The sequence below is a fragment of the Gossypium arboreum genome, chromosome 1, assembly GCF_025698485.1.
Source record: "Gossypium arboreum isolate Shixiya-1 chromosome 1, ASM2569848v2, whole genome shotgun sequence".
NCBI classification, from domain to species: Eukaryota; Viridiplantae; Streptophyta; class Magnoliopsida; order Malvales; family Malvaceae; genus Gossypium; species Gossypium arboreum.
In genome coordinates this window covers 4,468,042-4,573,290 of record NC_069070.1, presented here as the reverse complement: position 1 = coordinate 4,573,290, position 105,249 = coordinate 4,468,042, and the positions used below count along the sequence as shown (strand labels likewise).

The 105,249-nt window shown below is 32.1% G+C and overlaps 9 protein-coding genes and 1 long non-coding RNA gene across 20 annotated transcripts; 1 reads left to right on the top strand and 9 right to left on the bottom strand.

Annotated features, from left to right (window-relative positions):
* Positions 1–8,806: 8,806 nt before the first annotated feature.
* LOC108482719 (uncharacterized) lies at positions 8,807–9,564 on the top strand. Its single transcript, XM_017785839.2, has one exon. It carries the CDS (start codon positions 8,898–8,900, stop codon positions 9,354–9,356), a length of 459 nt encoding a protein of 152 aa, XP_017641328.1. The 5' UTR covers positions 8,807–8,897; the 3' UTR covers positions 9,357–9,564.
* A 6,902-nt stretch (positions 9,565–16,466) lies between these two features.
* LOC108480157 (probable WRKY transcription factor 26) lies at positions 16,467–19,277 on the bottom strand. Its single transcript, XM_017783051.2, has 5 exons — positions 18,707–19,277; positions 18,469–18,624; positions 17,769–18,382; positions 17,504–17,665; positions 16,467–17,279 (listed from the first exon to the last, which is right to left on the bottom strand). Exons 1-5 carry the CDS (start codon positions 19,052–19,054, stop codon positions 16,841–16,843), a joined length of 1,719 nt encoding a protein of 572 aa, XP_017638540.1. The 5' UTR covers positions 19,055–19,277; the 3' UTR covers positions 16,467–16,840.
* A 7,084-nt stretch (positions 19,278–26,361) lies between these two features.
* LOC108483575 (F-box/LRR-repeat protein 3-like) lies at positions 26,362–31,367 on the bottom strand. Of its 4 annotated transcripts, none has more exons than XM_017787043.2 (8): positions 30,141–31,367; positions 29,197–29,322; positions 28,734–28,859; positions 28,273–28,666; positions 28,037–28,166; positions 27,466–27,760; positions 27,121–27,372; positions 26,362–26,688 (listed from the first exon to the last, which is right to left on the bottom strand). In XM_017787043.2, the coding sequence occupies exons 1-8, from the start codon at positions 30,801–30,803 to the stop codon at positions 26,623–26,625; spliced, it is 2,052 nt and encodes a 683-aa protein (XP_017642532.1). In that variant the 5' UTR covers positions 30,804–31,367; the 3' UTR covers positions 26,362–26,622. The 4 variants fall into 4 exon arrangements, with proteins under 4 accessions (XP_017642532.1, XP_017642535.1, XP_017642533.1 ...); XM_017787046.2 differs by having other exon boundaries at positions 28,755–28,859; XM_017787044.2 differs by having other exon boundaries at positions 26,362–26,675; positions 30,141–31,365.
* Positions 31,368–32,286: 919 nt separating this feature from the next.
* LOC108480575 (U2 small nuclear ribonucleoprotein B'' 2) lies at positions 32,287–34,925 on the bottom strand. Its single transcript, XM_017783612.2, has 5 exons — positions 34,718–34,925; positions 34,261–34,433; positions 33,693–33,786; positions 32,982–33,064; positions 32,287–32,781 (listed from the first exon to the last, which is right to left on the bottom strand). The coding sequence occupies exons 1-5, from the start codon at positions 34,788–34,790 to the stop codon at positions 32,506–32,508; spliced, it is 699 nt and encodes a 232-aa protein (XP_017639101.1). The 5' UTR covers positions 34,791–34,925; the 3' UTR covers positions 32,287–32,505.
* Positions 34,926–36,965: 2,040 nt separating this feature from the next.
* LOC108483115 (E3 ubiquitin-protein ligase listerin) lies at positions 36,966–48,374 on the bottom strand. Of its 3 annotated transcripts, XM_053026419.1 has the most exons (18): positions 48,261–48,371; positions 48,025–48,089; positions 47,785–47,908; positions 47,641–47,703; positions 47,312–47,389; positions 46,682–46,773; positions 46,086–46,188; positions 45,728–45,880; positions 44,512–45,170; positions 43,933–44,386; positions 42,775–43,301; positions 41,561–42,290; positions 40,427–41,135; positions 39,022–40,064; positions 38,466–38,924; positions 37,844–38,074; positions 37,334–37,759; positions 36,966–37,170 (listed from the first exon to the last, which is right to left on the bottom strand). In XM_053026419.1, the coding sequence occupies exons 2-17, from the start codon at positions 48,078–48,080 to the stop codon at positions 37,532–37,534; spliced, it is 5,709 nt and encodes a 1,902-aa protein (XP_052882379.1). In that variant the 5' UTR covers positions 48,081–48,089; positions 48,261–48,371; the 3' UTR covers positions 36,966–37,170; positions 37,334–37,531. The 3 variants fall into 3 exon arrangements, with proteins under 3 accessions (XP_052882379.1, XP_052882381.1, XP_017641826.1); XM_053026421.1 differs by having other exon boundaries at positions 37,273–37,759; positions 41,567–42,290; positions 48,025–48,374; XM_017786337.2 differs by having other exon boundaries at positions 41,567–42,290; positions 48,025–48,374.
* A 3,996-nt stretch (positions 48,375–52,370) lies between these two features.
* LOC108483794 (protein LURP-one-related 7) lies at positions 52,371–55,966 on the bottom strand. 5 transcript variants are annotated; one of them, XM_017787378.2, is made up of 4 exons: positions 55,550–55,904; positions 55,153–55,368; positions 53,685–53,789; positions 52,371–53,090 (listed from the first exon to the last, which is right to left on the bottom strand). In XM_017787378.2, exons 1-4 carry the CDS (start codon positions 55,901–55,903, stop codon positions 53,085–53,087), a joined length of 681 nt encoding a protein of 226 aa, XP_017642867.2. In that variant the 5' UTR covers position 55,904; the 3' UTR covers positions 52,371–53,084. The 5 variants fall into 5 exon arrangements, with proteins under 5 accessions (XP_017642867.2, XP_017642868.2, XP_052882378.1 ...); XM_053026418.1 differs by having other exon boundaries at positions 52,502–53,090; positions 53,352–53,789; positions 55,550–55,891; XM_017787379.2 differs by having other exon boundaries at positions 52,371–55,060.
* A 1,373-nt stretch (positions 55,967–57,339) lies between these two features.
* LOC128290249 (uncharacterized) lies at positions 57,340–58,830 on the bottom strand. Of its 2 annotated transcripts, none has more exons than XR_008279946.1 (3): positions 58,556–58,830; positions 58,342–58,466; positions 57,340–57,617 (listed from the first exon to the last, which is right to left on the bottom strand). It is a non-coding gene; the product is annotated as an uncharacterized LOC128290249 (long non-coding RNA). The 2 variants fall into 2 exon arrangements; XR_008279934.1 differs by having other exon boundaries at positions 58,342–58,458.
* Positions 58,831–70,402: 11,572 nt separating this feature from the next.
* On the bottom strand, positions 70,403–71,995 carry LOC108482355 (spermidine coumaroyl-CoA acyltransferase). Its single transcript, XM_017785481.2, has one exon. It carries the CDS (start codon positions 71,907–71,909, stop codon positions 70,527–70,529), a length of 1,383 nt encoding a protein of 460 aa, XP_017640970.1. The 5' UTR covers positions 71,910–71,995; the 3' UTR covers positions 70,403–70,526.
* A 1,303-nt stretch (positions 71,996–73,298) lies between these two features.
* Positions 73,299–76,734, bottom strand: LOC108480714 (RNA-directed DNA methylation 4). The gene is made up of 10 exons (XM_017783791.2): positions 76,398–76,734; positions 76,198–76,278; positions 76,009–76,097; positions 75,781–75,852; positions 75,619–75,657; positions 74,609–74,745; positions 74,408–74,526; positions 74,040–74,127; positions 73,888–73,958; positions 73,299–73,809 (listed from the first exon to the last, which is right to left on the bottom strand). The coding sequence occupies exons 1-10, from the start codon at positions 76,504–76,506 to the stop codon at positions 73,529–73,531; spliced, it is 1,086 nt and encodes a 361-aa protein (XP_017639280.1). The 5' UTR covers positions 76,507–76,734; the 3' UTR covers positions 73,299–73,528.
* Positions 76,735–78,868: 2,134 nt separating this feature from the next.
* LOC108480756 (putative tRNA pseudouridine synthase) lies at positions 78,869–82,311 on the bottom strand. The gene is made up of 7 exons (XM_017783849.2): positions 81,950–82,311; positions 81,837–81,872; positions 81,458–81,570; positions 81,228–81,376; positions 80,983–81,127; positions 80,267–80,698; positions 78,869–80,005 (listed from the first exon to the last, which is right to left on the bottom strand). The coding sequence occupies exons 1-7, from the start codon at positions 82,170–82,172 to the stop codon at positions 79,574–79,576; spliced, it is 1,530 nt and encodes a 509-aa protein (XP_017639338.1). The 5' UTR covers positions 82,173–82,311; the 3' UTR covers positions 78,869–79,573.
* Positions 82,312–105,249: the final 22,938 nt, after the last annotated feature.

Genomic DNA, 105,249 nt, shown 5'->3' with positions numbered 1-105,249 from the left:
ATTAATTATTTATAAAATTTAATTGAATAAATAAACTATATTTTAAATATTAAAATATAATCAATAAAATTTAAATATATAATATTATATATTTAAAATAAATTTCAATAGGAAGGTAATTACGTACTCAATATAAATATTATATAAAATAATTTATAAAGGTTAAAATTATCCTTTGTTCCTAATAGCGCTTTTGGCACAAAGTAGAAGTTAGAAAAAATTGCTTTTGCTTTTGGGTTAAAAAATGTTTTTCAAAAGTAATTTTGATTTTAAAAGTTGTCTGTTTAGTATTGCTTATAGCTCCAAAAACACTTTTGACCCTAAAAACATTTTTAAGAAGCAATGCTAAATTAAGCCTTAGTCTAAAACCTGCTTTGAAAAGGCTTATAAACATATTCAAAGGTCTTGGAGTACTCAAAAAAATCTTTTGAAAAGGCTTATAAACATATTGAAAGATTTTGGGATTACTCAAAAATTTTTATAAAGATTCAAGGCTGTTTAGAAATGTGTTTTTTTAAGTCTTATAACACTTGAAAATATTTTAAAGATGAACAATTGAATTTTTACAAATTTGATTAAGGGAACTTAAGAACAGTTTGATATATTCAAACATTTAAAAACTAGAACCAACAATATATATCGTTCACTGAATACAATTTTAGAGTTTTTATTCCTATGAAAATATTATAAACTGTTTATAGACATTAAAAAGGTTGAAGCTTACAATTTTATTTGTTTTTGCATATAAAAGAGGAGAAATTGTATGTTTTTTTATAATCGAATTCCAACATTCAACAAATTAATAGTCTCATAAATTATAGTAAGTATTGAGGTAAAATGAGCTAAGAGTTGTTGAACGACACTCAACAATGTCAACTACAGACTGCCACTGGGTGGTTAAAAACTTGTCTTATTTGGTTTGGTAATTTAATGAAGAAAATCTTTGAACTTCTTGATTTGATTTGTTTTTGAAGATACAATGGTTCATCTACGGAAACCAATCTTTGGCATTTGAAGATTGGTTTGGATTCAAATGGATCAATTAATTCCTCAGAATGTAAAGATTTGATCAAGATAGTGTAGTTGATTCTGGAGAGTATATCTTCAAGTGATTTTGTTTAGACTATTGTTGTTGTAATAGATATTTTCAATAAGCTACTTTGTATTCACTTAAACTCTATGTTAGCAAGCCAAAATTGATATATGCTTCGAGGTTTTTCTAGGTTATATAATGAGAGCTTATTGAGTGCATTCTAATTTGTTCATTGAGGAACTGTTTTTGTGAAAGAGTGCAAACTGTTATTGTAAACATTGTTGAAGTGTTTCCTACCCAAGTTCTCAAGGGGAAGGATTTATAGGTGAGTGTTCTAATATTTAGGTACAAAAGTGGGATCACTATACTTTGGGGAGTGATAGTGTGTGAATCGCTTGTTGTATTTGTGATAAAAGATAGTGGAATTACTCATTGAGTTAGGCTCTGTAGAAATAGGGAAATCGAATTGCCTAAACAAACATTAGTGTTATTTTTATTTTGTTTACATGGTTTTTCACAACGTCAAGCCATAATGGTCACTACACTCTAGCACTTCCATTTCCTTTTTCATTTTGAGTAAATAGGAAACTTAATGTAGTAATAATTAGTATCAGAGCAAACACTTAACGTATCTAGTGGTAAATCATAGTGTTGCTTTTTGTTAACAATGGAAGGTTCGTTGATTACTTGTCCCCCTATGCTTGAGAATGGTAACTATCCTTACTGGAAGGCTAGGATGAAAAGCTACATTAAGTTTGTTGATGAAAACGCATGGAGATCTATTCTCACTAGCTAGCAAGCTCTTATTCTTGATTCAAATGCTAAAAAGGCTCCTAAGCTTGTATTTGAGTGGACAAATGAAGAAGAAAGACTTGCAAATGCAGACTTTAAAAGTCATGTATGTCATATTATGTAGCATTGATATGCAATAGTTCAAACGAATTTCAAAGTGTACAGTTGCAAATGAAGCATGGGAAATACTCCAAACTACTTAAAAGCGAACTAATACAATCAAGCAATCTAAAATGTAGATGTTAACCATCAAATCTGAGACCTTGAGAATACAAGATTCCGAGATAAGTGATGATATCTATGCCAAGTTGTGTGACTTGTCAAATCAGGCTTTTGCTCTTGGAGAAAAGTATTCGAACTTTAAATTAGTAAGGAAGGTCTTAAGGTCACTGCCTAAAAGATTCTCTATCAAAGTGATTGCCATTAAAAAGGCCAAATATTTGGAGAGTTTGAAGATTGATGAGTTGATAAGATCTTACAAACTTTCAAGTTGAATTTGAAAAAGCCCAAAAAGGTTAAGTCTAAGAGGGAAAGGAATATTGCACTCTATGTTGCTGATCAAGTGCCAATTCTCAATGCCTCTGGTATAGATTAACTTCAAGAGCAAATTGCTCTACTTACTCAGAACTAGTATTAAATCTAGTGCCTTAAGTATAGTATTTTCGTCTTTGTACACTGGTATTTTTTTTGAACAAATTGGTTTAATAAAATCATTCACAAAGTACATTAATATCATTTGTATAATGTCTTAATGTGGTTTTTGCATGTAAAGCAAAATAAAAACAAGTATTAGCTTATTGATTGGCTAATGTCTAATTAATACTAAGAGGTATTATGTGATCAGATCGTAATACGAAAAGATAACTTATATTAGTAAACGAACCTAAACATATCCTTAGTCTAATAAAAAATGAGAAAACCAATTGAAAGACTAATATGTTGTCTATGAAGTCTAATTGGTGAGATGCTTTGTCTTGGACATCGGAGCGGATGACTCCTAGAAGATAGAGATATAGTTGTGGCTGACTGGACTGATAGTACATCAGATTGGACCCAAGTAAAATAGATCTTGAATCTGTTTATGGATTTATTCACTTATGACATTCATAGTGTGGCATACCTTAATCTTGAGTGGATGGTGGACTATGCGTGCGTGACTCGTATATTTTGATGTAAGTAAAAGCTTGAGTTCAAATAGACAAGGAACCGAAAGATGGTATGTTGGGTATACGACTTCTGTAGCATGTCCCATCATTCACAATAGTGGAAGTCATAGCCCAAGACATAGGAAAATGATATCCTCTCATTGGCATCACATGATAGTCGAAAAGAAAATGTGGTCACGAGTCGTTTGTCTTTGTGATGAATGACTTAATTACTATATGATAGTAATTGACTTTTCATGAAGGAAGATTAATGGATACCACAAGATAAAATAGGATTATATTGGGAGAGTGGATTTATCCCAAAGACATTAACAATATCATATGAGGGTAACACACTTATTATAAGGTCATTGGACGAACATTGATTGAGTAGTTTTCGTAATGGTATGTCATTAGGGAGAGTTTAGTCACCATACTATAGTGGAATGACTTCGCGACAAAATGAATTTATAATTAATAGGCGAAAAACTAGAACTTAATTATAAATAATTTGAGCCCTAATCACATATGTCAAATTGGTCCTTCCGCTAGTTCGTTGAAACCACCATGTTGAATCAAATAAACAAAATGGATAGAAATGATAAAGTTAGAGAAATAGGTAACACTCGAAATGAATGTGGTTTTCTCACTAAGTATGAAAATGACCTAAGAATTAATTTATAATTTTTGAATTATTTTTATTTAATTAAATAATTGAAGTTTGAAAATGAAATGAAATTAATTAGTTATTGTGAATTTGTTAAATGTAGAAAATTTAAATATATTTTCTTATAAATTCTTTTACGGTAAAGTTGTCATGATTTAAAAGTAATTAGAATCAAGTTGAGAAAATTATTTATTTGAAAAATTAATTAATTTAAATTAATTTAATAAATAATGTATATTTTGAGAAATAGAAAAACATGTATTGAGTTGTATTAAATTATAAAGTGCTATGTTAAAAGTTCAGGAAGCATATATAATTGGATTAAATACAAGATAAACCTAAATCCTATCATAATACATATGAGGGGAGACACACCCAATTAGTCACCCCTCTCTCCTAATTCAACTAGGAAATTGTTTTTTTTTTTATTATTAAATAACCATTAAATGCATTCTACTAATTCAACTAGGATTTCACTTCCTCTCCCTATAAATAGATGGCATTGGTAGGGCTAGAAATATAATAAGTTACACGCAGCTTTTGAGATATTGTTATTCTGCCCAAAATTAGTGAGAATTTATTTTTAAATATAAATTCTATTTTTCGGGAATAATAATTCTATCGATTTCCATAAAAGAAAGAGATTTATTTTCCTACTGAAAGTAAGAAAATTATTTCTGGTTTTATATTTTATTCGTAATTTTTAGAGCTCACACTCAAAGCAGTTCATGATACGAGAATAGTTGAAAATTTAGTTCCATTGACAGCCGAGAACGTCAAGGATTTGTCTCACTCAAAGAACAAGTATATTTTGGGAAAATTTTATTGCTATAAATATAAAAAATCGACTCGGCTTTCAAAATTTTATTTTTCTATTGTGCAAGAAAACCATTTCTGAACAATTTTTTTCCAATAGTTTGGAGGTTCAAGAAGTTTGAGATATCAAAAAACATTCGTAAGAACAAGAGTAAGGGTGTTACTGTTAAGGAGGAGAATGAGAAAGACAAGAAGAAAGACATCCAGTGTCATGAATGCCTTGGCTATGGACTTATATAGGCAATGTGTGTTAACACTCTTCAGAAGAAAAATGTGTCATGTCCATCATGGAATGATGAGGACGCTTTAAGCAATTTTGAATCTGATGAGGAACAAGTGAATAACTTTGCTGTCTTCACTTCGAGTGTGGTGTCTAGTTCTAATGCTAAGACAGACGATGATTCTGATGAAGGTTCTAATAGAGAGTTCCTAAATACATAAAAGACTATGCCGAGTATATAAGAATAAGTATATGAGTTGAACACGCAATGTCACATGAGTATGCTCAATTGACAGAGAAAAATAGGAAGTTGATAAAGCAAGTTAAGGCTAAATAGACTTTGTTGACTGAGGAACTTGAAAATCTTGTTAATATCAAGAATGAGTTTGTTGAAATGAAATTGCTACTTGAGAAGTTCAATGTTGAGAGTAGCAAGTTAGATTAAATTTTATCTTTTAGGAAAAAAGGAACTTGGAAGAGGTGGTCTAGGTTTTGTCAACAAAGGTTTTAACAATTGCCTCTATCACAATTCTCAATCATAACATATATGGAGTGATTGCAAGCATTTAATATGATAAAGAAATTATCTCCGGATGGTCCAAAGCAGCTGAAAAAAATCTACAAAAGAATCAAGCATCCACCAAACTGGAGAGAATAGTGACAAAATCATCCCTAAAATCACTTGCAAAAGTAATACTAAAAAATGGTGTAATAAGAGCATATAAAAACTTTTAAAAGTCAGACTTATTAAACAATGAAAAACAAACAAAAAAAAACACATAAAATTTAAGAAAACATAGGTCCAAATTGACTCGTGAAATTATTTATTATTCTAAAATATTTTCAAAACAAAAACAAATGAAGAAGCCAACGAAGAGCCACTCGCTTTCCAAAAGAAACTATCGGTGGTCAATGGAGTTTCAACGACGAAAGATATCGTAATTTATTCATCACTAACTTGTAAACATAATAAAAATACATATAAAGTACATTTACAAACTTTAAAAAGAAAAGACGAGGAAAGAGAGAGAAAGTTGGTGTGGGGGAGAAAAGGATGGACAATAACCAACTCGAAAATTGAGATACTTAGATAAAATAAAATAAAATAAAATTTAATTATCGGCTTTTCTTAAAGTTTATGTTTTGTACGTAACTTTTTTCCGCCGATGAAAAAGGAAACTAATGATTAAAAGTAGCTTCTTTAAATTTTGATATTTAGTGTATAATAAGAAACATCACCCCTACTTAATCTTTTCTGCATTCCCAAGAAGCCCTGTTGGTCAAACTTTTAACCATTTTGTTGTTTTTTTTAGTTCTAAATATTTTAGATATTTTTGTCCTCATGTGTTAGTGGTTGATAATTAAATATTATTTATTCATAAAAAATAATATTATTTAAATTAGATCGAAAATCAATTAAGGTATTAGTTTAGAGAAAGAGTTAGATTAGTTGACCCATGAATAATTTAGAATTAATTAAGTTAGGTTAAAATCGGTTTTTCTTTTTAGTATATTTTTTAAATGTTATGAATTTTTAATAACTTATTTAATTAAATTAATTGAATTAGTTGGACCGATCAAATTAAGAACTGATGATTTGATCAATTTGATAATTGATTTGGTTATGAAAATTTAATTCAAAAGTAGCACCTAATTAGGAAAGTAATTAAAACTCAAAAGCAAATACTATTATATAAACGTGTTCAAACTTCGATTAAAATCAAATTAACCAATCGAACTGCTCTAATTCGGTTAATTGATTTAGTTCGATCACAAGTCGATTAAAGTTTTTTTAGAATTTCGTTTAATGGTTAATTCAGTTCAAACTCAAGTAATTAATTGAATTAACTGAACTTAATAAATAATATTATATACTATATATTATATGTATTAGGCTATTACTAATTTGGTTAATACAGATAATTCGATAAAATGAACATTATCAATTTGTTTATTTTGATATGTTTTATACTTATTTTTACAGAAAAAACATATAAATTTTAATTAATTGAAATATTTCAATTCAGTTAAAATTTTTAAAATTTTTAATTTAATTAACGATTAAATAATTAAAATATTTTATTAATTTAATTAATATTAATTCGACTAGGTTAAACGATTTAACATCCTGCTACACTCCGGCTGTATTATTTAGAATGTTGGCGACGGCCCTACTTCCAAAAGCAAAGCAACATATTTAAAGTGATGAAGATAAAATAAATGGTTTGCCCTTGGAAACACAAAAGCTGTCCAACAGCCACTTTACTTGTTCTAATCACAATTACACCACAAAGGCGTCTTAAGTTAATTACACGTACAAGGCATTTAACATGCATATTGCCCACCCTTGGGACCACCAAATTAATTATTTCTTTGTATTTTAATTTAGTTATTTTTAATTTTAATATTTTTTAAATCTTAAAATTTTAATCTTCATAAACCATAATTGTTAACTTTTATTATTTCTAATGTTTGATGCACTAAATATATTATCATATGTATAATATTATGTCAGTTTTTATTTTCACATATTATAAATTAAAAATTCAGTTAATGGATTAACAACTGTCATTTGCGTCAATATTGAAATTTCAAACTTTGAAAAGTATAGAGACTTAGAATGACTCATTTGGAGAACATGGACCAAACATACAACTGTACACATAGTATACGATTAGTAATCAAAATTAACCAAACAAATTTATAATTGCTATTATTCAGGTTAGGATTAAAATTTCAAAATTCGAAAAGTACATTAAAATTGATCGATTCAAAAAGTACAGTGACTAAGATTGATCAAATTAAAATACAATGACTATATCCACAACTTTCTCAAAGTAAAAGGATTAATAGCAAAATTTAACCTTTAAATTTATTTGTGAACTTCAAAAACATTCTAATTTAATCCTCAAAATACCAGTATATTAAGCAATGTCCATTTAATTTAGCTATTAGCTTAGGTGTTAAATGCTAGTTTGGAGCTAACATTGAGCATATTTAGAACACGTGGATCAAATTGTAAACACATATACCTACTATAGGGATAGCTTGGATCTAATATATATGTTTAAAAAAAAAGTACCATCTCTTAAACTATAAGTCCTTCTGTTAACCTAGCCATCAATTTAGGCATTAAAATGTCAATTCAGATATGACGTTAAGCATATTTAAAACACGAGAATCAAATTGTAAACACGTACGTACTTACTGCATGAACAACTTAGATCTAACTATTAAAAATAAGAAATAGTCTTCTTAAATTTCATTAACACTATTTTTTTAACAACATGTCATATTTAAGCTATCCTTGTAGCATGTACACACGGATCTACAGTCTTATCAATGTATTTTAAATATGTTCAGCGTCAAATTTGAACCACCATTTAACACTTAAATTGATAACTAAGATAACGAAAGGGCCTGAATGATACAATACTAAAAATTTGAAGATTCAATTATATTATTTTAATGTTCATGAACCAATTCAATGTCTGGAAAACAATTTAATGACATATATAGGAATTAACTCTATCATATAGGTAAAGGTACATGTGAAATCCTCTATTATAAAATACCTAAATTTATCTCTATTATTAGAAGAATTAATTTAATATTTATACTATTAAAAAAATAAATTATGACTCAATTTCACTAGAAATAGTACATAAAATACATGAAAATTATTTTTTCATTCAACTTCATATAAAATATTTTATTTATAAAACCATAAAAATCTTTTAAAATGTAATCTTATTAAATAAAAAATTACATTTTTAAAAACAGTAAATATTAATTTATGAAAAAATATTTTGGGGTACATCAAAACCAATCAAACTTATGCAGAGAGAGCATTATTCGACAACAAAACCTCTTGACCTGATGAATGGAGTCTTCAAATAAAATTAAATTTAATGGACTATTAGACTCATACTTGACCATTCGATCAGCAACTACATTTTAACTTCTCGAAATATGATGAATCTATATTTTTCAATTCTGGTGATGAAGCTTGTGAATTAAACATAGCTCAACTAAGCTATTATTGATGATGCAGCCCACCATCAAATTAAACTATTTAATATTATATACTACTCATAATATATTATAAAGTAGTATTTTATGGTTGAGTCCATATGAGTACAGGTGGGTGGTGTGTGTATATATATAGAAGAGACTTGATAGAAAGGGATCGATCCAAGAAGAGTCGATATTGTATTGTATGAGATGGGGAATAGTATACGGTGTTGCTTGGCGTGTGTTCTTCCTTGCGGAGCTCTAGACCTCATCCGTATAGTCCATTTAAACGGCCACATTGAAGAAATCACACGTACGGTCACCGCCGGTGAGATCCTCCAGGCCAACCCTAATCACGTCTTAACCAAACCCACCTCTCGAGGTCATATTTTGATTATCTCCCCTCACTCCCAGCTCCAAAGAGGCGGCATTTACTTTTTGATCCCCGAATGTTCCTTACCGGCCGAGAATAGAAACAACAGTGTCCGCCGTAAAAGGTCTTTCAAGATGAGCAAAAAACGCAACAACAACAATGATGATGCTTTAGATTCCGGTCATCGATGCTTAGCAATTGACGATGTTTTAGAAATGAAACGTTGCTGCCGTAGAGATCGTCGGAAAGGTGGTGGAGTATGGCGGCCTCATCTCACAAGCATCTCCGAGGACTAACAAATTGTTCTGCGCCGGGATCTCATCGTATCTACGTGGACATAATTAAAGTTGTTTTCTCTTTTATAAGAATAGACATGATCACAGTTGTTAAGTCGTGTAATGGGAGAATCTTTTTCTTTTTTTTATATACTTTGGTGGGGTATTAATTTTGTGGATATAATTTTAAGCGGTGATATACCACATTAGTTAACCATCTTATATTAAACTTGAGACTCTTAAATGAATTGTTTTTAGGGCTCGGAGATTAATATCTATTTTTTAATGGTTCTATATAATTTAAAAATAAAAAAAATATTTTCAAAAAGAATAAAGTAGAATTTAGTTCTCGAATAGGATAATTTTACAATTTGATTTTTGATTTTTTATTTATATTAATTTTAAATTTTAGTAATTTTTTAATTTAGTTATTTAATTTGAATTTTATAAAAGTGTGATAATATGGTAAGTTTAAGAACTATAGAATTAACGTGGACAGAAAAAGTCTAAATCCCAATTTAAGAAAAATTAGTAAAATATTAAGCCTTTTCCCAATTGTGATTTTTAGAATTAGAGAAATTATCAATTCTCAATTTAATATGTTCAATCAATTTATCCAATTTAATTAAATAAATTATTAAAAATAAAAAAACACCAGTTCAAATTGACCTCGAACGATTCACGAGTCAATTAATATAACCTTTTTTTTAAACTAATTCCGAATTCGACCGATCAATTGGATAGGATTTAAAAACATTTGTTTGAATTTGATTGGCGAAAGGTTTAATAAATATTCGGTTGACTTTGCATCCTAACTAGCGTTAATAATGTATATTAGAGAGGAAGCTTAGTTTTCTATTTGTCTTCCTTTTCTTTATTGCAACAATCATTATGATGAGCTTAATTAGTTGGGAAAAATTTATTAAGCTTAGTCAATTTTTATTTTAAATATTATTTCTAATTTTGTAATAATTTTAATATAAATTATAAATATATTTATTCTTTTTAAGACAACATCTAAAACTAAATATAAAAGGATAATGTGTTTTAGTGCAATCGAACTTATATCTTCTATTGACAATTTTATATCTAACTTAAATTAAGCAGTTGACTCACTCGTTGATAGATCACAATTTTAAGATTATCTTATGATTATGTTATAATCAACCACTAACAATTAATAATAATAAAAGTAATTAGCTGTGATTAATGTTGAATAGTCCAATATGTTAATTATAGAATATTAAGTATTTTTTAAAAATAGCATATTAAGAAAATTATATTTAAAATCTATTGGATATTTGTCCCAAATGCTTAATCAAAACGCGTTCTATTAGCAAAAAAAAAAAAAAGCAATATATTAAAGGTTTTTTTAAAAAATAAACAATATATTTTTGAAGTTTAAGGTTAATGGTTGGGAGTTTATTTTGATAAGGTTATCATTCAATCTAATAATCTCGAGGTTGTTGAAGCTTTTTATGATAATTAGTAAATTGGATTGAGATCATCATTGATTAGGAGAATTCAACATATTTTGATACGTGAAAACAAGTGGTTTGTGAGGTATACACCTACAGAGAATAATCAGATAACGAATGCCTTAATAAAAATGGCTTTGATGAATGATGTATACTTGCATATATTTGACGATCTTCCCGTGGAGATTCAAGTAATTTAAAAAAAGGATAAAACTAGAGGCGTATTGAATATGAGAAATTCTTTGTAATCCTTTTGTTTTACCAAACAAAAAAAAAAATCTTGAGTCGAGTTGAATCAAATTTTAAAATGAGAGGTAAAATATCGATATCAGTCTATTTTATTGTACCGTTTTGAATTTATCACTATTTTTAAAAACATTTGATATATGCATATAAAAAGTATTTACAAATATCGAATAATAAAACTAAATAAATCTTAAAATAAAATACTCATAAAAATAAAGTTTTGGTTAAAATGACAAATAAATTTTTTAAAAATGTTCGTGACAATATTCAAATCTCATCATATTTACATTTTAAAATACTAAAAAATACTTATTAATTATATAAAATATTCTTTAATAAGCTTTACAAATATAATCAGTCATTAAATAAACTCGAAATTAAAAATATATATTTCATAAACATTTAAATTAAAATTTAAAAATATATAATTTTACACTTTAAAAACTCGTCAACTTGTTATCCTTAATTTACTAAAAATTTTGGTTTTGTATGGAAAACAAAGTTATCGAAAAATCCAAAAGAGGATTGAATAATTAAATAAGAGCATCTCCATTTCTATACGCTACATTTTATATAATACTAAGAATATAAGCTGGCGAATTATCACATGGAAACCGGAGACAGCCCTTTGTTTTAGTTCTTTTTATCCCGAATGTTGGCTTGATGATTGGGATATTTATTGTTTAAGGTGTCGTATTAGTCGTATTGTTATTAGAGTTAATATTTATGATTTAAGAAATATTATAAATTTAATATTTTAATTAAATTACAACTGAAGAAATATTTTTATGTTATTTTCTCCATGCATTTTTACTTTTTTACTTTTCAGTTTTTATAATTTTATTTTATTTAATAAAAAGGCTAAGCTATTTTAATTCCATAAATTTTTAATATTTAATATTTATAATTTTTTAAATATTTAAAATAATGACTAAATTGATATAAAAATATTAAGATAAATTATCTATATGGTCACTTAATTTTTTATCGAGTTCTGTTTTGATCACGAATTTTTAATATTTATAAAAAATGGTTGAGTTGTTTTATTTTTTAATATTATATTTAATTTTAATATTTTATAATTATAAATTTTGAATATTTAGAATAATGATCGAGGATAATGTGTAAATCTTTGAAGGCAAAATGTATTAAATTTTTAAAATTGAATTAACTTGATAGATGTGTAAAATATTAGGGCTAAATTTGTTATTATACCACTTAAAAGAGTATTACATTGATATTTTGTTTGGAAATTAACCTAACAAGAGTGCGACGAATTAACAAAAAAAAAATTTGATGACCAAAATAGGAAATCGCTAAAAACTCAAGTGACTATTTAGGTGGTTTATCCTAATATTTTTTTACCAATTTTACTAAAATTTATCAATTTGGTCATTATTTTCAATATTAAAAATTATAATTATAAAATATTATAAAATTATGAAATTAAAGTTACTTAGCTTTTTTATTAAATAAAATAAATTATAAAAACTATAAAATAAAATAAAATGCATGTGAAAAAGGGTTCTTGACCCCTTATTTGGCAACACCCATTTGAAATTAAAATATTTTTTATTACTAAAATGTTATTTTTGTTGATAATATCACCTGACATATTAACGATATTTTTTATGACTCAAAATGACTTATTTTAGTGAATAATTTAATTTTCATCTATTTTCGTAATAGATTTTTTTCGTAAAAACTCTAAAATCCTACCCAATTGAATAATGATAAGTGTTCATTTAATTGTACCGTTGGTTTAAAACTAGTGTCCACCATTGGAGTCAAGTTTTCTATTGACGGTGAGATGTTGAAAACAATGGATAGCAGGGGGGTAAAGTGGGAACCTGACGTGTACTTTTCTGTAGGAAAGCTTTTAGGCAGTAGGCTGTCCACGTTGCCTATGCGTGGATCATTATGATTTGTCACACTTATCTTTCTTCACTTCCCCCTCCCCCTCCCCTTTTTTTTCTCCCTGCAAATTTCATCTCTTTATTATGCTCATGTTCGGATTACAACTCTTCATGGTGGAGTCACTTGTCTATACTTAAAACTTTATTTGAAAATAAGAGAATTTGAGTAAAAATATAGACTTAAAAAATAAATTTACATAAAAAAATAAGATTTGTTTTTTAAATAGGTCGGGCTCGAGTAAATTTTTTTACTCAGTCCGGCTCGATCAACCTAAACTTTCCTTTTTCTACCATTTCACTACTATATTGTTATTATTATACTGTCATTGTTTATATATTGTATAATTCTTATTGTATTGTTAATTTTAATATTATTTTAGAAGCATTTACTTGCTAAATTACAATTATTTCAGTGTTATTTAAGTATAACAACTGTTTTTAATCTATTTTTAGTTTATTAGGAAACATTTATTTTAATATTTTTATTGTATTGGATGTATTATATTTTTTAAAACTATTTTTATATAAAAATAATCTAAACTTTTTCTAATGCGGGCGGCCCAAATTCGAGCTTGGATAGAATTTTAAGCTCATTTTTGGGTCAAACTGGGCCCAAACAAAAATAGCGGCAAAAAATTTTGCATTAGCCTAGTCCAACCCATTATCAGATTTATTTTGGATCACTCGTTAAAGACTATGTTATTTGAATCCAAACCAGTCAAATTGGTTGGATTGAGAATAGGTCGATATATTAATCTGAACAAAACAGGTAGAATCAACCTTAGAGCAAATCACTCGAAACAAATAAAAAAAATCAGAAACCAAAAAAAAATAAATCCAACAATTGAATCAATTTAACCGGTTTTTAAAGTTTTTAATATATTTTAAATTTTTATTATTTTTATGAAATTTTAAAAAATTATTTAATTATTATTAATCTGACAGTTGAAACGTTTGAATTAATTGAATCAGGGACTGGTTTTTTAATTTATTTTATTTGCAAATGTAAAATTAAGAATGAGAAGAAACATACATTTAGGGCCGAGTTTAGTTCGATTCAACCAAATTTTTTGAATTTATTGAATAGTTCATTATAATTTGGTTCGATCTAGTTCAATTTTTGGTTTTTTATACTAATTTTATGTTTTGAGTTTTTTATACCAATGTTTTGAGTTGGTGTCACTCTCAATTGGGTCACCAACTTGATTAGAAAAATTACGAAAGTGTCATTTTGTATTTAACATAAGTTATATTATTAGAGAGTATTTTAGTCTTTTATTTAAAAAAACAATAAAAATATACATATGATGTGATTTGAACCCAAACAAATTTCACTAGTAAACCCTTTAATTTACCACTAAATTAAAGCTTTATTTTAATATTTTTATACATTTTAATTTTATTATGTACACTTTATTACTTTCATTGATTGTATATGTTAAAATGTATTAATAATATATTTGATTGAGTTCTGTCACTAACTCAATCTTGATTCAAGGTAGATGACAACAACACAATGATGAACAATTTAATCTATTATTTAAAATTTTTAATATCATACAAATTTCATGTGTTATTATTAATCAATTTTAGACCATACGTTTCATTATTTATTATATGCTATTTTTAAACACACGTTAATATTCTATATTTATGATTTTCTCACACATATATATATATATGTGAGACCAATTTTAATTTTTATAAAATTGATTTTGCTTATGGTTATTGGATATTATTTAATACAGTTTCAAAATCATTTTTATAAATATTTCTAAAAATTACATTCTCAAGTAAGTAAAAATAATAATCAATAGCTCTTACATATATTATTTTGAAATCATTTTATATAATTATTTTATTTTAAAATATAAAATATTTAATTTTACAGTATAAAAATAAAATTAATTATAAATTAAATAAATAAAATAAAATTGTCTTGGTTTGATTTGATTTAATATAGTATTTTTATTCAGATTATAGTAAATTTAAGAAAGATCTTAGGATGCTATTTAATTAATAATAGTAATAATTTATTTGGGACACTTTTGTTTTTCCCTCAAGCATGAACATTCCAAAAGCATGGAAGCCAATGGGGAGTGAGCAAATGGGCATTGGTCATTACTTTTTCATAGTCTTCTTCTGCTTTCTTAAAGCTAAGCAAAGACTTGACCTAAAAAGTTTGGAAATGGTTAGGATCTCACTCTGCATTTACCCATTTCTCAATAATTATTATATATATTTTCATGAAAACTATGTTTAATATTTTATTTAAAGAACCAAACCTATTAAGTAGTGTTATGGTATTCACCTCTATCTAATTCTCATATTGACCCACAGCCTGATCGGCATATTCAACTTGTTAATATACAATTCGCTTGTATGGATTTGCATCATCGTATAGGCAAACCCCTACTCAATAAACACGTGTTCATCTTATAGTAGAATATGTGTTGACTTGCATTGAGTTTACCTAATACTAATACGTCAAATCATAAAAATGTGCTATAATATAGAATTTGACTCCTATGAGAGGCGACATATACACAAAAATACTCAACAAATAAAATGATATAAAAATTAATTTTTAAACAAAAATTTAAAGTCGAATCTAATAGATAAAGAATATTTGTTTAAAAATTCGATATAACTCAAATTTAAATTTAAGCAAAGTGAAGTGTAATTATTAAATATAATAAAGAATGGAAAAAAATTAAGTTGAAATCAAGATATTCACTGTGAATAACAGTAATTAATTATTTGTCGCAAATATTCTTTAAAAATTAAATGATTAATAATAAAATATATTCTATTTGCATGAATGAAAATCGAATATCCGAGATGAAGTAAATAATTTATGGGAAAAAAATATCTTAAGAAAGAGATTGAGGAAGGAGTGAATAAGATAGCCGCGTGGCTGTTGATATTAGGGTGGCGCCATGGTGCGAGTGAGGGAGGGGCCAATCACTTAACTTTGTCTTTAAATGCAGCGTGTGAGCCACGGAAATGTCCCACCACCCCCTTTGGGCAGTTCATACATTGCATACAAAAAGAGACAATCGTTTTTCTTTAAAAATAACGAAATTTGTGAATGTCCTAGTTTGCCCTTTTCTCACTTGTTCAGATTCATTGTGGATGGAGCCATCCATATATGGCTGCCTGTCTGTCTGTCTGTATGAATGAATGAAAATATTGAATTTGTAACGCGAGTTGACCTTTGACTAACTCCTCCAGCTACACATTTTTGACATTTCAAACCTCTCTATTCAGATTTTGATCATGTAACCAATGACGATTGCATTTCTAATTATCTATCATATCCTGACGTACCCCCATTTATTTTTTTATTACATCAAAACCCTGGATATCATGGCCATGGCCAAGTATTGTCTGGATTAAATTTGTCAGAAGTAAAAAGGATAAATGCATGAAAATGGACTTGTTTTTAGGGCTTGTTGAAGAGCTTACTAAGGAGGAAAGGAACTCAAAAATTCAACAAATTTTTCTTCAATAAAAAGGAAAATGGATCACTAACATGTGTGATACAAAAAAAAGGGAAATGATTTTGAGGCATTGTTGTTGATGTCGACTACCCCAAGGCAAGGAGAGAGTGGCCTCAAAACAATAAAAAAATAGTTTACTTTTACAGGCTCCTATAACATAAGATTACCTTACCCCCATTCTAAATTACATATACAAAACCAAATAATATTTTGGAGTGGAATATACAACAAACAAACAAACAAACTGAATGCAATTAATGAAATGAACCTCAAACTCCTTATTATTCTTATGGTTATGGTTTTTGTTTTTGTTTTTGACTCTCTTCTGTTCTATTTCTTCTTCCCTTTTGTAGATTTTAATTTCAATATAGCAAGGACTCAATGAAGGCTTCATCTCTTGGTTCTTCCTTGGTTCTTGAAAACATGTTGTTTACATCATGTTGATTCATAATTGACCCTCCCGAGTTCCCGAAACCCGAGAATCCCAAGTTTCCGTTGCCTTGAAACATTTCTAGCATGAAAGGGGATTCGCCTTCGGTTGTCGATTGCCTCAAACCCCGAAGAGCTTGGTTGTTGCTCATGGGATTGTTAAGTGGAGATGGCCTTATTGTCATTGCCCCATTGTTATTGTTGTTGTCGAGTAAAGGTCTGTTGACGGAATGGCTGCCACTGCCACGAGCTGCTGGGACGTCATGGTTGTGCTTCCCTTCGTAGGTTGTGATCACCGCCTTAAGATCGTGGGATGCTCTTTCGACGTGCTTTCTCACCGGACATCCCGGATGTGTACACTTGTAGTAGCTCCTGTAACCATTGCCAAATTACAACTTAAACACCAAAACCAATAAAGAAAGAAACAAAGGTACTCAAAAAAGCATTCACCATTAAAGACACTTTAAAGCTAACACCTCAGCATTTGAAGCATTCTCCCATTAAAAGACAGACAGAGAAACAGAATCCACTTTTTAAGGGGGCATAAAAACATCAACACATCCAACATAAACAGGTTAATGAAGGTGAAAATTTACCTTGGATTTGGGTTCCCTTTGACCACTTTTTGCCCATATTTTCTCCATCTATAACCATCATCCAAAATATCAATGTCACTGGTTGTTTGAACAACAACTCTTGGTTCCCTCACGGTTCTACTCCCAGGTGCTGAAATTCCTTCTGTTTCACTTTCTCCCCTCCTGGAAACAAGGTAATACTAATGTTAGTTCAGCAGGAACGGAAAAACAATATTAATGGTAGGTAGTTAGGTATTAGACAAGAATTTAGTTAAATAAAACATACCATCTTTTGGCGTCGGGCTCGTCTTCATCAAACTCATCTCCCCCTGATTTACTCTTCTGGGAACCACGATCGAAATCATCATCCCCAACTGATATAGAGGAGTTTTCCGGTGTTGCAGCTGAGTCCATGTGGCCACTGCCATGGCTTATAAACGAATGATCGGGGATCTCAGAGGTGGCAGCACTGGAAGCCTGAATAGCAATGGAAGAGGAAGAAGAAGATGATGATCTCCTAGTGGATTGAGGCTTAGGATGGTTATGGCTGCCCTTGTAAACTATCTCAGTTATCTGCCCGTCTAAAGATCTCTCAACTTTCTTCTTTGTTGGGCAGTTTGGGTACGTGCACTTGTAGTAACTTCTGGGGTTTTCACTGCCTTTCACTTGCTTTTGTCCATATTTCCTCCAATTGTATCCATCGTCGGATTTTCGGTTCACTCTTAAAGACTGAGATTGTTGATGCTGGTAATTGGTGTAATCCGATTGGCAGTTTTGGATGTTGGCTATCTCAGGGGAAAAGCTCTGCATCTGGTTGTATTCCGATTTCACCATGTTCTTCCCTGAGGAAAAATCGTCTTCCTTTACAGACTCTTTGAAGCTCCATGCTTGTTGTTGCGCCTGCAAATTGGGAAAAAAACTCCATAAAAATCCTTTCCTTTATATTTTCAAAGATCAAGGATAATCGTTTGAGTTGAAGTACACACAGTTTGATTTGCGTTGGTTGATGATTGGAAGGTTTGGAAAGAGAAATCAGTGTAGCTTTTGTCTTCTCGTTTGACGTTTTGCTGGTTATTACCAGAACTGGGTTTCCAATTGAAAGCTTGAGCTGGAAATGTTCCAGTTGTAGGAGATGGCAGAATCTGTACGTAAAAAAAAAACACCCATCAATCAAAAAAAGCTTCAAAATGAATTAAAAAAGCCGCCATAAAAACAGATACTTACGTTAGAAGCGTTCAACAGAACAGGAGAGTCCAAGAGCTCGGCGGGGCTGAGACCGGGGGGGATAGCAAAGTACGAAGAAGGAGAGACCGGAGGAGGAGATATAGGCAGTGAAGGCGGAGGAAGCGACTTAAACTTAGGGACACCAGAACCAGTCCTCTCCGCAATCCGATCGGACAACGACAACCCACCACCGCGTTTACCATGGTTAACGGCAGAAGAAGGGTTATCGTCGTCGGTGGTGCCGGAAGCGAGAAGATCGGAGAAAGATGTGGTCATGAAGGGATGGGTGGAGAAACCAAAAGCGTTTTGAGGGAAGGAATTGGCCGATGTATCGTAAGAAGAAGCCATTAAAAGAGAGAAGAAAATTTTATGAGAAAAGAGAGGCAAAGACTAATATATGGCGAGGAAGAAGAGAAGATGGTCACGGCTCACGTATCAGACAAGGCTTAGGGAGTTTCTGGGAAAGTGAAGGGGAAGTTTGACCGTTGAACAAAAAGACATAGTGGGATTCGCCATTGGAGGCCTTTTGTAATAGTAATTACATGTTTTTATTTTATTTTGGTCAAAGCTCGTGGATGGCGGCTGACTCTAAGACATATGTGATTAAAAATCAGTACCTAATCTGTTGTAGCTAAAAAGATCTGTTTTTCCTTTGAGTTGGTAACTAATTACTGCTTTAATTACCCATAAACCTTATCAATTTAATCTACAAAAATAGTTACTTTTGTTTATTTCAAGTAACATTTTAGTCACTTATGTTTAAAATATTATGTTTTAATCACTTATGTTATTATTTTATTACGAAGTGATCACTCTACGTTTAAGTTTCGTTATCTCTCTAACGGTAATCTTACGTGGCAGTCCAACTAGATTTTAAGTGCCAACTTAGATTTCTAAATGGGAGGAAAATAGATTTTTAATTAAAAAATTAATTAATTAAAATTTTTAAACCTAAACCTTAACTAAAAAAACTGTTCATCTCCTCTTTTTTATTTTTCTTTTGTCTCTTCTTTTTCTCAATGTTTTTTTTCATTTGATTGGAAAAACTATTATTAACATCAAAATAGTTGAAATGGAGGGTTCAAGCATGTTTTTTTGCATTCCTCTATCTCTTTTATTCAATACTGAAAAACAAAAGATTAAATTTTTATTGTTTAATGAAATCCCTAAATTAAAATTTTTGAAATTAAACAATAAAAAAATCTAATATTTTGCTTTTCAGTATTGAATAAAAGCGATAGATGAATGCAAAGAAAATATACCTAAACCTTCCATTGAATCAATCTTTATGAAGCAGTCAATTTGGTTTCAACTATTTTGAACTTAATAATAATTTTTCCAATTAAATGAAAAAGAAAACATTGAAAAAAGAAGAGATGAAAGAAAATAAAAAGAGGAGATAAAAGCTTTTTTTAGTTAATGTTTAGGTTTAAAATTTTAATTAATTAAATTTTCTTAATTAAAATATATTTTCATCCCATTTAGAAATTCAAGTTGGCACTTAAAATTTAGTTGGACTGCCACGAGGATTACCGTTAGAGAGATAATAAAACTTAACGGTAGAGTGATCACTTCGTAACAAAATAATAACATAAGTGACTAAAACATAACATTTCAAACATAAGTGACTAAAATGTAACCTAAAGCAAATAAAAGTAACTATTTTTATAGATTACCCTTTATTGAATCAAAGGACAATAACTATGGTTCAGTCTTATATTTTTGTTGTTCATTTTGTCTTATAATAGCAAATCATCTTTAAATTTGATTATTTATAGGATGAGAAAATTAAATTAGGCTAAACTTATCACCAGAATTTTCATTTTAGGCCCTTAAAATAAAAAAAATTATAATTTAATCATCCATATTATATAATTTGTTGAATTTGACAAACTGAGTTTAAAATATATAAAAAATATAAATATAAATATTTTCAAAAATATATTTAAAAATTGTTGACAAGGAATAATAATATATAAAATTTTAAAATATATAAAAATAAATATTTTCATAAAAATATAATAATAAATTTAAATGTTATATTAATATTAATATTAAATGAATATAATTATATTAATATTAAATAAAATAAACCCTCTCCCTCACCGGACCTCCCCACCCCCACCCCACCATCATCCCTTCCCTTTCCCTCACCCTCTCTGCTACTGCTGCAAATTAAGCAACATAAAATTAGGTATTAGATTATCCAATTTGACATCTAACCAGATTTGGGGGCATAATAGAAACAGAATCAAGGTCAATTGAAAATATTTCTATAGGTGGATCGGCTCCAATTTTAACCCAAAACTAGGATTAGATTAGATAAAATGAATTGACAGGCCTAGAATGCAGCAGCAGAGAGGGAGAGGGACAGCTGTGGGGATAGGGGGAGGGATGGTGGTAGGGGGATGGAGAGGATTTTTTTTTATATATATATAAATAATATTAATATAAATTTTAAATTTATTATTACGTTTTTAAAATATTTAACTATATTTATATATATATATATTTGAATTAGGATCAAATTGAGAAAATTTATAAATTTTGAGGGTTAATTTTTAAATTATGACTAAATCGATATAATTGTAAAAGTTGAGGCTAAATTTGATATTATATTAATTTTTTAACCACCACGTCAACTTGCCATTTGTGATTTTAACAGAAGTGACCAAAATGACCAAACTATATAACGTGTGTGTTTAAATTACAAACATTTTACTTTAGGTGCCTAAAATGATTTTTTTTTTAAAGTTAGATGACTATATGTGTAGTTTACCCATTAAATTACTTAATTTCTAAAGAGTAAATATTACATGTGTAAGCTCGTTCGAACCCATTTTAATTAAAATAAGCATAATATTTTATATGACCCTTCAACTTTATAAAAAATCATTTTAGCTCTCTATTTAATTTTTAACTTTTTTAATCTTTAAACTTGTGTTATTTGTCAAATCACCTCATAATTGATGAAAAATAACTTTTGTTAACTTTGTTCTTGTGGCATACACGTGGATGCTACGTCAGTGATTAATTATTTTTTAAAATTTAAAAAGTTAAAATTAATTAAAATTATTTAAAAATTATAAAAATATATTTTTAATTTTTTTAAAAAATTAATTAATTACTAAAGTGGCATATGCGTGACAATCCACGAGTATGCAAACTTTAACTTTTCTGTTAATTTTTGGGTGATTTGATAAACAATACAATTTAAATGACTAAAAGAGGTGAAAAATTAAATTGAAGGCTAAAATGACTTTTTTATAAACTTGAAGGGCCAGAAAATTTATTATACCATTAAATATTACACGCTTTTAGTTATCATGAGATTGCTTGTTGCATGAGCCCTTCGATGCGTTGGAGGTAGTATTTTGAAGGATAGTTTAATATTGCTTTTGAAAAGTTTCATTTTATATTTACGCGTTTTATTACTGTTGTTAAAAATGCTTTTTAGAAGATAAATTATTTATTTTAGATATGAAATTGTAAAATAAAAAATATATATTTAAATTATGAGAAATTATTTGGTACACTTTTAATAGAGTTTTTAGACTCCACAAGTAGAGTTATAGAGTTGACAAGTGTCCTATGCAAGTATAATAAAATATTAAAAAATAAAATTTACCATAATTTATGAAGCTTTATTTTTATACCCCTAAATTTTTACATTTTATTCAATTTAGTCCTTAAAACCAAAATTGCCATAACTTTCAATTTTAAGCTTCGTTTTTAAAATCGATTTCAGTTACATCCCTTAGGGACCTACTACTATCTATTATTACTAAAATCTCAGCTCAATTTCATAATTTATTCACTTTAGTCCTTAAGAACAAAACTAACAATTAAACTAATATAGAACAAAAGCATTAATCTGTATCATATTCCAAAAGATGTAAGAGCTCCTTAGAAACCTCCTCAAAGACCTGAACGTCATTTTCCTTGTCAGTTTCCATTTTAGCTAGCGAATCCGTAACTCTATTCTCCTCCCTTGGAACATGCCTAATTCTCCAATACCCAATAGACTATAGGAATTGAAGAATATTCTTAACCAAAGCTGAATTAAAACTTACTGAGTGGCTATCTTGAACTGCTTTGACCACTTCAAAATAGTCAAATTGGATCAACACTCTATCTCGACCTCGCTTTTGTAGGAGAGCCAAGCCATCCAAAATTTCCCAGAGCTCAACTTCAAACACCGAACAAACCCCAAATAATAATTTTTATTATGATTTTAGATGTAACAAATATGAAATTGTAACCAATAGAAAACTTAATAAACAAAACAAAATTAAAATTAGTTAATGAAGTGAAAAGAGGTTAGACTGAAAAGGAGGTCATGATAAGATAATGTGAGGGAGGCTCATTGAAGAAATAATATAGAGTTTTTCTTTTCCTGGAATAATGGTGTGAATGTAACATTATTACTATAACCACATTATTATTATACTTATTATTTTGGTTATTTCTTATTATATATATCATTTTCAATTATGTAAGATTTAGATATGTTAAACTTACGTGGAGGAGATGGTTTTGTTAAATAAAATAAATCATTAGCTCCACAAAAACTAGTATATTAAATAATTATCACGTTTGTCGAATGACTTTTAATTCGTTTAATATAAATATTGTTGTCAATGCAGAAGGATGTAAGTTTGAGTGTGTTGAAGTATATTATCTTCTTATTTATGAATTGAAAAAAGACTATAAATAACAATTAATTTATGACATTTTTATTACCACAATAACTAAACATGTTTCTTCATTACAAATAATCTAACGCATGGGAGTTAGGGCTGACGTGCAACACCAACTTTTGCCTTCGCCATATAATTCATGTTCTCTCCCATGTAACACATAAAAAAGGTGGTGCAAAGTACAACATTTTTTTTATTAACAAAAACTTGTCCTATAAGATATGTAGTGCACTCGTTTATATATTTAATGATTTTTTCTTTCTTTTTTAATCTAGAAATAGTGTGTTTTGTCATTTTATTTAGAGCGCTCGAAATAATATTCTCTTCCACTTAATCTTTTGACACTTTCGTCATGGGTTTCGTCATGGTTGGTCCCTTTGTCTAATCCACCGTTCAGTTGCCTGACACGAAATCAGGCAATTAAAGTACACTCACAATGCGAATGAAAAAAATTATGTAAAAATATATTTATTAAAAGTTTATGCAAAAATCAAATAAAATTTTGATTGAAATGATAAGATTAAAGATTATAATTTATCATGTTTTAGGTTTAAATTTCATTATGCATGTGTCTTTTATTGATTTTATATAAAAATATAAAAATAATATAATTTACGTTATAGAAAATAGATTTTAGTAATTTTCTAACTGAATTAATACTTAATTGACGGTTGATACTCAATATTATCTACACTTTTCTAGTTATTCTTGAATAAGAAATAACTTATTAATATTATCTACAATAGTCCTATATATTTTCTATTACTAATGAAAAAATATATTATTTTTTCCTTTTTCTATAAAATCTTACTATTATGAAATTAACATAAACATTTTAATCTCCATAATCTTAGTACTTAGCATATACTTCAATTAATTAATTGACAAATATTATTATATTTAAATGTATAACTAATTAATATTAAAAAACTATATTTTATAATTTTAACTAAACTATATTAAAATTTACACTTATTTTAAGATATCACATTTAAATTAAATTAAACTTTAACTAATACATATTAAAAACTATAATACTTTTTTAATTTTAAATAAATTAATTAAAATAAACCTAATTAAAATAAATAATAAATGTTAATATTATTTTAACAATGTTGTATCAAAATTTAATATTTACATAACCTTATTCAAAATTATACATTTATATAATATTTTAAAATAATGAATTTTTGTTTACGTTAAATTATGGTTTTGATCCTTTTATTAAAACACAATTTTAGAATTTAATTAATATAATTTAATCTTTATATTTTTATAATGTCACTAACTAACCCAAATAGTTACATTTGTCAACTATTTTAGTTAAAATAATATATTTTCTTAAAAACATCATTTATATCACATGCAAAAATTTCATGTCAGCATCAAAGGCAGGAAGGAGAGTTTTTTTTTTTATTTAATTCACACCATCATTTTGGCAAGAATATTTAAAAGTGCTAATTATTTGAACTAATTAAGCTATTATAAAAAAAATTAAATTATATCATATTAAAGTATAGGACCTAAACACTAAGTTTAAGCATACCAAAGGGACTAAAACCAGAAATTGACGTTTCTTTTTTTTAAAACATATAATCTAGATTCTAGAAGAAGCATCATTAACGTGTAGAAAGGGCAGCTCTATGTGCCTTTTGAACCCCCCAAAAAATTGAAGAAAGAAAAAAGGGGAGGAAAAGATTAAGAAAGTCCACATTCCTATCCAAACAGCTGTTGGAATCAATTTTATTAGGTGAGGCTGTTTTGTCCCTAGTTGGGGAGTTCCTATTCTAGAATAACTGCAAACAAATATTAACCGGAAGTAAAAGTTTTAGAAGATAGGGATCATGTAAAAATTTCTTTTAAAGAATGGATTAAGTTGGGTCATTTCTCAAGAACAATAATTAAAGGACTTGATATTACTATTTGAATCTAGAACCTGCATGCTGATGCTCACGAAAGTTTTCAACTAATCATGTATGAATTTATAACATTAAAATCATGTGGTGTACCAATGTCCAACCTGACCTTATGAAACCCAATTATGTAAAATACATTTCTCCTCGTATTTTCTTTTTTCTAAATAATCTCATTATAAATTCTGATTATATATGTTCTTTTTAACAAAATGTCTAGCCTCTCTTCAGCTCATAAATAGGAGAATAATACATACTTAAACTCACATCTTATCAAATTAACAATAATACCCATACCAATCGAATTAAAAACTCAATCAACCCTTTTTAATGACTTTCCAGCGCTAAATAATTATGTTAAACTTGGAGAGAATTTTTTTCGATGCTTTTTTGTTATATTTGCAGAACTCAATGATACTGGTAAAACTTTGAACACTCGACAAGTTGAGCCACAGGTATTGACGTTTTCCTAACCCTTCCGTTGCCTTGGATACTTTTTATTCTATTTTATCATTTATATGTCTCCTCATTTCCCTATTAACACCAACTCAATTCAGCTTAATTAATTTCTTTGGGTGGAAATAAATCAACATTTCAAGTTTCAACTCCATAACTTTTTCCAGTTTAATATTTAAAATTTCATAAGTCTTTTCTAATTTGATCCTTATGATAAGGTAGTAATTTTAGATTTGTGTTATATTATCACTTATTTTTTCTATGAATTATATAAAATCTAAAAATTAAAATTTAATATTTTTTTTAAATTAAGAGATTTTGTGACATAACTTTAAAATACATGGTAAAATCCAAATTTAGAAACTAAATTAAAAAAAAAAAGCTGTCAAGTTTCCAGGACAATTTCCAAAACCAAACTGAAAAAAAATTCAGGGCCATGATCCCTTTTAGATATTATAGAAAGCTTTCTTTAAATAGATGAAGACCGGGGAGAGGCGATTTGACTGAGCCAACACCAACACTAACTAACATCTCTGACACATCCCAGGCTGAGGGTCAGGTTCTGATCCAATACCAATAAAAAATATTTGTAATAAATACAATGATAAGATATGTTATTAGGAGATAGTGTGAGAGTGACCCCTGACAGTCAAACAAGTCAAGCAGAAACCTCTTCAAGTTCAACCAATTTCTGGCACTCCAAAGTTAAAATGCAAACAAAGATGCCAACTACATTCAGTGGAAATAATTACATCAAATCACCCTATTTTCCTTCAGGAAGGGAAGATTTCATAGACAATACAAGATGTTGATCAACACAAGAAACAAACTCTGCAACTATGGAACTTCACTGCTGCTCCTTCCAAAGTGCAGCTTCCATCCCTTGGGATCCATTTCCTTCTGTCAATCGTACCTCATAAATTTTACTTCCATCAATTCTCATGTTTGCAGTAATGTCGTTTAAGATAGACTACAAATTTCAAGGTGCAACTTTCGAGGGTTCTTCCTTGGCATTTGTCCAAAACATGCAGGGCAACTAATAGTTTTACAGGTCAAAATTTGATAACCCCAAGTTTTGAAAATAGGCATTATGGAACATGGAAACATAATTATATATATAGCAGAACTGCATGTGTCAAAATCAGAATACTTGGAAAGCACAGCATGACTCCCCCTAGCAATGCTGAATATTTGCCAAGAATCTAATGACAGAACATGGGAAGCATGCTTATCTATATACAAATTCACATAGCAAACTACATTTCCTCTTAAAGAAGTTCAAATCCCTGAAAAATCATGGTTTCGAAAAATCATGGTTTCCTTTTAGATGTGAATAATAACATACCTGAAATGCTTTGTCCCTCCAGTGAAAGACACACCCATGGGCTTCCATGTATCCAAGGATGGATTGAGGAAGTAATGGTCTAAAGGATGCATGGAGTTTCACTTTTGTTAATGCTCGACATGCCAACAGAGCTGCTGCCAGGCCATTTGGAGTCAAACCAGCCAAATGCAAGATTGTCATGTTCTGCAGGCGACTGATGCTAGCTAGTGCTACAAGCCCAACATCAGTAACCGAACAATATGACAAGTTTATCTGCAATGAAAGGAAGTGAACAACACTATTAGTTCCGATATTTCACTATAATGTACCAATCTACAAGAACATTAATTTAAGAATGTAGATTACCTGCTTCAGATTTTGAGAAAATTGAGCAAGTGGAAGCATTCCATTATCATTAATATTGAAGCACTTCTTTATGTCAAGAACTGTAAGTTGCTTACATCCCACAGCAATGGCTGATAGACCAATTGATGAGACACCAAGGCATCCACGAATCTCAAGTGCTTTTAACATCCGACATTTTGACAATGATACTAATGAATTATCAGTAATTTTATCATTATAAGCTATATTGATCATCTCAAGTGCAGGACAACCATCACCAATGGCAGCAATGCCCGCATCACTTATTGCCACGGATCTGAATAATAGAAAGACAACAAGATCAACACAGAAAAAGAGATAACATGTTCTTTGCATAAGGGCGCACCTAATGTCTTTTAGACCCTCAGAACCCTCAGCTTGACAATAGGAACATTTTGTGGTTTGAACTAACAGGATCTCTGTCATTATTAAAGTTGATGCTAAGGGAGTGTTGAATGGCCATAGAGATTAAGGTGCTCATTTAGATGCACATTCATACGGTTGTCATTTCTGGCTAGTATGAAAAGTGTAATGTTATAGGAAAGTTGCAAACCTGTACAAATCAACCTCCTTGAGCATTGAGCAAGAACTTCCAACTTTTGCAAGGCCTTCATCCGATATGTTAGAGCATATCCCTAACTTCAAAATAGATAGTTTTGAACATCTCGAGATGGACTTCAAACCTACATGAGAGAACATAAAACAGATTATGGTCAAATTTTGAACATCTCGAGATGGACTTCAAACCTGCATGAGAGAACATAAAACAGATTATGGTCAAGTTAAAACCTTCGTCATCGATTTCATTATCTGTGGCATCCAGCTCTTCCAAAAACGAGCAACGTGCTCCAATCAAAACAAAGGCTTCCTTTGGAACCAAGCTACAGGATTCCATCCTGAGAGAAGTAAGGGAGGTGCATGAATTTGTTATGATGTCTATAGAGGTATAAGTTATTTTACGACAGCAGGTGATGTCCAGTTTCCTCAGGTCTTTGTGTGACTGGACAAGGAAAGAGAGCCCATCATCTGTCAGTCCTAAGCATTTACTGAGGCTCAGTTCCTTGACTGGGGAATGCAAACTTGCCATGGCTTTGATCCCAGACCAAGTAACAGTACAACCATCTAATTTAATTGATTGCAGCTTTGAATAAGCATTCAAGCATTTGACTAGATCAGAAGTAACCTGAAACATCATCAGACATACATAAGCAATGAGCCAAAGGATTAATATAGAATTAACAGGGAATTACCTTAGGGAGTTTTGGACTTACTGAAGAGCCATATGCCAATATAATCTGCTGTAGTTGTTCAGTACCATTTATCAGAGATGACAAGCCCGTGTGAGTAACATTTTGACAGTTTGACAAATTAAGCATCTGTAAAATATCCAATTTGGAGAAACCATCACTTAATTTATTCTTTGTGGAACTGATTCAATGATCTGACAAAATGAATATAACTTCAAAAATCCTAGTATTAATTGGATTCCTACATTTCAACAAGGTAGGTATGCATATGATTATTGCTCAACGGAAATTCAATCTTGGAATAAGAATAAAGCACAATAAAAGAAACTATATTTTAGTAAAAGAAGATTTATTTCAAATGCCGGCAAGTCTCCTAGATGTTCTTAGGATAGTTGTATCTGCAGGTAATAATCCTAGGCAGCTTCAACAGCCTACCATTTGTAAAGTAACAAAAAGGAAAACATACCTTTAGTGACTTGCAACTTTGATCAAGTGTTGAAAGGCCGTCATCATCAATGCCATGGCATCCCTCTAAAACCAGATCTTCAAGATGTTGGAGTTGAAGAACAGAGTTGAGGCTCTTCTCTGTGATCTGTGGTACAAAAACATACGAGTTTTCATGAAAACTTCTCATCTAATTGTGCATTCTCTAACCAAGAACCAAGAAAAGAAAGAAAACAGCTATCATGCGTTAAAATCAAACAGAAGAGTAGACTCTAATAGCCATAACATACATGAGAAATTATGAATGACGTGCTAAAGAAATTACATCAAGCAAAATTACATATAGGCTTGCTACAGAAACTTTTGTCACTATCAGTGTCAAAAATCAATGTCTTCTCTTTCTTTTTTCTCCTTTAAATCATAGACGCAATTTATATCGAAACAGAGAACTAAGAAAACTTGTAGGACCATTGTCATCCCAGTAAAGGTGTTGGCTTATCCAAAAAGGTCTAATATTTATGACAGGTGATTGGTCAACAATCTCAAACATCATTTGCTCAACCAATGAATGATCATTGAAGAAACGATGAATTAGTTTAAGCAACTTAACACTCATGCATAACTACACATCAAAAAACAGATGCCATAGCTGGTCCATAGAAATTAACAGAAGCTGAAAAATTGACCAAGACTGGGCAGCATAACGGGGCCAATCAACAAAAAAATAACAACAAAAACTGCAAATTAACACATTAATCACTATTCAACCAAGCATTCACCTCTTAGTGGAAAAAAGAAAAAGGTATAACTGTGACAAGACATATTCCCTAGAAAGAGAAGCAAAACATGCCCCATTAAATTGAATAAAGCACATAGCAGGCCCAGCAGGTCAAAACAGGCTATTTCTCTAGTCATAAAATACACACATATTGACGGTGTTGATTATGATGGTTTCGTTGAACTTACTGGTAAATAAGAGAGATCCAAGCTCCTAATCTGTTTACACTTGAGAGCAATCAATTCCACACCCAAATCACCAACACGCAAGCACCATTTCAAGCAAAGGGACCTCAACTTTCTACACCCAACAGCTATACAGCCGATCCCCATATCAGTTATCGACTTGCACCTCGCCAAGCTCAACCTCTCCAAATTCTTCGCCTCTGCAATTGCTGATGCGGCCAAGTCAGTCAACTGCGTGGCGTTGCACAAATCAACCTCAACCAGACCCGAACAATTAACGAACAAGCTCGATAACCCGGCATTCGTGAAAAACCTTGATCTTGACAGATTAATAGATTGCAAAGTAGCTTTCCAAGTAGAGGATATGACGTTCAGCGTGGTGTCGTCAACTCGCGGACACATGGAGAGATCGAGATGGGAAACAAAAGGGTATCGATGAAAAATCCTGGGGAGGAGCTCGGGGCGTAGAGGCTTGAGAATCCTCCGGTGTCGAGACTCTATGAAGTAAAAGGCCTTGCATGTGAGGGAGAAGGCTTTTGTGGCAAAAGGGTCGTTGTGGAGGTGGTCAAGGATTTTGCATACAATCTCTTCTGTTAATATATCAAAGGGATTGGGTGAAGAATCAGGTGAAAGTGGTTGGCGTCGCCTTTTGCTCTGGGTTTTCATGGGAGTAAAAGAACAGCTCGTCAAAGGCTTGGGAAAGGAAAGAAGAAGACCACGAGAAGGGTCGGTATGGAGAACTGGTATAAATATAATGATTTTATGGGATAGAAAAGTGGAAAAGGGGATGGTGGATTTCCTGAGATTCTGAGGTAACTGTTAACAGAGAACAGTAGTGTCAGCTGGGGGCGGAGGGAACTTGGGTTGGCATCTAGATGCTCAAATTACCATATTAGGCTTCCAGGCTTTGTCAAATATCTATTGAGTGACTAAAACACCCTTGCTCTTTTTATTCAATGAATATGATTTTCTTATATAAAGCCTACAATTACCTTCTTGTTTAGTGTTATACTGTTATGCTACATCTATTCATTTATATTTTAAAATTACAAAAGAACAAATGATAGTTTCTTTAATTTAACATAATTCATTTTATACTTTTCTAATAATCTAAATAACTATCACCATTAATTATTTCAGTAAAATACTAAATTCATTTCTTCTTAAAAACTAATGTTGGAATATAATAAACTAGATCAAGGTCACAAATTGAATATTATAGGGACCAAAATCAGAATTTGCTTCGATTTCATTTTAAAATATTAAATTATATTAGTAAAAAAAGAAATTGGGTTTAATGAAAAAGAGGGAGGAGGGGCATTTTGGGAAAAAGGAAAGGGGGTGACGTTGCTAATAACAATGATAGAAGATAGAGAAGAGTCATCATCCTGGGAAGTTAACATATGAGGAAGGACAGATTGAATTCAAAGAGCTGGTGAGTGCACATGTTTTAGTACGGCTTTGTTTGAAAAGTCCGCCTCCCTCAACCAGACCCTAAAAATAATAATAAACGTACCACAATCATGTACGTTTTCATTTTTGGTTGATGATTATGCCACGTTTCAGTCTGTGTACAAAAATTGTACTCTAACCCCAACCCAAACCATGCCTTTCTTAGTGCAACCCACATCATCATCATCTTTCTTTTTCAAACCCTTTTTTTTTCTTTTCATATTGTAAAATTATAGAATATCTTTATCAAGACCCTCCCTAACCCAATCACATGATGCCTATCACTCTTCTTATAGGGTCCCCGCATTCCTAATGGGGAAAACAATTAGTTCCAAGTTGATGCCTTCCCTGGGTGGTAGTGGGACTAGAAACTCACCCCCCACAAATCCACCTTTCATCCCACTGTTCTTTTTGTATGTCCATAGGTATGCTTGAATGCACATGACTGCATGCATGTATCTATGTATGTATGACTAAGAATTTAAACCACTAATCCAGCTTCCATCCAACTGTGAATGAAGTCATGATTATGCATACATGCATGCATGTAAGTGGGAACTAGCACCACAAATCTAGCTTTCATCCCACCGTTGAGTTATTAACCATGAATGAAGTCATGATTATGTATGTACAAACCATAATGAAACTGCAGATTATATTAACTCTTAGACTGACATACTTGCAGGAATTCTAAAAGTTATCAGAAAATGCAGTCTCTGATCATATAATCATCTAACTCGGTTAACTATTTTGAAACATCACAAGAGAGAAGGTTGCCGGCATTAGTTTCTTTCAGATCTACATGACCATGGTAATATGGTATGCATTAATCTTTGCACTCACTACATATGATAAAACGTACCCAAACAAAGTTATACCAAGGCGAAAAATAAAGCATCACTAACACAAGGGTAGGTTACTTCTTAGCAAAAGTGATGGCCATGGGATATTGAGGAGCAATTTTGAAACCCTGAAGGTTCTGCATTGCTGTAGAAGACTGCTCTTCATCTTCGTACTCTACAAATGCAATACCTGGCTTTGCTTCAACCGTTCTAACTTCCCTGAACCCAGGGTACTGTTCAAAAAGCAGCTGCAGCATCATGCTTGTTGTCTCGTGAGGCAAATTCTGTATGAACAGAATATTGTTTGGTGCGGCCTGCTCAGCATTCAGGTTTCCATGATGGAGAGGAGCCTACACATAATAGGATAAGAGTTTTTATGATGAGGCATAGACAAATAGCATGTCAGCAAACTCAATCCCTTTTGGTGTAAAAGAGCACCCCAAAAAGAAGTAAAGGCATGACTAATATACTATCTAAGCACAGCAATTGAAACACAAGAGCTGCAAATCCCATAGGCAACAATCAAATAGGAAATAGTTCCACGAAGTACCTTTGGACCACCATTATTTTGAGAACCTGTGTCATTCGGCATTGCAGATTGCTGTGCTTCCTCTGCACGTCGCTTCCTTTCAGCTGAAAATTTAATTGCGTATCAGAGGATGTCACCAAATATTAAAGCAGTTAAACTAAACCAAAAGATAAGTAGTTTACATATTGGATGAACATTAGTTAGAAAACCAGAGGAAGATGCAAAATTTAAGTTCCCTGCCCCCCCCCCCCCAAAAAAAAAAAAAAAAGTTAACTCTATATAGACTGTCCTTTGTCTTCCTTTAAAGTTTTAGCAAATTTCTTTACAAACAGTAAATCCAAAAGTTAAAATATCTGGCCCCATAATAGCACCATTAAACAAGAACCCAATGTTTCAGTGAGGGCATTTATCCCCCACAGAAATTAACAAATTGGTAGTCATACAGAAATGTGTAACTAAAAAAAAAAGAAGAGAAAACTAAAACATCCAAGTTCTAATTTCTAACCAAAAAGGCACCATGCAATTAAAAACTATCTTCTATTACACCCCCTGTTTTTCTTATGGTCAAAAGGACAGCAGACTAATGATGAAAAATATAAACCCGTTAATTGCAATAATTACATTCACACGATAACAAACTGAAATACAGGAGAAACCATTTTCTTTAAGTCAATAAGGACTATGCATTATGCATATAGAAAAATTCAAAGAACTAAAAAGCAATGTTGTCACCTTTTTCTTCTTGCTTCTTCTTCTTTTCTCTGGGAACAAAGCTTCCATCATTTTTGGCGATACAATCTGACTTTGTCTTTGCATATTGTATCCGCTGCACCAAATTAATCATACAGTCAATCAAACCTAAGAATCATTACAACTAAAACTGCATATAAATTAAGCCCGGAAAAAGAAATTGATTGCAATAAAAAATTATGCCTAGAGTAAAGTAAGTTTGGTTGAAGCAACCACCCGCAGAATAAAGCAAGTTTGGTTCAAGCTGCAAATAGTGTTATTGATGAGTAGCAAAAGTCTTCCATGGTTGCAGAAGGAACAATAGTCCTAATTTATATAGTAAAAAATAAAATGGCTCCTAAAATTTCAGCAAAATGGGTTCTCAGTAAATAATAAAATAACTCCAACAACATTAGTACAAAAAAGATTTCAAACAGTGGGTATACAGTAACAGTGAAATCACAAAACAAATGCAACACAAACATCATTAAAAATCGAAATAAAAAAGACATTTTTGGCTTCGATTTTGATATTTAAAGCAATCAAAGTCACAACATATTAAGGTACTCACCATAGGTTTATCATAAAACGGGAAATTTTGCATCTGACGGAAGGCGTTACTAGCGGAAGTCAATTCATCAAACACAACCCATGCTTGTCCACGAAGCTTAGGCGTCTTCAAGGCAACGACATCCAAAATCCTTCCATATTGAGAAAATAAAGCATAAAGGGATCTCTTTAATTCTGAAAAAAAAGGAAGAAATGGGAAAATCAATCCTTGTCCAATGTTCTAGTAAAAAGGGCACCGTTAGGGTTAAACTTAAACCCTACAAAAAGGGGGATGTTGTTATACCCTAAAATAACAAAACTTATGCTTTCCATCTAAAAACTACAGCTACTTGAAGCAAGATAAAGTTGAGAGCTAAAATGGGTGGCTGTTGGTGTGATTTTCTCTCTTTTTTTTCTATTAATTCTCAGCAACCAAACAAAGAAGTTGAGAGAAATAAGAGAGGCAGAGGGTGGATTACCTTCTTTTTTGATCTTCTCGTTGAGGTTCTTGATGTAAATAGTTTGATTGGGAGGTATATCCGCTGTTAGCATTTTCGCTTGATTTGCCAAATCTCAAACTGAAGTTTTCAATTTGGTTGGGGCGAAGAAGAAGAAAGGGAGTTAGAGTTCAGAGACTTGGAGTGATAAGCCATTGATTGGGCTGCTTAAGGGTTAGGAAGCCCCTACACAGATTCTTAAACTTAATGGCGGCCTACATATATCCAATTTTCTTGGGCTTTGGAATTTGGATCTATTTCATGGACCTATAAATGCTTAATAATAATAATCAATAGCAGCAATTATTTTTTGCTGTTTAATTCACATATTACTCATAGCCCCTCCTTAACAGGGGCGAAATCAATGGGCTGGTAGGGATCCGGACCCTTAAAAAAAATATTTTTTTATCTAGGCTTTTTGAAATTTTTAAAAGTTTAAATTAGTAAAGGTAAAATTATACTTTGGTCTCCCTAAAAATGATAATAATTTGATTTAATTCTTTAAAAATTATAAAGATATAAACTATTAAAATAGTGAAATTACATTTTTACTATTGTAAAAATTACAATTTAATTTCGCTACCCTAAAAAAATTTTCTGACTTCACCCTTACTCGCCAACCATAAAATAAGAGAATAATGTGCTTCAACACACTCGAACTCACATCCTCCAGCATTGACAACAATACCCATGCTTATCGAGCTAATACTTAATCAGCACAAAAATGATCTCACATTCAAACAAAAAATTAAAATTTTGTAGCTTTTAGGGTTTATGCTAATAGTAGGCAATATAAGCTAGAAATATGTTGTATTAACCCTAGAATGTGTTATAGATTTAGTCAGTATAACCTAGTTATGTTGTAAGTAGTTTACCCTTCCCGTTTTAAAGAATATAATGTAATTCAAAGCTGGTTTTAGGTAAATTTATGGAAATAAGTTGTTTTTGCTTGCGTGACACCACAACAAAATCAGCCTCCCTCTTGCACCATGCAGTATAGGGTGATACTTGAAGGAGGCAAGGTTCTTACAAGCGTCTTTTATGCTTAGTGGGACTAAATTGGAATATGCACTTATCAATGCTTTTCTAAAGAGATGGAGACCCGAAAAACACTCATTCCATCTTCTGTGGAGTCAATGTACCATTATACTTGGGGGTGTAATATCACGATTTACTGATTTATGAAGCAATCGTTACGAGTGTGTCACACATTAAGGATTGGAGGCCAATTTAGCAATAACTATTGGGTAAGGTATCAAACAAGTTTAGTGGTTGTTTGTGTATAAATAAAATGGCTAAAAAATTATTCCTCGCATCTCAATAAATCTTCTAGTGAGTGAAGAGATAGCAATTTGCTCGAGCTTTTATCTTGAAGTTAATCAAAAGTATTTTAATATCAAATAATTCTCGAAAGGTACATTTAAGTGGACTCCTACAACTAATTGACCTAATCAATGTCAAGCGGCTTAGTCGATAATCATCTTGGCTACATTATACTGAGAAATGATGACAATTAGACTTGGCAACTCTCTGTTCTTTCAATCGTATTCCAATTTTCACCCGTAATAGAATTAACAAAATTAGATTCTAAAATAATGAGAAAGACATTTGGACATTTACTTTTCATGCATCATTGTTGTAAGGAATCTCGAGTTCTTAACAGTGATGATGGGTCTCTCAGATTTGGTCCCATAATTTTTTGATTGACTAAAGTTTATTATTGAGTTGATTTGATAATATGACAAAATTAAGATCGCTTCTAAACCTTTGCTGTAGTTATTTGTCAATTCATCTTTTTCCTCTATTGAATTTCTTTCATTTATCGTGCCATGTTTATGTAATACTATTTTATTATGGTTCCTAAATAGTATTATTCTCAAATATATATAATTGTTTTGCAGGTGAGGGGCTTTAGGTCCATGATGCATGATGACAAGCTCTGGCTCAACCGCTGTAGGAAAAAACAGCTTCGTCAAGAATGCCAAGTGTGAAATGTCCCTGTACATTTATTCCCGTTTTAATTTGCCCTCCTTGGTTACATATACAGTTTGGATAAGGCAGGCGGCAACTGTTGTGTTTGCCATTACTGCTTCCGGCTGAAGTTTCCTAGAAATAGTATCACCCATTCAAAACTTGTAGGATCCCTTCATATTTTTGCTTCCTCTCAGCTAAATCATGGACCTATAAAGTTACATTATCATCAACTGATGTACGACACGACATCACCTGATTTTCTTTTCCCTTGACAAGAAAATAAATGATAATATCCAATATCAAAACTTGTGATTTCCTACTTTCCTATTTATGATTTAATAGCAATTGATATACGGAGACTAAATCCTCATATATGTAACATGTATATGTTATATATCAGATGAAAATCACCAAAAATACTCGACAACAGAAGCCAGCTTGATTCAGCAAACCTACGAAACCTGCAAGTGAAATGCAACCAAGTAATGTACAAATGAAAACATACAAAGTGAAAAGAAAAAGGATCATCACTCCAATTGTGATCATCTTGGGCAGGAGATCACCTGCGTGCGCACGTGTGTGCCATGTGTATCTGAGAGAGGGGGAGTGTGAGAGAGAGCTTGCCTATCGTTCCATGTACACCCCCCTGAGCTCCAGTCTGAACTAACATCGACCATGTTCATCTTTGCACACCAGACCACATGATCTAAGGCCCTATGCCGTGAGCATAATTCACACCTTTTTTGCAAATGAAGTGCACATCACATATCCAGGGAGCAAAAATGCCACAAAAAACCATTAACTCAAAATTGACTTCCAAGGTTAGAACGGAGACTGGCATAAGGGGCATGAAGATTTGTGAGAAGTTGAGAACCACTTGTAGAGGCACGCTGCATGAAATTTGTGCTTGCAAGTCTTGCAAGCAAGACGAGGAAGGCTGTGGTTCACAGTGTGGATAACACTGTAACATATAGGGCACTCCTCAACACCTTCAAATTCCTTGTCAAAATTACGCTTCCACACTCGTATGGCTTCAGCTAAAGCTCCATTCTGCATCACAAATGAAGTGCATCTCAGGGAAAATAAGAAAAAAAAAAAGAATGCAATTAAAATATTAGATAGTAGCTAAGTTACCTGATTACGAACAAACATCATCATAGACATTAACCACTTCCTTTGCTTCACTTCACTTATCCCTAGGCTCCTCATACAGTCAACATCTACAGGCCGTAATGGGTAAGACGCAGGAAGACGAATAATGAGATCCATTCCTGTCTCATCTTTTGTATAGGTAGCAACAACCTCATTTGCTGATTTGCTCACACTTACTGAAAAGTTCTCATCAGCAAAATTCGCTGTTTTTATCTGCATAGCATAAGAAACTAGTCAAAACTACGTAATTCTGAACCTGATCAATTTTCTTTTCTAGCTCTTCCTCTTCAGGTTCAAGTCAAGTATTTGAAAAGTTCAAACAAAAGTGCTTCAGAGGGCAAGTTGGTCAGGAAAAAATAAACTTCATTTGTTACGGATAAGTGGTTGCCTACAAGTCAGTTTCCATCTAGTTTGAAGTAGAAGGATGCTAAAGCATGCATTTGTCATTTGAGGGCAATTGATCCAGTAATTCCAACATCACTCATTCTCCAAACAAGTCACCAAAAATATTTAAAATTCAATGAGTGGTGTAAGAAGGTTGCTAAATTTTTTAACAATTACTTTGCTCATTAGAAATAGAGACATTTTAGATAAAGATACACACCAGGGAGAGCTCGTTCGCAACCAAAGGAGGACTGCACCATGTTCTAGTAAAAGATTCAATCATTGATGAAGTAGAGCGATCACGTAAATCACTAAACCATCCCCACACATAAGCAGGAAGCAAACGAAGCATAAGGCCATATATCGCTCCAGCAAATGCAGCCATTTTCACAGGATCAATAGGCCAAAGTGATTCCACAGAAAACAATACTGACCCTGACGTGATGGAGCATTTGGCTGCAGTTGCAGCTTCTGATATAATATTAGGAAGCTCCCCATCTTTCTTCTTTAGAACGTGCATTAATGATAGGTCGGAAAGCAGATGCTGGAACAGGCAATTTAGTATCAGTGGATTAGCAGAATTTTGAATATATTGTACCAGTCTCTCCCTTGGATTTGATAATGAAGGTAATGATGACAAATGGGATAACAATAAAGACCAAGCAAGGAATAGATGTACCTGCAAAATATATATTAAAAAAAAAAGTAAATATCATTATATCAAAAGGAAAATGAACAATAGTTTCAGCAAATTTTTGTACATAAAGCAAATATACCCGCTGCTCTGCCACTAAATCCATATCAAGAACATCATAAGGTAATTTCTCAATTATGTAAGATAATTCTTTTGTCAAATGGATATCCTCTTCTAGCGAAAGATCAAGATTAATAGACTCCTGGTAGGTATTTGAATCAACTTCCGAGCAAGGTGCAATTCCTTCACCAAAGACAGCCAACTTAGAAACAGGTTCTGTTGACAAAACAGCAAAGGCAGCTAGCTGCAAAGATGGCATTGGCCTCGAAGAAAATAGGATGGCATACAAAGAGGAAATAGGCCCTTTGCTTAGTCCCCAGAGTTTGATTGATTTGGCTGCTTCATCTCTAGTATGTGGAGGAGATTTGAGGACACTTGATGCAACCGATTCCCAGAAAGACCTATGATAAAATCGAGAAGCTGATATAATAGATGCAGCCTCAAAAGAATAAGAACCAGCTATTGCCTCAGCAATGCCAGTGGAAAAGAACAAGCGGAGAATGCTTTCTAGAATCTGGTTTTTGATTGGATCCCATCTTTCTGTTCTTGAGGGGTTCAAATTATCCGTGTCTTCTGTTGGTTGGAGTTCCAAAAGCCCACAAAGGAAAGAAAATGAGAAGACGGAATTTTTACTGATATTTATAAGAGAATTGTCAGAAATCAACACACTCTCTTCAAGTTTTTTATGAATAAGATCAGCGTTATCAGAAGAAGAGTGTTCAGTGACTATTTCGTTCACATTTTCAGCAACTTCCTCCATCACCAACACTGCTGATTCAATCCAGCATCTTAGGTGGAAAAATAGAAACTCCCAATCTTCTTCATCAAATTCTCTCCAGCAATAGCCAAGACAAATAACCATTAGCTTTGACAGCAAGATTTGTACCATTGGCAACTGATTAGAAGCAATTGATCTACCACTTTCATTCTTCTGCTTCCGAAATAAATTCAGTAAGAGAACTCTCTCCTCATGATCAATGTCTCTATTCAGTTTCATTATTTCATTACCTCCTGTAGCCTTTAAAGGGTAACATGAAAAGACCAAGTGGAACCATTCTTCCATATCTATTGCAACACCCAAAAAGAAAACCAATGAATAAAAAAATCGAAGAGAGAGAAAAGAAAAGAAAAAGTGAGAGAGGACACAACTTAAAGTAGAAATAACCTATTTCAACCAAATCATGCAGATATAAAAAGTGAAGGGAATAAGTTCCACCAACAAGCATAAGCAACCAAATAAAAATTAACCTAAAAGCAAATTCTTAATGGAAACAAATTCTTACAAGAAGCTTGTCTTTGTGTAAGTTGCAATGCACATGCATCAAAAGTGAAACAAGATACTGAATCAGGTATCGTTATGACCTAAAAGCAATTGGTCTTATGCCGTAAAATTAACTGGATATAAATTATAAAAAGGGCATGCGTACCTTCTCCAGTTTGCCATGTGACCAAAGATGGAAATAGTAGAATCCTATGGATCCAGCTTTTGACAGCATCCTGCATCTGATTTTCATTGAGCGGATCAGGTTTACCATCCTTATTAGTACATTCACTGGACCTGATACTTCTTTGACATAAAGTTGGTACAAGAACACATAAAATTGAAGGAAGTATCCTCAAACAATTTGAGTTTACTGCTTCACCTATAAAGAGTTTATCTACTAGAAGCTGAAACAGAGCCATAGCCTTTTCTGGACCCCAAATATTTTCTTTTAACAATGTGAAAAGGAAAGATACAAGACCTCTCAAAAAGGGCTCTTCAATATCCTCCATATCTTCACCTAAAGTGGGCCATGCATGAAGCAAACTCTGTGAACAGTTTTCACCATAAATGAGAGCACCATCAAGTAAAATGCTGAAAATGGAATCCAAGATGCTTCCATAGGAAGAATAATTTCTACTCTTGGCAAACGAGACTAGTTGAGGTAAGAAAGAGGTTGCAGCACTTCCTTCTGGCCACTTCCATGTGCACAGTACTTCAGCAGCAACCCAAGCTCGAGAAGTAACCTTGGTATTTGCTGAATCCTTGGTTGATAAGGGTAAAATGTCCAGGTCATCACAAGCAATGACTTTATGCAACCCAAGTTTATAAATAAGTTTATCAATTAAAGAAACAAACTTGTAGTTACCATTTGCCTGCATCCAACAAACATTTGCAATTTTTTAGTTACCATATACTTGAGAAATTGCAAATTATATAAATTCAATAACCACTCATACAAACTGAAGCACACACTAAAAACATAAATTATATGAATATGAGATTCTTACGTGTCAGTATAGTTTCACTAAAAGCAGTGTACTAGTTTTCTACGGACCACTTAAGACAGTGGACCAACCAATAAAGACATCAAATAACAAACACAAGGCACTTTCAAACCATCCTACTACAGTTAAATTGTTGCTATAAATTTAAAAGAGATGCTTGCATCATAAAAGGGGCAATTAATGACATTTTAACATGTATCAGTGCATGTATATGTATGCCTTTTATATATATATATAGAGAGAGAGAGAGGAATTATGTCAGCAAGAACAGTTAGGGCTATAACACCACTCACACTCACATAGATTCTTTCAGTATCTGATTTAGACAGTCCTTCCATGGAATTCAAGTCAGGTGTGATCCACCAAGGCCACATATGACCCTTGCTTAGAAGAAGATCCAACAGGTTTTGTTCCTCATACTGATCCTGACAAAGACGCTCAAGCACATCTGTCATCATCATGCAGCACAAAGACGCAAAATTTTTGTTGTCTAGTTTATCTTCCCTGAAGATAGCAAGTCTAATAGTGCAAATCAAGATACTCCTTATTCCTTTTCTCACATCTCCGCTGAAGCTTTTCCACAAATTGCTGATATTGGATAGATAACCATGTGCTGATTCACAAATATCCATCCGTGCCTTAATCTTTTTCCTTGACTCATCATCTAGAGCATCCTCTACTGCTACACTCATCCTATACTCCCAGTCAATAATAAACACAGCTGCTGAAATATTTGAAACCAAGCCGCTTTCTTCATCAAGTGCCCTTAAGCAAAACAAACTACCCTCAACTATTTGAAGAGCAAAACGAGCCATATCGACCACATTTCCAGTATTCTTGCTGTCTAATCCAAGGCAATTCTCTTCAGAATCAAACAAAGCACTTGCCTGCTTAACAGAACTAAAAGATGAATCCAGAATAAAAGAAACTAGCTTTCTCAAAACTTCCCGGAATATCAGGGTCATTGACTTCCTAGAGACAAATGAATCTAGATTGCCTTCGGTTGCACCCCCAAGAACAGAACTACAGACAGTACAAACAACAAGGGTCAAAGCACAGAAATATAAATGAATAGGTCAGCTAAAACATAAATGGATTCAATATGAGAGACAATTCTTCACATTTAACAAATAATTAGCCTATTCTTTGTCATTGTATGAGCTAGAATTTAGGTCCCCTACATCCCCAAAATCATTATTGTGTTTCAAGGATATTCAAGAAAGCAAATGACAAACTGCTATGATTTTCCAAGAAATATAACAGGTCATGTCAATCATTGACAAATGTCATGATATGTAATGCTGTACTGTTGTATTATGAACAATAAAGCACATGGCTAGTTGTTAAGGCACAATTTTACTTGTAGTATTCTACTATGTTTTTTTTTTTTTTTGGGGGGTGGGGGGTTTAAAACATTAATAGTCTTCTGGGTAATATTGATACTTGCTCACTTCCTGTAATTTAAATTGCAGAGGGTAAAACAGATCATGCTTTTGCATTCACATACCACACAAACTGTGCATCAGAAGTTCCAAAAGGAGGAAGGGAAAAGGCAACAGAAACAGCAGTTGCTTCAAGAAGCTCATGATGCCAATGATGTGGGAGAGAACCCGGCGGATGAAAAGAATCTTCTCCAAATTTCCTTATCCTAATCTCATTTCTTGCTTTGTCAAAAAGCATTCCCAACACTGCTAAGTGATTTGAGTCCATGGAGCCCGAGTCAATCTTAGAATTTACCAAGTCAATGGCGTATGTAATAATAGCACGCCACTGCTCGGAGAAACACTCATCATCAAGCAATGCAAGCAACAGATCTAGTCGAGCACTGGTAGTACAATTATGTCCACGCAAACACCAAGGAACAAATGTTTCCTTGTAAACTTGAAGAAAATACTCCAGCTTCATTTCACTGTCCTTTTCACAGGTAGGACCACAAAAAGGTGCATTGTTGTTGGAAAAAATTGCTTGGAGTACCTTTCGGGCTCCAAATATTGAAACCGAAATGGATAGTAGCCTTGCACCATCTGCTGAATCCTGTTGCAGAGGAAAATCCAGATGTGAATGTTCAAATAAAAGCATGTTTAGATGACTTAGAATTATCAAGAAAGAGGTGCAGGACTGCTGCAGAGCAGGAAAAAGGAGACTCTGGACTGGTATCCCAGCTAAATTAAAATTTATCTGGTCATTTCAACTTCCTGATGAAACCTCACTTGTCATTTCCAATTTTGACATTTATATTCAGAAGTGAAAAGTAGAGATAACAGAAAAACAAGTGAAATGAAAGTCATAATAAAGGCACTATTTTATGAAGCCCAGGCTACCAGAGAACCAGAAACTAATTTCTTATCCAGCTCACAATGACATTTCTTTAAAACAACTAAAGATACTTCAGGGCCCAAAGATACAAGGAAGTAAACAAAAAGTCATTTAGTTTCCATTAACAAAGAACACGATTTCCCATACACAATTACCAGCAGCAGCAATAAGTTGGTAGTTTTTTCATAAACAACTAGTTAAGATGTATGTACAGCATGGAAGTAGTTACAATTTATAACCATCCATCCCATCCCACATGTATTCACATAGTTACATAAATAGCTGTGCAGCACATGTAAGCATAGAAAACGTATATCTGACAAATAGTGTTCATGCCATGGTAACTTACAAGTGATCTGACCAATGGGAAACACTTGACCAACATTGGCCCTACTAAATGCAACAAAGGCCAAGATTCACCGTTTTGCTTTGCATGTTGATCCACTAAGAACAGAAATTTTATAATTGGTTCAATATTCAGTGTTTGCTGTTCTGTCGTTGCTTTTTGCTGAAACAATTCCTCACAAGCTTCTTGAAACACCACACAAAACAAAGAGAGAAGGTCCTCTTCCAGTGAATAAATGCCAGAAAGAATTTCAACAATGCATTTTCCCAACTCCTGAAGATAACTTATCGGATACTTGATATTCTGCATTTCTGTTGCCTTTCCACTGAGAGGCTGATCACTATCCTGGTCTTTTGAGCTCACAGATGATAGGTAGTCTTGCCATAGAAGCTTTACAAGGATATCATTAATAAGGGTGGTCCGGAAATGAGAGACAGAATCAACAGTGTCACAAAATCTGGTAAGTTGAGAAAGCACGAGTTAGCATTCTAAGTAAAATAAAGGATACAAGTAGCAAGAATTGAGAACATCCTATCCGCTAAAAAACAAGGACTGCAAAGGAAAAACTTAAGTAACTCGTACCTAGAAGCATTACATAATCCCCAAAAAAAACACTCTTTAAATGCCCTGAAAAATGCTAGTCGATCCACATTTGGAGAATGAACTGGATTCCTTCCAGCCCATAGGTTATGGAAAAAATCAAGAAAAAATTTGTCTCCTGAGAAGGCCTTAGAAGGAATAGAATCTAAGAATAGAACCAGTGCTGGATAAGAAACTTGCTGAGATCCAAAGCATCCATTCCTTATAAAAGACCAAAACCGGTTAAATACAGATTTCTGAACATTTAAGGTAGTCCAACTGTCAGGAAATCTCTTTGAAAATAACAATATTGCATCCCACATTGAAGAATGACAAGCAGGATCTCTTTCCTGGAAAGCACCGAGAATTGCTGTAGCAAGAGTTTTCATATTTCCCCCATCAAAAGCCTGAGGAATGTGGTTAATGAAACTTTTTAAGACTGTGTATGTAGCTGACCGAACAGCAGGGCTTTGAGACTTCAAAAACTCTAGAAAATATTTATGAGCAGAGAAGAGCTTTTCTGCAAAAGAAATTGCAGTAGCCTTAGCCTTAGAAGCACGTTTTTGCTCAGCAGATAAATTTTCAAAACCAGGTCTTTCTATTTGCACGGAGACCAAAACATCAAGAAGTGTTGCCAAAGCCAGCAATGAAGAAGATATCACCTAATATTAAAGAGATAAGAGGAAAATTACAAAATATTTCATGAACACATACAAAGAAATCCAAGCAGCAATATAAGAGGCTGTTAATGCCTATGCTCTACAATAGTGATTTCAGCATATGTCAAACATGAACATATTTATGTTTGAGAAACACAGATGCATGAGCATGAACTGTACATATAATTTTGATACACTCATACAAGCATTTATGTAAAAATAAACATATAATGTGCATGTTTGGTCTGATATCTTCAAGGATTGGCGAGTGTTGGAAATGGTTAAGAAAAATTAAGCACCTTGTGTTTCCACTCGGTAGCCTCAAAAACATATATGGTTATGCTTCTTCACAAATAAGTGATGTCCCTCAACCAAGAAAAAGAAAACCAAAAAATAAAAAACAGGTGATATTTTACTTACCTGTGCAATGCCAAGGCAGTAAATTAACAGGAAAAATGAACAGGTTAGGGTGACATAACTATTGCAACTTAAAAGGTTAAGTAATATGGAGTAGAAAACTTGTCCCTAACAAAAGCACATCCAAACAGATCTATGCATACCTGCTGGTGCATCTCTTGCAGCTCATCCAAAGCAACAGATTTATCAGACAAATTTTGTGGAGTAAGCTTCAAATTTTCTTCCAAATACATAAAAATCTCAGTTGTGCATAAGATTAAAGCATCTAATCTCTTTTCCTGAGCAGGGAAGGCAGCCTGTTGTTTACAACCAAATGAATCGATGATTAAATAAATAAATAAAACTAACTGTCCAAACCCACCACATCCTACCATATTAACATGTTCAAAAAGTTACAACTACACCACATGCATGATGCATAGGCTACATTAAATTTCTGTTTAACAATTCATAGGATGCCAAGGAGATTGATCCTCCAGAAAACATGAATTTGATTCAAACCTGTAATGAACGCTTAGCAGCTTGTGAAACTTCAGAACTGGGATCAAATTGAGAGAACCACCATGGTCCCATCAAGGACTTCAAATGCGGTGCCAAATCTCTCCTGAGAAAAACATGCCAAGAGCCTAGTCTTTATTGCATGACAAAAAAAAGGCAAACGATTGTACTAAAGAGATGTGAAAGAAAATAACACTTCCATTTTCTTTGCTTCTCTTCATAAGGAAGTCATCTTCCTTACTTCACACCTCTTCTAACTTAATTTTTCAAAATAAATAACATGTGTATCACTGTATTGGGTTCTAATCTTCAATGAAAATCATTTTCAAAACATTACTGCTTGAGCTTTGTATTTGTTTCTAAATTATCAAACAGAAGACATTCATACAATTAAGCAACAAGAAGACCAAAATTTCTGTCTTTCAGCATTCATTGAGTCAAGCCTTAATGATTGATGTTATGATGATATCCTTCACTACTCCTTCACTACAATGTATCCATTGAAGTTGTCATACACAAGAAGGTAAGAAAATATCATTCACCGGCCATACAAAAAAAGGGGGGTGGGGAGGGGAGGGGAGAAGGACAGAAGTTCGAACCCGACAGCAGTGACAAGATTAGTCATTGTTTCATGAGTAGCTCGCCGAACTTCTCGATTATAGTCCAGCAAGAGCTTCTTGTATTCAAATGCCTGTATGAAGGAGAGAACAGCAATACTGAAATATATTTAAACCAAGTTTAAGGGTTGAAAATTTGAAGTTTACATGAAACCCATTGCAATCAGTGAGTATTATTTTGGTTTAAATGTTTTTCCTTTAACATCCAAAAGAAGCCAAACAAAGAATCGAGTCTAAGTTCAACAATACCAAAGTTTCAAGTTCCACAGTGTGATTAGTGAGATCACATTTTGGAGTAATTTGTTTTCAGTTCCAATATCTTAACTTTAGCATCTGCTGACCAAATTCAGAAACACTTTCATGCATTCCTCTTCTTTCTTTGTTTTTCCCCACAATGAAGGTAAAGTCGATCAAAGTTTTCATCATGTCAACACTAGAAAATTATAAACCCTAGCTTTTTAAATGATTTCTCTTTCCATGTCAATATCTTTCTCTAGGCACTGCTTTTCCCCACCTACCTTTTTAAAGTCTACTTCAGTGTTTAATTCATATAAAACTAACTCAGTTGATGCATCTGCAAAGACCAGTAAAGAGCAAAGAATTAAATCATACCCATTGTGGAATGATTGGTACTATTTCCTTTCCAGACTTTTGCTTGAGCAGAGTAGACAGAGATGCCAGAGCTTTAAGCTGTTAATGAACAAGAAGCTGGTCACTACATGTAAATTGAGCTGGTTATAAGTTATAACTAAGCAAAGGACTTTCCTTGATCATGAAGATCTACTCGATTGATTATCAAATGGAAAAGGTGATCACAGCACTCAAGCTTGGAAACCAAAGCTAAAAACTAAATCCAATAACCGAAAAACTAAGACATGTCAAATGCAAAAAGTTTATAGAGTTCGCCGCATATATTGACGCAAAAAATAAAAAAAACCTACCTTGGTGGTAGGATCCTTCCGTGCCAGCCTTTTTAAGTGTTGTGCGATTTCACTATCTATATCCTGCAATTGCAAACAAATCATCAAACTGGAAGAATAAATTGGTAACTTCATTAATTAAGATACAAAACTTTTAGTGTTTACCAAAAGAGGATTGGAATCTTCGGTGGAGAGAGAGGAATCAAGGCGGGAGCTACCGACGTAGCCTCCGAATCCAACGGAAGCGGCAGCGGCAGCCGAACTCGATGGCAATAGAGAAGCCGCAAGGCTGCAGCCGACAGGTAAACAAAAAATTGCAACATATAGGTTAAAGAAAGAGATTTAATGTTTCAATAAATAGAGAATTAATGAGTTGAATTAGAAAAATAGAGGAAAAGAGGAAACCTGCTGCTTGAAGGGCGTGCCTTGCTCCTGGCTCCATCACCCTTCTGTCTCCCCATTCTGGCGTACTAAGATTGGAAAAAAGACACCGTTGGGTAGACGTAAGAAGGGGTTTACACAGAGAGAGTGAAAAAGGAAAGAGGAATATTAGAACAAAAGATCCAAAGGCGGCGCGGGGAAGTGAATGTGCCTTTGCTTGCTGGAAAAACAAAGGAAGAAGGAGAAGAACGAGGAGCTACCTTGCTATATTGCCTTTGGCTATTTGTAAAATCAAAATTTTAATTTTGGGGCAATTTTACCTGCCCTTGCCTTCACTCAGGCGGTCACGGGAAGGTTTTATTATTTTGGATTAATTTATCAAATATCCCATGGACCGTGCTGGGTTCACGTTGGAACCAACCAAAATTTTAGGCCTAATGTTAGGTCCAGGTCTAATCTAAAAAATCAACTTAAATTTTTATCAAATTCCGACTTAAATAAAAATATTAAAATTTAAGTTCGGCCTGTATTAATTTTTGATATAATTTTTTAAAAATAATATATCAAAATACTAAAATATTAAAATAAATATTTTTAATAAATTAAAAATAAATTTAATAAGACTAAGATCTGTAATTTAACAAGTAAATACCTCTAATAATGAAATAGGTGCAATATAGTGAAAAACAATAAGAAAATAAAAAAAAGAGAGTAAAAAAAGCAAAAAAATACTACAACTTTTTTTTATATATTCAGCCTGGCCCAAAAAAGTCTTATCCAAGGCCTGACTCGTTTTCTAAACGACCTTATTTTTTTGCCCAATTCTATTTTCCAGGCCTATATTTTTATCCAAATACTCTCATTTTTCAGACGAGCCAAATAACCCGACCCATGAGAAAGCCTACTCCAAACTATCTGTTAAATTTAATTTATTCTAATTAAGTCCTTAAATATTAATAGCTTATTAATAACATTCTTTTCTATTTAACCATTAATTTATACATAAAATGCTAGTTCAGTCCAAATCATTCATACAATAAACAGATGCATATTTATAATTTAATAATTTATTTTAAGTATATTTTATATTTTATTAACAAATGTTAAGTATAATTATGAAAAATATTGTACTCCTAAAATTGAGAATAAAGTTTCAAACCTTTAAAAGATATCAAATTCATAAAATAATTAATTTTCATAAACAGTAAACTAAACATAAAAAATACATCAATTTCTTAAAAAAATTGTGTTTTGTTAGATGCTGACTTGAAATAACTATCTAACCTTCTTGATCTAATCATTATGAGCTTTAAACAAACTTCTTAATCAAATTTAGAAAAAAATAAAAGACAAACTTTCATTTACTGTTTCTTATTGACATGCTAGAGTTTGGTAAAAAGAGTAAAGCTCAATAAAAAGTTCTATAAAAGTAAAATCAAGAAATACTCCTTGTTCTATTCATATACTCCCTGGACATATAGCACAACAAAAAGCTATTTGAAAGATATATATAGATTGCCCTTTAATTCGCATCATTCGACTAGTTTCTTATTTGAAGATCTCTTGAATAATATCTTGCCTCCAATCAATTGGTCACTTATCACTAATCACCCCGTATGTCTCATTCATCAAATTACCTGCTTTTAGTAGGAATGCACTTATCACCAATAAGTGATCATTAAAGACTATTGAGGCATAACAACCTCGTACTACCTCAGCCAAAGAAATGACAGAATAGTATTTCACTTGAGGACAACTGACTTATCACCTAATTGACCACATGAGTAGACCACCACCCGTACTGTTAATGATCTGGCACCACCAAGCACGTGACATTCCCTTATTAATGCCTAGAAGAACGATAAGAAAATGATCTTGGACCCTCAGTAATATTAAGCACTTATCCTCGCACTTACTCAACTTTGCTTTCGTAACCTCCTTACTCCTTTCTTTTTTTTAGCTCTTAGTTTGTCTAGATAAATTAGCTTCTTTGGTACCATCACATTCTCCTCTTTATCTCATTCATTGTTGTACACTTGTATCAACACTCTTAATCTAATTATAAAATTTAATATTATAAATAACATTAGAAAACTTTGATGTATGATATAAAAAAGTAAATATTTTATTTGGTATATGAATTTAGCTTAAAGATTAAATAGTTAATATATATGGAAGTACTAAACTTGGCAACTTATATTTACTTGATATTTAAATTTTTTATTATTTAAGTGGTACCTCAATTTGGAAATCGTAAGCCAGGTACTTTTTTTATGTACATAACTAATATCGTTAAAATATGTTGACGTAGCATTGACGACAAATAATTTTTGTATATTTTTTTTGCCATGTGTCGAAGTGTGAAGTTACCACATGTTGTCGTGCTATTAGTCATCAGTACCACATTAGCATATCTTAATAGTGTTAGTTAGGTAGAGATGGTGATTCAGATTACGAATTCGATCCGACTTGAATTTTGCGGATTTGAATATTACAAATTCGGAAGTTAAAATTACTACTCGCTATGAATTTAGAGCGGATGGAGATAGACCCTCTCAGATTTGAACCCAAAACCTCCTACATATAAAGTCATTCTTTAACCACCAATACTTGCAACATTTATTATAATTTACACAAATTAATAACTATATATAAAAACATAATATAATATTTTTATTAAAACTATCTTCTATAATGCCTTATTCACTTAAATCTCTTTTACCTTTCTCTTAATTCATATTCTTTTGTATCCATAAACCTATCCAAATGATGAGATGGGATCATCAAAATTCCTAAATTTATGCTTATCCTCTTTATTATTTTATCACCTCAATTTGTTAAATTACTTTAAACAAAAAAATATATTTATATAACTAAAATAAATATTATAATATGAATTTAGTTTATACCGTGGGACATAATTATATTTAATACATATATGCATACACGTTTAACTACAGATAATATATCAATTGTCATATATAAGTAAATTATGAATGTATAATAATTATTATACAATTATAATATTATAATGTGTATTTCTTTTATTAATGATATGCAACCTAAACCTTAAATATGAAACTAATTTTATGGTACATTATAATATATATACAATTAACATTATATAATAAAAGTAGATAATTGATGATATGTATCCTTATATACAACTATATTATTAAAATGTACATTTTTATCTGCAAGCTTAAACCTAAAACATGTAACTAACTTTATGATAGATTATAATATATACAGTTATCATTACGTAATCAATGTAGATTATTAATGATATGTAATCTTATGTACCATTATGAATGATATTATAATGTACATTTTATATTAACGATATGCAATCTTAAATCTGAACGTGTAACTAACTTTATAATAGATTATGATATATACAATTAGCATGAGTTGAGTAATAAAGTTATTTCGGATTGTTATGGAATTATTAATCTGTTTGGAATTCTTATATTTAAGTTGTTAAATATATTTAAATTGGAGTTAAATTGTTATGTTTAAGTTGTTTGGATTTTATTTAACAACTTTTCTTAATTTGCATTTATTTATTATTAATTATGCATAAAATTTATTTAAAATGATTATTTTATTTCCATATTATTTTGCGGAATATTCGACATATAATTGAGGATGTTAAATTCTAATTTCTTTTTTTTTTTTCTTTTTTTTGCAAATCGTTATGAATCTTTTAATTTATTCAGAATTATTATGTATATTTAAATTGTTATGAAATTATTATGTTTAATTTGGTTGAATTGTTATTTAACTATTTTATAAAATTTCATTTATTTATTATTAATTATAAATGAATTTCATTTAAAATTAATTTTTGTTTGATTTTATATATTTCGGGATTTGGATTATATCCGACATAAGATTGGAAATATTAAATTTAAATTTTTTTTGCAGATTAGGATATTTAGTAGATAATGATATTTAATTCATGTTCGATTTCGATAGTAACACTCAGATAATACGTGGATTCAAAATTTTAAGCAAATTTACATATTTAAATTCGGATAATCCAAAAATTGCAGATATCCAATCTGTTATCGTTTCTATAATCGAGTACTTAAAAAAACCAAATTAACTTGCGGTTTTCAAACTCAACAATATATATTACCCCATAGTTAAATTAATATCTATATTTTTAGAAGGCAAAATTGGAATATGTTGAGCAAGCAAGTTGTTACACACTACGGATACCATCAACTAATGGCATAGCTTCTGTACCACATGTCTAAACCTGTTTGATCCATCTAATTTTAACGGATTACAAAAATGAAGTAAAATATATGAGGAAATCCCAATTTAAATATCAATCTAAATAAAATAAAAAAACACAAGTACAATTTTAAATTTAAAACTCAACTCCAATACCAGGAAAATATATTTATCTTATAAAAAATTATAAGTAATTATATCATATTTTAAATTCAAGGAACATTTTAAACAATTGGTGAAACAATGGGAGCAGTCAGGATTGTTTATTTTCTATATTGAATTGGAACCTCCCCCACATATTCCCTTAAACCACTAAATAACAGTATTTTTTATAACTAAAAATGCAAACTCACACCCTTTGTCTACTTTCATATTCCTCTGAGAAAAAACACAATCAAATTGCCTATAAAGGAGAACTCCATTTTCGTGGTATTTCTCATCAACCAAGAAATTGGCCAATTCTAACTACCAGCTTGACAGTTTAGACAAATCGAATGCTACAGAAAGTTGGGGAATTTAGAAGGCATGCAATAGGTGGACATTCGAAAAAAAGGAAGTTGAGCCGTGGTGTGGAATGTGGTGTTCTTTGGGTATCAGGACTTCACTCAAGGAGCAGGCTTCAATCAAAGGCCTCTGACTCTCCAGAATGGTATGATCCACTTCCACAGGTTGTCAAAGTCAAACTGCGATGCTGCATTCTTAAACCAATCTGAAATGAGTGGTATTGCTGCTATCACTAGGAACAGCAACAGAGAAATTGTTGACGGAATCAATGAACTGGTGTTCGCTTCGTCAGCACTAGTGGCTGAAGCTCTTGCTTTTAAGGCTAGGTTCCTCCAATCTTATAGCTGCGAAAAGATGGCAGAATGCAATCTTAAGAGTCAGACTGTGAAAACATTAATCAAAGCCATCAATTGAAAGGGAAGCAAAACATGGGATATTGCCTCCGTAGATGACTACACTCTTCTTACAGTCTCAAACTTCAATAACTATGGTTTGCAATGAATAAAAGACTTATTTAGACCAAAAGAAATAAATTAAAGGACCTATATGATCCATTTAATTGAAATTGAAACAATTTCCGTCCGCAGAAACAGCTTTTATACAACCTTCCTCAATAAAGTTTCTGTCTTTGTTCTTTCACCCCATCCTCCCACAATTATGGCCGACCACCCACCATCAAACACTTTCATCATGGCTGCCATCTCCCTCTCCATCCTGATTTTTTGAGAAATAATCCTTAAATTCATCAGCATGATCCCCAGAGACTAAACAGTCAACACCATCACATAAAATACCTAAAAGAGAACTAACCACCTCACCCTCCAGTTTTGGGTTTTTCAAAGGTTCCCTCTGCTTGAGATATTTTTCTAACTTCATATAGATATGGGTATTTTATCCAGAACTTGGAATTTCTTGGGGCCACTAAACAAGAATATTACCACAAGTGCAACAACCAAAGAAGGATCTTCTAAGCTAGGAAACATGGTCAGCCGAAATTTACTCCTACTAACACAGATCTTCCGAAGTTTGTGCATAAGACTGGTCTGCATCAGTGAAAGCATAGAATTAGAATGTAAAAATGCAAAGCACTAGTACCCCAAAGAAAGTACGACATAAGAACCTATAGTGTACGAACCAGTAACCTGATTCAAGTAGAGGCCTATAACAAGGATCAAGGAACCAACAATAACATTGTTATACCATTAACTGGACGGAGCAGAAGTGCAAGATAAGCCCTGCTGCTGCCAGATAGGCAGTGCACACATATTGAAAGAGAACATGTCCTGGTTATTACCAGGGAATCAAGGATGGAGAATTTATGCTATGTTTAGTAGGAATATTATTTTTCCAACATGTCTTAGTACATGAGTTAGCAACAAACTAATTTCACTTGGTAATTTTTAGCTACCAACATGACTTGTTTTCAGCAAAGGGAAGGAAACATTTTTACTTATTTTGAAGAGGTTTTATTTTTTGCTAGGGTTTTACTCATCCTTCTAATTACAAGTTTAAATTTGTACTAGTTATTCTTTATGTAATAACAAACTATTTTAATACTTATGTAATAATTAAGCTTTTCCTTGTGTTAATATACTAAATAACCAAACAAGGCATTAAGGTATAAAAAGATAGAGATAAAATAAAGGTACCGAACCCTATTCATATTCCTATATTTGTTAACTTAAGCATTGGACTGCATCCCAAGATGTCAACTCTCACTCCTCTTCAAAAGACCATCGACCAGTATCCTATATCCCACATGTGAGACAAGTTTCTAAACCAAATAAGACAATGGAAAAGGAACCTGATGCCAAAATCAAACTACTTCAGTAAATCTCAAAGATCTCCTATGTGGAATAGCTATTTCCAACTTCTTTTTTGGATAAGTAGTTGAATTTTATTATCCGAGCTGATACGATACGGAATTACAACTCATGTCCCATGTTGTACAATTAATCAAACATCTCCAAGTTTAGCTTCCAGTTCCTATACAGTGTCAAATGAATAGTATAGCTATTTCCAACTTGGACATAGGACAAACATCCATAGTTGTCGTAGAGAAGTTTGCTGTCAAGGTGTTAGAAAGTTAGTTCACAAGCTGTTGATATCAGCTAGTTTGTTAGTAGGCAGCAGATTAGTATAAATGGAAACTTTGGTTGTAAGTTAATGCAATGAAGAATTTCTTCTTTATAATTCATCTCTGTGTTTCTCCGCATTGATTTCAGCTCGTCTTCAGCTGTTTTAGCGGTTGTAAATATGGTTGTGAAGAGAAGACATTTGGAATGGGCACAATCATAAAAGAGACATGGCATGTCTGCAGAAAAAAGGCGAGAAGCAGCAGCTAATTTGGGTCATTAAGGCCTAACTTTGAAAATGGGAATCAGAGTGATTTACAGATCATAATACCTGAGCCACAATTGAATCACCTTTGTAGATGGTGCAAGATCTTTGGAAATGGCAGCCTATGACCTTCAAATCACAAGTTAACTCTCCCTGACCCTGATTTTCAGAAACAAGGAATACCTCCAGCTCAGTTCTCGTGAACTTTGTCAATACCCTCTGGACTTTGAATATCAGATCCTTGTCACCACCATCACCCTTGAAACCTTGCCAAGACCCATCCTTGAACCAGGAAAAATACGAAAAAGTTCAATAACTATGACAACATTTAATCATCTAAGCGGTTTCTACTTCCTAATTTGAGCTGCAGAGCATTTAACCCAAAAAAGAAAACCAAAAAAAATTACTTTTTGAAGTTAAAAGTGATTCATTTTGATGAAACTGCATAGATTAAGAGACTAACATTATGAGGGTAGAGAGAGATGAGAGGATTTCCCGCGGAATCGAGGAGACTAGCCTTGGCATGTGAGAAGGATGATTTGGAATCTTGACGGTTGACCTTGAAAACGATGTTCCCGGAAGAATCAGCGAATCCAAGGACGCCACGAGGAAGAGCACGGTGCTTCTTGGATACGAATAGATCGAACGGGATCGGCCTGTTCGCCGGATATACCGGAGCTGAAGTAGTTGCCATTGGAAAATTTTGTCTGACGCTTATCGACGGGGAAAAGAAAAGTTCTCTCGAATTCAGCTTATGATAATATTGAACAAAAAAGGGTTGGGGGGGCGGATCTTCCAAGCATGGCAACAAATTCATTTGGTTAAAATAGCTATCATGTATTTTCGCAGAATTTATTCCGTTAAATTTTATTTTCAAAAATCTTATAAAAAATATTTTCAAAAATTAATCTCTTTACTTTTATTTATTAATTTATTTTTAAATTCATGCACAAATGTATTAATTAAAATTTTTAAAAATTTGAATTGTTCATCAAATAATATCAAATAGTGTGTTTTAAATATTTTATAAAATATTATATATTGTATACTACTTTTTAATACCGACAAAACTATATAGTGGGCATTATAAAAATTTTAAAATTGTATAAATAATCAACTATAAATTTTGTAAAAGAAAATTTTGTCAGACATGAGATAAGTTGGGGTCTGCTGAGTTGCTTTGTTGGCCAAAAATATGCTACTGAATAATTTGACCAACTATTTAAAAGTGTAGATAGATTCGAGAAGTAATAACAAGTGCCGCAGTTGGGTTGTGTTGGAGAGGGCTATAGCGAAAGCCTTGCATTTGACAACATTGGAGGCCTCGAGGATGCTCATATTGTTATTGTTTTTGTTGTTAGCATGATAGTGAAGTTGTTAGAGTTTTGGGGGTTGAGAGTAGCATCGTTCTAAAAGGAAGCCATTTCGGTTCATGCTCATAGCACTAATTGTTGATACAATGCACAACAAGGAAAGACATAAGGAGGGGGCAATGAAGAGGTAAGGAGGAGTATGTGGTGGTGTTAAGAAGGTCAGTTCACCTAAAGAGACGGAGAGCTGAAAATGGATAAGAGAACAACTTGATTGTTGAAGTAGAGAGAGATTGCTCGGAGTAAGTTTGGAGCTTAAAAGGTTAGTCTTTCTTCATCGTTGGGAGGATATTTATAGGAGAGGTCATTTTGTCCTATAGTGTGATGCGGCAAGCCATTAATTATAATAGATAACGTGTAACACCCTTATACCCAATCCGACGTAGGGACTTGGTATAAGACTATTATATTTTGTGACAAAGCGATTTTAGCTAGACACTATGTAATTTAAACATTTACCCATACTATTTTAACTTATTTAACCCAATATTTATTACTATAAACATACGACATCATTAATGGATGTTCGATTACATTTAGAAATGATTTTAAAATTATTTTTACTTAAAACAGAGGTCAGTATCGATACTTAAACACAAGGTATCAATACCTTATGAAAGATATCTATACCCTTAAACAGTATTGATACCAAAATAGAATTCTGGAACTCCAAAAATTTTAAATTTTAATGAAGATATCAATACATTGCCTTTGGAATCGAAACCAAAGGTGATATCAATGCCATAATCACATTCTGTTTTAAAAATTTTGAGTTCAAGGCCCAAATATAGATACCTATACCTTTGGTATTGATACTTTGGGTAAATTTTGGTAAAAATCAGTTGAAAATTTTGCTCAAAGTCTCCTGCAAAGTTTTGGATCCTTTTCAATTCAAAACAACTCCAATTCAACCAAATTATCACATTATCAAACCACAATTGCATGCATACATATGGCTATCAATAATTCATTTCATATAGAACCAAAATAGGTAAAATTTTAAGAGTTTGCATTTTAGTCCCTAACACTTGGGAAGACATTTGGTCTACCTATGTACATGCCATTTTAACCCAAAATATATACCTACTCTTGTAGCTCTTGGAGATGTGATGAGATGAGAGATCTCCTAGCTCGATTCTAACTCTTCAAGTCTATTTGTACCTATGCGTTGAAATAAATGTGTTGAGTCGGTGAAGGGTTAGTAAGCGCTACAAAAATAAATGAATACAACATATGTTTAAAATGTTACTAAAATACATCATATACTCACATTGAACTTCAATATAACTAAACATTCATTTCATCAGATTTATTTACTTTGAGTGGTTTTTATACTTACCTTAATACCTTAAATACTCATATTACTAGCATTCTACACATTTTGCCCATAGTAGACTATTTGAAACAATTCAAGATATACAGATCAAGTACAAAGGTGAAACTATATGTACAAGTAAACGGAGAGCACTGAGGTGCTAATACAGAGAGCACTAACGTGCTTAGAAACAGAGAACGCACCGAGGATCCTTAATGGCATGCCACTAATATCCGAGTAGTTCTAATTCTGTCTACTTGTGCATAAAATCTGAATGTCATACATTTATATACTTTACATAAGTATTTCAAAAAAGATTTCACATTTTCCATCATCCACAATTTAGTTCCCATTTCATAAATCACAAGTATAATGCTCTTTCCACACACTTTTATTTTTCTCAACATAAAATTTCATCATTCAACACCTATACTTTTCTTAACATATTTCATAAATTCACAACTTAGTCCTTTTATTTAACATAATAATATTTACTTAACTACCCTAATAACGAACATATTACGATAATAATATTTAAAAAAATTGATTGAAATTCCTTGTAGTACTTACAACAAAATGGTTGAGATAATGTATTTTCTTCGTCTTTCACTCATTGGCTTTCTCCTTTCCTTTTCCTTCAGTTTTATCTTCTCCTTTCTTTTCTTTTTCTTCAATTTCATATAAAACCTATATTACTTGTAAATTAAAACTAAAATCATATAACTTTTCTATGCTAGTTAATGAAAATAAACATGTATGACATAAAGATTTCACCATTTCTTACCTTAAATACTTGAGATTACCACTAAACCCTAGCTTTCTCTCTCTTTGAACTCCTCCATGGAAGCTCTCCTCAAAAAACTACGGTAGCTACTAACTTTATCTATAGTTTTTACTAAAGAAACATCAAAGAAATGGAAGGTTTTATGCTTGATTTTGCTCAACAATGGTGGAAGGGCATGTTTGGGACAAAAGCAAAAGTTTGGAGAAGATGAAATGAGAGTGACAGGGGATTCTTGAATAAGAAAGATGATGCCATCATTTTTTTCTCATCTTTTCTAAACTATTCTTCAAAAATATCACATAATTTTAAATTAAAAATGATTAAATTGCTAATAAGTCCTCTAGCCATCCGTCATTTCACTTTAGCCCTAACCATTATGTCAAAAAAATATATATCTACTTGGTTAATTATCATTTTATCCCTCATCATCTTTAATGATCTCATAGATGGCTCATATTTTTACTAAGTAAATTTCCTATTAGTCCTTCATTGATTTGCCATCTTTTCTATATATTCACATAACTTCTTAATTTCCTACTCTTGCCACACTGATTTTTATACTCTTACAATTTAGTCAATGCTTCTATTTAAATATTTCCTATCTAAAGAATATTTTCTAATTTCTTATCATCTCTTATTACTTTTAAATTTAATACTCAAAATTCCTATTTGTTCTATTTCAAGAATTCTACATTAATTCTTGACCCGATCCATCATTATACCTAACTCTGAGTTAAGAATGTTACATAATGGATGTATTGGCACAATGTACATGAGGTGCGGACGTCATGGTCTTAAATAGTACGAGGTTGTTGTTATTCTCCGATGAGCTCCACTTATCGTTAAAAGTATGTTCACACTTGAAAAAATGTTTACACCTAAAAAATAAGTATCTGATGAGGTAACTTGTTGAGCGAGTAGTCAATACCAGATTTGAGTAAGACTAAGTGATTTGGCCTAAAAAGATATTTAAGTAAAAAGACTTGATGACAAGAAGTAAAGAAATGTCTAGATTATGAAAGTATAACAACATTAGACATTATATTTTAAAATTCAGTTCGATTTTACGAAGCGTAGCGAGCGGGCATATTGTAATAGTCAACTAAATCAATCATCCTAAGGAATAGAGGTAATTAACTGGCGGCCCAAATCTTTCAAGTCAAAAATAGAATATTTGTAATATGCAACATGTTATCAATTATTTGGACCAAGTGATTGAGACAATCATAGTCTAGCGTGTCCATTACTTGTAAGTCGTAGTCACGTGTTTGCACAAATTTCTACTAGTTTGTCGATGACTTTGTAAATTTATGGACCTATATGTATTATACACATGTAATGTAAGTTTAACACTTGACAGATAAGGTGAACTCAATTCATTAGAGACAGACCAAAGAAGGAATAGATATTTTAAATTTGACTATAATTATGAAATAAAAGATTTTATTCTATCATAAATACAGTAAATCTAAAAGTAGCCTAAGTCAACACGATTATTCCATATACTCATTTTTAAGTCCCTCAACTTTATGGGTGATGCAAAAAGGAATATCAATATCTAAAAAATATATAAAAGATAAGTTGGAGCACTAGCATGAATGAGATAAAAAATAGTGAGCTGTCGGCTTAGGCCATTGCTATCCAGGATCAATAGTACGCGAAGAACACGAGCATGTATGGTCCCTCCACTCCTATTTGCAAAAGCCACCATACTTGCTGCTATAACAAAATTCATCCCATGGAATAGAGGTAAACATAGCAGCTCGAATCTTAGAAATCTAAATGGAATATTTGTAATATACAACAAGAAAATAGAAATTTTGTGGCTTTTTTACTCAATTAATATATAAAAATTAATTAATTATGAAAAATGTATGGAAACATATTAATTACAAAAATAGATATTTGTTACAGTGTTTTGACGGTGCCGCTTGACATATTAATTGCACTAGACTAAAATGTAATAACTTAAAATATTTAGGGACCTGATCTAAAATTTTCCGTTTTTTATTGGCAGCAGAAAAATGCTTTTAAGGGTGTCCACTTACCATCATCAAACCTTAAATAGGGTAAATTTCTTTATAAACCCTCTTTGTTTATTATTTTCTTTTATTCCCTTTAACATAAAAAATAGAGACCTCTTTTCAATTAGTCCAAAAAAATTTCTACTAAAAATATTTTTATAAAAAGCCGATTCAATAATTTATTTTTGAAAAATAATTTTTAATTCAAATTATATTTGACATAACAGTTAACGGTATCCATAATATTTTCTTTCGCTCACATTATATTTAAAAACTATAAATTTAACTAATAATTATAATTTATACATAATAAAATTTTTCTAACGCTTTTATAATTATAATTTTATACCATGTCGTAAATCAAATTGATAATAAAATTATAATTATTTTTGAAAAATAAATATTTCATATATTGACAACATCACATTAGTATAACATAAAAAACAAGGTTGAATCGTATTAGCATGTTGCATATTTTATAATTTCAATCATAAGTGAAATTGAGATGATCCATACTTTGAAGATTACATGGAAAAAAGAGATTTTGATAATATTAATGGTGCGATTCAAATTCAGATGATAATTAACTTGGTCAAAGACCAATAAATGATGATAATGAGCATATATTAAATATTAAAGAGGAATAACCCAACAAATATGCACTAGAATAATTAGATAAAATTACACATGATATTTCTTTTATTTTTATTAGTAATCGTATATTCAACTACTTTTTAGAAATAATACATATGATGATTTGATTTTAATTTTTATTACTTGTTTACAAAATATTTTTATCATACTAATAATTTTTATAGTGATTAATATTTTTTAAAATATAAATTATGTAATCGTGTAATTATAATTTGTACTACTAAACATGACTTAGGGAATTATGATGAAATACACTCTGCCAGCGAAACACGTCTAAGAAATTGCAATCCTTTGTAATTATAAGAGAGTATAATTACTTCTGTGCTATCCAAACAAACACTTAATAATTGGAAAGCTACCTAGTAACTAGATTTGGGTGTAAATGTTTGTAATTACACAATGATAGCATGTTTGGTAACCACTATAATTGATGGGTCCCATTGGATTAAGTGTAATTAGAACACCCCAATTACACTTTCCAATTCTTAAGGAAGAGCGATAATTTGAGTAATTATGCGGTAATTATATCCAAATCTAATTTTTTTAAAAAATATACGAATTATATTATAAACATGAACGCGTATGAGTATTTGAGATAATTATGTCCTAAAAATATTATAAAAATAATTTGTGTATTTTATAAAACTATAACAAAAAATATATTATTTAAATCCTAAAAATTTAAAGTTATAGCAAAAAGTTTATTATAAAAAATAATTTATACATTATAAAAGTGTTAAAAGTTATGACCAATAAATATAGACATAACTTATTTATATGTTCATGCTATATATTATAAAATAATATACTTATTCATAAAAAAATGTTATAGTTATTTTTATCATAACTTATTTAAAAAAAAACTACTTTGTAAAATTATGAAAAAACTTATCTTATTTATAAAAGTGTTATGAAATGTATGAGATTTATAAAACATTTTTTATAAAAGGTATATATTATAAATTTTATATTATTTTTATTTTATTTACGTATTATAAAAATGTATATAGCCTAGAATAAATCTTTTTCTAAATTAATTTTATATAAATTTTTATAAATTAAAGCTACTGAGTTAGCTGTACAATGAACCCAAATATTTTAAGGTCAATACTAATTATGTAAATAGAAAATGTTTTATTGAACTATATCATGGGGTATGATACCATTTGAGGGAACGGTCTAGGCACAAGCACCATAGATAACTCGCAACCTCTTTAATTTGAGATATTCAAGGCTTCAAATATTGTTGAGAAGGCATTTGTTGTTCTAAAAAATATTTCCCATATAAACATCACATTAGTATAGCATAAAAAATAAGGTTGGGTTATATTAGCATGTTTCATACTTCATAACTTCAATTATAGGTGGAATTGAGATGATCCATTCTTTCAAGAATACATTGAAGAATAATATTTTGATAATTTTAATGATATAGATTCAAATTCAGATGATGATAAACTTGGTCAAGAACCAACAGGTGATGCTAAGGAGCATATGTTAAATATTAAAGAGGGAATAGCTCAACAAATATGCACTGAAAATAATTAGATAAAATTGCATATGATATTTATTTTTCTTGTTATTTTTATTATCAATTGTATTATCAACTACTTTTTAAAACTAACATAATACATATGATGATTTGATTTTAATTTTTTTATTTGTTTAGAAATTATTTTAGCATACTTATAAATTCTTATAATAATTAATATTTTTAAAAATATAAATAATATAAGTGTGTAATTACAATTTATATTACAAAAATGATATAGAAAATTATGATAATTATATTTTATCAGCCAAACATAGCTAGAAAATTACAATTCATTATAATTATAAAAGAATATAATTATTAAAATAATAATTACACTTTTATTTAATTACTTTGTGCTATCCAAGCAGAGCCTTAAAAAGCTCTGGGAAAAATTTGAATTGATTACTTAAGCTTAAAAAAAAAAAAGTTAAATGAACTAGTTTTGGTGTTAAAAGCAACAAACCTTCAAACCAAATTTTCAAGTAAAAGCAAAATTGTCGGTTCATTTGTTCCAATGGGACCAATAATAATTTATTTTGGTAGAAAATAACTAGATTCTAACTAGTATTTTTTCACTAGTATCATAAAAGATTTTTTGAAAAAGTAGTAAGTTCGGTTAAATCTTTATCGGATCCTTACGTTAAAGAATTTAAGTGATTTGTACATTTATTGTCCTTGGAAAGAATATGTCTAATCTCAATCACTCAACCCTCATCAAACAAAGTCAACCAATCATCAATCAGGGTGCTAAAACTGTTAAAGAATTCTAGTGATTTGTACGCTTATTGCCCTTACAAATAATATGTTTAATCTCAATCACCCAACCTTCATCAAATAAAATCAAGCAGACATCAATCAGGGTGCTAAAAGGATAACGCTCATTAGATGGTTTGGGTAGAAATTATACCATTAAAATTGCATCAAGCTTGACTATCAGCCTCGAGATTTCAAGCCATTTAACTAAATGCAAGCCCTTACGTACACTCTTAGAGTTATGCTTGCACACTGTTCGGTAGATTGATGTTCAACATGAACCCCTAGATCCAATTACCAAACTCGTAGCATAGTAACCCTCTTGCAGATGCTACTTGTGTTTGAGTTTTCACTACTTCATTAGTGTTGAGAAAGCACATCCCCTTCAATGGTTTATGTTATTGAACTCATCTTGCCCCCTAATAATTATTGGAACCGTCAAGTGCATGACTTGCTCTATATATTTAGCAAACTTTTTTGCATACCCCAATGTCCGCAGTGCTGGCAATATCTACCCATTGAAAAAGCTTTGCATTTCGAGTTTTCCACAAGCCCCATAAAGTAGTGACAAAGAGCATGCCCCATGGTATATCAAATCTCACCGCCTTATTTGCCTTATTGTGGCCTTTTTATAAAAAAAATAATATAAAAAATAATTAATTACAAAAATGGGTCAGAGAAAAAAATATTTACGAAAATGATTTGTTTTGAACAGTCCCCGTCGATGCCGCCTGACACATCGACGGCACCACCCCACTTTTCCCCCCAATCATCAATCATGAATTTTTTTTGTTAGAAAGAATTTTTTTGGTGTTACCACTGTGTCAGGCGATACCAATATGTATTTTTTCAAAAATAACTGAGAAAATACTAGTATACAAAAAAAAGTAATGGTGCTGTTGGTGTGTCAAGCGACACCGGCGAAAGTGAAAAAAATGACTGTGTCAGTAAAAAAAGATCAAAAAAGATAAAAAAAAAACTGAAAAAAGTAGGAAAAAAGGGGAGCCCGTGACCATCCAATCACGTTGGCGATAGGCCTTCAAACTAGTGTTGCCTTTTTTCCAGAATTTTTGTTTTAATTAGCTCAGTATAAAAACGAGGGTTTGGTCCCCCCTATCGATTGGAAAAAAAAGTGTTGAGTTTTGATTTTTTTGTGTTTAGCATTAAATTTTTCGAGAAGATTAATTTGTGTTGAAGTTTTAGAGAGAAAGAGTTATAATTATTTAGGTTTTTTTGTTATAATAATTTTTTTAAAAGATCTATGTTTATATTTTAGATTATTGTTTATTTTACATATAAATTATAATATTATATTTTTATTTTAAATATTAAATTTGTGTTTAAAGTGTATGGATAAATTAAGATGATTTTAGTGTATGTTTTTTCTTTTTATTTTGCAATAATAATTTGTATATTATAATATTTAGATTTAATGGACATTTTACAAAAAATATAAAAAATTATTTATGAAAAATGTCGGGAGAATTATTTCATTAGTTGTATATATTTTTGTTTAGTCGGTGATTAAAATATTTATTGTTTGTGTATATCGCGATATTGAAATGTGTTCTTTAATTAGAATAACCGATCACACAACAATGACAATTAATATGCCGGTAAAAAAATTATTTGTTATTCACGGGTATATTTATAAAGTTGTGCGTCATTTTTTTATTTAATTGGAAGAATTAAACTAATGTAGTGATTTTATATAGTCATGGTGAGCATCGCGTAGCCATGATTCGAGCTATCAGTAGGAAGAACGTATTATGCCATACTTGGATGCCATCGAATTTGAATCAGCGGCATTGATCCGAATGTTTGAGTTGAGGCGGACTTAATATCTGCATTGCTTGAGCATTATGCCTAGAGACCCACACATTTCATTTGTCATGTAGGGAGTGCACCATCACCCAAGAAGGTGATGCATTGCAACTCAGGCTCCCAGTTGACGGTGATGCGGTCACAGGTTCAAGTAAAGTGTTCAAACCTATGGTGCTCTGCTATCAGATGTTTGGACAGCTAGGTGGCACCAGTCTGACAAGCTATCGTCGACGTGATCTGGTGGTTATGGGCTCCCCTTTTTTTTTTGCTTTTCTAACCTTTGTTTTTCTTTTTCAAACTTTTTTTTACTGACACGATAATTTTTTTTCACTTTTTTCAGTGTCTCCTGACACACCGGCAGCACCATTAAATTCTTTTTCCTATATACCCATATTTTGTAACGCTTCAAAATTTGATCAATTATTTGATAAATTTTGTCAATTACTGAGTCTCTGTATTTGTGGTTAAGTATTCTGTTTATGTGGTTGAGATCGAGGATTTGAGTCTCCCCTATTGAAATTTTACAGTTTATTTTGGCATAACCTCTACCAGTGAATTGACGACTTAAGTTTATTTATGCGTTAATTTTATCAAGATTGAGCCTGCTGGTTCAATGGATAAGTTTCTGTGCGTCTTTGGACATTTTCTCGAGTCTTTGCATAAGAAAAGTAGGGATATATTTTTGCTATTATGGAAAATTCATCTAATTTTATTATTAAATTAAATTTCCTAAAATGCCCTCTCATTCTTCGTTATTTTTTATTTTTATTTTTCCCTCTTCTTCCTTCTTCTTCCTTCTTCTTCATTTTTTCCTTTCTTTCTTTTTTTTTTCCTACCACTTCATCTCCCCTCTTTTACTCCTTGTTTGGGAATTTTGTTAGCACGTCTTGTTACTTCTTTAAACGGTAAGGTTAATCTTGTAAGTTTTGGGTTGGAATTCGGTTAATTGTTGCTTTTTGTTCGTTTTTGCCAAGAATTGGTTTCCTATTTTTTCTTGCTCGATTCCTTTGTTTATGTGTCGATTGATTGTCAATTTTAGGCGAAGATCTAGAAAGTAGTGTTCCCTCAACGCGTTAGTTCAGTATTTCGTTGTTTTGTATGAGGTGAGTACATAAAATTTTTGAGATTGGTGTTCTCAGTCGATCTTTTCGACATAACTTTGTTGTTCGACTTCTAAAGCGTTCCTTTGGGAATTAATTGTTGAATTGGCCTTTGGTTGTTCGTTGTTAGGTCTCGGAGTCATTTTTGTTGCTTCTAAGTCGATTCAGCATTAGGTGTGTAACGAAAAGCCGATTTTCTACAAATTTTAAATGTCAAAAAACATGGCTCTCGACGTCACACAGCCGTTTAACTCACTGTTTATGAATTAGGGTCACATGGGCCAAGGACACAGACATGTGTCCAAGCTGTGTAACTCATCGTTTGTGAATTAGTCACACAGGTCAGAGACATAGGCGTGTGCTCGGGCCGTGTAACTTACTGTTTTTGCATTATGTCATACGGACTAAAGGCATGGTCGTGTGTCCAAGTCGTGTGAGAGATATTATGATATTTGAGTCACACAAATGTGTGCTTGGTCATATGTTAGACCGTTAACTCACTGTTTTTAGCCACAAGGCTGTGTGCCATGTCATGTAACAAGCCGTATGGAATCCATACAAGCGTGTGGGCCAAAATACTGAAATTTCCCCTAGAATCGTAAGCGTTGTTTGAATCAAACGTAGGCCTTCCATAGGGACCATATGATCTGAATTAAACTATATAACTTGATATCCAATATTCTGAGGCTGAATAATCTATTATTTGTACATATAATTAATGCGATAACAGTTAATTGATAATGATCTGTATTATCTGATTATGACTTGTATTAGGATAATTGTATGTACATCATTGATATCTGATATCTATAATCTGCATCTATATTGGGTGGGAATGTTATAAAGAAGGAAGTGTCGGCAGTTTAATGATCTGCTGAATTGAGTGGCTAAGCGACAAATCTGTATCTGATTCTGGCAGTTTATGGCAAACTGATTTGACAGTTAGTTTGTAATCACTCTGAAATGTGTCATACCGAGACTAATTGGTGTGTAAGGATGGATAGAAACTTGATACCTTCATGTAACGGATAGGGGTAGGAAACTACATCTGATTCTGATCTGTTCTGCATATGTATCTGATTTGTTTTGCATCTTATCTGAACTATTATGATAATACTAAGTATCATTTGTTTCTGATTGACTGAAGTTGGGAAATTACTGTCATATTTATATTGTTGTTTTGCTTTTATATCTGTTACACACATTGAGTTATAAACTCATTCTATTAGTTGATTGAATTGCAGGCAACCCATAGACTTAGGAGGTTCAGTGTGTCAGGAGCTATGTCATCTTTCTTTTCTAGATATTTTACTGTTTCTTTAAATTTGAACTAACGTATGTTTTATATCAAACTACGATTTGTAAGCTCGAATTTCCATGTTGGTTTAACTGTTTAAATGTTTTATGTATAATGAAATTCAAAATACTTAAAGGTTGGTTATTCCCTTAAACATTTTGACATAGCCTCTAGATTTAGTCTTAACGTCTAGGCCGGAGATGGGGTGTTATATATTTTCTCTAGTATTTTTCAAAAAATACATAAGGGTACCACTTGACATAGTGACGATACCAAAATTTCTTTTTTAAAAACTCATGATTGCCTAATAATTTGGGGGGAAAATAGGGTAATGCTGCTAGTGTGTTAGGCGACACCGACAAATACTATTAAAAAAAACTCATGATCGCCTAATAATTTGATCCATTTCCGTAGTTATTTTATTTTATGGTTTTGTAAAAGAGACCTTTACAATTAATTTTGAGCCAAAATAATAAAACAATGGAAACTAATGTTGGACGAAATGTAAAAAAATAAAAAGATTAAATGTATAATAATTTCAAACACAATATAGAAACATGAAATATTTAATAAATAAGACATATATCACAATAATAATTGATATTTAATTTTTGAACATATTTAGTAATTTATATTTATATAAAAAATATCATTTTAAGTGATTTGGTTTTGAGCGACAATGCCTCTTTAAACATTGTGTTGAGTATGAAAATGAAGACAAGTATTTGTTATGTTATGTTATGAATGGATAATTAAATAATTAAATTTAAACATAAATTTATCTCTCTATAATATTAAATTTGTTGAATTATTTAGAATTACAATTAAATTAATAAAATATGTAAATATTGAGAAGCAAATGTGTAATTATGTCAATTAAAAAATATGGTATAATCATTTTTATTAATGATTTAACAGAGGGTGACCAAAATAGGAACCAATGATAATGTTAGTGACGAAAATAATTTTTTATAGGTTAGTAATCAAAATAGAAATATGCTAATAGTTGAGTAAATAATTGTATAGCTTACTCTAAAAATTATTTTAAAAAATCATAAAAACATATAAAAATTGTCAATAATTAAAAAACTTATAAAATTTCAAAACAAGTGCTAAAAATTATAATTTTGAAATATTAAAATATATAAAAATTCATTTATCGGTTTCTCATTTTGAAAATTAAACCCCTAAAATTAAAACGAACACGTGACATTAGACCAACTGTTTGATAATGAGAATCGTCATCAAATATTCCATGTTGACATATGCTAATGTTTGTAATAGTTTGATAATGAAAATTTGATTTTATAGTATTTAATTGTACTAAAAAATTTTATCATACAATACTTAGCAAACAATTTTCAACATTTCAAGGTCCAAACTATTGTATCATACTTAAAAGTTGGGGATAAAATTTTTAAAATAATAATAACAATAATAATTTATCAATAAATAGGAGAGGTCCCACAATTATCGTTTTATTTGTAGAAGATCAAGAATATTTTATTCAATATGAAAACGACCTAATGATTTGACGACTAATTCCATTATCCAACAGTTGTTATAATGTTATGTGTTCATTATGATTTTAGGGTTTAAATGATTTTTTTATAGTTTCTAAATTTGTATAGTTTCTTTACAATTTATTAGATTATTATATTATTTAAAAGTTTTTATGAATTTTATAATCTTTTAAAAATTTTGAATATGCTTTTATATGTTTTATTTTTTTATAATTTATTAGAATTTTTATAAAATTTTATAATATTTATAACCTTTTATGAATTTTATATTTTTATAAGTACTCTAATTTTTCTATAATTTCTATAATTTTATGTAAATATTTATTTTTATGATATTTTTATAATTTTTATGATAAAAATATAAGATTAAATTAAAAGCGATCCCATGTCGCCACTTATTTGGTTTGTCAACTTATTTTAATGGTCAACGTGGTCAAAGACTAAAATTATTAACGAAGAGACTTAATCGATTTTTTAATTAATGAAAGGGGTTCAATTAAGTGCGAATTTAGTGCAAGGCTCAATTGATTTTTTTCCATTTTCTCTTAAAATAGCCTTTTTGTACCTATAAGCCTAAAAAAAAGCTCACAGTATCCATGCAACTAAAAAAAGTAGCGTTTTAATGAACCTGGATTTAATAAAATAATTTTAACACTAGTTTTACTTGAATTTTAAAATGTAAAAAGTAGATGAAATAAATTCATAAAAATAATAGTAAAATTTCCAAAGAGTGGAGGGACTTTTACATATTTTAACCAAAACTATTGATGCCATACATGATAGCCCCACGTAATTGGTGGTAATGAAGACATGCAAAGTAAAAGCGGGACGCAACAGTAGATATTCATTCATTTACCCTCTACTTTGAAAATTCAATGTTTATGGATGAAGAATGATGTCCCATCTCATCTCACCAACCAATTATTTCATTGACTAATGCATGAAAACAGTTTAGAGATGTTTTAGTTGAGGTAAAATAGTACTTCATGTTCTTAACTTTTTGCTTAAAATATGGAATCCAATTCAATTTCGTCAGTTTTGTACAATCCTCTTAGGTAGAAGGAATTTATGTCTGAAACAATGTAATTGCCCAAGTGAAATGCTTATACGTTGTAAGTGGATAAGAACAACCCTCGTATTCTTCTAACTCATTGTTCTTTCCACTACAATAATTTAATAACACATATATGTAATACGATAAAACACAACATTATCAACTTAAAATGTTAAAACAACGTGCATACATAGGTCGACAAGTTCAACTAATGGCCAGCAGCATCGTCACCATGCTTGAGAGCATCCATTTCTTCCCTGAATTTGGCAATAGCAGCTCTAGGTAGGGAAACCAACACCCTAGCTCCGCCTTTCATTGATTGGTCCAGTTTGCAAGGAGGCAATAAAAACACCAAATCCACGTACCCAAACATGTTCCATGGCAATGGTATCATGTTCACACATCCTTTCCATCCAAAATCTATGTCTTCCACTAGACCCAACCGTCTCCAGTCTGTTATCACCATGATTGCACCACTGGCTGCTTCAAACTTCATGTTTAGTTCCCTCAGTTTCTCGTTAATGCTCATCAAGTTCCATATATAGTCATTGTTGGTAGCAAGCTTTTTGCCCTCCTTGATTTGTTTCACAGCTTTTGTGAGCGACCCTTCATTGAGTTCCTTCCCTGTCATGGATGCATTTGCTGCGGTGAAAGCATTGCCATAGTATCCTTCAGGCAATGGTGGTTTCACAGTGCGTCTCATACCTACAGCCATGGAGAACATTGTTTTTCCATCTGGGTTCAATTTTAATGCTCTGAACCTTGCTCTCCATATATAGGCGGATAGGACCTCAAGGCTGGTCACTGTTTCATCTTTTCTTTCTTTGATCAAACTCATTTTCAAGGCTTTTATGCTGTCTTCGGTTACATAAAAGCAATCATGGACTATGTCAGTAGATGGCAGATATGGTGAAGTTGCAGACGAGGCCTTATCGAGCATATATGGAGGGATTGCTTCGATAGGTTTGGCTACCAGTAAGTGCCTATCCCATACTGGTTTAACCGAGGGCTCGTTGTTACCACTTGCAAGCTCAGCCAAGGCTTGAAAGACCTGAGCTGCACCAAAGCCATCGCAAACCGAGTGTGATAAGCTCAAAGCAATGGTGAACCCTCCACATACGAACTTGGTCACCTGCATGACTAAAGGGTGATAACCATCGTCAGATTCTGATGGGAAATCCAATGCAAATTCTTTACCAGTTTTAACGTCTATGCCGTCCAAGTAATTCAACGAAGAGAGCTTGCAATTTGCAGTTGCTACTAAGAAAGGCACCCCATCATCAGTATTGCAAGTGATTCGAAGTTTCCCATCGCTCTCCCTCTTCATCTTCCCTGCTAGTGGATAGTAAAAAACTAAGAGGTTAGAAAGAGCTTCCTTGATTATGGAAGCTGGATCTTTTATCTCTTCTCCCTTAGTACAAAAATCGGCATTTGATTGGTATACGAAAACAGTGTGGCACATGATCTCAAGGTTAAGATCATTGTCAATGGTGGAGAGAGATAGAAGGTGTGAGGGTGTTGGTTTGGAGGGTTTAACGAACACTATGTCTTTTCTATCAACTGAGAACATGATGCTACTGTGGGTTGCCATTGGAGATTTGGGAGAAAAATTCAAAGGTCTAAAGGTGAGGTTTAGATAGGTAATGGAAAATGGAAGTGCTCCATTATATAGAGAGTTTCCATATCATGGTCTTATCCATGTCCAGTACCATTATTACCAGATGACTCGTAAGATGTTAGAGATTACGACGTTGGTAATGATGGGATCTCAATGATTTTTTGTATAAAGTATACCAAGTGGACTTTGCAAAGTAGAAAAACCGCGTCAATAGATGTTGAGTGATAAGAAATTTGTTAGTTTTTTTTATACATGATAACTACAAAATCAAAAGCTGCTGGAAAAAATATCATCGACCTCATGAAAATGTTAAAATATTTCATCATTTGAAGTTTGAAGGAGTTATATGAAAATCTTGATCATTTGAACCCAGAGATGGATTCTGCTGGTCCAGCCTGCAATAGTCTTGTGTTTTGGTTCAGACTGAGATTATTAGCCAATAGCGGCAGACCATTATTAGTGGAGCATGAGCATTGATCGGAAAGATTGGATATCCCACTATAACAGGAGGCAAGTTTCCTAGAGAAAACCATTGATCACCTAATTAATTGACCCCTTACCTTCAGTATATTAATAATAATAATAATAATAAAACACATATCATTATGATACACTCGAACAAAACGAATCTAGACAAAACTAAAAACCCGAAACGTTTTAGGTTTGTTCAATACATTCCTTCAATCAGCCGGTGCCTCAAAAATTGAAAAAGTAGGGTAGCTTGTATAAAGCTCGACCAGCACGTTATGTTATTGATAAATATTCACGTTCTTGGTAAAAAGGGATTTTATTGCAAAATAACTACTGCTAAGAAGAAAAAAGAAGACGATGAAATGATGTAATCATGACCTCTCCTTGGTATCATACCCCTTTTTTTGTACTATATACTATACACGTAGACTCGTATGTGAGTGAGAGAGAGAGAGAGAGAGAGAGAGAGAGAGAGAGGATTATTTCTTCATATAAATGATGAATAAAGATAGAGCAGCTTGCCCGCAACTGCAAGCTAAGCAGCACTAAACAAAATTGTTTGCGTATTATGTTTAGCTTTAGCTAAACAGTGATGTGAAGAGTTGAGAATTACATTTATACAAACAGTACTGTAATATGACCATTATTGATGAAAACCACAAGTTAAGTTTTCAACTGTACTATGAATTGTCATGCAAAAACGACAAAGAAAAAAACCCTGAAATTCTAAGTGCTGGATCAACGTTACAGGTAAGGCTTCTAAAATAAGCCACCCCAGGGTTGAGGTTGTATAATATTAATAATGGAGCATGTTTTCTTTTTCTATGAATGAACATTGGGTAAAAGTATCGCAAGAAAGTTGTGTACCAGGTTGGTGTCCCACTCTAAAAATTCATTGCAAGAGTTGTAAGGTTGAGTGTTAAACTATTGATGCAACGTATTTTGAAACCATGGACTTAACATAGAAAAAACACCAGAACTATGATATTAGCAACTATACAGGTCCTCCAAGGTGAGGTCTTTCCAACACTGAATCCATTTGGATCTAATTATTAACAGAGATAACAGAAAGCAAAATGATGTCCAAACAGACCACTCTAGTTGCCAAAAAAAGCCAGATTTCATCTGTAAGACCATCTCCACTCTTCACCGTCAGTATCATAATCGCTATTACCATGACCAAGATAATTAGAATCGCCATTGATATCATCATAGGGATCAACTTCATATAAAAGGTCTTCATCATAGCCACTCACGCTCCCAACTTCTGAAGATTTGCTACTTCCTTCTCCTGATTGATCAGACGCTTTAGTCTCCTCATCCTCATCCTCGTCCTCTTCCTCTTCCTCTTCCTCCTCTTCGGATGTTTCATCAGGATAATCATTTCTCGGATTATCTTCGGCTGCAAACACCAAAAAAGAATATACAAGTCATACAAGCATCCTAGAATTTGGTGACAGAGAGTAGACTCTAAGATTACCATTTGAATCTTCACTATCATATTCTGACTCATATGGCACATCATAGAAATCCTCATCATCCACCTTCACCCTGAAACAAGATCATCCATCAGTTTCTAAGAGAGAGAGAGAGAGAGAGAGAGACTGCAAGAGCAGATTATACAATACTTACAGTGGGAATGGATTTGAAGCCATATCCTCCTCACCTACACCCAAGTCATTCTTCACAGTGTAGTAGTCATACACATATCCATCTGCATCTGCATGTTAAATAGAAAAGGAAATAATACATCAGATGGTCTTAAGAACATAAACAAAATATCAGCCACCCTGAAGTACTAAAGAGGAAACAAATAATACTAATTCTCTAACGAAACAGCATTGCAGCGGAAAACCAGTAAAATTGGCCCCAAAAAAACCATACATGAAAATTTCCTGTTATGAAAGATCAAAAAGAACGCCAAAAACAATAGCAGCTGAAAGGCCAAATATATTGCAGTCTATAGTAGTTATTCATAAAAGCAATTTACGATCCACAACCTTTTTCAAACATGTAAGCTCGAACATCAGCTTCAATTTCGGCAGCAGCTGCAGGGATAAACTCTCTTAATAGAGGCAAATAACTAGATAAAAGCTCGCGATCTTCCAAGGATTCCTCTCTGCAGTAAAATCAAGGCAACTTAAATCTGTTTCACAATAATTCTTTAACATATAATTTAATGAATTTTAAAACAAACTTACTCAATTTGCATGTTATTAGACTTTTCCTCAACCTCAACACGAACAACATCATAGAAATGGTACATTTCATCAACTGCCTCTTTTTTCCCTCTTCTGCTCCTCCATATTTGTTCAAAACGAGCATTTTTTGCAATTTCCTAAAACAAAAGACTTCATGAAACTACAGAAACATGAAAGTAAGAGGAAAAAAAAAAAATTTCCTTTTTTCCTGTATCACAAGATAGCTGGCTGTGTTAATTACAAACTTAGGAGCCAAATAAAGCAGTAAGCTGCTTAGCTCCGGTGTAAAATTGCACTTGATGCTGACAAACCACTTCAGATTCTCTAGAATTTGGATTAAAATAATAGTACGAACAGGTCTCTACCAGGAAAAGTGTAAGCAAACTTGAGCAGTTTGGTTTTTCTTAGCAACACTAGTCATCAAAATTTTACTTTAGTCTCAAAAAAAGCATGCATTTAACCACTCAAGGTTATGGCATCAATCTCATAGTTTCTGAAGGCCGAGAATTAAAACTACTCATAATATCAAATCATCCTAATCCCTTTTCTTTTAAAAAGGGTAAGCCTTTGCAACATTCTTGTCAGAAAATATGAAAACAAGACATAGCCAAACCAGCAGCTTGTTCCACATTAGCTTGATACATGGTCTAAAGCATTCCCAATACACCAGTAAATGTGCTTAATGGATATTCTATTATCTGTATAACTAATTATTTAAGATGGTAGTAATTTCAACTAATATACGATGACAGCGCAGGAATAAACAAGTGGAGTTTACAAGTAGGCATTAGCCCATACTTTTGACACATTTCATAAATCTAGGTTTAAACATTAAATTGAAAGGTAGACAAAGCAAAAAAAAATGCTATCAGATCAACAAAATCAGAACAAAGGATGAAAGCCATAAGATGAACACTAAAGAAAAAATTCTCAAAGATCCATAGTAAACAATAACCAGGATATCTATCTTTTCAAAATGAATAAAGGCATTTTTAGAGACATTAAACTACCTCTTGCTTTTGGATGGATTTAGATAGCTGCTCTTGTCGCTGCAGACATTAAAATCAAAAAGGACAAACATTAGGTTAAATAAAGAAGAGACAAGAATCACTAGCAGATTCAAGGAGCAACCATCATTGTGTTGCTTGAAGCGAAATAGAATGAGAGGTTACATAATTGGTTTTCTGAGGGCGCCTTCCTTCCTGACTCTTTGTATTACCCTCAGTAACATCAGCAGAATTCGGCTGTCAAAGAAACCACCGTTAGAGCTTTGTTTGCATGTTCTATGCAGAAGTACATGACAAGAAATTAATGAAAAATACCTTCAAAAAGCAGACTCTAACAAAAGCAAAGGATAAAAGAGAGCATAGTTACATTAACGGCATTTCAGCACCACTTACTATAAAAGATTGCACAATATCAACTGTAGCCTGAGAGCTTGTCAATGTATCCACATGCCGCACAAATACTTTCTTACTCTTCAACTCCTCTAATGCAAAACAACATCATTGCGTCAATTTTAGAAATTTCTAAATTATGGAGCATGCAAATTAAGAATGACCCTTGAATTTAATCGGGAAAAGAGAAACCTCTTTGGGACGATTCAGATATCGATAGTTTCTCAAAATCAGAAAAAGGGCGTTTCAAAGGTCTCTCGTTGATTTCCAGCCCTGCAACAGACAACACGAGTATTCCTTAAAGTTTCCAAATTGCATTTTAATTTATAATGGAAGCAAAAGGAAACATAAAAAAGGGTAAAGAAATGAAAGAATGCAAAGAAATGACATACAGAAAGCATCAAGACGAAACTGAGAGGCTTTGCGCTTAACCCTAACAATCACAGGCTTATCGGTCGTCGATTGAGGCGGAGTTGAAGAGCTTTCGCCGTTACTTGCCATGGGTTTTGGTTGGTTGCAAAGAGGTTAGGGTTTAAGCTTCGTTGAGGAAGAATGGGGAGGGGGTTAAGGCTTTAATTAGTCCTCTTTAACTTTCGTGTAAATTCTGAGGGCAAAGCTTTTACATGTGATGGGATATTTGAAAATTATATATTTTTCCAATAGAAATGTGTATACAATCGTTGAACTATCCAGAGATAGCAACAAAGTAGAGCTGAGGTCAATGTTGCTAAATTTATTACCTTCTTTATCGGGCTCGAGTTGAGAAAGTAAATATCAATCACTCCATATCATTTGTCTAAAAAAATTTACTCGTTTCCTTATATATTCATTTTTTAGAAGTATTGATACCAGCATTCAATAAAAAGGAGAAAGTGATTATGATTAGAGGGTCGATTCACCTATGACAAGCGAAAAATCAAAATTGGATTAGGAGGTTGAAAGAGGCGGAGGAAGATGAAAATTGCTAAGGAAACATTTAGGTTTTTCTTGGGGAGGAAAAAGAGGTTTATTTGTCTCTCGTGCTTTGGGTTATATATAGGAGGGCGCCCTTTGTTTGGTAGTGTCATGCAGCCAACAAAACGGATGGTAGGCCAACCTTGCCCGTGTGATTAGTTAGCTGGCAAGATCGTTATAGGTAAGTTATCGTTATGTGTAGTACTATGTGATGTGGTCTTGCTCTTATCTTCTTTTTGTTGAGGTTGCACGAAATTGTTATGCCTTAGTAGTTCCCATGGAGGGTCCACAGTGGATGGTCTCTAGAATGGCTTCAAGATGGCTCGAGGGGAATTCACAAATGGTTCTGGACGGAGGGGCATCACAAAGGGTATCTAGCGGAAGGTTACTCATGAGTCGCATATAGTGAGGGGTCATTACCAAGCTATCCCATGTTTCGCCTTGTGTCATTATTGGAGTAGGGGTATAACAAAAAAAAAAACCACCTCATTTGGAGTGAATCGAGTTTGGAATTCATCAAGGGAGTTCAAATTTTGACATCCTAAGCTTAGCTTAAAAATTAGTACCAAAATATATATTTTTTAAAGTTGTATTTCTTTTTGTCACAAGTGTTACCTAAACAATTCTTTCATTACACATTTTACACCAAAATGCTACACAAGATCCAACCAATAACAAACTGCCACGTCATATAAGATTTAAAAGGTTAAATCATTATTTGGGACCTGAACCTAACAACAATTCTCATATTATGGCTTGAACTAGTTTTTGGTTCAAATTATCCCTAAACTTGGTAATTGTTCTCATATTGGGGCCTAAAATAGGTAATTGTTCCCGCATTGGGGCTTAAACTTTTATTTCCTTAGTTAGTCCTTGAACTTGGCAATCATTCTTGTATTGGAGCTTGAACTTGGCAATTGTTCTAACATTGAGACTTAAATTTTAGAGTTTTCAATGAAACATCAATTGCTAACTTGGACAAAAAAAAGTTTAAGCCCCAATGTGAGAACAATTGTCAAGTTCATAAACTAACTTGAACAAAAAAAAGTTCAAACCCCAATGTGGGACTAGTTGCCAAGTTCTTGTCCCGAAAAGTGATTTACCCAAACTTTAAAAAATATTTTTTATTGTTTTATTTTTTTTCTTTTACATTATTTCACTATTTCTTTTTCTTTTTTTTTTTCTTTCTTCTTTCTTTTTAATGTTTTACAATGCACACAATACTCAAAATTCACCCTTTTAAGGTCAAGATGCAAGTTGGACCAAAAATTGGCAGAGGTATCAATCCCCAGATAAGGGTTAAACTGATTAATCAATAAATCGATACAAACCAGTTGAATCAAACTAAAAAAATTGATTGGACCAATTTTCTATATTTTTAAATATATATTTACTTTTATACATTTTTAATAATTTATTAATCGAATTGGATGAACTAATCAAACAATGAATTGATGGCTGGACCGGTTCAATTTTCATGCTAATTCTAAAACCTTAATAAAACTATGAATCCCATATTAAAGCTCATACTTTTAGAAGAAACATAAGATGAGAGAAAGAAGTGAAAAATTAATATAAAGTAAAAATTAATATAATATATAAAGAGAAAATAATGTTTTTTTCTGTAAACAATTTTAGTTGATTATATTTTTTAAATAGATTTAATAGTTTGACTAACTATTGAAGTAAGGTAACAACTTGAGAAAAAGAATGTGGTAACTTCAGTCTACAAAATGAGAAAAAAATGTATAGTTTAGATATCAATTTATAGGTTAAATTTAAAAAAAAAATTTAACAATTTAACTAACGGCTATACTAATGTAGTTTAAATACCATTTGTGACCGAAAGTAATTTAGATACCAAAATGAGAAAAAAGAATGTATAGTTTAAGTACCAACGAATTAAGCCTTTATTAAAAAATAAAGCAAAATTAATATATTAAAAGAAATAAAAGTAATATGTATTGAATTAATCATCCTAAAATGGAGAAGTTTAAACAAAATTATAATTGCTTATAGCCTCGAGAGCTTGCTTGAGCCCATAAACCCCCAAGGAAATGGGAATCAGTTTAACTTTGTGTTTCTTCTGCTATTTAGAAGAGGCTAAGAGGAACCTACCAAACCTACTCTATATATTTGCACCACTCTACATCTACCTTCTCAACTATACCAGTAAGAAATTGGGCAAATATGGGTTTTGGGCATAGCTTGGTTTTTTCGTATTGAACAAAAAATTATTAAGCCGAAATGGAAAGATTGGCAAACAAGTTCCTGACCACAATTTAGCACTCTATAACATGTATTCTAAGCCTTTTAAGTCAAAATATAGAAAAAAAAAATGCATTCTCCTATCTTAGCTGACCGGTGGTGAATCTTGTGCTATTTACCTCTGCTTCTGTGACCTTCGCATCACTTTTTTCAAGAAGTTTTCTGACTAAGCCAGAGTCTTGATTCATCTGACCCTGCACAGAATCAAATTCGCGAAGGCCGTTCTCATCATCTTGAATACAAGCTAGCAAGTATCGATCAAAATTGTTTAGGCTATTCCTCCTTTCCATTGATTCTAGCATAAATGACAGACAAACATCAAATAATGCTGAAATTTCAGTGTGTTTTATAGGCTCACTGCAGGTGCAGAAGAAGTTCGCCTAATCGGCAACTTCTCCTTCCACAGCTTCCAAGCATTCCTGACTTCATCCAACTCTGCATCGGGAATGCCTGTGTTAAAATCTAAATTTTCAACCCATTCTTCCCAGGGTGATTTGGAAGGGTCCAAAAATTTTGAAACTTGCGGCAACATTACAGATTTGTAGAACTCATCAATTGCCTTGAGGATTTCTTCTGATTCAACCATCACCAGCATTTCAGGTCTTGTTACATTACCAGGCGCCTTTCTCAATATGAATGTGTTCCCCCTCAAAATTAGAACTTCAGATGGAGCAAGGGGAAGGACAACCCGTGAGAATTTGGCTAGCGATAATGTTAGAATATCTCTTGGGAGCAATTTGCGCTTCACAGCTACGGCAGTTCCCACCATTTTGCGGATCTGGCACAATATACAGTATTTAATGTTATAAACTTTGTCAAACAGTTTGCAAAAAGTGCAGGCCACCCTAAGCTTTTGTTCTTTAAATTTCTTCAACACAATGAGGCAACCTTAAATTGCAATTACTGCTTTTAACACTTGAGGAAAATAAGCTTAATTCTAATTCTTTTTTTTTTCGGAAACATACTGCAGTAACAATAACAGGAAATATAACATGGCAACAAACGGATGCTTTCTACTTCAATGATTTAAAAAGGTTACCTGATGTAACATGAAAGACTCTCCCCATATGGAAATTTCAACATAATCAAATCCCATTGAATTCTGCAGCTTTCCGCAAGAACAGCGAAAAATTTTTCGAAAGTGGGAAGATGTTATTCTATCTGTCTCGTCAGGTTCATGTAACCATCTTGCTATAACTACCTTAGGACTTTGATCCTTCGAGCCATTGCCCTGACTGTTACAAGAGTCAACCACTGGTTCACCAAAACCACAAGACATTTCCTCATTATTTACTGAACTAGTTTCATCAATCCTTGTATCTTCCTCTACATCACTTTCCTCTATCTCGGAAGTTGATGAGCCATTATGAGATTTAGCTCTTGGTGGACGACCATTTCTGGCAGTTTGCCTAGGAGGAACTCGACTTCTGTACTTGGCTCTTTGAGTGTAATTATGGAAAGGGTGTTCACCCTAAAAAGTATCCACGATAAACAATGAGCAAGCAAATTCTAGCATAACTGAAACAGTAGACCTGAATGAGTATTAAATTAACCCCCGAAATCATAAGAAAAACACACCAGAAAATGGAATCATAGAACAATGAACTAAAGTAAACATGTTTAATATGAAGCAAAATCTTAATTGAGAAGGCAATTCTCCAGGTGAATTTTGAATTGCTCTCCATTGAAAGAAAGTAAATAATAATAAATGGCTTCATAAAAGGACAAAGATAAATGACATAATATAACTGATACCTCAAAACAGTTTAATATACTGTTGAAGTCTGATATATGACAATTAGTTTCAGCTTCAGTGAAGTGACTTTTTATTCCAATGATTTCAGCTGGTAGAAGGTAGGAATATTTCCGGAGATTACATTCCCTTCTAGGATCGAAACTCCTAAAAAAGGCGATGATACAGAAAAGAAAGGACGCTCAGAAATGAAATATTTATGTAAAATACTGAAGCAAAAATCCAAATAAACAAACTAGGCTCTCACTTTTGTGAAGGTAATATACTGAAGACTCGGATATTGTCGGGAAGATAAGAGTTAACACAATTAGCCAGGGCAACGCCACTGGGGTCTTCTTTCCAAGCATCTTCAGGTATCTCCATTTTTAAGGAGATCATTGTTGCCAAAGAGTGAACCTAAAATATCCATTGACAATACAAGTTTTAGCAGCACCAACCTCACATCGAGCACATACAAAATAATAACAAGAAGCTTACTCCTTTATCTGTTCGGCTGCTTCTGGCCCAGGCAATTTTGTGCAGATCACCATAATTACTGTCACGGATTCCCCCAGCCTTGAAAATGGCAGTTTCCAGTTCATTTTCAATAGCTACATTGCAACATTGCAATCATTAGTATGTTCAGACCCCATACTAGCTATGAAGGAAAAAAAACTGAAATGTAATGGCCTAGTGAGCACCTATAACACAATTAACAGCAACAAAAACAACAGCCAAAAATTGTGATGAAATCATGAAAAGAAAATAATGCCCACTTATAGGCTATGTAAAAAAAAGAAAAAAGAGAGGAGAAAATTGACAATAATTTTTAAATAAACAGATATATTTAATTACAATAGTGGAAGCTGCAACTTACTAGATAGCTCGTGTTCATCTCGCTGCAGTTGAAGACCTATAAATAAGGGAAAAAAACATTGGGTTTTGTTTATATAATAATGAAAAAGAAGGGGAGGTTGAAGAAGGAGCTACCTCTGTAGTCGGTGCCAACGTAGCCGACCCGCATGACAACCTTTTTCTTGCGAAAAGGTTCCCATTTGCAGGCGGAGAGAGGGAGAGGCAGCTCCTTTTCATCTACTACAGAGGACTGAGCAGTGCAAATGATTCGAAAAGGTTTTACTTTCAAAGTAGGTCTTGGCCTTGGAGTTTTCACCAGCCATGGAGCCAAGGATAGTCTCAGACAAGAAATGGCCATCGCCTTTGGCTGTGGCTGTGGCTATGGCTTTGGGGTTTTTCAGTTCGGTTACGTTTCGGGTCTAAGGCTCCAGAAACACCCAGAGACACTAACAAAGAACAAAAACAGCGGATATAGTTACTTATTGGTAAAATCACATTTCCATTCCCTCTTAATTTCAATATTGAGTAAATTGGTCTTATAAAAAAATTGCAATAATTTAATTACTGTGAATTTTTTGAATGAAATCATGTCAATTTTGAAAATAAACAAGTAAATAGAATTAATATTTTACATACATAATTTTAATTAATATAATAAATTAAACCTTTAATATTTATATATTTTATTAATTTGATCCTAATTTTAAAAATATAAAATTTTAAAAATCTAAAAAACAAAAATAATATAGAAAGAAACTTTAGCTTCAAATATATATATAGATAAAATGTGTGAAATTTGAGCGCTAAATTTATTATTATATCAACCATTATGTAAACTTGATAAAAAAGAACATTAATGTTGTGATGAAATATCCTTTGATGTTTATTTTCAAAATTCAAAAAGATCAATTTATTCCAATTCTTTTGAAAACGACCAATTTACTCGACATTAAAATTAAAAGGGATTGGAGAGCTTTTGTACCTTTCTTTTTTGTTTTTGTCGTAATAATGGTAAAATATCGGTGTCATTTACTTTTAAGGACCAATTCAGTAAATCTTATTAGGATTAATTTTGCTAAACATATTCAGATTATCACTCAATTTCAAATTGATTCTTTAAGTTTTGAAATATTTCATTTAAATTATTTAAGAATCATGATGTCAACTTGAATATCATTTTAGGTGTTTAATGTATATTCAAATTCTGGCATGGAACATAACTCTATTCACATATCGAGTGCCCTGCCAAGCTCGGTTCAAATCGAGTTCAGACAAAGACTCGTTGTCTTTGGATTGTCTTGACTTAAAGCTTAGGCGAGAGTTTTTTTCCCTCAAGTTAGCACAAATTTAAATTTAATTATAAATAATATATGAGTATTAATATAAAATTAATTGTTTGGACCACTTGACTCAAGTTGAGTTTGGATTTTTTTCTAAAAAAATATATTGCAGCGTAGCTCACTTCTTAGACATCTCTATTGAGTTATGTTTCATATTTTTTAGTTTTTCTTCATCCAGTTAAGCTCTATTTTTTAGTTTCCCACTAAAATTCTGATTAGTATAGGTTATTTTAATATTATTTGACTTACAAGTTTAGCCTATAAATAGGTCCTTTTTTCACCTTAGAAAAATAACCTAATACACATTTAGGTATTAGCTTTTATAAGCTTTCAGAGAATTTTTTGTGTTTACATTTTGAGTGTTCTTATTTCAGGTTTCGAGGTTTAGTTTTATCTCCATCTTTGTACTCTTCGTTTTTGCCGTTTTAGTGAAATTATCTTTGCCCGTGATTTTTTATCCTCTTTGGAGGGATTTTTTCACGTAAAATATTTGTGTTTGATCTTTTTAATTTTTTCTTTATTTTACTTGTTCATTGCTTAATCGTGTTTATCCCCAACAAACTGGTATCAGAGCTAGTTCGATTTCTACATTCAACTCGTTTAAAGATGACTGCAACAAGGTTTGATATTAATAAGTTCAATGCCATCACAAATTTCAATTTGTGGCAAGTTTGAATGACGACAATTTTGATTTAGGGCGATCTTGAAAATGTCATTATAGAGAAGAATCTTGCAAACATGGGTAAATTAGAATGAGATGTTAAATAAAAAGGCTCTATCCACGATTCAATTATGTCTAACAAATAATGTGTTTTAGAAGGTTTTGATGGACAAAGCGACATTCACCTTATGGAAAATGTTAGAAACTCTTGATGCGACAAAGTCTCTAACTAACCGATTAGTGTTGAAATAGCAGTTGTACACATTCCATATGAACGAAGGTGAGCACCTTAGAGATCATATCAATTAATTTATTACTCTTTTAAATGATTTAAACAATGTTGAGGTTCATATTAACGATGAATTTCAGACTATACTATTACTGTGCTATTTACTCCCTTCATACAAGTATTTTAGGGAAACCTTATTTATAACAGAGAAAATCTCTCATTCAAGAATGTAAATGATCAATCTGTTGAGTAAAGAAAAACTCAACAATAAGTTTGATTCGGATAGCAAGTTAGATAAGCAAGTCTCAGTTTTGGTAGCATCAAGGAAGAGAGACAAGAGACGTTGCTATTGTAAGAAGTTATGTCACATCAAGACAGATTGCTACAAACTACGAAATAAAAGAGCTGTTGAGAGCAATAAGAAAAATTTAGCCGGTGCTAATTTGGCCAATGATAAGGATGATGATTTCTTATTTGTGTCAACAAATGAAAACTTCGAGCTTATGTCCAAGTAGATCCTGGATTCAGAGTGTTCTTTCCACATGTGTCCCAGTAAGGACTCGTTCCCCACGTATAGTTCAGTTGAAGGTGGAGTTGTGCGCATGGGGAATGGTTCATCTAGTAAGGTAACTGGTAGTGGTACTCTTCAAATTAGGATGCATGATGAGACAATTAGGATACTATCAAATGTCAGGCACTCAAAGAAAAATCTAATCTCCTTGGAAATTTTGGACTCGAAGGGTTGTAGAATTAATATCTAGTCAAACAACATTAATATATCCCGCGCAGCTTTCATTTTGATGAAAGGTAAAAAGATTGGCAGTTTTTATGTTTTGGAAGGATCAACAGCGACCGATGAAACAAGACGTCCCTCGTTTTGATGAGAGGTTCTCTTTTGAATGCAAGTTTTGAAAAGATAGGGCATTACGTTAGTGGAAATTAGACCCGGGTCTGTTTTGATTTGGTAGTGCACAAGTCGAAGACTAGAAGACTTCTAGCTTCTAAAAACAACTTCGACTCAATAAATGTCCTGCATAGTTCGAGATAAGCCCGTGGTGGGTTTTGACAAAGATGTTGTGAAAATACAAGTTAAGATGGAGATTTGTAGAGTTATGCCTCGTATTTTTCAACTTTTATTCTCCCTATTAAACTCTATTTTCAGTTTCCCACTTAAACCCTGATTAGTGCAGATTATTTTAATATTATTTGACCTACAAATTTAGCCTATAAATCATTACACATTTAGGTATTAGTTTTTACAAGCTTTTAGAGAATTTTATGTTTATGTTTTGAGGGTTCTTATTTTGAGTTTCGGGATTTAGTTTTATCTCCATCTTTTGTACTCTTCGTTTTTACCGTTTTAGTGAAATTGTCTTTACCTATGATTTTTATCCTTTTTGGAGAGATTTTTCTACGTAAAATATTTATATTCGATCTTTTCAATTTCTTTGTTATTTTACTTGATCGTTGTTTAACCATATTTATCTCCAACAATCACTAATGAAACATATTTAAAATATGTGGATTAATGTAAATACCCTTATATATATTGTATAGATAATTTGGATTCAATGTGTTAAAAATAATAAACAATGTCAACAAAATATAAGAGAGCTATTTCTTTTTATTTTTAATAAATTAGATCCCAACCGATCATGCAATAAGTAAATATAATTGTACAAATATATTTATAATTTTATCAATAAATTTTAAATATATTCCATTTCAAATTTAAACTAACATTTATTTAGTAGAAAGAAACACTAGTACCTAGGGATTTTCAGAACTGAAAAAAGCTTTGACCAAATCCTCTTGTGAGTTTCATTTAGCTCTACATAAATCTCTGGTAGGGGAGTATAATGATATACTGAGGCAAAAAGAACTTTTCAAGTCCCTTAGATCTAGATTCCAATGGATTATAAATGGCGATTACAACATAAGAATTTTCCATTTTACCACTATGATTCGTAAAAACTCGAATAGAATTATGGTTTGTTTGATGTTTTCGTGAAGAGATATTGAGAAATTAGTCCAGGATCATTTTATTAAGCTTTTCTCTACTTCTGAGGTTTTCTTAACGGGTTTTCGAGGGGTTCTAGTTTCCACTGGCACACCTATCGGAGCCAAATATACAAATGCTTGGCATGGAAATTTCTTAGGTTGAGATAGCTAAAGCAATGTGGTTCTTTAAACCAAACAAAGCCACGAGCCCAAATGGACTGTATATTTTCTTTTACCGATGTTATTAGCCTCAGGTTAAACATAAGGTTATTGACTTGATTTTTGAAGTTTTTAATATCTCATCTATATCAGAAGCTTTAAATAAGACCTTGGCGACCTTCATACCAAAGTCCAAGCCTCTTCCATCTCTCAATTTCTACCTATTACCTTGTGTAATACGGTCTACAAGTTTATTACTAAGATTATGATAATGAGACTTAGACCCCTTCTTCACAAATTAATTTCCCCATTTCAAGGTCGTTTTGTCTCAAGCAAAAAAACTTCAAATAATGCCATTATAGTTCAGCAACTTATGCACTCCCTTAAAGAAGATGAAAGGGAAGAAATGAGTCATGGTTATTAAGTTGGATCTCAAGAAGACTTATGACAATTAGAATAGAGTTTTGTGAGGAAAATGCTTCCTTTTTCCGGTTTCCTATTAATTGGGTTAATCTTTTCTTTAGTTACATTTCTACTACTATAACCATCCTCTTTTGTGGCTCTAAACTATAAAGTTTCCATCCCTCTCGAGGCATCAGGCAAAGAGATCTCTTATCCCCTTATAAAACTATAAAGTTTCCACCCCCCTCGAGGCATCAGGCAAAGAGATCCCTTATCCCCATATATTTTTATTCTATGCATGGAATTCCTTAACCTTAAAACCATGCAGAATGTGGACTAAAAAATGTGGCTATTGATTCGTGCCTTTAAAAACGGCCTTTGATTTCCATATCTCTTGTTTGCAGATTTTTTAGAAAAATCTATCTAAAAACCTATTTGGTTGCACAGCAGAAATTTAATTTAATTTTTCTAAAAATCAAGTTGTTGTGTTATTTATAATAATAAAATTTACCAAATTATTATATATGTTTTCGGGTTAGTGGTTTTGAACGATTCTTGGTTTTCAACCACTACAATCTTCTCTGCTATTCTCAAGCCCTTGACTTACTTAAAGAGTGGGCTCTAATTCACAAACTAATCGCACAATGGAAACTTTTTTAATTTTCCAATAGAAAAAATTAATACTTTCTATGAGAAGTAAATCTAACTCGAGCTCTCATGAAAATTAATTTTATTTGAGAAAACAAAGATCATTATTTTCTGACAAACTAACTACGCTCAATGATGTGTATTTTTTTTTTTACTTAGCTTATAATCCCTATTTAAAGGGAAAATTCACAAAAATTCTACTTAAACAAGAGGAGATAAAATAATAATAAATTAATAGAAAACATAAAGCCCCATTAGCTGCCCACCTTCTCTGGGTAACCCTGGGTGCTACCCATTCTTTTTAAATAGGCTTAGTGGGCTCATTCATGTATTGTATACAATTATACATGTTATTCAATCTTTAAATTAACTCATATAAATTATTTAAAATAGTAAATTTTATTTTCAATATATTATTTAATTAATTAATTTAATTTAATTTAATTATTTCTCTCAATTAAATTATTTTTCCAATCCGATTCTAATTCGTTAAAATCATGATAACGGTATGTATTGGAATCTATGAGTAGATAAATTTAATTTTCTCATTCTATAAAACTGCGATGACTAATTAATTTAATTTTCACTTTGAACTTCAATTATTTAGTTACAAACAATCAAATAATAATCCAAATAAATTAAATTAATTTCCAAGTCATCTCTTGTTCCTTGTGAGGAAATGCATTCCTTGTGAATAGTAATACATGCAATCTATTTCTCTATTCATTGTTTTCATTTATTCAATATATCAATTCTAAAGTAGTTCATAAATGGTTATGTTGAGTTAGCAGAGAGACTGATTAGACATATATATTTAGGGCTCAAAAAAGTTATAATTAAGTTCTAACTATTTATTTATTAATTACAACATTATTGACTCTAACCAATCCACTAAAAGTACCATTACTGAATCCTCTCTTATTATATGTCATTATGAGAACAACATATAATTTTTATTATCTAATGACATTATCTGTAACGCCCCCTTTACCCGAGACCGTCGCCGGAGTCGAGCACGAGGCATTACTAAACTTATTTGAGCACTTAAACAAATTCAAACAATTTATATCACACTTTCCAGACAAGCTGTCCAACTGCGTTACAGATGCAAAAAAAATCATATCTCGAGTTACAAAACTCGAAATCTAAATCCGTAAATTTTCTTTGAATTTATACTCATATATCTACTTACTAATTTTTTTCTAGAATTTTTGGTCAAGCCAATTAGTACAGTTTATTATTTAAAATCTCCCCTATTTCAGGGTTTGACTACTCTGACCTTTGTGTATTACGAATCAGATATCTCTCTGTACAGAGCTTCAATGACTATGCCGTTTGTCTCTAATAAAACTAGACTCAATAAGGAATCTGTACATATAAAGTATGACTTCTAATTATCTTTGTAAAATTTATGGTGAATTTCCAAAGTTAGAACAGGGGATCCAGAAATTGCTCTGGCCCTATTTCACAAAAATTTAAACATCTCATAAAATATAGCTCATATACCTGTTTTGCTTCTTCCATATGAAAATAGACTCATCGAGATTCGATTCCATAATTTATTCATTATTTAATTCCATTTCTACTATTTTTAGTGATTTTCAAAGTCAAACTACTGCTACTTACGAAAACTATTTTAGTACAAATATTGTTAACTAGTTTATAACATCTTTACTTCAATTCATTCAAACTCTATACATGCCATATAAATCTTCAAACATAAAACAAAAGCTACCGAATTGATCCGGATAGTGTGCTTTGTTGTGTTGATCCGATCTACCCACTTCACTTCAAGTCAATCTACATAAAAATATTAAAACACACAATTAAGCTTATTGAAGCTTAGTAAGTTCATAGGTTAAAAGTAATGCTTACCAAACATAATATTTCCAAACAATACCAAAACATTTACTAAAGTTTCTGCGATTCACAACCATTGTTATAATAATTCACATAGTTGAGCTCAACAAGAATAACTACTCAATCTCTTTCATTTGGATCACTTCTCTTTATTTCTTATAATCAAATTAGGAAACGGCTTACGAAATTGAGTACGTCGTTGCTCAATGCCACGATTCACAACTCAGTATGGTTTTCCTCATTGAAATACCATACCTACATTTTTCAACTCGGTATGGGAAATGCCATACCTACATTTCTTAACTCGGTATGGATTTGATAATACCATACCTACATTTCACATTTCAAGATGGATAATACCATACCTACATTTCACAACTCAGTTTGATGATACCATACCTACATTTCACACTTTGCCATGGAACAACCATGGTCTTATCCATCAATTCATCACACGTCACGATACTAACGTACTCAATCCTGCTTTTCCTAATTTGCATTTCCACATTTATTCTTTCATTAACAAAATCTACACAATCCCACAACAAATTCAGTATATAATAACACATTATATACTTCAATCATTCACAAATAAACATCTAATTTCAACCATATGAACTTACCCGCTAATTTGTAGAAGATATTGAAATTTTGGGACTATTCCGCAACTTTTTCTTTTCCTCGTTCTTCTTTGGATTCTTGATCTATAATATAAAATATTTCTACTCATTAGCATTTAATTGATTTCTATTTCACTTCACAATTTATGCTGTTCAAATTTCGAAATTGCACTTTTACCCCAAAATTTACAGTTTTCACAATTTAGTCCCTACTCAATTCACCCATCAATTGAACTAATTTTTCTCAATTAACACTTTATTTTATCATTATAAACTATTTCAAAACATTTTATATTCTGAATTTCAACAGCAACCTTCAATTCACAACTTTTTCACAATTAGGTCCTAAATATCATTTCCTATCAAAATCACTTAATAAAACCACCTTAATATGAAATTAGAACTTAAATTTCATAATAATTCATCATAAAATTCCCTTATCCATCCAGGGTAACTTCCAATTTCACCCATAAAATCAAAAACTAATGAATTCTACAAGTGGACCTAATTGTAAAAGTCATAAAAACATAAAAATTATCAAGAAAAGCAAGAATTAGACTCACATGATGTAAAAATATGAAAACCAGCTTTCTCCAGACCTTCTATGGCGTTTTGGCTGAGAAATTATGAAGAAAATGTCTAGATTTTTCAATTACATCATTATTTAACTATTAACTTTTATCTATTTCCAATTTTGCCCTTGTTCACATTGTTTTCTTGCTTATTTCATACCCAAACCGTCCAGCCATTAACCTTTGGGTCTAATTGCTCTTTAAATCCATCTTTTTAAATACTTAAGCTATTTACTCACAATTTAACAAATTTTGTGCTATTTTCAATTTAATCCTTTTCAATTAATTAGCCATCCAAACGTTAAAATTTTCTAACGGAACTTTAGTACTAACTCAATGACACTCAATAAATATTTATAAAAATATTTATAGCTCAATTTTCAACTTTGAGGTCTCGATACCTTATTTTTGACCCGTTTGACCTAATAAATTCTTTTAATTCACTAATTTCACCATTTCACAAATTCTTCTAAATTCTTACTTGACTCATAAATATTAAATTACTATCTTGTTCAATCTTATTTGTCGAATTTAGTGATCTCAAATCACCATTTCCGACACCACCGAAAATTAGTAGTTATAACTCTCCCCTTTAAAAATTTCGTCCTCGAAATTTGTTACTGAAAATAGATTTGGATCTGTGATCTTATTGACTCCTCTGTTTCCCAGGTTGCCTCCTCCATACCATGTCGATGCCATAATACTTTAACCAATGGTACTCTTTTGTTCCGCAATTCCTTAACTTCACGAGCCAAAATCTTCACTGGTTCTTCTGAATAAGTCATATCTGGTTGAAGCTCAATTTCAGTATGGGGAATTACGTGTGAAGGATCTGACCTATACCGCTTTAGCATAGACACATGAAACACATTATGAATCTTCTCAAGTTCCGGAGGTAAAGCCAAACGATAAGCCACAGGACCAACCCTTTCCACAATTTCATATGGCCCTATGAATCTCGGACTTAATTTTCCCTTTTTACCAAATCGTAACACCCTTTTCCATGGTGAAACTTTTAAAATACTCGATCACCCACTGCATATTCTATGTCTCTTCGTTTTAAATCCGCATATGACTTCGACGATCCAAGCGACTTTTAGACTATCTCGAATAATCCGGACTTTCTCTTCGTTTCTCGAATCAAATCAACCCCAACTATTTTTGATTCACTCAATTCGCACCAACACAATGGAGTCTTGCATTTTCTACCATAAAGAGCCTCAAATGGTGTCATTTTATACTAGATCGATAGCTATTGTTGTAAACAAACTCACCAACGGTAAATACCTTTCCCAACTGTCACCAAACTCGAGTATATAACATCTTAACATATCTTCTAAAATTTGAATCACTCGCCTCGACCGTCCATCTGTTTGAGGATGAAATGTCAGTACTAAAATTCAATCGGTGCCTAAGGCTTCTTGCAATTTATTCTAAAATCTTAAAGTAAACCTCGGATCCCGATGCGAAATGATAGATATTGGAACTCCATGTAGTCTCACAATCTCGACACATACAATTCGCTAACTTATTAAGTGAAAAATGCATTCGACCGAATAAAGTGTCTTGACTTTGTCAATCTATCAACAATCACCCATATCGAATCTTTCTTTCTGAGTCACAGCAATCCGACACAAAATCCATTGAAATATGCTCCCACTTCCATTCGGGAATCATAATGGGTTGTAATAAACCCGTTGGCACTTGATGCTCGCTTTAATTTGCTGGAAAATCAAACATTTTGCAATAAATTCAAATTTCTCTTTTCATACCAGCCACCAATATGTCTTTTTCAGATCACCATACATTTTTGTACTACGGATGAATAGAATACATACTATTATGTGCTTGGAAAGAATATCATTCTTTAAATCGAATTATTGGGAACACAAATCCTATTATGATAGCGCAATATACCTTCATCATCAATCTTGAACTCGATTCTAAATTATCCCGAACCATTTGTCGTTTCAAGACCAATTTTGGATCTTCATTCTGCAGCTTCGAATTTGTTGAAGAAACATTGGTTTTACCTTCAATTCTACTAATACAACACCTTCTTCATTAAGAGCCAAATGAGCATTCATTGCAGAAGTGCAAACAAGGATGACTTTCGACTCAATGCATCAAGAACTACATTAGCTTTCCCGGATGATAGTCAATAACCAAATCATAGTCTTTCAGCAACTCTAACCACCGCTCTCGCATCTTAAGTTCAGTTCCTTCTGAGTCATTAAGTATTTCAAACTTTTGTGATCCGTATACATATAACACTTCTCACCATATAAATAGTGTCTCCAAATTTTTAAGGCAAAAACAATTGCAGCTAACTCAAGATCATGTGTAGGGTAATTCTTTTCATGTGGTTTTAATTGCCGTGAAGCATAAGCCACTACCTTTCCCGACTGCATTAACACACAACCCAAACCACTTAAAGATGCATCACTGTACACAACATACGGTATACCTGATTCTGGTTGAGTTAAGACTGGAGCTTCTATTAACATTTTCTTTAACTGATCAAAGCTCACGACATTCATCGAGACCACATAAACTCAACATTCTTTCGTAATAAACGAGTCATTGGTGAAGCAATCATGGAAAAATTCTTTACAAAACGGCGATAGTATCCCGCTAATCCCGAAAACTTCGCACTTCGTTACATTCTTGGTGTTTTCCAATTCACCATCTGAAACTTTACTTGGATCCACACGAATTCCTTCATTGATATAATATGACCCGTAAATCCAACCTCATGAAGCCAAAACTCACATTTACTAAATTTCGCATATAACTGCTTTTTCTCTCAACGTCGTAGTACAATTCTCAAGTCTTTGTGCATGTTCGGATTCTGTCTTTGAATAGACCAATATGTCATCAATAAATACCACCACAAATCTATCCAAATAAGACTGAAAAATTCGATTCATTAAATCCATAAATGCAGCGAGGGCATTCGTTAAACCAAAAGGCATTACCAAAAATTCGTAGTGACCATACCGAGTTCAAAAGCGATCTTTGGCACATCACACTCTTTAACCTTCAATGATAATACCCAGATCTAAGGTCTATTTTTGAGAACACTGCAGACCTTTCAGTTGATCAAACAAATCATCAATACGAGGTAATGGATATTTATTTTAATTGTTACCTTATTCAACCGCTCGTAATCAATACACAATCGCAACGAACCATCTTTCTTTTTCACAAATAAGACAAGTGCGCCCCAAGGTGATGTACTCGGTCGATGAACCCTTTATCCAATAACTCTTGCAACTGTGTCTTCAACTCTTTAACTCATTTGGTGCCATTCTATACGGTGTTATTGATATTGAGCTGCATCTTAATTACATCAATTGTGAATTCAACCTCACGATCCGGGGTAAACCGGTAATTCCTCGAAACACATCAAGAAACTCATTAACAATCGACAATTGTTCCATCTTCAATTCGAACCCGAGTATCAAGAATATAAGCTAGAAATGCTTTATTACCTTTCCGAATCAATTTTCGAGTTGTAAAAGGTGAAATAATCTCGACATCATTCTTTTTATCCCCAAACTCATTTGAAACTATTTCCCCGTCGACATTTTAAATCAATCCGGTTTCTCTACAATTCACTATGGCATCGTGTTCAATCAACCAATCCATTCCAAGAATAACATCAAATTCTCGGAAAGGTAACAACATTAAATCGCAGAGAATTCACACCTTGTATTTTCAAGTGGACAATTCCGACATATTAAATTAACCAACACACTTTGCCCTAGTGGATTAGTGACTTGCAATTCAAGGTCGGTGGACTCAACAGTCATTTTCTTTTCTGACACTAATGCAGTGCAAATATATGAATGTGTAGATCCGGGATCAATTAAAGCATATCTGTAATCATCAAAAGATAGAAATTACCAGCTATCACATCCGGAGCGAAGCTTCTTCCCTTGCCGGATAGCATATGTACGTCAGCAGTACTCTTGTCTCGATCGAGTGCAGATCTCTCGTTCCCAAATGAACAGTCCAATGAAGACTACTTTGACCCGAACGTTTACCTTTCTGAGGAGTATTTGCTTGCTTCTCCCCTTGTTCTCTATCTTCTTTTAATAATTGAGGACAGTCCCGAATAAAATGATCAGTTCCACCACATTTATAGCAAGCTCCGGCTCTTCCCCAACACTCACCAATATGAAATCTACCACAATTTTTACATCTAAGTCTCGGAATATTTTGCACACTACTAACACTAGCTGCTGGTTTCTTAGTTACTCCGACATCTTGTTGAGTCGTTTCTTGTTATTCGATCGATCCGGATTATAACAGTCGACCGAATCATCTCGAACTTTTTGCGGGAAAAGTCGAAGTTGGTCTAGAGAAACTTCTTTGGTATACCTCTTTACCTCTTCTTTCTCTTTGCATCTTTCTGTTATACACTTCTTCCATCTTTTGAGCTCGATCAGACAGAATCACAAATTCCCGAATCTCTGTACCTCCAATCATCATTCTGATTTCATCATTAAGCCCTTCTTCAAATCTAATGCACATTTCTTCCTCTGTCGGTACAACATCCCGAGCATATCTACTGAGATACACAAATTCTCTTTCATATTCGCTCTTGTTTTATTCCCTTGTCGAATATCAAGAAATTCTCTTCTTCTTATCTAAATATCTCTTTCCCACATACTTCTTCTTAAATTCGTTTTGGAAGAATTCCCTGTAAGTTTATCTGCAGTACCATCGCCTCAATGGTTTCCCACCAATTATCTGCTGCTTCTTTCAATAGCAAAACGCACATCCCAAATAGTCCTCCGGAGAACACATCATCTGCTTAAAACTCTCTCCAAACTCTTTAACCAATACTCGCTTAACCGGATCATCGTCCGATCTCCTCGAAATTCTTCACTCCAAACTTTTCGAGTTTTTCAATTGGTGTTCTTTTGCTAGATTCATCTATTAAAGGAGGAGCAACCGGGGTTGTAACTGGTGGTACAGTAAGGGGAGGAGGAGGTTGTTGTGCTTGACTTCTTCCTTGTATTGTTTCATGATACCACTGATTCATTAATCCGTAAATCATATTTTTAAGTTCTTCCTCTCTCATCAAAGAAATAGGGACATTACCACTTGTTCCCTGCTCGAATCTGTATTCTACTATTAACTTCCTCTTTCGACTAGCACCATCGGGTCTATCGACATCTTTACAATCTATAACAAAAATTAGTAATTAGATCGGATCATTCACATCACACTATCACAGATTTATATGGCATGTATTTTTAAACATTTTACACATCAAATTCGTTCCGAGAATCGACTAAACCAAAGCTCTGATACCAATAAATGTAACGCCCCCTTTACCCGAGACCGTCGCCGGAGTCGAGCACGAGGCATTACTAAACTTATTTGAGCACTTAAACAAATTCAAACAATTTATATCACACTTTCCAGACAAGCTGTCCAACTGCGTTACAGATGCAAAAAAAATCATATCTCGAGTTACAAAACTCAAAATCTAAATCCGTAAATTTTCTTTGAATTTATACTCATATATCTACTTACTAATTTTTTTCTAGAATTTTTGGTCAAGCCAATTAGTACAGTTTATTATTTAAAATCTCCCCTGTTTCGGGGTTTGACTACTCTGACCTTTGTGTATTACGAATCAGATATCTCTCTGTACAGAGCTTCAATGACTATGCCGTTTGTCTCTAATAAAACTAGACTCAATAAGGAATCTGTACATATAAATTATGACTTCTAATTATCTTTGTAAAATTTATGGTGAATTTCCAAAGTCAGAACAGGGGATCCAGAAATTGCTCTGGCCCTATTTCACAAAAATTTAAACATCTCATAAAATATAGCTCATATACCTGTTTTGCTTCTTCCATATGAAAATAGACTCATCGAGATTCGATTCCATAATTTATTCATTATTTAATTCCATTTCTACTATTTTTAGTGATTTTTCAAAGTCAAACTACTGCTACTTACGAAAACTATTTTAGTACAAATATTGTTAACTAGTTTATAACATCTTTACTTCAATTCATTCAAACTCTATACATGCCATATAAATCTTCAAACATAAAACAAAAGCTACCGGAATTGATCTGGATAGTGTGCTTTGTTGTGTTGATCCGATCTACCCACTTCACTTCAAGTCAATCTACATAAAAATATTAAAAACACACAATTAAGCTTATTTAAGCTTAGTAAGTTCATAGGTTAAAAGTAATGCTTACCAAACATAATATTTCCAAACAATACCAAAACATTTACTAAAGTTTCTGCGATTCACAACCATTGTTATAATAATTCACATAGTTGAGCTCAACAAGAACAACTACTCAATCTCTTTCATTTGGATCACTTCTCTTTATTTCTTATAATCAAATTAGGAAACGACTTATGAAATTGAGTACGTCGTTGCTCAATGCCACGATTCACAACTCAAGATGGTTTTCCTCATTGAAATACCATACCTACATTTTCAACTCGGTATGGGAAATGCCATACCTACATTTCTTAACTCAGTATGGATTTGATAATACCATACCTACATTTCACAACTCAGTTTGGATGATACCATACCTACATTTCACACTTTGCCATGGAACAACCATGGTCTTATCCGTCAATTCATCACACGTCACGATACTGAACGTACTCAATCCTGCGTTTTTCCTAATTTGCATTTCCACATTTATTCTTTCATTAACAAAATCTACACAATCCCACAACAAATTAGTATATAATAACACATTATATACTTCAATCATTCACAAATAAACATCTAATTTCAACCATATGAACTTACCCGCTAATTTGTAGAAGATATTGAAATTTTGGGACTATTCGCAACTTTTTCTTTTCCTCGTTCTTCTTTGGATTCTTGATCTATAATATAAAATATTTCTACTCATTAGCATTTATTTGATTTCTATTTCACTTCACAATTTATGCTGTTCAAATTTCGAAATTGCACTTTTACCCCAAAATTTACAGTTTTCACAATTTAGTCCCTACTCAATTCACCCATCAATTGAACTAATTTTTCTCAATTAACACTTTATTTTATCATTATAAACTATTTCAAAACATTTTATATTCTGAATTTCAACAGAAACCTTCAATTCACAACTTTTTCACAATTAGGTCCTAAATATCATTTCCTATCAAAATCACTTAATAAAACCACCTTAATATGAAATTAGAACTTAAATTTCATAATAATTCATCATAAAATTCCTTATCCATCCAGGGTAACTTCCAATTTCACCCATAAAATCAAAAACTAATGAATTCTACAAGTGGACCTAATTGTAAAAGTCATAAAACATAAAATTATCAAGAAAAAGCAAGAATTAGACTCACATGATGTAAAAATATGAAAAAACCAGCTTTCTCCAGACCTTCTATGGCGTTTTGGCTGAGAAATTATGAAGAAAATGTCTAGATTTTTCAATTACATCATTATTTAACTATTAACTTTTATCTATTTCCAATTTTGCCCCTTGTTCACATTGTTTTCTTGCTTATTTCATAATCAAACCGTCCAGCCATTAACCTTTGGGTCTAATTGCTCTTTAAATCCATCTTTTTAAATACTTAAGCTATTTACTCACAATTTAACAAATTTTGTGCTATTTTCAATTTAATCCTTTTCAATTAATTAGCCATCCAAACGTTAAAATTTTCTAACGGAACTTTAGTACTAACTCAATGACACTCAATAAATATTTATAAAAATATTTATAGCTCAATTTTCAACTTTTAGGTCTCGATACCTCATTTTTGACCCGTTTGACCTAATAAATTCTTTTAATTCACTAATTTCACCATTTCACAAATTCTTCTAAATTCTTACTTGACTCATAAATATTAAATTACTATCTTGTTCAATCTTATTTGTCGAATTTAGTGATCTCAAATCACCATTTCCGACACCACTGAAAATTAGGCCGTTACATTATCATTAGTGTGTTACTTTTATAGGATATCATTTATCTCTTTAGGTTAAATTTTTTTACCCAATATAATCTTATTTTATCTCATGGTAACCATCACACATTCCTTTATGAAGAAGTCTATTACTAACACGTAGTAATAAAATCATTTGTCCTAAACAAATGACTGGTTGCCATGATTTTTTCATCAACCATGTAATGCCAGTGAGACAATATATTTTACCCTTAATTGGGCTATAAATCCTACTTTTATAAGTAAAGTTATGTCATACAAAAGTCATATACCCATCATACCAGCTTTCGACTCTATTACCAATTGAATTCAGGTTTTTAATATATCAAAGTATACAAGTTACACACATACAGACATTTACTTAGGATTGAGGTAAGTTACACCATGAACGTCACAAGTGAATAAATCCATAAAATGGTCCAAGATAAATTCATGTTAGGTCCTGTCTAATGTATTGTTAGTCTAGACAATTTGTTGAAATATGTATATATTTTAAATTTATTTAGGTAGATAAATCTTATTTGGGTAGATAAGTTTTATTCATATTCTAGAAATATTTTTATTTTATCTTTTAGTAGTTTACTAGAATAAGGGAACTATTTTCTTTTTATGTTTTAGTAGCTTATTAGAATAAGGGAACTATTTTCCCAATTAGGATTAGGCTTTTTTTTCTCTATTTAAGTTCAATTCTTTAGTTAATAAGAGTAGTACAATTTTATTCAAAGCTCTCTTGAAATCTTTCATGGCATCTGAGCTAGGTTAAAATCTCTAGTAACATCATGGTTAAAACAGCCTTCACTAGAGATAAGAGATCCAGCAATCAAACAGAGGAAGAAAGTTCTACAGTTGAAACAACTACCGAGAGTACAATGACTCAAGGGACAGAGGCATCTCACCTTTCTTTTCAACTGACATCTCACAAGTTGAATGGAAAGAATTATCTGGAATGGTCGCAGTCCGTAAAATTAGCAATTGATGGGCGCGGCAAGCTAGGTCATTTAAATGGAGAAGTTGAGCGACCACAGGTGGGTGATCCAAAGATGAGCAAGTGGAGGTCAGAAAATTCTATGGTAATTGCGTAGCTTATTAATTCCATGGAAGCTTCCATAAGTAAACCTTTTCTTTTTCTCCCAACTGCTAAAGATGTTTGGGACGCTGTGAAAGACACCTATTTAGATTTAGAAAATGCTTCACAGATTTTTGAATTAAAAATAAAACTGTGGAAAGCTAGGCAAGGGGAAAAAGAAGTTACCCTTTATTATAATGAGATGATGTCTCTTTGGCAAGAACTGGATCAGTGTTATAATGATGAATGAGAGTGTCCCGGAGATGGTGTAAAAGCTATGAAAAAAGAAGAGAATGAAAGAGCTTATTTGTTTCTGGCTGATTTAAATAAAGAATTTGATGAAGTGAGTCTCGGATCCTAGGGAAAAAACCACTTCCAAAACTTCGTGAGATTTTTTCTGAGGTTAGAAGAGAGGAGACAAGGAGAAAAGTAATGTTAAAGCCAGGGTTTGAAGCTAATGATGATAATTCTGCTCTTGTAACTATTAAAAATAATGATGATAGTGAAAAAAAGAAAAAACCTTGGTGCGATTAGTGCAAAAAATATTGGCACACTCGTGAAACGTGCTGGAAGCTCCATGGGAAACCGACAAATGGAAGGAAAAAGAATGGCAATGGTCGTGGTTCACAATCAGGGGATAGCAGAGCTTTCCAAACAGCTAATGGAAATTATGAGGGCCAAAGTTCTCTGGAAGGGTCTCTATTCACTAAGGAACAATTAGAGCATCTACACAAGTTTTTTCAATCACCACAATTTCTGATGAATTCTTCTATTCCTAACTCATCCAATAATCATTTTTCCTCTTTGCCCAATCAGTCTTGATTTTTGCTTTTTTCAGGTGTCAAGCCTTGTAAAACAAACACATGGATCGTTGATTCGAGCTAGTGATCACATGACTAGCAGTCATTTTCTTTTTTCAACTTACACACCTTGCGCAGGAAACAAAAAGATCAAAGTAGCAGATGGGTCCTTCTTGGCAATAGCCGGGAAAGGCACTGTTAAAATTTCATCTTCCTTGGTTTTACATGATATTTTACATGTGCCAAATCTAGCTTGTAATCTCATATCGGTCAGTCCAGTCCTCAAATTGTCATGTTATATTTGACTCTTTTATGTGTAAGTTTCAGGACATGGTCTCGGGGAGGATGATTGGCAATGCTAAAGAATTTGGTGGAATTTACTTTCTTGAAGACGACCATCTAAGTCAACCAACAACTACTTTATGTTTAAATTCTGTTTCTGATTTTGATAAGGTTATGATTTGGCATTATAGGCTTGGACATCCTAATTTTTATTATTTAAGATATTTGTTACCTAATATATTTAAAAATAAAAGTCCTTCTTCATATCATTGTGAATTTTGTGAATTGGCTAAACATCATCGGTCATTCTTTCCACCTCAAAAATATAAAGCCTCCAAACCTTTTTCGTTAATTCATAGTGATGTTTGGGGACCTTCAAGAGTCTCGACTTTTTCAGGAAAACGTTGGTTTGTCACATTTATTGATGATCATACTCGACTTTGTTGGGCGTTTTTATTAAAAGATAAGTCCGAAGTTAAAAATGTGTTTCAGTCTTTTTATGCTATGGTGAAAACACAATTTGGTGTGAAAATAGAAGTATTTCGAACTGACAATGGTGGGGAATTTTTTAGCGACCAATTAGGTATTTTCTTAACCAAACATTGAATAGTCCACCAAAGTTCTTGTACAAATACACCACAACAAAATGGGATTGCAGAAAGAAAAAACTGACATCTTTTGGAAGTAACTAGAGCCTTGATGTTCACTAGTCAAGTACCACGTTATCTTTGGGGCGAAGCCTTGTTAACAGTTACATATCTTATTAATAGAATGCCCAGTAAAATTCTAAATTATAGAACTCCTTTTAGTCTCTTTAAAGATAACTTTCTTGACTCTAAATTGATTACAGATTTATCCCTCCGAGTTTTTGGGTGTAGTGTTTTTGTTCATCTTCTCAACCAAGGTAAACTAGATCCTAGAGCAAAAAAAATATGTCTTTGTTGGTTATGCTTCTAATAAAAAGGGTTACAAATGTTATGATCCAATTGATAGGAAGATTATAGTTACCATGGATGTCACATTTGTTGAAACACAATCTTATTTTGATTCTAATCTTCAGTGAGGGAATTATACTAAAGAAGATTCTATAATTGATCAAGAAGAGACTAGGAATATACAACATAGAGATTCTAATAATGGGGAAGGTGAATTTATAATTAACACAAAAATTAATGATGTTAATGTTAATGAAAAGGAGGATAAATGTGTAGAGTCTAATCATGAAAATAAAACAAAGGAGTTAATTGTTTACTCAAAAAGAAATCGAAATCAAGAAAGTGGAATCCACCAGATTCATCACCAAGAATCCGACCCGCAAGATCCTGTCAAAAGACCAGGTAAAGCTCATAATCCAGCCAATAAATTTTCTGATTTAGATATTCCAATTGCCAAAAGAAAAGGTGTTGGAAATATTGTCAAATATCCCATGTCTAACTTTGTATCCTATAAAGCCTTATCTTCGACATTCTCAACCTTTGTTTGTCTCAATACTATCCAAATACCAAAAAATGTGAAAGATGCTTTACAGGTTCCTGAGTGGAAGGAGGCTATTTTAGAGGAGATGCGTGCTCTTGAAAAAACAGGTACATGGGAAACAATGAAATTACCTGTAGGGAAAAAAACAGTGGGCTGTAAATGGGTGTTCACAACCAAATTCAAACCAGATGGATCTTTAGATAGATACAAAGCCCGGTTGGTAGCAAAAGGGTACACTCAAACATACGGGATAGATTATATTGAAACATTTGCTCCAGTGGCCAAATTAAATTCCGTCAGAGTTCTTTTATCAATTGCTGTTAATCTTGATTGGTCTTTACAGTAGCTAGATGTGAAGAATGCTTTCCTAAATGGAAAACTTGAAGAAGAAGTTTACATGGATCCTCCTCTAGGTTTTGAAGAAAAATTTAGAACTCGAGTATATAAACTCAAGAAATCTTTATACGGTCTGAAGCAGTCTCCTTTGAACGATTCACTCAAGTTGTTAAAAAACAAGGTTACTCACAAGGGCAAGCTGATCACACAATGTTCTATCGACATTCACAAAAAGGTAGAATAGCTGTTATTATAGTTTATGTCGATGATATCATTCTTACAGGAGATGATGTGGATGAAATAAGACGTCTCAAGGAGCATCTAGCATTGGAGTTTGAGATCAAAGACTTGGGTCTTTTGAAATACTTTTTTGGAATGGAAGTTGCTCGATCAAAGAAGGGTCTTGTGGTCTCTCAGAAAAAAATATGTGATTGATCTTTTATGTAATACCCCATACCCGTACCTGAGACCGGGATAGGATACGAGGCATTATCGAAAATTTCAGAATAATTTCAATTAATTTATATTATTTAGTATTCATGTTTCATGTTTCATGTTTCATGTAACATCCTTTTCATATATTCAATTCAAATATCATATAAAATACGATATAATACTTAAATTGTTATATTTACATGCTCATTCAGGGTATCCGAACCTACCTGAATAAATTGCAGAAATACCAAGATTTAGGGGCATATTGGTAATTTACCATTTTCCCAAATTTCACCCAATCTTAAAATGATAATTTCATTCAATTTATTAATTTAGATAATAAAACAATTTGTTCCTTCAATTTAGTCATTTTGACATTTTTACAAAATTACCCCTAAAGTTTTACTTTTATTCAATTTAGTCCATGAGCTTAAAACATGCAAATTAGCCATGCTAACTGAATATTCATATATATTTTTCCTCCTCCTGCTCTCCATTCCACATCCTTAATGTATATAACATTCTTGTCAGTACGATTTCACAATTTACTTATTAATGCTCACATCAAGCTGTTCACACGAGTCATAGTCACTCAATTACTTATAATTCGAGCTACAGAGCTCAAAATTAAGATCCGTAAATTTTTCCTGAAACTAGACTCACATATCATTCCACCATAAAATTTTTAGAATATTTGGTTTAGCCAATTAGTACAGTTTATTCATTTAAGTTTCCCCTGTTTCACTATCCATAGTTCTGACCTCTCTTCACTAAAAATTAATTATATCACAGTACAAAACTCGGATAATGTTCCCATTGATTTCTATTGAAAATAGACTCATTAAGAATTCTAAGCATATAAATTTGAGACTCTAATTAATTTTCTCCAATTTTTAGTGATTTTCCAAAGTCAAAATAGGAGAACCCGAATTCTTTCTAGCCTTGTCTCACAAAATTCATTATATCTCATAATTTACAAATCCATTGCTTACACCATTTCTTCTATGAAAAACTAGACTCAATAAGCTTTAATTTAATATTTTATTAATCTTCTAATTTGATTTTTACAATTTATGGTGATTTTTCAAAGTTAGTCTACTGCTGCTGTCCAATATTGTTTTAGTTCAAGATGTTTATTACCATTTTTCCTCTAAATTTCACAGGTCATACAATTCAATCCTTGCTCAATTAGCCCATCTATTAAGCTAATTTTCTCAATTAACATTTTATTCCATCATTCTAAACTATTACACAACCTTTGAAAATCATAATTTTAACACTAAACCTTAATTCACAGCTTTTTCACAATTAGGTCCTAAAATCAATTTCTATTGAAATTACTTGATAAAATCATCAAACAACAAAATCAAAGCTTCAAATTCATTTTATTTCATCATAAACAGCTAACACTTATCAATGATAGCTTTTAATTTTGTTCATAAAATCAAAAACTAATTAATTAAACACTTGGACCTAATTGTAAAAGTCACAAAAACATAAAAATCTCAAGGAAAAGGGCAAGAATTCAACTCACATATGTCAAAGTATGAAAAACCAGCAGCTTTCAGACCTCCCATGGCGTTTTTGCTGAAGAAAAATGATGATATCTTTAGATTTTTCAAATTTGTCTTGTTTTATATGTTTAATTTGCAAAATTTTCCATTTTGCCCTTGTTTGTCCTTGTCTTTTTTGCTGATTTTCTTGCCCAACCGTCCAGCCCATACAATTTGGGTCCAATTTCCTTTTAAATCCCTCCTTTTTAATCACTTAAACTATTTAATCACAATTTAATAAATTTTGCACTATTTTCAATTTAGTCCTTTTTAATTAATTGACTAACCAAACGTTAAAATTTTCTAACGAAACTTTAATACTAACTTAATAACACTCCATAAATATTTATAAAAATATTTATGGCTCAGTTTATAAATTCGAGGTCTCGATACCTCGTTTTCAATCAAATTTACCTGATTAATTCTTTTAAAATCGCAAAATTCACTAATTAAAAATAATTCTTTTAAGTTCACGCTTGGCCTATAATTATTATTTGTTAAAAATTCTAAACTTACTCGTCGGATTTAGTGATCTCGAATCACTGTTTCCTACACCACTGAAAAATTTGGCTGTTACATTTTAAAAGAGGCTAGGATGAGTGGTTGCCGCCTAGCTGACACACTAATTGATCCAAATGTAAAATTTGAAAATAAAGAAGGTCAATTAGCTGATAAAGGGCAGTACCAAAGATTAGTTGGTAAGTTAATTTACTTATCACATACAAGGCCAGACATAGCTTTTGCAGTTGCAGTAAGCTTAGTGAGTCAATTTATGCACTCCCCAATGGAGGAACATGAAGAAGCAGTGTTTCGAATTCTAAGATACTTGAAGAGTTCACCGGGAAAGGGCTTATTCTTCAAGAAATCCGAACAGAGAGGAATTGATGCTTATATAGATGCAGATTGGGCAGGCTCAATAACAGACAGAAGATCTACATCAGGATATTGTACATTTGTTTGGGGAAACCTTGTGACTTGGCGAAGCAAAAAACAAACTGTTGTAGCAAGAAGTAGTGCAGAG

Bases quoted from the DNA above. Each gene is read 5' to 3' on its own strand.
- LOC108482355 (XM_017785481.2), bottom strand. From the start codon at position 71,909: ATGGCAACCCACAGTAGCATCATGTTCTCAGTTGATAGAAAAGACATA.
- LOC108480756 (XM_017783849.2), bottom strand. From the start codon at position 82,172: ATGGCCATTTCTTGTCTGAGACTATCCTTGGCTCCATGGCTGGTGAAA. The intron at 81,571-81,836 runs GTAAGTTGCAGC...GTTGCAATGTAG, and splicing joins AGATGAACACGAGCTATCTA to CTATTGAAAATGAACTGGAA. The intron at 80,699-80,982 runs GTATCAGTTATA...GATACTTTTTAG, and splicing joins GTATATTAAACTGTTTTGAG to GGTGAACACCCTTTCCATAA.
- LOC108483575 (XM_017787043.2), bottom strand. From the start codon at position 30,803: ATGAAAACCCAGAGCAAAAGGCGACGCCAACCACTTTCACCTGATTCT. The intron at 29,323-30,140 runs GTAAGTTCAACG...TTTGTACCACAG, and splicing joins TGGATCTCTCTTATTTACCA to ATCACAGAGAAGAGCCTCAA. The intron at 27,373-27,465 runs GTAATCTACATT...CTTTCATTGCAG, and splicing joins TTTCTCAAAATCTGAAGCAG to ATAAACTTGTCATATTGTTC.
- LOC108480157 (XM_017783051.2), bottom strand. From the start codon at position 19,054: ATGGCTTCTTCTTACGATACATCGGCCAATTCCTTCCCTCAAAACGCT. The intron at 18,383-18,468 runs GTGTGTACTTCA...CCCAATTTGCAG, and splicing joins CAACCAACGCAAATCAAACT to GCGCAACAACAAGCATGGAG. The intron at 17,666-17,768 runs GTATGTTTTATT...CCTTGTTTCCAG, and splicing joins GAGCCCGACGCCAAAAGATG to GAGGGGAGAAAGTGAAACAG.
- LOC108483115 (XM_053026419.1), bottom strand. From the start codon at position 48,080: ATGGGGAGACAGAAGGGTGATGGAGCCAGGAGCAAGGCACGCCCTTCA. The intron at 47,909-48,024 runs GTTTCCTCTTTT...TGTCGGCTGCAG, and splicing joins GCACGCCCTTCAAGCAGCAG to CCTTGCGGCTTCTCTATTGC. The intron at 37,760-37,843 runs GTAACTTAGCTA...TTTGTGATGCAG, and splicing joins TGATGTTTGTTCGTAATCAG to AATGGAGCTTTAGCTGAAGC.
- LOC108480714 (XM_017783791.2), bottom strand. From the start codon at position 76,506: ATGGCAAGTAACGGCGAAAGCTCTTCAACTCCGCCTCAATCGACGACC. The intron at 74,128-74,407 runs GTTGTGGATCGT...TTTAACATGCAG, and splicing joins AGCTTACATGTTTGAAAAAG to ATGCAGATGGATATGTGTAT. The intron at 73,959-74,039 runs GTAAGTATTGTA...ATCTTGTTTCAG, and splicing joins GCTTCAAATCCATTCCCACT to GGTGAAGGTGGATGATGAGG.
- LOC108482719 (XM_017785839.2), top strand. From the start codon at position 8,898: ATGGGGAATAGTATACGGTGTTGCTTGGCGTGTGTTCTTCCTTGCGGA.
- LOC108483794 (XM_017787377.2), bottom strand. From the start codon at position 55,903: ATGAATTTGTTGCCATGCTTGGAAGATCCGCCCCCCCAACCCTTTTTT. The intron at 55,369-55,549 runs GTTAGTCTCTTA...TCCTGGTTCAAG, and splicing joins TCTCTCTCTACCCTCATAAT to GATGGGTCTTGGCAAGGTTT. The intron at 53,790-55,152 runs GTATTATGATCT...TCACTGATGCAG, and splicing joins GTGATTCAATTGTGGCTCAG to ACCAGTCTTATGCACAAACT.
- LOC108480575 (XM_017783612.2), bottom strand. From the start codon at position 34,790: ATGCTAACAGCGGATATACCTCCCAATCAAACTATTTACATCAAGAAC. The intron at 34,434-34,717 runs GTAATCCACCCT...CTTTTTTTTCAG, and splicing joins CGAGAAGATCAAAAAAGAAG to AATTAAAGAGATCCCTTTAT. The intron at 33,787-34,260 runs GTGAGTACCTTA...AATTTGGTGCAG, and splicing joins CGTTTTATGATAAACCTATG to CGGATACAATATGCAAAGAC.